Source organism: Electrona antarctica (genome assembly GCF_951216825.1).
Source record: "Electrona antarctica genome assembly, chromosome: 14".
Taxonomy (NCBI): domain Eukaryota; kingdom Metazoa; phylum Chordata; class Actinopteri; order Myctophiformes; family Myctophidae; genus Electrona; species Electrona antarctica.
Window position 1 is genome coordinate 46,762,932 of NC_136795.1, and position 137,346 is coordinate 46,900,277.

The 137,346-nt window shown below is 45.5% G+C and overlaps 4 protein-coding genes across 4 annotated transcripts in view; all 4 read right to left on the minus strand.

Moving 5' to 3' along the window:
- Nucleotides 1–3,064, minus strand: part of LOC306936081 (kinetochore protein Nuf2-A-like) — a 19,994-nt gene extending 16,930 nt beyond the window's left edge. The window contains exons 1-3 of the mRNA XM_079519516.1: nt 2,831–3,064; nt 1,535–1,609; nt 348–430 (exon numbers count right to left, since the gene is read on the minus strand). Of these exons, the coding sequence (XP_079375642.1) occupies nt 348–430; nt 1,535–1,609; nt 2,831–2,962 (290 nt within the window). The 5' untranslated portion in view covers nt 2,963–3,064. The remainder of the gene's footprint in view (nt 1–347; nt 431–1,534; nt 1,610–2,830) is intronic.
- A 1,776-nt stretch (nt 3,065–4,840) lies between these two features.
- LOC306936085 (aquaporin-8-like) lies at nt 4,841–14,018 on the minus strand (the record flags this gene model as incomplete). Its single annotated transcript, XM_079519521.1, has 5 exons — nt 4,841–4,966; nt 5,289–5,423; nt 8,057–8,271; nt 9,674–9,800; nt 13,768–14,018. The coding sequence occupies 5 exons, from the start codon at nt 14,016–14,018 to the stop codon at nt 4,921–4,923; spliced, it is 774 nt and encodes a 257-aa protein (XP_079375647.1). The 3' UTR covers nt 4,841–4,920.
- Nucleotides 14,019–25,716: 11,698 nt separating this feature from the next.
- On the minus strand, nt 25,717–77,357 carry LOC306937256 (uncharacterized protein; the record flags this gene model as incomplete). Its single annotated transcript, XM_079520923.1, has 5 exons — nt 25,717–28,928; nt 35,304–35,780; nt 36,723–36,844; nt 43,307–43,366; nt 77,326–77,357. The coding sequence occupies 5 exons, from the start codon at nt 77,355–77,357 to the stop codon at nt 28,765–28,767; spliced, it is 855 nt and encodes a 284-aa protein (XP_079377049.1). The 3' UTR covers nt 25,717–28,764.
- Nucleotides 77,358–77,945: 588 nt separating this feature from the next.
- LOC306937257 (uncharacterized protein) lies at nt 77,946–93,836 on the minus strand (the record flags this gene model as incomplete). The annotated part of the gene is made up of 5 exons (XM_079520924.1): nt 77,946–81,793; nt 88,577–89,053; nt 89,946–90,067; nt 93,254–93,559; nt 93,757–93,836. The coding sequence occupies 5 exons, from the start codon at nt 93,834–93,836 to the stop codon at nt 81,630–81,632; spliced, it is 1,149 nt and encodes a 382-aa protein (XP_079377050.1). The 3' UTR covers nt 77,946–81,629.
- Between the last annotated feature and the right edge of the window lie 43,510 nt (nt 93,837–137,346).

The window sequence follows — 137,346 nt, forward strand, 5'->3', positions numbered from 1 at the left end:
CACCCCCTGGACATGACGCTAGTATGTCGCAGGGACTTACCCCCAATCCAACCCTTGATGCTGAGTGTCAAGCAGGGAGGCACTGGGTCCCATTTTTAGAGTCTTTGGTATGACCCGGCCGGGGATTGAACCCCAACCTCCCAGTCTCAGGGCGGACACTCTAACCACAAGGCCACTGAGCTGGTGAGTCAGCTAGGTTGGGAGGTAACAGGGGGTGCATGGCAAAAAAGGTTTGGGAACTGCTGCCCTAGGGAACTGAATTGCAGTCTTTTTGAGATGTGTTGGTGTTACACCTTTACAAGATTTCTTGGTTAGGAATTTATTCACAGATTGGACATTTTTCTCACATGCGATGGTACAGCCTCAGGATAGCAGTCGCCGCCTCATGAAACGCCGGAATTTCGATGTCTTCTGTGAGATTGATCGGGATCTTTTGAAAAAATAAAATCACAATCGAAAGTATGACATTTTGTAACGCACAGCCCCAGAAAGCAAGCACACACAGCCCCAGAAAGCACACACACACAGCCCCAGAAAGCACACACACACACACAGCCCCAGAAAGCACACACAAACACACACACAGCCCCAGAAAACACACACCGCCCCAGAAAACACACACACAGCCCCAGAAAACACACACACAGCCACACAGCCACACACACTTTTCGGGCAAGTGGGCGTGACCGTCGGGCATGTAGATCATGGCCTGTGCCTCCGAGTAGGTCACAGGCAGCTATTACATAACATAAGCGGAATATTATTTTAGATAACCGCAATTATTTTTTGGATAATGTTGAAACAACAATTTCAAACATTTACCAGATCTGGAGAACACAATCTTTCATACCATTTAAGTGGTATAAAAGTCAATCAGATCTATAGTATAATATCGTTTTGCATCTTTGTGACAGACAGGCCTAAACTCCCCCCCCCCCCCCCCCCCCCCACACACGGGAACAGTTTTGACCTGGGTTTTGAGAGAATAATAATTTTGGAAATATTAAAATTTTCCCCTTAGGGCGTACGCACAAGATCGTTATTGGCCGATCGAGAGAAAAACAATCGCGATCAGTCCCAAAAAAACCTGAATCGGAACACCTCTACTGGTGGTAGGCCTAATACACTGACACCACGGCGCGTAAACAGCGCCTCAAACTGTGACTCCGCCCACCACTGGGGGAAGTTGTGATTTGCGCTCGTTCACTGCAATGCAATTTGCGGCATTTTAAAAACAATATTGAGCAGAGTAGCGATTATCAAACGTATTTGCAATGCCATACGTTGAAAGATCTGTTGCCCGACAAGGCACGCTACCTCCGCAAGTTAGATAGCATCGGCATAGATGTTTGTCCGTATGTGATTAAGGATTGGACCAAGTTGCATTGGCAGCCATAGAAAATTCTTACCCCAGGCTAAAACCGGATGTGACGTTTTTGGGCGTTCCTGTCTAGCGTGGTGTCAGTGTATAATAATCCCAATAAAAAAAATGAAATAAAATCCCAATAAAAAAAATGAAATAAAGAACACTTACCATGTGGAGACACTCTGGATTGATGCGGAACACATGCTGCAAAGTCCTCATGTACAACATCTGCACCGTCTCTGGCTGGAAGGGAAAATTAAAAAGTCTGAGAATGACTGCCGCGTGATTATGAATCCCACCAACGTTCTAGGGTAGACCCGCCTCACCATGTGTCCGATTGGCTCCCGGGAAGGCATCGTTTTACTGAGGTTAGGCCGTTCGGGTTAGGTTTAGGGGGGGGTGCATACTTAGTTTAGACTAGTCATTGGTTAGACATGGGTTAAGGTTAGGTTTAGGTGTGCTGCCCCGTGGGAGGTTAGGTTTAGGGTGAGAGTTTGAGATAGGTTGTAGTTGTAGGACTAATGACTGGTCGCAAAAACGAGAACTGTCAATCACAACGACTACTGGCCAATCACAGCAGGGCTTTCCTAGAACTGCGGTGGGATAAATAGTAACGCATGACTGCCATATTAATTGGAACAGAGCCTAAATTAACATCGTTGGCAACACCTGGGAATGAAGTATGTTATTAGGACAATTTTCTTGGCAGCATCTGTAGTATCTGATCAAATCTACAGGCTTACATTGAGCTTGTGGATCTGCCATTTTCACAGTTATAATCTGTCGAACAGAATTGAACATAACTGAATGCCCCAACTTCTACATTCCAAGTACCAGTGTGGGGTTCAGTTAACAGTTGAATTGACAGGTCAATAATACAAAATCTGCCAAGAGGATAAAACCAGAAAAAGCAGGGGGTGACATGGGCTCTGGAGTCTGAACTGTGACAGTGCACGTTTTACATTTACTGAACACAGAACATTTTCTTAAAAGCATTCTGGCCTGAGCATATATATATTTTGCTTGGATGTCACTGTGATCCCCGTCTGCGATCCTCTGAGAGGATATGTCCAAGATATTTTAATTCCCTAGACTGCCACTCTAGATGTGTCTCTAGGCTAGACTGGGAAAGTGGATTTAATTGTGTCCTCTCTAGATCTGATTATGATGAACGTGGGGTCATGGGTCCCTGGGGGAGTTCCAGGGGGTACCCAGCTAAATGAAAGTTAGGAACCAAATGGACCCTTATATGGTCTGTAACTCTGAGAGTGTAGGCCTACACTCAGCGTTACATTAAAAGATAAAAATGGGTTGAGAATCACTGCTAGAGCCATGAAACTCTTCTATTATGGGGGTCCCTGGCATATCTATTCAAATAGGTGGTCCGCGGGGGCTAATGAGTATCATTTTGGGGTTCCTTGACATGAACAAGTTTGGGAACCAGTGGTTTAAATAAAACCCCACCTTCACTGCGGGATGCAGGTCGCTCTTGGAGAAGTGTTTCCCTTCTTGTTCCAGGAGAACCTCCGTGCGGAAAAAGTGCGCCAGCTGCTCGGTCTTGTAGGTGGGGAAGGTCAACTGCTCGGCGGCGGCCATGCTTCAATAGTTGACTTGTTTGTTTGAAGAGAAAGCAACTAAAAGGACAGCCAAAACAAACCGTGTGGTCCAGCTAAACGGAGGAGAGCGAAAGCAAACAAATGTGGCGCTGTCACTTTTATACTCTTCCTGGTGAGAATTCCGAGCATCTGATTGGTGCGTTCGTTCATTCCACTGCATGTTGCCAGGTTAGAAATAAGCAACCAGAGCCATGTAAGCAACGAGGTCTATGGGTACTTTATTATTAATTACGCATACATTTATTGGCTATTTGGGAAAATAGCCAATCTACAAAGCTCACATTAACGTGTCGCATCGCAATGACTCATATTTTCAGATGGGGGTCGGTGGACAAATCCATATTAATTATTTTGGGGGTTCCCAGCGGTCCTTAATTTACATGAAAATGTTTGAGAACCACTGGTTTTAAACAAATAAACAACATTACACAACCAACTACACTAGAAACAAAGCTAAAAAATAAATAAACAGCAACCCAGCAATATTTACAGCAACGTCAAACAAAACAAAACAATAAAAGCCTAAAGTAGCTTATAATAAGTGGACATGGCAACACTGATTTATTTCTTTAGACCACCAATGAGCTACCAGCTCTGGTGATTTGGTGCCACCGTGTGGTGGTGGTTGGTAATATACCCTTTCTTTCCTTGCTGCCTGAGTCGGTTTCAACTTCTTTCTGCTGCCTATTTTTATTTGATTTGTTTATAACGATACAAAGATAAGATGACAAACAAAATAAGACATAAATATACATATGGCTACAACCAGAGCCTGGGGAGACAATATGGATCTGTTGGAACATGCCACATTTAAATACATTTTAGATAAGTCTTTTCTTTTCTGGACCTCATGCCATAGGCCTACACACACATGAGTCATAATGACACAGCACTCCACTTTTCTAACTAATTACGGGCTAGAGCCCCATCATGGAAAGGCAAGAGAGAGAGCGTAGAGTTAAACGCGGATAAAACTCCAGACCAGTGTCTTTTGATGAGTTTATTCATTAAAAAATACAAACATTAAAAAAACAAACACACAGATAGGCCTACTAGCTACTACTACGAGGGGCATCTGGGTTGACTTGAGTCAAGACGCACACATACTGTATGAATTTGAATTCAATGTCCAGAGCAAGTTGTGTCTCTTATTCATGTCAATCCATGTATTAACCACAAGCTGTTTCCTTCCACAAAGATAAGAAAAACTCACTCGATATAAAATAACTTTTGAACGCCAACAGCAACACAAGGCATGACATTATAGCACCATAGAAGACATAATAAGATTCTTAATGTACTGTAACATATTATATTAAATTATGTTATTGTATGTTATGCACTCGTGATTCTATTACATTATGAGCTTTATTATTATTATTATTAAGATCTTTTTTTCTTTTATGTCTTTATTGATAGGAGGACAGTGGACTGACAGGAAAGGGGGAGAGAGAGAGATGGGGAGTGACGTGCAGCAAAGGTCGTCGGGATCGGGGTCCGAACCCGCGGCACGCTGCCAGGATATGGCATTGCAGCCTAGGGTGCCCGGACCTCCACGCCGGCAGGCCCAGGCCAGCTTTTATCACGTTTAAGTTGTTCAATTATGAACCGTTATTACATTCATGAACCATTACTACAGCATATGCTTTACATACCACAGCATATCACCAAAACGTAACATGACAATGGACAATGTGATTACCAAAAGCCACAAATGGGGGGGGGGGGGGGGGGGGAGGAGGATCTCACTGTTTATCGTGTTAAAAAAAACAAATATTTTCTTATATAATACAAATACAGAAGAATATATATATATATATATATATATATATAAAACATGCAACAGAACAACATAAACGGTTATATCTTTTTAGTAGAAAGCGTACATTTTGATACAGTATAAGTCAATCTTCACATCTCTCTCATGTTGACATGGTTTCATGGTTTGAAGATGAGTCTGGTCTCTCTGTCTCCAAGGAGAAGTCTAGGAGAAGAGACACATAAGAACATTCATTGATATGAATTTATTATGCATCTGTAATTCAGTGGTGATGGAACCGATCCAGGTTCCATATCCTGGGTCACATACCCAAGACTGAACAATGGGACCCAATGCCTTCCTGCTTGACACTCAGCAATCAGCTGTCTACTCTAGTAGACCCTCTGTAACACTGGCTCTCAACCTGTTTACACCAAGTACCACCTCAGAAAACATTTGTGTGTGTGTGTGTGTGTGTGTGTGTGTGTGTGTGTGTGCGTGCGTGCGTGCGTGCGTGCGTGCGTGCGTGTGTGCGTGTTGCACCTACCGGACCAGTCCAGCCGCCAGCAGGCCTCCTCCGATGGGCCCCACCCAGTACACCCAGTGGTAGGTCCAGTAGTTTGACACCAGCGCCGGACCGAAGGCTCTGGCCGGGTTCAGACACGTCCCAGAGATGTCCCCGCTGTGGGAACAGAACACGACAACAGCTGCACTGTTCATTTTGAAACTTATGGATAGGGGGAAGGAGGAGAGACCCGCACACCGCCACTTGCTGGTTCAAGAACTTTATTTTAAAGAGTAATTTGGCTATGACTCTTTAAAATAAAGTTCTTGAACCAGCAAGTGGCGGTGTGCGGGTCTCTCCTCCTTCCTCATAACGTTTGCTGTACTGCCAGGACCTATACGCACCTGCTATAAGATTGAACCGGGTGTGCGGAAGTCATCCCTTGAAACTTATGGATACAATTCCAGTTAGTTTTATAATGCTATTTTGGTCACCTACTTTTTGTTTGAGTCCAGTTTTAGACAGTTGACTTTAAGCGACTGTCGCAAATGCCCGATTCAGCTGCAAGCCAAAAACAGCCGTTCTACAAGCTCACAGCGCGTCACTGCTTGTAGATCGGCTATTATCTTCTTCACTAGTTGCTCCCTAACATTTTTGTCTAGTTTGTATAGAGGGTATGCGTGTGACATCATTGTACCTGGAATTTATGCGGGAACGCCCACTTAGTGGCAAAAAAAACACTTTCTGGCCTTGACAGCCCATTCATCCAAACAGAAAAGTCCTGTCTGATTGTATTAAACAATGTTAAACTCACCAACATTGCAGCTGTACGAAAAGCTTGAATTATCCTCTTTCTATCTGCAAAGTTTTTGTTTCATAGAAAACCACCATAGAAACGTTATGAGCTACTTTCTGTCAAGAAAATAAGAAATGCCCTGCATTTGATTATTGTTCTAAGTGTCAGAGTTTGGAAGTGCTTGTTTTCAATAACACAACATTTTGCAGCCTCCTGCATTGTGTGACATTTAGAAACAGGTGGTACGCAGGACGGTTGAGTGATTTCCAACGAGCGCTTCCAAACTCCAACACTCCATGCTGCTCAATGTTTTGCCACTCAGTCTAGATGAGGGGGGGCGTGTCCTAGATGAGGGGGGCGTGTCCTGATGGGAAAATCATGCATGTGCATACTCTCTATAGACACAATTGACATTATTTAGTCAATAATGTTAGTCATCGTAGCGTAGTTATTATTTCGTTTTATGAATGCAAAGTAAATGTAGGCCTATACATCACAATTGTACTAGGCCTACTACTATAGCAAATTACTCAGTTACTGTACACTATAGTGGTGTTTACATGTGATAAGCTCTCTATAGTTGTGGGGGAAAGGTGCATAGAATAATGTCAATGAGAAATTCCCAAACGAGGCCATGCAGCCAGCCAGGGCACCACCATAATTACTAAGATACTTAAATCTTATCACACGTTGCCATCTTATCTTCATGGTCTGGACTAGTCGTTTGTAACTCCAGCAAACATGACATGATCCTACACCGTGAGATACAGATCTATGATTTCCAAACGCGATGTTTGAGATCAGGCATATGAATGATAAAATATAATTATAAATACATGTCTTTCTCACAGAGCAACAGCGATAAGACATTCAATATTATCTCGTCGTCTTAAAGTATAGAGGGAAGAAAACATATTTGGAATAGCGGAGATAACAATTGTTTGTAATGGTAACACATTACGTTTCTGATAAACACCACAAAAATTGATCAATGAAGTCCTCATTTCCGCTAAAATTCCATAATTTTGTTTGCTTTTTTGTTTGTTATTTATTGCAAAATTGCATAATGTATAAGTCATTATGAGGCTTGGAGCCATGTTATTTTGTTCACAACTAATACGTTAACTAATATTATTTTCCCCAATGTCTGTCTCTTCCTGGTATTTAAACAGAGCAAAGTGTTTCAGTTTTTTTTGCAAGTTGAAGCCGCGCGCGAGTGTCTAACCATTTCCATCCACCAGCTGTTTAACCCATGCGGGCGGGAACACCTTTTGGTGTTTTAAGCATTATGTTATGCTTTAGCTATTGAACAATAGCAGATCTACAAGCTCATAGCGTGCCACCGAGTGGCGCGCTACAAGCTTGTAGGTCTGCTATTTTTGAAAAAATCGTGAAAATGGGGCGCAAATCTTTCAATATATATTCTTTCAGAGTGAATGTTTTTAACTCTAATCTTTGCTTCATGGGGTGTCCCTGGACATACAACACATTTTCAGATGGGGGTTGGCAGCCAATTACATATAACTTTGGGGGTCCTTGACATGAAATATTGAGCACCACTGATATAAAAACATAGGTATTTCAGAAAACTGCCAGGATTTAGAAGACTTTTTTTTTTCTTTTTTTTTTACGTCAGGCCAAAATGGGTTAAAGACCAGGAAGAGAGAAGCCTGGACTAGGCGTTTTCCTGGCGCCTCTTGATGCCGCATATATATATGTCTGAATGTACGCTATCTGCCACTTATATACATCCCCTGTGGCACACGCGTCATGCGATGCTCAGCCAATCACAGCGCAGAATGGCACACCTTCCAGCCAATCACAGCGGCCAATCACAGCGCAGAATGGCACACCTTCCAGCCAATCACAGCGGCCAATCACAGCGCCAAATTTCGGTGTCATGCATGGGCATTTCTCGGCACCGCCAAAATGCACCACGGAATGCGCACATTCCATCCTCAAATTTTGGAGGACATTTACTGAAATGATTATTATTAGTAAAAAGGTTGTTCACCCTGCCAGGACGTTGATGATGACGGTGCAGCCCACCAGAAAGGGCACCAGGGGGCTCCTGGTCTTGGGGTTCAGGGCCCCCAGCAGCACCACCATGGTGATCAGACAGGTCATGAACACCTCCCCGAAGAGAGCGCCACCTAGCTGGCTCTCAGACTGCAGCAGGTCAAAGGATGCCCCCCGGGCCTTGGCGTAGTTCTCCCGGCTGGTCATCGCCTGCGTGCGGGACGGAGGACAAAGGTCAAAAGGTCAAAACATACAGTCCAATCGTCACAGCAACCGCTGGTTTATAACGGGGGGGTAAAGTGATATCTTCCATTTTGACCTGAGGACGATTCTACAAAATGTCTTCGAAATCCTGACGGTTTTCTGAAAAACCCATGTTTCTATGTCAGTGGTTCTCAAACATATTCATGTAAGGACCCCCAAAAATATATGTAATTGGCCGCCGACCCCCATCTGAAAATATGTTGTTCCAGTGACCCCCCCAGAAGCAAAGATTTGAGTTAAAAACGTTCACTTTGAAATAATATATATTCAAAGATTTGCGCCACATTTTCACGATTTTTCAAAAATAGCAGACCTAGTGCCGCGCTATGACGTAGATCTGCTATTTTTCAATGGCTAAAGTATAACAATGCTTAAAACACCAAAAGGGGACACCGCCAAAAATGGGTTAAGTGGTAAATGGTTCATATATAATATAGGGCTTTTATCCAAAGAAATATACATGTACATTGTGCATTACATTCACCCACACACACATTCATACAGCTTTACATAGATTGGGCATTAGATTCACCCATTCACTTCACAGTTCACACACACATTCACACACCGATGACGGAGGAAACCATCCAAGGCACCAAGCTGCACATCGGGAGCAGTAGGGGTACAGAGTCTTACTCAAGGACACTTCAACACTAATTCTGGGGGAGCCCACAGGGATCAAACTGGGAACCTTGCAGCTCATTTAGACAAAGGAAAGACCAGGAAAGCATGTGGTTAACCACTTTAACCATTATTTTATACTTTGGCTATTCAAAATTAGCAGATATACAAGCTCATGGTGTGGCACAAATCTTGTAGATCTAGTTTTGAAAAATCATGCAAATGTGTGCAAATCTTTGAATATATATAGTTAATTTAAAGCAAACATTTTTAACTCAAATATTTCCTTCTGGTGTCTCCTGGGTATAGTATACCCAGGGCCCACATATTTTGAAATGTGGGCCCGCGGCCAAATACATATAATTGTGGGTCCTTGACATAAAAAAGTTTGAGCATCATTGATGTAGATTTTTCGGTTGTTTGTTTTTTTACTATTGGAATTCAGAGGACATTTTGTAGAATCGCCCTTTAACTTTAATTTAGCTCGAGTATTTTTTCAAAATAGGCCATTTTGGTCCACTGCTGCTGTAAGAGTCTATTTGGCCCCATTTCTAACTCTCACATTTAGGTTTAAGTACTGAATTTACAGAAATCCCTCTGGAGATGAGATCACATCACTAGTGGGTTGGTTAAAAAAAACAAAGCCAGATATATATTACCACAACACTTTAGATTTGAGATTGAGAAACCTTTTGATAAGTAACTTATAATAGAGAGATGGTCTCACCTTCGACATAGCTGCTCCAATCACCCCTCCCCCCAGCTGACAGGCCAGATACGGGACCACCAGGTACAACTCCATGCCCCCGCACAGGTAGATGGCCAGGGTGAAGGGGGGGTTGAAATGGGAGCCGCTGCATTTGGGGGGGGGGGGGGGAGTTCAAGGGTTAAGCGTTTTATGGACTGTTGTTTTTACACACATGCACTGCTATCAGCCAGCAGTGTGACTTCAATGGGAGCAATCAGTTCAGGATTAGTTCAGGCTTGTTGCTCATCATCATCCTCCTCCTTAACAACTGCGTTTAACCTGGGAAATTAGTTAATATAGCAAAGATAATAATAAATAATTCACTTTAACCCCCATATATACATCAACTATTTGAAAATAGCCTGCTAGGCCCTGGACGGTTAGCTTAACCGTCTGGGCACCTGAGCCGCCAAGCCAGCCGGACGGCGTGCTGTGGGTTCGCCTCCCGAGCATGACGGCCTTTGCTGCGTGTCACTCCCCATCTCTCTCTCTCCCCCTTTCCTGGCTGTCTACTGTTCCCTATCAATAATAGGCATAAAAAGCCCTACTAATATTAAAAAAAAAAAAAAAAAAAACTTTTATTTAAAAACACTAAAATCTTGAGCAATTGTGAAAACGTTTATTGAGTAGGCCTACTATAGATGAATAACAGTTTTAAGTCCACACTAATTATTAGAGATGTCTCAATACTGTATCGGTGTCGGAAAAGTATATCGGGTCATTATCGGTATCGGTGAATATGCCAGTCTAACCACCGATCCGATACAGGGGTAAAGGGGTTGACACTGTGGCAGGTAAATAAAATGTTGGGGCATCATGTGGAGTTTGCTTTCGAGTTGCCCAAACTGCAAGAGCAGATTTGAATGAGGAGTCTGCTATAAACACAACACAAGATATATAGCTATAAACACTATTCCCGGTCGGTGGACTTCAAAATAATTATTATAAATTATATATTTTTTTTAATGTTTTTTTTTGTGGCTTTCGCCTATATTTTATATTTTATATGGAGGGACAGACAGTAGGCTGACAGGAAATGGGGAGAGAGATGGGGGGGAAGACATGCAGTGAGGGCCGTCGGGATCGGGAGTCGAGCCTGCGGCACACTGCCAGACTGGATTACCAGCCAAGGTGCCTGGACCGCTGAGCCACGGGCCCAGGCCTCTTTTTGTATTATTATAGATATTATTATCTGGTATCGGTATCGGCTAACACAGAAATTGTGGTATCGGGATCGGATCGGAAACAAGAAAAGTGTATGGGGACATCCCTACTAATTATCCATAATGTATAAATGATGGATAAGGGGTCAGGACAAACAGGCCTTTTTGTGGAGGCGTCAGAATACAATTTGGACTTACTGTTATTCGTCTATATAGTACTCAAAATGTTAATTTGGGGGACCTTGAGTCTGAGGAAGGTGAAACGCCTGAAACGTCATAGCTACAGTTGGGTGCCACAGATATTGTCCCTTATCATTTGACCCATTTAGGCCTGACCTCAAAATTTTAAAAAATCCTTCTAAATCCTCCAGTTTTCTGAAATAAATATTTTCACGATTTTTCAAAAATAGCTAAATTATAACAATGTTTAAACAATATCGATGGCCTCCAACTGTAGCAGCAGTAGCATTAGGGAGGCATACTATGGTCCGACGGATGTGCAATAAACCAAAAGGGATTTCGCCACTGGAGCCCACAGTGTGCAAGCGTTCCTTTTTTTTTTTTTTACAATTTGGGGGTCCTTGAGTTGACATGGAACAGTCGGACATTCACAGGTATTAAAAACTACTAACTAGAGGGCAGGCTTTATAAGAAAACATTCTTTCACAATGTGAAATATGTTGTGACGAGATGCACAGTAGCATGAGAAATGATCAAATGTCAGAAGGCTGAGAATGTTTTTTTCTGTGTGTGTGTGTTTTTTTTTTTACGATGTCTTCCCTCATTACCTTATCTATACCATCAACATTTTAACTATCCATGTATGTCAGACTGCCTTGCAAGGAAGGTTTATGTGTGGACCACATTTCGCACGGAAAAGGCAATTCAAAGTGCTTTACATAAGACGTAAAAAGACATAGTAGTAATGTACAGTTTAGGCATTTAGCAGACGCTCTTAACCCATTTTGGGCGGGAACCCTTGCTTTAGCTATTGGAAAAAAGCAGATCTACAAGCTCATAGCGCGCCACCGAGTGGCATAGAAACATAGCTTTTTCAGAAAACTGTCAGGATGTAGAAGACATTTTTAGAATCTGATCTCAGGTCAAAATGGGCTAATCCAGCGCGGTTTACAGTAAGCAAGGTAAACACATAGCCTACATAAATACAGTGTAGTGCCTCAGTAAACAAGGACCAGGTAAACCAAGAAGATAGCATAAAAACTGAACAATATTATTTCATATCAACAAAATAATAATCTGTACATTGAAGCTACAGAAATTATAGGATGCCAGGTAAACACATTAACCTATAGCATCTCACACACAAAGGCAATTCAAATTTAAATCAAAGAAACATTTCTGTTTCAATGCGTTGATGTATTTAACCACTTAAACCATATACTTAATATGACCAGGTCCACTCGTATTTCGCTGTACACCAAATCCCAATAGCTGACACAAGCTCAAATGCATCGCAACGTCACACATCGTTGAGCTTGTAGATCTGCTATTTTCACCACCCACCCACAATCAATAAATGACTCTACAGCAAGGCTCAAATGAATGAATTGCTCAATGCTCAGTTCAACTTCCTCTCACTTTGCATACATTCATAAAGGGAACGCAACAAGAAGAAGAAAGGAGAGTTTAGCACTGAGGCCGATTCTAAAGAAATGTCTTCTTTCCTAAACGTTTTCTGAGTCAGTGGTGCTCAGCCTTTTTCATGTCAAGGACCCCCGGAATTATCTGTATTTGTCCGCGGACCCCCATCTGAAAATATGTTGTTCCAGGGACGCCCCGGAAGTAAAAAAAATAGTTAAAAACGTTCGCTCTGAAAGAATTTATATTCAAAAATGTGCGCCACATTTTTCACGATTCATCAAAAATAGCAGATCTACAAGCTCTGAGCTTGTGAATGTCCGACTGTACATTACTACTATGTCTTTTTACGTCTTATGTAAAGCACTTTGAATTGCCTTTTCCGTGCAAAATGTGGTCCACACATAAACCTTCCTTGCAGGCAGTGTGACGTACATGGATAGTTAAAATGTTGATGGTATAGATAAGGTAATGAGGGAAGACATCGTAAAAATTTAAAATAAAACACCGAAAAAAGCATTCTCAGCTTTCTGACATTTGATCCTTTCTCATGCTACTGTGCATCTCGTCACAACATATTTCACATTGTGAGAGAATGTTTTCTTATAAAGCCTGCCCTCTAGTTAGTAGTTTTTAACACCAGTGAATGTCCGACTGTTCCATGTCAACTCAAGGACCCCCAAATTGTAAAAAAAAAAAAAAAAAAGGAACGCTTGCACACTGTGGGCTCCAGTGGCGAAATCCCTTTTGGTTTATTGCACATCCGTCGGACCATAGTATGCCTCCCTAATGCTACTGCTGCTAGCTATGATGTTTCAGGCGTTTCACCTTCCTCAGACTCAAGGTCCCCCAAATTAACATTTTGAGTACTATATAGACGAATAACAGTAAGTCCAAATTGTATTCTGACGCCTCCACAAAAAGGCCTAGTTGTCCTTTTGGTGTTTTAAACATTATGTTATAATTTAGCTATTGAAAAACAGCAGATCTACAAGCTCATAGCGTGCCACCGAGTGGCGCGCTATGAACTTGTAGGTCTGCTATTTTAGAAAAATCGTGAAAATGTGCCTCAAATCTTTGAATATATATTCTTTTAGAGTTTCAGTTTTTAACTCAAATCTTTGCTTCTCGAGGGTCCCTGGCTGGAACAACATATTTTCAGATGGGGGTCGGCGGCATATTACATATAATTTTTGGGGTCCTTGACATGAAATATTGAGAACCACTGATATAGAAACATCTGTTTTTCAGGAAAAAAATATTTTTTTTTAAAATTTCGACGTCAGGCCTAAATGGCTTTAATTCCCTCACCTGATCTCCGCCATGCAGGCCACCAGGACGGCCACCGCCAGGCCGTGCACCAGCGCCGGCTGCAGCCGGCCGGTCGTCGACGCGTCGTTCTCGATGACCGACACGCAGCCGACGAACACGAAGAACGTGGTGCCCACCAGCTCCGCCAGGCACGGCTGGAACACGCGCTCAAACCTGTTGGGAGGAGGAGGCCGGGGCGGAGGAGACGACGGCGACGACGACGACATCATCCCCCTGGACTCCTCCATCATGTCCGCCATCTCCATCTTCTGGTGGTCGTCCATTTGTTATTCTGTTGGGTTTAGACTAGAGAGTAGAGAGAGGTGGTTGTATTCTGTTGTTTAGAGAGAGAGAGAGAGAGAGAGAGAGAGAGAGAGAGAGAGAGAGGTGTCTGGTTGTTGTTGTTGGAGCTGTGAGGATGGAACTCTTAGTGATCCTGTACTGAGATGTCGCGTCCAAATATCTGCACGCTCGTGCCGACACAGGCTTGAACTTTGGTATCTTTGACGGGAGGAGGCAGGCGTTAGGAAATGTTGCATCCAATGACTGACCTGCTGCGAAATGAACCTTCTAGCCTCTCTCTCTCTCTCTCTCTCTCTTATTAATCTAAGATAGTTTGACCATCATCACATGGAAATCTGGTAAATGAACATATTCTGCTGACAGGTTGAGATAAAACAGGGGGGGGGGGAAATCTGCTAGCTTGTCGTTGGCACTAAATGAAACTTAATCATTTACTTAGAAGTTTAGATAACCGTTATTGAAAAAGAAGGCACTTTTCCACGACAAGGTTTTTTTTTTATCAGTGCAAGGGTCTCGTAATAAAACTAAATGCATGGCAGGCAGTTGTTTACTAAATGTTTTTTTGGGGGAAATGGGTCAAACTAAACTATACTGTAGGTCTAAATAAGCACATTATTAAGTATTTTAAGACAACACATCTTGTTTCCAGAGCCTGGCATATAGAAGGCAATCTCCTTGTTTCAAGGTTATTTACAGAGGAAACCTCTGTGTAACATCTTGAAAACAGAAGTACATCTTTTGTAATGTAGTCACTATGTTGTTGCCAGAGAACATATAGTCTGAGCTATGCCCATTTTGTTTTACGTTATCATATCATATCATAGCATTACTTACACACACAGTTTTGTTTATTGAATTTTATAATTTCCTATGTATAACGGTATTAAATCTTTAGGTTACTTACAACGGATACAATGTCAAGGCCAGTCTGCAGACTCTGCACCAATGATTCACAATACTTAGTTGCAACAACTTGCATCAACTTGCAGCAACATTATGCCCAAAGTCTGCAACAGTGCAGTCCAGAAAGCTGCAAGTTCTTGCAACCGTGTGGACCTGACCTCAACATCTTCACCATGTGAAATGTATAGAAGACATGTTGCCACTGCCAGTAGTTGCAAATTTTTTGAGGAGATATGTGTGTGGGTGGCTGGCTGGCTGGGTGTGTCTGAGCACGAAAACAGCATGGTTGTTTTTCACCACCTGTGCGCAACCTAACACACACACACACACACACATATTAACTGTATGGTGATTCCGGGTGTGCCAGTACAGCAGTGACAGTACAGTACAGTAGAGGGTACAGTAGAGGGACCCCCACACGGTAACTCTGTCATTTCTCAACCCTTTTCGGACGTGGGGGCGGCTCGCCGGAATCGGGCCGGCACCCTGGGTGCGTTCCTGTGGGTCAGTACAGTACAGTACAGTACAGTACAGTACAGTACAGTACAGTACAGTACAGTACAGTACAGTACAGTACAGTACAGTACAGTACAGTACAGTACAGTACAGCAGTGTTTCCCAACCTTTTTTGTCCCAGGGCACACTTTTCATAGCCTAAAAATCTCGGGGCACACCTAGATATACGGGGGTGTGCATGTGTGTGTGTGTGTGACTGTGTATATATATATATATATATATATATATATATATATATATATATATACTGTACTGTACAGTGGCCCCACCCCCACACGGAGTTGCACCACTCACTTCACACGGGTGTGATTTTTTAGCATCGCTGCAGTGCTATCACATATTTTCTAGTACTAGGAGACCTTCCCAAAAATCACCCAGATGGTACTATAGCCTACACCAGGAGTGGGCAACTTTGACGATGGAGAGGGCCACTATATTTCCACACTCACTCCCTAGGGCCATACATTACTGTCGTAGCAAAAATAGCCGATCTACAAGCTCCGACGCGTTTTGAGCTTATAGATATAGATATATAGATATATAGATCGGCTATATTTGAGCTTGTAGATCGGCTATATTCAAATTGAAATCTTGAATATTTGTTTTGCTATTTTTGAATTGGAATATGTAATGTATAATGTATGAATTGGAATATGTAATGCCTTTAATTATACTTGTGTTGAGCAATGAGCTACTAATTTAGACTGAAGTAATTAAAGCGGGTCATGTTTGCATGTTGTAACAGCTGAAACCAATATTATATCAGTATTCTGACATTCACCTGAGGGCCACATTAAGTGAAGGTGGGGGCCACATGTGGCCACATGCGGGCCGCCAGTTGCCCACCACTGCCCTACACTATCACATATTTTCTAGTACTGGGGGGTGTATACCTTCCCAAAAATCCCCCAGATGGTACAGATGGCCAACATTTCTTATTTCTTATATGCAAAGTGACAAAGTCTGCATGCTTTTTGTAGTAAAGAAAACAACTAGACTGCATTGAATTCCATGACACAGCTATAAATCTGTTACCTATGCAGTTGCAATCATTTGCTGATTTTGATTACACATTAAACAAAGAGTTATTAGCTGGAGATTCATTAAACCATGTTTTCGTAGACATAGAGTTATCTTGAACCGTCAAACAAACGTGTCCTCAATTAACTCCAAGTTTCTGCTAATATACAGAAAACATGGCAGTTCTTAATAGAGAGTATGCGCATGCTTAAAGTGAATGGCACATCGAGTGGCAAATCGAGTGGCAAAGCAACAGGCAAAGTGAGTTTAACATTGTTTAACGTTGTTTAATGCAATCAGATAAGACTTTTCTGTGTGGATGTATGGGCTGTCAAGGCCAGAAAGTAGTAGTTTGCCACTCAGTAGGCGTTCCTGCATAACTTCCTGGTTTGATGATGATGTCACACGCATACCCTCTATTGCCATTCAGTTTACACAGTAACGATCCTGACAATCTGAGATAATATAGATCAGGGATTCTCAAACTTTTTCCATGTCAACGACACCCACATTAATGTACAGTGTGAAAATGTTTTGAGCCAGGGACCCCTATTCATGAGTCGTGTTGTTAAAATGTTTTTTTTCAAGATTTGTTTGAAAATATCTACAAGCTCATGTCACATTGTGACATACGCCATTTTCAAATAGCTGATAGTATATACAGGGTTAAAGTAGTTAACCCATTTAGGCCTAAAATCAGATTTTTTTTTTTTTTTTAATCCTTTATTTACCCAGGGTAGTAGCTGAGCACAAGTGCTCATTTTCAGCAACGCCCTGCTATGTTTCTATGTCAGTCGTTCTTCGATTTTTCAAAAATAGCAGACCTACAAGCTCATAGCGCGCCACCGAGTGGCGCGCTATGAGCTTGTAGATCTGCTATTTTTCAATAGCTAAAGCATAACATAATGCTAACACCAAAAGGGGTTCCTGCCCAAAATGGGTTAAAGTGATTTGATGCTATATTTGCCCCTCCTGCAGCTTTGAGGGTCTGTGTAAGACGACAGTGTGTAAACACAAACATTGAAGACAAAAGTGAGGACGCAAATTGTGATTGGCCAGAATGAGATGATGTATGATGACGTATGATGATAAGAGCGCCCCTCACTTCACAATCGTGTGATTGTTTTTGTAATTCTACTGGGGACCCCCTCAAGGGCCCCTGGAGCCCCCTCAAGGGCCCCTGGAGCTCCCTCAAGGGCCCCTGGAGCTCCCTCAGGGGTCCCTGGAGCCAAGGGCCCCTGGAGCCCCCTCAAGGGCCCCTGGAGCTCCCTCAGGGGTCCCTGGAGCCAAGGGCCCCTGGAGCCCCCTCAAGGGCCCCTGGAGCTCCCTCAGGGGCCCCTGGAGCCAAGGGCCCCTGGAGCCCCCTCAAGGGCCCCTGGAGCCCCGAGCCCCCTCAAGGGCCCCTGGAGCCCCCTCCCTCAAGGGCCCCTGGGGCCCCCTCCCTCAAGGGCCCCCTCAAGGGCCCCTGGGGATGCTCAGACCTCACATTGAGAACCACTGCTTTAGGAAACAGAAAACGCATCCAGGCGAGTGACCAATGTTCTACAATCAGGAGAGAGAGACAACTGGGTCCTGTGTTTGGGAAGCAGTGGACTATAGTAGGCCTACATGTACGATCATCTATCTGTGAGTGTGCGGAGATGGAACATGTATGGTCCAGCTGTGTGTGTAGAAAATGATCTGTGTGTGGAGATGGAGCAGAAACATACTTTGACTCATACAGTTATATGGTACAGAAGGTTGTTGACCTCATGTGTGTGACACCATTTTATCTTTACGAGGTCTTAAAGAAGCGTGCCTGAAATGACGTCCTGACTGCGCACACAGGGTCCACTCTGAACCCCTGACCTCATCATGTCTTCATCTATTGGTGGAAACTATAGGGATGTCCCGATACACTTTTTTCATTTCCGATCCAATCCCGATACCACAATGTCTGTGTTATCGACGTGGCAACTTGCACACTGGGTGGTGTCTCTCTTGGCTCCAGTTCGGTAGAGACAGCGCCCCTCCATCACGGTCTAAGGGGAGGATTTCAGTGTAATATGTACAGATTTTGGGGGTTTTCTAGGGGTGTTATGTACGCTGTACAGAATTGCCAATCCGTGCCACGTGACCGTGTTTGGGTGAGAAATGGCAGAGTTGTCTCGCTCCTGTGATGCACCGGACCTGCCTGCTAACTGATTGGTCGACACTCAGTGGCGCCTGAGCCATTGAGCAACCGGAGCAGCTGCTCCAGCAGATTAAAATGAACTGGCGCATTGCGCCCCCACTAATATCCCCCCCCCCCCCCCCCCGGCCGCCGCCGCCGACAGTTTGCCCACCTGTGTGAATCACTTACTTTGTGCTTGCTGCTAGTTTTCAGAAGAATTAATCCAAGGTTTGTCATATTATGTTTTAAAGTAGGCATACATTTTAGCTGGTCAGTCAGTGTGTGCAGACTCAGAGAGAGAAGCAGCACTGCTCTGCTGATTAAATTGATATGAGATATGTCATATGCACATCTGACTGGCAAGATAATTAGTTATTTGGCAACACCTGTGTGAAATACCAGAATAAGCTTTTTTTTTTTGGTGGCCATCTACAGGCCGGCCATGTGTACTACAGCTGGAAGTTTGTTCCACAGCTGTGGAATTGAGATCCTTTTTTTTTAACTCATATAATCTGCTATGATTTCTTAAATTATTATTCATGACATGAATGTGCAGTAGCCTACCAAAAAAAAAAGGAAATTTAAAAAAATATATAATGTCACGTTATTATTTATATAAATAAAAAGTGGACTGGTTGGAGGATAAAATAAATAGTATTCTTAAACTACATTTGTGTGACTTTTTTGGTTTTTTTTTTTTTATCATCGTCTCCCTGGAAATAAAAACGTCTGGGTTTCCGAGGCTACTGCTCTGCTGCTGACGCTATTTCCGGTTACCTTTACGCACGGGGCGCACGGATTTGAATTTCTCCGGTCAGCCTGAATGTGTGTGTTGTTGTTGTCAACATTGCTCAGAAGAGAATGAGTGATTTATTTGGTGGGTCCAAGCCCAAATCAAGTCTAGTTCATGAACCCTTCATGAGCACCAGCAGCAGTGTTCAGCAGGGGACGAGTGCTAACGTTGAGTCCGTTGTCGTCGTCGGAGGAGGACAATAATAAAAACAACAACAGCAGCAGCAGCAGCACCAGCAGCAGTGTCCAGGCCACTGTACCTGCAGCCGTGAGCCAGGCGACTACCGTTATTACCCTCACGTAGCCTACATAATGACATTCTGGACACGTAACTCACGTTGGATATACAGTAAATGCCATGATGAGGGAATTAACCACCCCGGAGCGCAAGAGCACATTTGGGGTTTAAGGTATAAAGCATTTACAACTTAACTATATTATTTCTCTAATAGTCACTATTGCAGTGAGAAATAATATAGTATTTACTAATTACTATGGCCGCCGTGCCAACTGAACTGCTGAATGCTGCTGCAATTTAATGTTAGATATTAGATTCTGACGGGGAGGGATCTATGATGAATGATGACGATACAACACCGGGGTCGCCGAGCCCAGCTGCGCTGTCAGCTCGTCTGTTGTATAATAGGGCTATAATTTATATGTTTTGTTTTGATATCGGCGCCTTGCCAATGTCATGTGTAGCCTAAATAGGCCTATGCCTTTTTATGATGCATTTTGTCAGTTTGTTCATATAACTTGCGTGTGGAGAGGGAAAGTAAAAGCCACTTTTCCGTGTGAAAATGCGCGAACACGCGCACGAGGCACATGCACGCGCATGAGTCCAAATCTGTGCTCCCCCACCTGGAAACAAAGTTAGGCGCCCCTGTCGACACTATATATATTTATAATAATACAAAAAGAACAAAGATCTTATTTTGAAGTCCACCGACCGGGAATAGTGTTCTAATACTTCTAATGGCATCAAATCAACATTTTAAATGTTTTTTATGCACATGCATTCCATATAGGGCTAGACCACACATGGACAAATGACAGCATATTTTTTTTCTTAAAATAAATAAAATATTGAAGGTGTTTTAAACAAAAACATTTTCTATAGAGGGCAACTATTACATATGAAGGCACATTTGGCTTATTAGCCAGGGATCCTTTTAACAATAACAACAGGGTTGACCATGTACGCCTACTGCTCGTCAAAGACAGGGTCCATAACTCCATATCTTCTGACATTTAGGGTCAGATCATAGACAATACAAGCTAATGCTGACCAACAGGGCAAGAACAAAGGTGAATTCTGACTTCATACTTAGACAGCCATGTCTGACAATAAACCCAGAGCCATGTTGTTACACCTCTGACCTGCAGAGTGTGCTGTTGAACAACAAACAGAGGCATCGCCTCTTCCTCTAAGAAAAAGCCTGTCAAATATAGGCCCTCATTTATCAACCGTGCGTACGCCAAAATATGGGTGTACGCCGAAATTACCGCAATTTTCGGCATTTACGATTTGCGCCAACGTTTGTTTTTGATCTTGAGCCAAGACAAAAACCACGTCTGGTCGGGAGCTGTCGTACGCTTTGTCCTCACCTGTTTTTCTGTCGTAGAACAGCGGAGCAGCATTGTTTGACCAGCTGAGAGGCTGTCACAGGCATCGAAACATATGTATTCACTCCTAAAATGTTTATATAAAACTATGTATAGTATATGGGCTAAATGTAAAAAAGAAAAAAAAAGTAAAGGAGTAAAAGGAATACATCAACGATGTGTCTTTGTGTCATATGAAATTAGTAGGAGATTTCCAACTTTACAAGCAAGCAATTAAAATTGCAAGTTAGATGCGTAAGCCATTTAAACAGTGTTTTGCATGATGAGCGCATACATGCGAGGATTTGGGCTGTCTGTGCTGAAATATTTCCATGGAGAGTATAGTGCAGCGCTGAAGCTGCGGAGAGTCCCAACTTGGGTAGCCTACTGTAGCCGAATCTACAGCAGGCCGATGTCTTTCTGGAGTTACAGTATGTGCAATCTCCTCCTCGTTTAATAAACCCGACGCGTCGCTCGAATGCCAAATGTGCCGTGCCAGCGCAAGTGGGAACGCATCGGAGATAGTATAGCCTAAGCCAGCCTGCAGCCCACCACACCAACACCACTGTCCAGTGCCACATGAGGCTATACGGTTTTGGCTGCAATATTCATATAATTGACAGTTGACAGCGAGGCAATTTAAATAGACTGTCGGACGTGCATGGTCAATTGGTCACGGTGTCACGGACGGACCACAGTGATAGAGAGAGACAGACAGGACAGGAGATGCACCTTGCAAAACAGCAGCGCGTGCGCGCCTATTTGTTATATAATTCATGGTTCACAGGTTCAGGTTTTCGTTCACTAATATATCTTGTTGTATATTAAATGAATAAAGACTTTAATAATTTAATATACAACTAACAACACAGTGATAGTTGCTTGCAAATTGCGATATGTGCGTGCGTGCGTGCGTGCGGGGGGTGAGGCGTGCAGCAAGGGAAGCGAAGCGAGAGGAGAAACAGACAGGGTAGTCCTACAGCTTTATTTAATTCATGCAGGTTTATTTATTTAAGATACAACAAGTTGCGTGTGCGTGCGTGCGTCTGTGTGTGTGTGTGTGTGTGTGTGTGTGTGTGTATGGGAGGGGGCAGCAGAAACTTTTTTTCCCCTGTAACCATGGTTTCCAGGTCGTATTGCAGTTGTTCATGTCGCAAAACCGAGGGCGCGGCTAGATTTTATAGGGCGTGCCAGATTGATTTCAGCCGTCACATTTATCACTGCTAGGAATGAAATTAGGAAGGAACAGCTGTCTACGATCACTTTGTAAATGCCGACCCGACGTGGGTGTACTACGAATCCTACACTCGAATTTGGGGCAGAATTTGCACTCGATTGATAAATGAGGGCCATAAAGTCTAGTGCATGGCAGAGGCAGAGTTTACAACTATCTGTGACCAAAGATGACGGCTTCCTTTCTCGACTTTCAGGAGGTGTAGTTCCAGACTCTATATAGCATTCAGGAGGAGTAGTTCCAGACTCTATATAACATTCAGGAGTAGTTCCAGACTCTATATAACATTCAGGAGGAGTAGTTCCAGACTCTATATAACATTCAGGAGGTGTAGTTCCAGACTCTATATAACATTCAGGAGGTGTAGTTCCAGACTCTATATAACATTCAGGAGGTGTAGTTCCAGACTCTATATAACATTCAGGAGGTGTAGTTCCAGACTCTATATAACATTCAGGAGGTGTAGTTCCAGACTCTATATAACATTCAGGAGGTGTAGTTCCAGACTCTATATAACATTCAGGAGTAGTTCCAGACTCTATATAACATTCAGGAGGAGTAGTTCCAGACTCTATATAACATTCAGGAGGTGTAGTTCCAGACTCTATATAACATTCAGGAGGAGTAGTTCCAGACTCTATATAACATTCAGGAGGTGTAGTTCCAGACTCTATATAACATTCAGGAGGAGTAGTTCCAGACTCTATATAACATTCAGGTGTAGTTCCAGACTCTATATAACATTCAGGAGGTGTAGTTCCAGACTCTATATAACATTCAGGAGTAGTTCCAGACTCTATATAACATTCAGGAGTAGTAGTTCCAGACTCTATATAACATTCAGGAGTAGTAGTTCCAGACTCTATATAACATTCAGGAGTAGTTCCAGACTCTATATAACATTCAGGAGGAGTAGTTCCATACTCTATATAACATTCAGGAGGTGTAGTTCCAGACTCTATATAACATTCAGGAGGAGTAGTTCCAGACTCTATATAACATTCAGGAGGTGTAGTTCCAGACTCTATATAACATTCAGGAGGTGTAGTTCCAGACTCTATATAACATTCAGGAGGTGTAGTTCCAGACTCTATATAACATTCAGGAGGAGTAGTTCCAGACTCTATATAGCATTCAGGAGTAGTTCCAGACTCTATATAACATTCAGGAGGTGTAGTTCCATACTCTATATAACATTCAGGAGGTGTAGTTCCAGACTCTATATAACATTCAGGAGGTGTAGTTCCAGACTCTATATAACATTCAGGAGGTGTAGTTCCAGACTCTATATAACATTCAGGAGGAGTAGTTCCAGACTCTATATAGCATTCAGGAGTAGTTCCAGACTCTATATAACATTCAGGAGGTGTAGTTCCAGACTCTATATAACATTCAGGAGGAGTAGTTCCAGACTCTATATAACATTCAGGAGGTGTAGTTCCAGACTCTATATAACATTCAGGAGGTGTAGTTCCAGACTCTATATAACATTCAGGAGGTGTGGTTCCAGACTCTATATAACATTCAGGAGGTGTAGTTCCAGACTCTATATAACATTCAGGAGGTGTAGTTCCAGACTCTATATAACATTCAGGAGGTGTAGTTCCAGACTCTATATAACATTCAGGAGGAGTAGTTCCAGACTCTATATAGCATTCAGGAGTAGTTCCAGACTCTATATAACATTCAGGAGGTGTAGTTCCAGACTCTATATAACATTCAGGAGGTGTAGTTCCAGACTCTATATAACATTCAGGAGGTGTAGTTCCAGACTCTATATAACATTCAGGAGGTGTAGTTCCAGACTCTATATAACATTCAGGAGGAGTAGTTCCAGACTCTATATAACATTCAGGAGGTGTAGTTCCAGACTCTATATAACATTCAGGAGGAGTAGTTCCAGACTCTATATAACATTCAGGAGATGTAGTTCCAGACTCTATATAACATTCAGGTGTAGTTCCAGACTCTATATAGCATTCAGGAGTAGTTCCAGACTCTATATAACATTCAGGAGGTGTAGTTCTAGACTCTATATAACATTCAGGAGGAGTAGTTCCAGACTCTATATAACATTCAGGAGATGTAGTTCCAGACTCTATATAACATTCAGGAGGTGTAGTTCCAGACTCTATAAAACATTCAGGAGGTGTAGTTCCAGACTCTATATAACATTCAGGAGGTGTAGTTCCAGACTCTATATAACATTCAGGAGGTGTAGTTCCAGACTCTATATAACATTCAGGAGGAGTAGTTCCAGACTCTATATAACATTCAGGAGGTGTAGTTCCAGACTCTATATAACATTCAGGAGGAGTAGTTCCAGACTCTATATAACATTCAGGAGATGTAGTTCCAGACTCTATATAACATTCAGGTGTAGTTCCAGACTCTATATAGCATTCAGGAGGAGTAGTTCCAGACTCTAGCATCCAGATATATTGTGAAATAGTTGTGTGGCTATGCGAGACGGTCGTCGACCCAAAAATGGGTCCCGACCAATGTGGTTTGGGACGCAAGTGAGCTGAAAGTATACCTGCTGGCTAGATGGATGTTTAGGGGCGGCGGTGGCTCAGGGGTAGAGTGGCTGGATCGCAACCGCAAGGCTGCCAGTTCGAACCCGGGCTCCCCCAGAGTTGGTGTCGAAGTGTCCTTGAGCAAGACACTGAACCCCTAATTGCTCCTGATGTGCTGGTTGGTGCCTTGCATGGCTTCTGCCGCCATCGGTGTATGAATGTGTGTGTGAATGGGTGAATGTAATGCACAATCTATGTAAAGCACCTTGGATAAAGGCGCTATATAAATGCACCATTTACCATTTACCATGTGCAACATGTAGCTTCGGCAGTGACGGCACGGCTATGACGATGAACCACCCATCCATCTTCAACCGATTATCAGGAGTCGGGTCGCGAGGGAAACAGCTCCAGAAGAGAGCTAACTTCATCCTGGGGGATCCCGAGGCGTTCCAAGGCCAGTTTGGAAATATCATCCTCCCATCTGATCCTTGGTCTGCCCCGGGGGTCTCCTTTCAGTGGGACATGCACCGAGGACCTCCCTAGGGAGACGCTCGGGAGACATCCTTAAACCCATTTTGACCTGAGATCAGATTCTAAAAATGTCTTCTACATCCTGACAGTTTTCTGAAAAAGCTATGTTTCTATGTCAGTCGTTCTTCGATTTTTCAAAAATAGCAGACCTACAAGCTCGTAGCGCGCCACTCGGTGGCGCGCTATGAGCTTGTAGATCTGCTATTTTTCAATAGCTAAATCATAACATAATGCTAACACCAAAAGGGGTTCCCGCCCAAAATGAGCTAGGGAGACGCTCGGGAGGCATGCTTACTAGATGCCCGAACCACCATGAATGTGAACAAAGGCCACAAAGTCACCGACATAATAAAACATCACCTTCAATAAACAAGTTATAATAATTTCTGTTTAATTATAATCAAGAAACAATAATACCCAGCAAAAAACCAAACCCACGTTCTTATCATAATTACGAGCAAAACAAGGTACGAATGTGATCATAGAGTCTCTGTCCTCGGAGAGGTCTGAACTGGGTCTGTGCCCGTCAATCAAAGTGATAAGTAAAGATTGTCATCTGCTGAACGAAAACAATAATAAAACATGTTAGAATCGAGCCTGAGCATGAGCCGTCTGCAAAAAAGCACTGTATTACATTATTATTTTTGTCTTCCATCACAAAATGATTTGTTTAAAAACAAAACAAAATAAATCCCTTCTGTTAAACACACCTTAAGGGCCCGGGGTTATTTCATCCATTAATAAAATGTGCCCAGCGTTTATAGCGCCCCCCGGAGCACTTTTACCGACGGACCGGATGTTGTCCCGGATGTGGCTGTAGCAGCTAAGTGTAGCCAAAACACTCTCGATGCGACCGACAACAACGGGAGGCAAGATTAAATCTAACGTGGTTAGCGACTGGACAGCGTCTAACAGATAATCTTTAGACGGGATGATTTAGATCGCAAGTTTTAAGATTTTCGTTGTCGTCGGCTAAACAGGGGGGGAACATTTTCGATGACGTCTCACGGTTGCGCAACATCGAGGATTGCGCAACAAGCGCTCCTATAGGCTGTGGAGCGATGCGACCGGTTTTGATATCATTAATCTCCGCCTTGTTAATCAATCTCCGTCAGGGGCATCAGACCGTACTAAGTACCCGGACGGAGATCTCCGCCCCGGGCCCTTAACCCATTTAGGCCCGACGTCGAAATTTAAAAAATGTAAATCATGACAGTTTTCTGAAAAAACCTGTGTTTCCATGTCAGTGGTGCTCAACCTTTTTCCTGTATTTGGCCGCCGACCCCTATCTGAAAATATGTTGTTCCAGGGACTCCCCCAGAAGCAAAGATTTGAGTTAAAAACGTTCGCTCTGAAAGAATATATATTCAAAGATTTGTGCCACATTTTCAAGATTTTTCAAAAATAGCAGACCTACAAGCTCGTAGCGCGCCACTCTGTGGCACGCTACGTAGATCTTCTATTTTTCAATAGCTAAATTATAACATAATGCTTAAAACACCAAAAGGGGTTCCCGCCCAGAATGTGTTAAGGTGTAAATAGCGGCCGTTTCTCTCAGCACCAGAGCGATTATTAGTCGACAAATCACGTTGATTGTAATAATGAATTAAATGCAGGTAAAAAAAATGAGTGGTGTAAGGTATTATATAGCCTGATCAGCTGTGGTCTGACGTAATGAAATCACACCCGTGTGAACTGAGTGACCATAGCAACCATGCTAATTTTTTTGGTACGAACAAACACGTGGACACGTAAACTAACAAAGCCAGTTGTTGGAGTGGTTTACACTCACAATTCCTGATACATGTTCCGTCATATGATGATGTCATGTGATGATGTCAAATGATGATGTCACGCACACCAAAAACAGCCGATCTACAAGCTCACAACGAGGTGCGGATGTGACGCTATGTGAGCTTGTCGATCGGCTATTTTCGGCACGCGCCATAACGCTACGGTATAAATGGGGCTTAACAGTGTGACGCGAGGTAAGGCTTGTTGAAAGAACACATCGCATCATGCGCTGGGAGTGTGTCTAGAAGGAACTTTAGTCAAAGTAATGCATTTTGTTGTATTGCACCCATTGCCAAAATATTTGGTCATTACAGTAACTCAGCTCATGGCTGAACTCGTTTCAATTTAACTCGTTTTTTTTCTTCTTTGGTCCTTTTGATCATAATAGATATACACAATGAGTATAAAGATCAGCATTATTATAGCAATTATAAAAAAAAAAGCACTTCTTGGGGCTGAGCGACGACACATAATTAAGGCCATGTTAAAAAAACGGACTAAACGTTCGGATCAAAGATAAATACAGCAGCGAAGTACATCACACGACGTAAAATCGCGACTTGGTTTACGCGGTCTAAAAAGTGGTGGTCGACCGCAGAAAAGCGTTTGATCTGTTTAATTCCCGTCATGCATTTCTATGGTGAATAATAATTGGAGGATATAGCGCTGCTTTTCCCCAGTGCCGACTTTTGCCAAGCATCATCATCGTCGTGTTCCAGGGCTCTCGATGTCCGGCGTTATTTTTTTTTGTTATTTCTTTTGGCAGAGCACCCTATAATAGGGAGCTTCAAGCTGAAAATAGTTTCGGAGAGAATCGAGGCGCCGCTCGTCATTTTTTGGTTTGACCCCTCCTAGCCGTTTGGTGAAAAACCCGGTCATTTCTTAAAAGACTCCGACTTGGAAATCGATACCACGGCCATGAGAAGAAGTTCCGTGTTTACCGTAATGTCAGCTATACGCCGTTTGTGCTAATAGTAAATGCAAATGACAGCATCGTTCCAGCAACGGTTCATATGGTTTTAACGCTGCGGGCGTCAATAAACAACTCGCTGTGCTCTTAGTATAAGAAGCGCTCTGGAGATAACCAAAAGCACAAAAATAATAAAACACGGACAGAAAAGGAAGGCATGGGGTCCAAGTCCCGCTCATGTCGAGGCCTCAGCCACAGTGTTAGGAGAACAAACAGGACCAGGTGGAGTGTTCCAGGTGGACCAGGACCAGGACCAGGTGGACCAGGACCAGGTGGAGTGTTCCATGAGTCTCTTTGGGAATCCAGCTTGATATTCTTTGGAGTTTTTTTGAACATTAACCCATTTTTGACCTGCGACCAGATTCAAAAAAATGTCTTCTACATCCTGACAGTTTTCTGAAAAAGCTACGTTTCTATGTCAGTGGTTCTTCGATTTTTCAAAAAAAATAGCAGACCTACAAGCTCGTAGCGCGCCACTCGGTGGCGCGCTATGAGCTTGTAGATCTGCTATTTTTCAATAGCTAAAGCATAGCATAATGCTAACATCAAAAGGGGTTCCCGCCCAAAAATGGGTTAAACGAAGTTGTGCCGTGGACCACGTGAATAAGAGGGGGGGGGGGGGGGGGGGGAACAGTTATTGGGTTGGATGTGATGACCATCACAGCACAGTGTTCTCCGATTGGATCTCTGCCTCCTCCGTGGGTGGGTTTGGGGAGGAGTCGGGGGCGGGCTCATGACCAGCAGAGCTCTCCCCCTGTTGGTCCACGGCAATCACAGGTACGAAGGCTCGTCCAATCCCCTTCGTGAAGAACAGCCCTCCGTCTGTAAAAAAAAAAGGCCAATCGGAGAGAGAGAGAGAGAGAGAGAGAGAGGTCAACGGCGCAATCGGCGTCCTCAACACGCCACCAGAAAGACGAACCGGGCCAAAACACAAACACCACCACAGACTCTTTGGTTTTGCTTTTCCGCAACGTTTCCTGCCCAATTTTGTGGTTGTCAATTGAGCGTCGCAGTCCCGCCCCCTACCATGGCCCAGGAAATTAATCCCAATGCATTTTCCTCATAGACATTTCAAAAAGTAGTTATTTAAAGACGGTTACGCCGCGGACAAAGCCAAATCGAGTCGTGACAACTCATGACAACACAAACAATATTTTGGACCAAACAAATAATTACAAAGAAGACAAAAAGTGTTGTAACCTGCCGTTTTTTTCTTCTTTCTAATTATTTGTTCGGCCCAAAAGATTGTGTTTGTTGTCATGATTTGTCACGACTCGAGTTGGCTTTGTCCGCGGCGTAAACGTCTTTAAATAAATACTTGTCTATGAGGAAAATGAACGGAGAATCATTTCCTGGGCCCTGGTAGGGGGCGGGACTGCGCCGCTCTATTGGCCCTCATGTGTACTGCAGTCCCTTGTCATGATGTAACTCATTAATACCTCCAGTCAGTCCTTTGATTAGAAACTTACATTCCAAAATATTCTCCTCATAAAACAATGAAAATGATTTTACTTTTGTTTGCATTTGCTTATGGAATATCAACTTCTAATCAGTCCACCAACTGTTGCCGGCAAATATTTGAAGTTACATAATGGCAAGCCCAAACATCGACCATATAGTAGTCCTTTCGATTTAACCCATTTTGGGCGGGAACCCCTTTTGGTGTTAGCATTATGTTATAATTTAGCTATTGAAAAATAGCAGATCTACAAGCTCATAGCACGCCATCGAGTGGCGCGCTATGAGCTTGTAGGTCTGCTATTTTTTTGAAAAATCGGGATGTAGAAGACATTTTTAGAATCTGATCTCAGGCCAAAATGGGTTAAGGAACACACACACACACACACACACACACACACACACACACACACACACACACACACACACACACACACACACACACACACACACACACACACACACACACACACACACACACACACACACACACACACACACACACACACACACACACACACACACACACACACACACACACACACACACACACACACACACACACACACACACACACACACACACACACGTCTTCTCACTGTGTGTAAGACACTAAGGATTGCTTCCAAGTTCCTATACATGTCGTAGGTCATTGAATTTACAGTGTCACAATGAACAACACATTTGGATTCTAATTCAGATATGTTGGTTCAATAATAACACACGCATACAATTTGTATAGCGATGTTCTAAGTGCGCAAAGTTGCTTTCTGTGTTAAGAGCGTAATCCTTGGTGCCACAACTCATCGCTTTTTCTAGATGTACCCCCACGCCAGGAGCACTAGAACATGTGCACTGCAGCGTCCAGTTGGAGATGTAATGTCTGTTAGTTAGTTGGGTTAGGCAAGTTAGTAAAGCAAAAAAAGGCAGGCGTTACCGTTAACAGCCAAAAGCCAGCCCAGACCTCAGCAACCACATGCATGTCAGCAGGCCTGTCACAGTTATTACACAGGGGTTGAATTGTTGATGAATTTAATGCATAGGGCCACAAGGGAAACAAGTCCCCAAGACTTTTTTGTGCTATCCTTTTAGCCTAAATGTTCGGGAAAAGAAAAGAAAAAAAAATCGATCCATGGCCTGGTGGCAATTGTTTGAGCTAATTGCACTTATTTTGCACATGTCGTTGCTCGTGATCGTTTAACCATTTTCATTTTGGTGTCACTATTTTGGGCCTTTAGGGTAAAAGTAAAAAATTTAGAAGCATAAATAGCAGTTCTACAAGCTCACGGAGCATCGCATCATGATTTCTTTTAATATTTCTGTTATTTGTCAAACATAAATGTAATTTTCATTCACAAATATTGGTAGGACAATACATGGCCTGCGTAGGTTTTACGATAACGACAGCCATACATGTTAGCAACTGCTGGGAGAGCAAGAAGGATTAGTGGGTTTACTAATGCAATATACTACAGTACCGTACATAGAGTACAGTATTGGTATATTGTACATGGATGGACATACAGCAACACATAACAGCATGCCGCATTCTCTTCTGTTATTTGTCTTTCATCCTCCATGATCCCGTGCACACACACACACACGCGCACGCACACGCACACACACCCTCCCTCTGTCAGGTGGAAACCATATCTCCTAAAACTGTTACTTCCCAGGATTCAAATTCAAAAGTCGACCAAATCGACAAGCTGGAACTGAGCTTGTGGATCTGCTACTTTTGATGCTTTTGTGCAGCGTTGTTTTTGGCAGCAAATTTCTATTTTAGTTTTAGTCGTAGTCTCTTGAATGGCTTTCATTTAGTTTGAGTCACATTTTAGTCACCCGGAATGTTTTAGCGTTAGTCTAGTTTTAGTCGACTAAATATCATAAGATTTTAGTCAACTAAATCTACAGGTGATTTAAGGTGGCCTTGCACTAGCCGGTAATCGGGCATTTTTGACGCTCGGGGGGTGCCCGACCGCTCAAAGCGCGATCGGGATCGGCCCGATCAACATCAAGAATGTTTGATATTTGCTCTGCCCCGCTCCGATTATCCTGTAGTGTGTGGTGCTATCAGAAAATCGGCTAGTGTAAGGCCACCTTTAGTCGACAAAAATGTGTTTTGTTGGGCCTTGATGCCGTCGTAATGGCTGATTTTATACTTGCTGATTTTATACTTGCTGAAAATAGCCGATCTACAAGCAATGACTTATCCTGGATCTCTTGTCCACTAGTCCCTTCCCAACAATTTAGTCTAGTTTTTATTTGTCGACAAAATCGACAGTATATTTAGTCATAGTTTTAGTCATCGTAGCTTAGTTTTCCTTTAGTTTCCATTTAGTTTTCGCCAGTGAAAAAAGGTAGTCGACGAACATTCTCCGTCTCAGTTTTAGTCGACGAAAACAACACTGCTTTTGTGTGATGCTGCTGTAGTATGATCAAGGAGGGCGTTGGTTAATTCACGGGGGGAAACAAGCAAAAGTTAAAGGAGCATTCAGTGATTTGGGTGATTTGGAAAACCACCCAGTCCGCCCGGTAACAAAATGTGCACATGCACGCTCTACAGTGGGGGGAAGTGCAACAGGCCAACAGCATGTGCACCCCAGTCGATCATGATTGGAGGAAGGCCCCTCTCATCCTGATTGGATGAAGGCTTTGCCACCCGCCACCAAAACTGAAACTAGGGTTTTTTGACCCCAGGGGCTCACTGGGGACAGGGAGGAACTCCTTATATGGTCAGCACACTCTATAGTAGGGAGGATTATCCAGAAAAAAAGAAAAAATAAGTGATATTTGAATGAAGTAAAATCACTGAATCCTCCTTTAACATATAAGGAGATAAGAGGTTTCCGCTCGACAGCAAAGACACACACAGACTGCTGCACGACGACAACAACAACAACAACAAGACATGCAGGCCAATCGGAGGTGTTTAAACGCGTTCAGCCAACCAACCAGGGTCCTCTTACCATCACCTGCCTTTCAAAAGCTCATCTTAAAGGCAGGCCCGAGCAGCTCACACATCTGCAACGTTTACAGAATGTTCCCATCATGCATTGCTTTCAGAACAACACCACACAATTTACAGTTGGAGGCCATCGATATTGTCCTTTTCTTTTTGCTGAGGTTTGCGTGATCTGCGCAAAAGGACAGTTAACCCATTTTGGGCGGGAACCCCTTTTGGTGTTTTAAACATTATGTTATAATTTAGCTATTGAAAAATAGCAGATCTACAAGCTCATAGCGCGCCACCGAGTGGCGCGCTACGAGCTTGTAGGTCTGCTATTTTTGAAAAATCGTGAAAATATTTATTTCAGAAAACTGGAGGATTTAGAAGGATTTTTTTAAATGTTGAGGTCAGGCCTAAATGGGTCAAATGATAAGGGACAATATCGGTGGCACCCAACTGTACATTCAAGGGCAAGCTGGACGGGAGGCGGTGAAACCCACGAACAGCCAAGAATTACTCACGAACGATGAGGTGAAATCACATGATACCGGATGCTCACGGTATCATTCAACAGGCAGTGCTTTCAGTCGTTACGCAGTTCAGACTAACAACGTTAAGCAGAAGTTAGTGACCATTAATATTATTATTATTATTAGGGGACTGCAGGCTCACGCCCATGGCTTATCCACCGTAGTCTGAAGACTAGATGTTTCAGACTGCACCTCACCCTCCTAGCACTCACCTCTTCAGACTCACCCCCCCTAGCACTCAGCTCTTCACACTCACCCCTTAGCACTCAGCTCTTCAGACTCACCCCTAGAACCCACCCCCTAGCACTCACCTCTTCAGACTCACCCCTTAGCACTCAGCTCTTCAGACTCACCCCCTAGCACTCACCCCCTAGCATTCACCTCTTCAGACTCACCCCCTAGCATTCACCTCTTCAGACTCACCCCCTAGCACTCACCTCTTCACACTCACCCCCTAGCACTCACCTCTTCACACTCACCCCCTAGCATTCACCTCTTCAGACTCACCCCTTAGCACTCAGCTCTTCAGACTCACCCCCTAGCACTCACCCCCTAGCATTCACCTCTTCAAACTCACCCCCTAGCATTCACCTCTTCAGACTCACCCCCTAGCATTCACATCTTCAGACTCACCCCCTAGCATTCACCTCTTCAGACTCACCCCCTAGCACTCACCTCTTCACACTCACCCCCTAGCACTCACCTCTTCACACTCACCCCCTTGCACTCACCTCTTCAGACTCACCCCCTAGCATTCACCTCTTCAGACTCACCCCCTAGCATTCACCTCTTCAGACTCACCCCCTAGCACTCACCCCCTAGCACTCACCTCTTCACACTCACCCCCTAGCACTCACCTCTTCAGACTCACCCCCTAGCACTCACCCCTTCACACTAAGTGTCTCTGGATACACAGTGTGTGTCTGCTAAAAGCCTAAACTGCACCAGTTGTAATTCTAATGGTCTTGTAGAATATTTCCACTCCATCTGGATGTGATGAACGAACGTTCCATTCATTGTGACTGTACAAACGCTCCAGCGTACGTTGTGACCACAACGGAAAGAAGCTCTCCAGCTGGTTATCCTTTTTGACAGATTATGTACAAAAAACATGTTCATTTCTGTCAGTAAAAACGTCAATCGACCAAAGAGTTGGGCCAAAGACGAGTTTCCTCAAGGAATTTTTTTATTTTTATGCACACACACAGTCATACGTCGGCACGCATGCAATGCACATAAACACACACACACGTTCACTAGGGCTGTCAGGTAGGTGTCAGATTGTAAAGATAAATTAGTAGTAGGTGTGGCTCACTGGCTGCTACTTAAGCAATAAGCCACGAGAGGTCTCAGGTTATCGGGTATTTTCCAATGGCTGGGAGGTGTAGGCAGACCCGACGCGCCTTTTTTTTTTACGTCGAAAAAAAAAATCGCTCTGAAAAAATATATATTCAAAGATTTGTGCCGCATTTTTACGATTTTTCAAAAATAGCAGACCTACAAGCTCGTAGCGCACGCCACTCGGTGGTGCGCTATGAGCTTGTAGATCTGCTATTTTTCAACAGCTAAAGCATAACATAATGCTTAAAACACCCGCCCAAAATGGGTTAATTCAACCATTCAAACACAGAGAATTAGCGCAAGTGAACTCCACGGGGCACCGGTTTATGCTTTTGTCTAAATCTCATGGCCGCAACGGTACTGATGTATAATATACTGTACTGCATTATATGTGCATGATGTCTATGCAAAATAGAGCAGTAGTAATAACAGGCCTATTTTCAAGACCAAAAAAGTCTAACGTACATGTAATTTCTGAGCTCATTTTGACAGCACTGACAATGTACACTAACACAATTCCGTTTGAAGACTCAATCCTGGACTCTGAGAGTGTAACAAATGTACGTTTTGTACACAGTTTCTGGGGAAAAAACAGTACGTACCCCCCAAAAAAAGCCTTTGGTGGTACGTACTGTACCGCCCGCTTCCACTTCTAGAGAGCGGATCTCGGGCCGCTCACGCTCTCCTTTAGCGCTCCACTTCCGGCCGCACGTGTCTCTGTTCACATTCCTAACATTCCTAAACTCTACACGCTGTAACAGGATCTGCTGACAGATTCTGCTGCGGAGCTCTGAATCTGTGCCGATGAGAGAACGGATAAACGGATAAACAAAACGGATAAACCGACACCGAGGATTCATTTCACCGAGAACTCGACACGAGAGGATAAAAAACCTCTCGACGTCACGTCGCCGTTACCTGTTATGATCTTGGAGGCGGAGCCCAGGAAACCGCCGTCGTCGTCGTCGTCATTGGCCGGCGGTGGCTGAGGGGGCGGCGGCATGTTGGGCCGGGGGCGGGGCTTGGGGGCGGGCCTAGCGGGGCGGGGCAGCGAGCCGGTGGGGTAAGGGCTCTGCGACCCGCCGGTGGGGTAAGGGTTCTGCGGGAGGAGAAGGGGCGCGTCGTGATGATGCTGCGGAGGAGGGGGCGTGCCCGGAGGGGTGGGGCTCGGGGTGCTGCGCGGAGACGACTCAGGCTCGCCGCCCTGGTGGTGGTGGTGGGCTGGAGGCGGGGGCTGCGGGGGCGGGTGGAACGGGGCGTGGCTCGGACTGTCTTTGCCGGCGTGGTGGCGCCGAGGCGCGGCGGCGGGGTGGGGCGAGCCCGTCGGGGTCTGCTGCTGGTTGTTGCTGAAAGGACTGGCCAGTTTGGGAGGAGCCGGGGCCTGTTTCTTAGTGCCTGGAGAGAGAGAGAGGAGAGAGAGGAGAGGAACCGTCGAATTATATTCAAAGCTATTTATCCCATTCAGGCCTGACCTCAAAATTTTAAAAAAAAATCTTCTAAATCCTCCAGTTTTCTGAAATAAATATTTTCACGATTTTTCAAAAATAGCAGACCTACAAGCTCGTAGCGCGCCACTCGGTGGCGCGCTACGAGCTTGTAGATCTGCTATTTTTCAATAGCTAAATTATAACATAATAATGTTTAAAACACCAAAAGGGGTTCCCGCCCAAAATGGGAAATATTAGCAAGAAAACCCGGGCTGGAAAAATTGTATATGTGTGTGTAGAACGATTGTAACAGCGATACGATACGTATCACGATACATGGTTGACGATACGATACATGGACGATATTGGTTCATTATGGCGATACGATCCGTTACGATTCAAGGATTTGAAATCGATAGTAGCTATTTAAAATACATTGACATTATTTTAAACGAAGTGATTAAACCCCTTTTTATTTTTTCTTCACAAAATTGCTAAATACCACACACAAAAGTATAATAGTATTGATACAATCGATTATTTGCATAGAAAAACGATTCGATACCGATTATTTGTATTGCAAAACGATTCGATACATAGTCAATGTTGCCGTTTTCATTTCAATATACTTTGATTATTGAAATTAAAATCGATTTTTTTATGCAGTTACTACATCGTTACACCCCTAATATATATATATATATATATATATATATATATATATATGGTAATGACATATTTCAAAGTATCAATTTCTAATCAATGGAGCAATTACATCATGGAAAGGTAACTACACAACCCAAACCTCTACCAAACGTATCCTGGCCCTAATTTCCATGACGTTGAAGTTCAGCCATGGACTCCTCCGATCGTCGATATAAAGATCAGAGGGAACCCCTCACTCACTCACCTCTGCGCATCAGGTGTGGACTGGGCCCCCGGGAGCCCCCCTGAGAGTGGGGGGTCCCCGCTGTCAGGTAGACCGACCCGTTCCTCTGGGGAGGGGGGGTGGAGGTGAGCTCACGGGCCGGGCTGCGGAAAAACACACACAAGGTCAAGATTATAACGGTGCGGGGCGAGAGGTACAGTGAACTATACTAAATAGTGGTTCTCAACCTGTGGTACCAGGGGCCCCACTGGTGGACGGCGAGGGTATTGCAAGTGGGCCTCCCAAATAGTTGCCAGAAGACAAAGATTTGAATTAATCCATTCTGGGCGGGAACCCTGTTTGGTGTTTTAAGCATTATGTTATACTTTAGCTATTGACAAATAGCAGATCTACAAGCTCATAGCGCGGCACTCTGCTATTTTTGAAAAATCGAGAAAATGTGGCGCAAATCTTATATATTCTGTCACAGCAAACGTTTTTAACTCAAAGCTTTGCTTCGGGGGGGGGGGGGGGGGGGGGGGGGGGGGGTCGGCGGGCATATTACATAAAATTGTTGGGGTCCTTGACATGAAATATTGAGCACCACTGATATAGAAACATAGGAATTTCAGAAAACTATCAGGATTTAGAAGACATTTGTTAAATTTCGAGGTCAGGCCTAAATGGGTTAAAAAGTGATACTGATAAATGCAAACTATGTTAGTTCCATTGATCCAAGGAGGAACACCATCTATCGGACTGATTATTAGCTCTGAAAATTGCATGCGGCCCACCCATCTGACCTGTTAAGTGGCGTGATGGGTGGGTGGGCCCACCCATCTGACCTGTTAACCCACCCATCTGACCTGTTAAGTGGTGTGATGGGTGGGCCCGGCCACAAAGGCTTCCACGAAGTGGGCCCTGATCCAGAACAGGTTGAGACTCCACTGAACTAACCGATTCAATCAATTACGAAAGAATAATCAATTTGGAACATTTTCAAATATTCCCCAAAAATAAAAATATTCTATACAATCTGACAACACACAATTTTCTCTTTTTTTAATTGTTTTTATTCAACTTATAAAATATGGCTTAAGTAGTTGATTAAAAAGTCTATATAGAATTTGTCACGCAGATTTGTTGATTGAAGATTTAATCAAATTAAAGGACCACTTCACCACTTTTCAACATCTCTTCATATAATTGGTCCTCACTAATGTTCATGATAAAACACCACAATTTTTTCCTACTCAGTCTGTGTCTCATAGGAGGGCTTTGGGCAGTTCGGACACCCGTCCACCAGTGACACCAGTGACACCACAATTTTTTCCTGTGTCTCATAGGAAGGCTGTGGGCAGTTCAGAAACCCGTCCACCAGTGACATCATCATTAGGCAACAAGATTTGTTTTAAAATATATTTAGATTTTTATTATCGTGAGAACGATGGCTTCAACTTTTGCATTGCAACTTTTCAGGAAAAGAAAGCCTGCCGTTTCTATTAGCTTGGATTCACCATCGATGATGTCACTGGTGGACGGGTTTCTGAACTGCCCACAGCCTTCCTATGAGACACAGGAAAAAATGGTGGTATTTTATCATGAACATTAGTTAGGACCAATTATAGGAAGAGAAGTTGAAAAGTGGTGAAGTGGTCCTTTAAACAAAACAGCAAAAAGTGCTACTCAATTACTTGCCTATTCAAAAAAAGAACAATCAAATAATACAATAGAATCAATAGTTGCAATATAATAATAATCCAATTAGCAGTCAATGTGTCAGGGCAGACACAGCGAGGGAGGACTCATGTTCACCTGTTCAGGCAGGCATATGGCTGACCTCTGCTGCAGGCTGAACCTTAGTTATTTATTATAACCTTAGTTTTGCTTTTAAATATGTTTGTATAAACTGTTTTAACCTGTTGTACGGCGACCTTGAGTGCCCTGAAAGGCGCCTTATAAATAAAATGTATTATTATTATTATGCAGAACATCCAACTCTTCATGGCGTTTCATGGAGCACCGCTTATTTATCCCATTTAGGCCCGACGTCAAAAAAAAAAAAAAAAACGTTCGCTCTGAAAGAATATATATTCAAAGATTTGTGGCGCATTTTTACGATTAAAAAAAAATAGCAGATCTACAAGCTCGTAGCGCGCCAGCTTGTAGATCTGCTATTTTTCAATAGCTAAAGTATAACATAATGCTAAGTTAAAACACCAAAAGGGGTTCCCGTACTGAATGGGTTAAATTAAATTAAGAGATCTATGATGCAATGATCCATTCACTGCTGTAGTGTTTTATTGCTGTATATTATTCTTTGTTTTCTTTCTTTCTTTGGTCGAATTGGCCATTAAATAATAATAAGTATCATATGTGAAGACGCAAATTGGCTGGAATGTGATCATGAATGACGGTATGACGACAAGAGCGGCCCTCACTTCACACGGGTGTGATTTTTTGTCTAAATGTATGCATTCTGTTACAATCAGTAACTGTTCGAACCCGGATCCCTTTACGATACACGCGCGACCAAAATGTACTCTGCTGAGCCAATACAGAAAGCCTGTTTGGGGGTAGAGGATATTGCATTTTGAGTAAGTAAGTAAGTAGCCTTGCCGAGCCATGAGGCCCATAGGGGCAGGAACCTATCTCCCGTTTCTGTAGCGTGAGGCAGCTTGATGTACAAGTACACCCCCTGGACATGACGCTAGTATGTCGCAGTTTTTTTGCATTTTGAGTAGGGGTGTCAGTTACAGGAGTTTTCACTACATGATGTTTGTGATATGAAATGTAAGCTCACCCTAATCACAGTAAACATCTTCAGTCATTTTCAAGTTACTGTAGTCACTTCAAGACTGGAGTAGATTGTGATGAAATCCTATGTATTGAATCAAGAATCAATCAATCGTTTTTGGATTGAGAATCGAGTTGAATCGAATCGTGACCCCAAGAATCGGAATCAAATCGAATCGTGGGACACCCAAAGATTCACAGCCCTAATTTTGTAGCCTGGCTAATAAGCCAGACCGAATCAGCCATTGGCAAAAAAATATGCCTGCCGGCGGATTACGGTCTGGAGAGGCTCAATTGTACGCCCATTTCCTACACCAGAGAACTGGTGTGGCCAATCGGGACACGGTATGCAATATGGGCGGGCTTTGGTACATTGACGTTCAATGCTTGAGACCTTTGACTGACAGCAGCTCTGACCAATTGCGTCAAAGAGAAAATGTTTGAACCCGCCCCCCCGGGAAACAAGATCCATACACAGCATCTCCAGACTCAAATACCACACGACAGTGTGATTTGAGTCTGGCTTATTAGCCAGGCTACTAATTTTGAGCTTCACGCAACACCACTTGTAAAGCAGTATTGGTCCAGTACTGTACCCGACCGCACAGGACATACTGTAAGTCTCTGCCGGGTGGAAACCTGCATACTGTATGTGCAAAAACTGTTAGTGTTAGTTATAGTGCATACATTGGTATTTGGAACTAACCTGACTCCGCCAGATGGGGCAGCAGAGAGTACACTGGGTTCCCCCCTCCTGGCGGGATCAAGGAAGCACTGTGTATGGCGCGATTCATACTCCTATTTTAAAGCCGAATAAAAGTCGGTTCGGCGCTGTAGAGCCTACAATGTGACGTCATTTGAGGTTCGGGGGGGGGGGCGGGTACCGTCCTAAAGTCGGCTCTTCGGTGCTACTGAAAATTTCTGACGAGCCGAAATCATTTCGGCACTACAGCGCCGAAACAGTGGTAAAATAGGAGTATGAATCGGCCCTATGCCTTGATCCCGCCTCTAGCTGCCGCTGATTGGCCAGGCCGTTTTGTGGCCGGGCATCAAGTCTGCCTGAGTGTTCCCATATGGGAGCAGGGGGAACCCAGTGTACTCTCTGCTGCCCCATCTGGCGGAGTCAGGTTAATTTGGGACAGCCCTCTACATCAAACACAGTGATCGATCCCGTCATCCCAATAACACTAGTAAGAGGTAGGGCATTCACTTCTAGTCATTTTTACTAGTTGACTAGCTTGTTGACTAGTTGTTTAACTACATATTATGTTTTTGTTTTTTTTTGGAAATAAATATTTGTACATTTAAAAACGGTGTATATTGGTGACTATAACTATAATCTACCTGATCTTGAGGCCTACAAAATCGGGGAAAAAAACACTTTTTTTCTTATAAACTAGTCAACTAGTACCAACAAGGTCGACTAGTGGATTTACTAGTCGACTAGTGGATTTACTAGTCGACTAGTGGATTTACTAGTCGACTAGTTGCTTAATGCCCTACTAAGAGGTTCAAAATGGTTTCCCTTTAACTGAAATGCATGGAAGAGATTAGTGAACATGCACTGTTCAGGTTCATCGCCAACCATTCATTGGGATAAAACGACATTAGCTTATGATCATCGTTAACCAAGGATAACAGTGTACAGTGGTTCTCGACCAGTTGGTTGTGGCTGCCACCCCACCAGTATCTTCCACTTCCGCCGTGAGTGAGGAGAATAGTAATAATAAGGCACAAATACCTGCGGCAGTTTCTTGCAATATTCACGTTCCCGTTGTCAAATTGATCAGCCCCTATGCGCTCTTCTATGCACAGAAGAGATGTGTATTCTATTTTCATCTCAGATGTAGTACCTATATTAACCCATTTTGGGTGGGAACCACTTTTGGTGTTTTAAAGCATTATGTTATAATTTAGCCATTGAAAAATAGCAGATCTACAAGCTCATAGCGCGCCACCGAGTGGCGCGCTATGAACTTGTAGGTCTGCTATTTTTTTTTTAAATCGTGAAAATATTTATTTCAGAAAACTGGAGGATTTAGAAGATTTTCTTTTTAATTTTGAGGTCGGGCCTGAATGGGTTAAAGCCACAACTGTCAGGACCTGGACCAATTTGAGACGTCTCTATTGGGGCCAAATCAAGTCAAACCAGTGGCGTGCACAGATAGACACTAGGGGGTGCTAGAGCACCCCCTGCCCTTTTGGCAATGTGCCCTTTCGAAAAAAGAAAAAAAAACCCTTTTATTTATTTTTTTAAATGTTGTACAGTTACACTGTACAGTATGTGGACCATGGTAACATTGATCAATTCTTGATAAAAAGCTTCTAATATATTATTTAGGCCCCACAATCTATAAATCTCACACTATTAAGGCAACCGGCCGGTTCCACGCGCTGCACAAAGTGCCCTTTTTTCCACTTGAGCACCTGCCCTTCTAAATGTATGTGCACGCCACTGTGTCAAACCGTCCGAGACTAGTCAGATCTGGCCCAGAATATCACCCGATTTCAATGTACATAAATTCTGCCCACTAAGACAGACGTCCCTGGATGAATCAGAGAGAGTCCGATATTGGCCAGATCAACTTAAGTCATATCATAACTAGTTAGATCTAGCCCAGAATAAGCTATATTATTTAAACTGCTGAAGACGGCTGTGATCTGGCCTAGTCCTGAACGTCACCGGAGTCACCGGAGGACGTCATCATAACGTAATTTGGCTTGCTGGGTAAATATAGTTTGGTTTCTGCTAATTAATTTAGCCTATGATTTAGTGTGTATGTTATGAAGGGGGGTTGCAAGACTTGGTCAAGTCCATTTTTGGGGGGGGTCGCACGCCACCCAAAAGGTTGAGAACCACTGACGGCTGTAGTGTAAAACAGAACATAAAATACCGAACACACACACACACCCTGTCGGTCGTCACTGTCGGGCAGAAATCTCATATCTCCACATTTCAACTTTTTTATGTTTTATTTTTCTCCCTGTAAATTAATGTCCTATGAAATAGCCGATCTACAAGCTCACAACACACCGTGATGTGACACGTGGCGGCATTGTAGATCTGCTATTTTCTTTTGACGTTGTAAAACAAATAATAAATTAAGTGAAATTGTGTTATTGAACTAATGAAACCAATGAAACCTAAAAGGTTCTATGGAATGATATGAAAATGCAATCGCGATAATCAAAGTATGGTTAAAACTCTTTAAATGGCACTTTTGTTTGCTAGCGTATCAAGTGCGCTATGGAGGGTTTTAAGTGGTACCAGATATGCATTTAGACTAGATGCTATGGAGGGTTTTAAGTGGTACCAGATATGCATTTAGACTAGATGCTATGGAGGGTTTTAAGTGGTACCAGATATGCATTTAGACTAGATGCTATGGAGGGTTTTAAGTGGTACCAGATATGCATTTAGACTAGATGCTATGGAGGTTTTTAAGTGGTACCAGATATGCATTTTGGCGAATGTGAACTGATCAAACTGTAGGACAATGTCACGATAAATGAAAAATCTCCGCAATGCGATTATTGCGTTTTTCACGCTAACAGTACGTCAGTGGCGTGCACAGACATTTAGAGGGGCAGGTGCTCAAGTTAAAAAAGGGCACCTTGTGCAGCGCGTGGAACCGGCCGGTTGCCTTAATTTATTTTGGGCGGGAACCCCTTTTGGTGTTAGCATTATGTTATGCTTTAGCTATTGAAAAATAGCAGATCTACAAGCTCATAGCGCGCCACCGAGTGGCGCGCTATGAGCTGGTGGCTGGTGGTGGAGCGGGGCGGGCAGGCTGAGGCTGAGGCGCGGGGTTTGGCGGGGGGACAGGTACCTGTCTTTACGGGGGGTGGTGGGGTGAGCGTCCCCAAAGCTGTCCTGGCTGCCGGGCCGTCTGCGCTCCAGGCCAGGGGCGGGGGGGCGAACGTTTTTAACTCAAATATTTGCTTCTGGGGGGGAGGGTCCCTGGAACAACATATTTTCAGATTGGGGTCCGTGGCCAAATACATATAATTCTGGGGGTCCTTGATGAAAATGTTTGAGAACGACTGAAATAGAAACATGGGGTTTTTCAGAAAACCTTCAGGTTTTAGAAGGCATTTGTAGAATCGTCCTCGGGTCTAAATAATATAATAATGAATTTATAATGAATTGCATTTTTATAGCGCTTTTCCAAGTGCTCAAAGCGCTTTACAATGGTTCATTCATTCATACATTGGGAGGTGAAGCGGCGAACAGTCGACGCCAGCGTCCCCACTTCCCACATTCACACACAGCTTGTAGATCTGCTACTTAAAACCTTTGCTTCTGTAGAACGCCACAACGGTAAGGCCTTCCGGTCTGATTATCGGATATGTTATAGAGCTCCCAGAGACGCACGCGTGGAACTGTAGTACGTCCTCGGGCGACCTTTCTAGTCGACATGGTGCGCGCGAACGTTCCACTACACCGAGTGGCGCGCTACGAGCTTGTAGATCTGCTATTTAAAACCTTTGCTTCTGTAGAACGCCACAACGGTAAGGCCTTCCGGTCTGATTATCGGATATGTTATAGAGCTCCCAGAGACGCACGCGTGGAACTGTAGTACGTCCTCGGGCGACCTTTCTAGTCGACATGGCGCGCACGAACGTTCCACTACACCGAGTGGCGCGCTACGAGCTTGTAGATCTGCTATTTAAAACCTTTGCTTCTGTAGAACGCCACAACGGTAAGGCCTTCCGGTCTGATTATCGGATATGTTATAGAGCTCCCAGAGACGCACGCGTGGAACTGTAGTACGTCCTCGGGCGACCTTTCTAGTCGACATGGTGCGCGCGAACGTTCCACTACACCGAGTGGCGCGCTACGAGCTTGTAGATCTGCTATTTAAAACCTTTGCTTCTGTAGAACGCCACAACGGTAAGGCCTTCCGGTCTGATTATCGGATATGTTATAGAGCTCCCAGAGACGCACGCGTGGAACTGTAGTACGTCCTCGGGCGACCTTTCTAGTCGACATGGCGCGCGCGAACGTTCCACTACACCGAGTGGCGCGCTACGAGCTTGTAGATCTGCTATTTAAAACCTTTGCTTTTGTAGAACGCCACAGCGGTAAGGCCTTCCGGTCTGATTATCGGATATGTTATAGAGCTCCCAGAGACGCACGCGTGGAACTGTAGTACGTCCTCGGGCGACCTTTCTAGTCGACATGGCGCGCGCGAACGTTCCACTACACCGAGTGGCGCGCTACGAGCTTGTAGGTCTGCTATTTAAAACCTTTGCTTCTGTAGAACGCCACAACGGTAAGGCCTTCCGGTCTGATTTTCATATGTTATAGAGCCCAGCAACACCGGCCGACACCTCCAAGGCTTCCTGGGTGATGGCGAGGAGGAGGGCTGCCACGTCACCTCACCTCACAGTCCAACTGTCTGTATGTACGCCTCTGCTGTGCCTGAGGGAGGCACGCGCGCGCACACACACACACGCACGCGCACACACTCACCTGCCCAGGCCATTGATGCCAGACGACCCTCGGGCCAGGCACTGCAGCCTCAGCCTCTCCACGGGATCTGAACTCACACACAGACGTCTCTTGGCACGACACGAAACACACACACGTAGGATGTAGGTCTTCTCACAACATTGACGACACAGGTCGGTTCTTTATAAACGGGCATTTATTGGGCATTCTTCTCATCCCTCTGCTGTTCCATGCCGTGAGAACTATGTTCACACAAAATAATAAACACATAAACAATCAACAAATTACGTCGCAATACATAATATTGATCAAACAAAGAAATACAAAACATGTAGATTTGCGCGATGCGCAGGTGAACGTGTCCGTCAAAACACCACAATACAACACAACAAAGATAACTCTCAAATAATAATACCTCGTTGGCCGCTTGTTGTGTAAAGAGGTTCTTGATGCTTCTTGAGTTTCATACAGTCCTTTGAATGTCCTTTTGACCGTGTTTAATAACTTTAAACAGTTCAAACACACTACTCTGCTGCGAGTGTGCTTCCTTGTGCAGACCAGAGTCTGAATGAGTGAGAGAAATGTTTGTACCACCTGTGTGCAATGCCAGGCAATCATGCATCAATCAGTCAATCAATCATGGTCCAGTGTTGCTACTGACAGACAGGGAACTTGGTTCTGCCTCAGAAAGTTATCATCACATCATGTTTACATTTTTAACCTCATATGAAATCAATTATGAACCACATATTTATTATTGTATCATGACATTATTATGAATTATGCATTATGAACTTATGACCATGAATTGTTGTATTTTAGCTATTTTAGTCTTTTTAAAGTAAGCATTTTAATAGCAGCACTTACATAGGAAGTCAGAGAAACGAATCAAAGAAAAGACCGTTATCTGCCAGTGGAATTCAGAACAGCGCCACAGCCCATCCACATGTATGTGGCAGCGGTGGCCGAACGGATAGCGGCGCGGTCTAGATACCGGAAGGTTCCCAGTTCGAATCAGCCGTCCGACACGTTAAAATTACCACCGCTGAAATGCCCTTGAACAAGGCATCAACCACTACGATGAAATGTGTTCTATCCTGGCTGGAAACAAGTTCTTGAGCTTAGCCCAGATACCCTGGGTAAATATAGATTTCATTTCATTTCATTTCATGAAGCCATATGCCTCTCCCCTCCTCTCCTCTCCTCTCTTTTTGAATGAACAGACAAAACACAAAACACAACATGTTCATTAATGTTATTCTTCACAAACTAGACATTTTATTCATATTTAGAAAATGCAGAATTCAATGGCGTCGGTCTGGGCTCTCCACGCCGTTTGCAAAGGTCAATGGTCAGCAAAAAGACTGCCTCCTCTCTCCCCTCTCTCCACAGAAGTGAAAACAGACAAAACACACCTTTAAAATATGTTCCCTAACCCTATTCTTCGCAAACGAGACATTTTATTCATATTTAGAGCGTCCCAAATTCAATGGGGCCGGTCTCGACTTTCCAGGACGTTTGCAAAGGTCAATGGTCAGCAAAAAGACTGCAACGGTGACCCTTTGGGCCAAATTCTTAAAAAAACGGGGTGATATATATTTTTAAAAATATGTAAGAACCTCCAATATCCATATTCAGGACATGTCGAATCCAATGGAACCGGTCTCGAATTTCCACGACGTTTGCAAAGGTCAAAGGTCAGCCGAAAGACTGCCACGGTGACCTTTGGGCCAAATGCCTTAACAAATAAGTGATAGATATTTTTTTAAATATGTAACACCCCCGAATATCCATATTCAGGCCATGGCGAATAAAATGGCGTTGGTCTCGATTTTGTGGGACTCTTACAAGCGTCCGATAAAGGGAACTACACTGCAATGCTAGGCCTCGGGTCAGATTTGAGGTTCCCGAGGTCGCAGAAAAAAAACTCAGACCATCACGAAGATCGGCTCGTCGCCGCGATCGCAGAGGTGTTCGGCCCATCCCGAACAGACTTACGATCGTCGTCGTAGGCGCGCGTGAACGTCAAACTTTGCTTCACTGGAACGTCACGACGGTGAGGCCTTCCGGGATGATTTTCGGATATGTTATAGAGCTCCCGGAGACGCACGCATGGATCTATAGAACGTCCTCGGGCGACCTTTCTAAGAGGCACGGTCTCGTTTCACTTTTTCAGCCAGGACGCTGTTAGAGTCTATGGGTCTATGACGTGTCTGCATGCACAGAGCCAAAGTGAAGGACGTTTTGTACGACTGTCGGAGGCGTACGTCCGAGACACCTAACCGTTCGTCTCGGCTGGCTCTCCGACATATCCGAACGTCGGACCGTGATGTTTTATCGTTGGCGCGTTGTCGCGCGTCAAAGTCGGCAATTTGTAGGCGTTCGTTCAAGGCTACCGCCGCGGCCGTATGTCCGTTTGGCCCGAAACCTATACGGCTGCGATCGGGGCCGCGACCCGGCCGCGGTGATGGTCTCGGATTTGTTCTGCGACTTTCGCGTCAAAGTCGCAAATTTCGAGGCTTTCGTGCAGGGCTACTGTCACGACCGTATGTCCGTTTGGCCGAAACCCTATACGGCTGCGATCGGGGCCGCGACTCGGTTGCGGTAATGGTCTCGGATTTGTTCTGTCGAATTTCGCGACTTTTCTCGCTAACTTACTTTGTGGGAGCAGTTTATGCTAATGAAGGGCGTGGTTCCGGCTACTTTGTGGGTGTGGTATATGCAAATTAGTGGGTGTCGCTTATGTAAATTAGTGGGTGTCACCCCGCCTACTTTGTGGAAGTGGTTTATGCAAATGAAGGGGCGTGGCATGCAAATGAAGGTGCGTGGTATGCAAATGAAGGGCATGTTTCGGCTACTTTGTGGGATTTGCTTATGCAAATTAAGGTGCGTGGTATGCAAATGAAGGGGAGTGGTATGCAAATGAAGGGCATGTTTCGGCTACTTTGCGGGATTGGTTTATGCAAATTAAGGGGCGTGACATGCAAATGAAGGGGATTGGTTTATGCAAATGAAGAAACGTGGCATGCAAATGAAGGTGCGTGGTATGCAAATGAAGGGGAGTGGTATGCAAATGAAGGGCATGTTTCTGCTACTTTGCGGGATTGGTTTATGCAAATGAAGGGGCGTGGCATGCAAATGAAGGGGAGTGGTATGCAAATGAGGTGCGTGGTATGCAAATGAAGGGGCGTGGCATGCAAATGAAGGGGATTGGTTTATGCAAATTAAGGGGCGTGGCATGCAAATGAAGGTGCGTGGTATGCAAATGAAGGGGAGTGGTATGCAAATGAAGGGGAGTGGTATGCAAATGAAGGGCATGTTTCCGCTACTTTGCGGGATTGGTTTATGCAAATGAAGGGGGCGTGGCATGCAAATGAAGGGGAGTGGATTGCAAATGGGGTGCGTGGTATGCAAATGAAGGGGCGTGGCATGCAAATGAAGGGGATTGGTTTATGCAAATGAAGGGGCGTGGCATGCAAATGAAGGTGCGTGGTATGCAAATGAAGGGGCCACTCCCCTTCATTTGCATACCACGCACATGAAGGGCATGTTTCGGCTACTTTGTGGGATTGGTTTATGCAAATGAAGGGGCGTGGCATGCAAATGAGGGGGAGTGGTATGCAAATTAAGGTGCGTGGTATGCAAATGAAGGGGAGTGGTATGCAAATGAAGGGCATGTTTCGGCTACTTTGCGGGATTGGTTTATGCAAATTAAGGGGCGTGACATGCAAATGAAGGGGATTGGTTTATGCAAATGAAGGGACGTGGCATGCAAATGAAGGTGCGTGGTATGCAAATGAAGGGGAGTGGTATGCAAATGAAGGGCATGTTTCTGCTACTTTGCGGGATTGGTTTATGCAAATGAAGGGGCGTGGCATGAAAATGAAGGGGAGTGGTATGCAAATGAGGTGCGTGGTATGCAAATGAAGGGGCGTGGCATGCAAATGAAGGGGATTGGTTTATGCAAATTAAGGGGCGTGGCATGCAAATGAAGGTGCGTGGTATGCAAATGAAGGGGAGTGGTATGCAAATGAAGGGGAGTGGTATGCAAATGAAGGGCATGTTTCCGCTACTTTGCGGGATTGGTTTATGCAAATGAAGGGGGCGTGGCATGCAAATGAAGGGGAGTGGATTGCAAATGGGGTGCGTGGTATGCAAATGAAGGGGCGTGGCATGCAAATGAAGGGGATTGGTTTATGCAAATGAAGGGGCGTGGCATGCAAATGAAGGTGCGTGGTATGCAAATGAAGGGGCCACTCCCCTTCATTTGCATACCACGCACATGAAGGGCATGTTTCGGCTACTTTGTGGGATTGGTTTATGCAAATGAAGGGGCGTGGCATGCAAATGAGGGGGAGTGGTATGCAAATTAAGGTGCGTGGTATGCAAATGAAGGGGAGTGGTATGCAAATGAAGGGCATGTTTCGGCTACTTTGCGGGATTGGTTTATGCAAATGAAGGGGCGTGACATGCAAATGAAGGGGATTGGTTTATGCAAATGAAGGGACGTGGCATGCAAATGAAGGTGCGTGGTATGCAAATGAAGGGGAGTGGTATGCAAATGAAGGGGAGTGGTATGCAAATGAAGGGCATGTTTCCGACTTTGCGGGATTAGTTTATGCAAATAAAGGGGCGTGGCATGCAAATTAAGGGGAGTGGTATGCAAATGAGGTGCGTGGTATGCAAATGAAGGGGCGTGGCATGCAAATGAAGAGGATTGGTTTATGCAAATGAAGGGGAGTGGTATGCAAATGAAGGGGAGTGGTATGCAAATGAAGGGCATGTTTCGGCTACTTTGCGGGATTGGTTTATGCAAATGAAGGGGCGTGACATGCAAATGAAGGGGATTGGTTTATGCAAATGAAGGGACGTGGCATGCAAATGAAGGTGCGTGGTATGCAAATGAAGGGGAGTGGTATGCAAATGAAGGGGAGTGGTATGCAAATGAAGGGCATGTTTCCGCTACTTTGCGGGATTGGTTTATGCAAATGAAGGGGCGTGGCATGCAAATTAAGGGGAGTGGTATGCAAATGAGGTGCGTGGTATGCAAATGAAGGGGCGTGGCATGCAAATGAAGGGGATTGGTTTATGCAAATGAAGGGGCGTGGCATGCAAATGAAGGGGAGTGGTATGCAAATGAAGGGGAGTGGTATGCAAATGAAGGGCATGTTTCCGCTACTTTGCGGGATAGGTTTATGCAAATGAAGGGGGCGTGGCATGCAAATGAAGGGGAGTGGTATGCAAATGGGGTGCGTGGTATGCAAATGAAGGGGCGTGGCATGCAAATGAAGGGGATTGGTTTATGCAAATGAAGGGGCGTGGCATGCAAATGAAGGTGCGTGGTATGCAAATGAAGGGGCCACTCCCCTTCATTTGCATACCACGCACATGAAGGGCATGTTTCGGCTACTTTGTGGGATTGGTTTATGCAAATGAAGGGGCGTGGCATGCAAATGAGGGGGAGTGGTATGCAAATTAAGGTGCGTGGTATGCAAATGAAGGGCATGTTTCCGCTACTTTGCGGGATTGGTTTATGCAAATGAAGGGGCGTGGCATGCAAATTAAGGGGAGTGGTATGCAAATGAGGTGCGTGGTATGCAAATGAAGGGACGTGGCATGCAAATGAAGGTGCGTGGTATGCAAATGAAGGGGAGTGGTATGCAAATGAAGGGGAGTGGTATGCAAATGAAGGGCATGTTTCCGCTACTTTGCGGGATTGGTTTATGCAAATGAAGGGGCGTGGCATGCAAATGAAGGGGAGTGGTATGCAAATGAAGGGGAGTGGTATGCAAATGAAGGGGCGTGGCATGCAAATGAAGGGGATTGGTTTATGCAAATGAAGGGGCGTGGCATGCAAATGAATGGGAGTGGTATGCAAATGAAGGTGCGTGGTATGCAAATGAAGGGGAGTGGTATGCAAATGAAGGGGCATGGTTCCAGCTACTTTGTGGGAGTGGTTTATGCAAATGAAGGGGCGTGACATGCAAATGAAGGGGATTGGTTTATGCAAATGAAGGGACGTGGCATGCAAATGAAGGTGCGTGGTATGCAAATGAAGGGGAGTGGTATGCAAATGAAGGGCATGTTTCCGCTACTTTGCGGGATTGGTTTATGCAAATGAAGGGGCGTGGCATGCAAATTAAGGGGAGTGGTATGCAAATGAGGTGCGTGGTATGCAAATGAAGGGGCGTGGCATGCAAATGAAGGGGATTGGTTTATGCAAATGAAGGGGCGTGGCATGCAAATGAAGGTGCGTGGTATGCAAATGAAGGGGAGTGGTATGCAAATGAAGGGCATGTTTCGGCTACTTTGTGGGATTGGTTTATGCAAATGAAGGGGCGTGGCATGCAAATTAAGGGGAGTGGTATGCAAATGAAGGTGCGTGGTATGCAAATGAAGGGGAGTGGTATGCAAATGAAGGGCGTGGCATAAAAATGAAGGGGAGTGGTATGCAAATGAGGTGCGTGGTATGCAAATGAAGGGGCGTGGCATGCAAATGAAGGGGATTGGTTTATGCAAATGAAGGGGCGTGGCATGCAAATGAAGGTGCGTGGTATGCAAATGAAGGGGAGTGGTATGCAAATGAAGGGCATGTTTCGGCTACTTTGTGGGATTGGTTTATGCAAATGAAGGGGCGTGGCATGCAAATTAAGGGGAGTGGTATGCAAATGAAGGTGCGTGGTATGCAAATGAAGGGGAGTGGTATGCAAATGAAGGGGCATGGTTCCAGCTACTTTGTGGGATTGGTTTATGCAAATGAAGGGGCGTGGCATGCAAATTAAGGGGAGTGGTATGCAAATGAGGTGCGTGGTGTGCAAATGAAGGGGCGTGGTATGCAAATGAAGGGGAGTGGTATGTACGTCGTCGTGTAGGGAACATGTACGTCGTCGTGTAGGGAACATGTACGTCGTCGTGTAGGGAACATGCACGTCATCGTGGCGGGAACATGCGCGTCGTCGTAAATTGAACATGTACGCCATCATGTAGGGAACATGTACGTCATCGTGACGTGGACATGTACGTCATCGTGAAGGGGACATGCACGTCATCGTGGAGGGAACATGTACGTCATCGTGAAGGAAGCATGTACGTCATCGTGTAGGGAACATGTACGTCATCGTGGAGGAAACATGTACGTCATCGTGGAGGGAACATGCACGTCATCGTGGAGGGAACATGTACGTCATCGTGGAGGAAACATGTACATCATCGTGGAGGGAACATGCACGTCATCGTGGAGGAAACATGTACGTCATCGTGGAGGGAACATGTACGCCATCGTGGAGGGAACATGCACGTCATCGTGGAGGGAACATGCACGTCATCGTGGAGGAAACATGTGCGTCATCGTGGAGGGAGCATGTACGTCATTGTGGAGGAACCATGTACGTCATTGTGGAGGGAACATGCACGTCATCGTGGAGGGAGCATGTACGTCATCGTGGAGGGGACATGCACGTCATCGTGGAGGGAACATGCACGTCATCGTGGAGGAAACATGTACGTCATCGTGGAGGGAGCATGTACGTCACCGTGGAGGGAGCATGTACGTCATCGTGGAGGGAACATGCACGTCATCGTGGAGGGAACATGTACGTCATCGTGAAGGGAGCATGTACGTCATCGTGTAGGGAACATGCACGTCATCGTGGAGGGAGCATGTACGTCATCGTGGAGGGAACATGCACATCATCGTGGAGGGAACATGCACGTCATCGTGGAGGGAACATGTACGTCATCGTGAAGGGAACATGCACGTCTTCGTGAAGGGGACATGCACGTCATCGTGGAGGGAACATGTACGTCATCGTGGAGGGAACATGTACGTCATCATGTATGGAACATGTACGTCATCGTGAAGGGGACATGTACGTCATCGTGGAGGGAACATGTACGTCATCGTGTAGGGAGCATGTACGTCATCGTGTAGGGAGCATGTACGTCATCGTGTAGGGAACATGCACGTCATCGTGGAGGGAACATGCACGTCATCGTGGAGGAAACATGTACGTCATCGTGGAGGAAACATGTACGTCATCGTGGAGGGCACATGTGCGTCATCGTGGAGGAAACATGTACGTCATCGTGAATGGAACATGTACATCATCATGTAGGGAACATGTACGTCATCGTGACGGGAACATGTACGTCATCGTGAAGGGGACATGTACGTTATCGTGAAGGGGACATGTACGCCATCGTGGCGGGAACATGTACGTCATCGTGGAGGGAACATGTACGTCGTCATGGCGGAAACATGTACGTCATCGTGGAGGGAACATGTACGTCATCGTGGAGGGAACATATACGTCATCGTGGAGGGAACATGTACGTCATCATGGAGGGAACATGCACGTCATCGTGGAGGGAACATGCACGTCGTCGTAGATGGAACATTTACGTCATCATGTAGGGAACATGTACGTCATCGTGACGGGAACATGTATGTCATCGTGGAGGGGACATGTACGTCATCGTGGAGGAAACATGTACGTCATCGTGGAGGGAACATGCACGTCGTCGTGAAGGGAACATGCACGTCATCGTGGAGGGAACATGTACGTCATCATGTATGAAACATGTACGTCATCGTGAAGGGGACATGTACGTCATCGTGGAGGGACCATGTACGTCATCGTGTGGGGAGCATGTGCGTCATCGTGTAGGGAGCATGTACGTCATCGTGTAGGGAACATGCACGTCATCGTGGAGGGAACATGCACGTCATCGTGGAGGAAACATGTACGTCATCGTGGAGGGAGCATGTACGTCATCGTGGAGGAAACATGTACGTCATCGTGGAGGGCACATGCGCGTCATCGTGGAGGAAACATGTACGTCATCGTGAATGGAACATGTACATCATCATGTAGGGAACATGTACGTCATCGTGACGGGAACATGTACGTCATCGTGAAGGGGACATGTACGTTATCGTGAAGGGGACATGTACGCCATCGTGACGGGAACATGTACGTCATCGTGGAGGGAACATGTACGTCGTCATGGCGGAAACATGTACGTCATCGTGGAGGGAACATGTACGTCATCGTGGAGGGAACATATACGTCATCGTGGAGGGAACATGTACGTCATCATGGAGGGAACATGCACGTCATCGTGGAGGGAACATGCACGTCGTCGTAGATGGAACATTTACGTCATCATGTAGGGAACATGTACGTCATCGTGACGGGAACATGTATGTCATCGTGGAGGGGACATGTACGTCATCGTGGAGGAAACATGTACGTCATCGTGGAGGGAACATGCACGTCGTCGTGAAGGGAACATGCACGTCATCGTGGAGGGAACATGTACGTCATCGTGGAGGGAACATGTACGTCATCATGTATGAAACATGTACGTCATCGTGAAGGGGACATGTACGTCATCGTGGAGGGACCATGTACGTCATCGTGTAGGGAGCATGTGCGTCATCGTGCAGGGAGCATGTACGTCATCGTGTAGGGAACATGCACGTCATCGTGGAGGGAACATGTACGTCATCGTGAAGGAGACATGTACGTCATCGTGGAGGGAGCATGTACGTCATCGTGGATGAACATGTACGTCATCGTGGAGGGCACATGTGCGTCATCGTGGAGGAAACATGTACGTCATCGTGAATGGAACATGTACATCATCATGTAGGGCACATGTACGTCATCGTTACGGGAACATGTACGTCATCGTGAAGGGGACATGTACGTTATCGTGAAGGGGACATGTACGTCATCGTGTAGGGAACATGCACGTCATCGTGGAGGGAACATGCACGTCATCGTGGAGGAAACATGTACGTTATCGTGGAGGGAGCATGTACGTCATCGTGGAGGAAACATGTACGTCATCGTGGAGGGCACATGTGCGTCATCGTGGAGGAAACATGTACGTCATCGTGAATGGAACATGTACATCATCATGTAGGGAACATGTACGTCATCGTGACGGGAACATGTACGTCATCGTGAAGGGGACATGTACGTTATCGTGAAGGGGACATGTACGCCATCGTGGCGGGAACATGTACGTCATCGTGGAGGGAACATGTACGTCGTCATGGCGGAAACATGTACGTCATCGTGGAGGGAACATGTACGTCATCGTGGAGGGAACATATACGTCATCGTGGCGGGAACATGTACGTCATCATGGAGGGAACATGCACGTCATCGTGGAGGGAACATGCACGTCGTCGTAGATGGAACATTTACGTCATCATGTAGGGAACATGTACGTCATCGTGACGGGAACATGTATGTCATCGTGGAGGGGACATGTACGTCATCGTGGAGGAAACATGTACGTCATCGTGGAGGGAACATGCACGTCGTCGTGAAGGGAACATGCACGTCATCGTGGAGGGAACATGTACGTCATCGTGGAGGGAACATGTACGTCATCATGTATGAAACATGTACGTCATCGTGAAGGGGACATGTACGTCATCGTGTAGGGAGCATGTACGTCATCGTGTAGGGAACATGCACGTCGTCGTGGAGGGAACATGTACGTCATCGTGAAGGAAACATGTACGTCATCGTGGAGGGAGCATGTACGTCATCGTGGAGGAACATGTACGTCATCGTGGAGGGAGCATGTACGTCATCGTGGAGGAACATGTACGTCATCGTGGAGGGCACATGTGCGTCATCGTGGAGGAAACATGTACGTCATCGTGAATGGAACATGTACATCATCATGTAGGGAACATGTACGTCATCGTTACGGGAACATGTACGTCATCGTGAAGGGGACATGTACGTTATCGTGAAGGGGACATGTACGTCATCGTGTAGGGAACATGCACGTCATCGTGGAGGGAACATGCACGTCATCGTGGAGGAAACATGTACGTTATCGTGGAGGGAGCATGTACGTCATCGTGGAGGAAACATGTACGTCATCGTGGAGGGCACATGTGCGTCATCGTGGAGGAAACATGTACGTCATCGTGAATGGAACATGTACATCATCATGTAGGGAACATGTACGTCATCGTGACGGGAACATGTACGTCATCATGAAGGGGACATGTACGTTATCGTGAAGGGGACATGTACGCCATCGTGGCGGGAACATGTACGTCATCGTGGAGGGAACATGTACGTCATCGTGGAGGGAACATGTACGTCATCATGGAGGGAACATGCACGTCATCGTGGAGGGAACATGCACGTCGTCGTAGATGGACCATGTACGTCGCCGCGAATGTAACATGTACGTCATCATGTGGGGGACATGTACGTCGTCGTGCAGGGGACATGTACGTTAACGTGAAGGGGACATGTACGTCATCGTGGAGGGGACATGTACGTCATCGTGGAGGGAACATGCACGTCATCGTGGAGGGAACATGCACGTCGTCGTAGATGGAACATTTACGCCATCATGTAGGGAACATGTACGTCATCGTGACGGGAACATGTATGTCATCGTGAAGGGGACATGTACGTCATCGTGAAGGGGACATGTACGCCATCGTGGCGGGAACATGTACGTCATCGTGGAGGGACCATGTACGTCGCCGCGAATGTAACATGTACGTCATCATGTGGGGGACATGTACGTCGTCGTGCAGGGGACATGTACGTTAACGTGAAGGGGACATGTGCGTCATCGTGAAGGGGACATGTACGTCATCGTGAAGGGGACATGTACGTCATCGTGAAGGGGACATGTGCGTCATCGTGAAGGGGACATGTACGCCATCGTGGAGGGAACATGTACGTCATTGTGGAGGGGACATGTACGTCATCGTGTAGGGAACATGTACGTCATCGTGGAGGGAACATGTACGCCGTCATGGCGGAAACATGTACGTCATCGTGGAGGGAACATGTACGTCATCGTGGAGGGAACATGTACGTCATCATGGAGGGAACATGCACGTCATCGTGGAGGGAACATGCACGTCGTCGTAGATGGACCATGTACGTCGCCGCGAATGTAACATGTACGTCATCGTGTGGGGGACATGTACGTCGTCGTGCAGGGGACATGTACGTTAACGTGAAGGGGACATGTACGTCATCGTGGAGGGAACATGTACGTCATCGTGGAGGGAACATGCACGTCATCGTGGAGGGAACATGCACGTCGTCGTAGATGGAACATTTACGCCATCATGTAGGGAACATGTACGTCATCGTGACGGGAACATGTATGTCATCGTGAAGGGGACATGTACGTCATCGTGAAGGGGACATGTACGCCATCGTGGCGGGAACATGTACGTCATCGTGGAGGGACCATGTACGTCGCCGTGAATGTAACATGTACGTCATCATGTGGGGGACATGTACGTCGTCGTGCAGGGGACATGTACGTTAACGTGAAGGGGACATGTGCGTCATCGTGAAGGGGACATGTACGTCATCGTGAAGGGGACATGTACGTCATCGTGGAGGGGACATGTGCGTCATCGTGAAGGGGACATGTACGCCATCGTGGAGGGAACATGTACGTCATTGTGGAGGGGACATGTACGTCATCGTGTAGGGAACATGTACGTCATTGTGGAGGGAACATGTACGTCATCGTGAAGGGGACATGTACGTCATCGTGGAGGGAACATGTACGTCATCGTGTAGGGAGCATGTACGTCATCGTGTAGGGAGCATGTACGTCATCGTGTAGGGAACATGCACGTCATCGTGGAGGGAACATGCACGTCATCGTGGAGGAAACATGTACGTCATCGTGGAGGAAACATGTACGTCATCGTGGAGGGCACATGTGCGTCATCGTGGAGGAAACATGTACGTCATCGTGAATGGAACATGTACATCATCATGTAGGGAACATGTACGTCATCGTGACGGGAACATGTACGTCATCGTGAAGGGGACATGTACGTTATCGTGAAGGGGACATGTACGCCATCGTGGCGGGAACATGTACGTCATCGTGGAGGGAACATGTACGTCGTCATGGCGGAAACATGTACGTCATCGTGGAGGGAACATGTACGTCATCGTGGAGGGAACATATACGTCATCGTGGAGGGAACATGTACGTCATCATGGAGGGAACATGCACGTCATCGTGGAGGGAACATGCACGTCGTCGTAGATGGAACATTTACGTCATCATGTAGGGAACATGTACGTCATCGTGACGGGAACATGTATGTCATCGTGGAGGGGACATGTACGTCATCGTGGAGGAAACATGTACGTCATCGTGGAGGGAACATGCACGTCGTCGTGAAGGGAACATGCACGTCATCGTGGAGGGAACATGTACGTCATCATGTATGAAACATGTACGTCATCGTGAAGGGGACATGTACGTCATCGTGGAGGGACCATGTACGTCATCGTGTGGGGAGCATGTGCGTCATCGTGTAGGGAGCATGTACGTCATCGTGTAGGGAACATGCACGTCATCGTGGAGGGAACATGCACGTCATCGTGGAGGAAACATGTACGTCATCGTGGAGGGAGCATGTACGTCATCGTGGAGGAAACATGTACGTCATCGTGGAGGGCACATGCGCGTCATCGTGGAGGAAACATGTACGTCATCGTGAATGGAACATGTACATCATCATGTAGGGAACATGTACGTCATCGTGACGGGAACATGTACGTCATCGTGGAGGGACCATGTACGTCGCCGCGAATGTAACATGTACGTCATCATGTGGGGGACATGTACGTCGTCGTGCAGGGGACATGTACGTTAACGTGAAGGGGACATGTGCGTCATCGTGAAGGGGACATGTACGTCATCGTGAAGGGGACATGTACGTCATCGTGAAGGGGACATGTGCGTCATCGTGGAGGGACCATGTACGTCATCGTGTGGGGAGCATGTGCGTCATCGTGTAGGGAGCATGTACGTCATCGTGTAGGGAACATGCACGTCATCGTGGAGGGAACATGCACGTCATCGTGGAGGAAACATGTACGTCATCGTGGAGGGAGCATGTACGTCATCGTGGAGGAAACATGTACGTCATCGTGGAGGGCACATGCGCGTCATCGTGGAGGAAACATGTACGTCATCGTGAATGGAACATGTACATCATCATGTAGGGAACATGTACGTCATCGTGACGGGAACATGTACGTCATCGTGGAGGGACCATGTACGTCGCCGCGAATGTAACATGTACGTCATCATGTGGGGGACATGTACGTCGTCGTGCAGGGGACATGTACGTTAACGTGAAGGGGACATGTGCGTCATCGTGAAGGGGACATGTACGTCATCGTGAAGGGGACATGTACGTCATCGTGAAGGGGACATGTGCGTCATCGTGAAGGGGACATGTACGCCATCGTGAAGGGGACATGTACGCCATCGTGGCGGGAACATGTACGTCATCGTGGAGGGACCATGTACGTCGCCGCGAATGTAACATGTACGTCATCATGTGGGGGACATGTACGTCGTCGTGCAGGGGACATGTACGTTAACGTGAAGGGGACATGTGCGTCATCGTGAAGGGGACATGTACGTCATCGTGAAGGGGACATGTACGTCATCGTGAAGGGGACATGTGCGTCATCGTGAAGGGGACATGTACGCCATCGTGGAGGGAACATGTACGTCATTGTGGAGGGGACATGTACGTCATCGTGTAGGGAACATGTACGTCATCGTGGAGGGAACATGTACGTCGTCATGGCGGAAACATGTACGTCATCGTGGAGGGAACATGTACGTCATCGTGGAGGGAACATGTACGTCATCATGGAGGGAACATGCACGTCATCGTGGAGGGAACATGCACGTCGTCGTAGATGGACCATGTACGTCGCCGCGAATGTAACATGTACGTCATCGTGTGGGGGACATGTACGTCGTCGTGCAGGGGACATGTACGTTAACGTGAAGGGGACATGTACGTCATCGTGGAGGGAACATGTACGTCATCGTGGAGGGAACATGCACGTCATCGTGGAGGGAACATGCACGTCGTCGTAGATGGAACATTTACGCCATCATGTAGGGAACATGTACGTCATCGTGACGGGAACATGTATGTCATCGTGAAGGGGACATGTACGTCATCGTGAAGGGGACATGTACGCCATCGTGGCGGGAACATGTACGTCATCGTGGAGGGACCATGTACGTCGCCGTGAATGTAACATGTACGTCATCATGTGGGGGACATGTACGTCGTCGTGCAGGGGACATGTACGTTAACGTGAAGGGGACATGTGCGTCATCGTGAAGGGGACATGTACGTCATCGTGAAGGGGACATGTACGTCATCGTGGAGGGGACATGTGCGTCATCGTGAAGGGGACATGTACGCCATCGTGGAGGGAACATGTACGTCATTGTGGAGGGGACATGTACGTCATCGTGTAGGGAACATGTACGTCATTGTGGAGGGAACATGTACGTCATCGTGAAGGGGACATGTACGTCATCGTGGAGGGAACATGTACGTCATCGTGTAGGGAGCATGTACGTCATCGTGTAGGGAGCATGTACGTCATCGTGTAGGGAACATGCACGTCATCGTGGAGGGAACATGCACGTCATCGTGGAGGAAACATGTACGTCATCGTGGAGGAAACATGTACGTCATCGTGGAGGGCACATGTGCGTCATCGTGGAGGAAACATGTACGTCATCGTGAATGGAACATGTACATCATCATGTAGGGAACATGTACGTCATCGTGACGGGAACATGTACGTCATCGTGAAGGGGACATGTACGTTATCGTGAAGGGGACATGTACGCCATCGTGGCGGGAACATGTACGTCATCGTGGAGGGAACATGTACGTCGTCATGGCGGAAACATGTACGTCATCGTGGAGGGAACATGTACGTCATCGTGGAGGGAACATATACGTCATCGTGGAGGGAACATGTACGTCATCATGGAGGGAACATGCACGTCATCGTGGAGGGAACATGCACGTCGTCGTAGATGGAACATTTACGTCATCATGTAGGGAACATGTACGTCATCGTGACGGGAACATGTATGTCATCGTGGAGGGGACATGTACGTCATCGTGGAGGAAACATGTACGTCATCGTGGAGGGAACATGCACGTCGTCGTGAAGGGAACATGCACGTCATCGTGGAGGGAACATGTACGTCATCATGTATGAAACATGTACGTCATCGTGAAGGGGACATGTACGTCATCGTGGAGGGACCATGTACGTCATCGTGTGGGGAGCATGTGCGTCATCGTGTAGGGAGCATGTACGTCATCGTGTAGGGAACATGCACGTCATCGTGGAGGGAACATGCACGTCATCGTGGAGGAAACATGTACGTCATCGTGGAGGGAGCATGTACGTCATCGTGGAGGAAACATGTACGTCATCGTGGAGGGCACATGCGCGTCATCGTGGAGGAAACATGTACGTCATCGTGAATGGAACATGTACATCATCATGTAGGGAACATGTACGTCATCGTGACGGGAACATGTACGTCATCGTGAAGGGGACATGTACGTTATCGTGAAGGGGACATGTACGCCATCGTGGCGGGAACATGTACGTCATCGTGGAGGGAACATGTACGTCGTCATGGCGGAAACATGTACGTCATCGTGGAGGGAACATGTACGTCATCGTGGAGGGAACATATACGTCATCGTGGAGGGAACATGTACGTCATCATGGAGGGAACATGCACGTCATCGTGGAGGGAACATGCACGTCGTCGTAGATGGAACATTTACGTCATCATGTAGGGAACATGTACGTCATCGTGACGGGAACATGTATGTCATCGTGGAGGGGACATGTACGTCATCGTGGAGGAAACATGTACGTCATCGTGGAGGGAACATGCACGTCGTCGTGAAGGGAACATGCACGTCATCGTGGAGGGAACATGTACGTCATCGTGGAGGGAACATGTACGTCATCATGTATGAAACATGTACGTCATCGTGAAGGGGACATGTACGTCATCGTGGAGGGACCATGTACGTCATCGTGTAGGGAGCATGTGCGTCATCGTGCAGGGAGCATGTACGTCATCGTGTAGGGAACATGCACGTCATCGTGGAGGGAACATGTACGTCATCGTGAAGGAGACATGTACGTCATCGTGGAGGGAGCATGTACGTCATCGTGGATGAACATGTACGTCATCGTGGAGGGCACATGTGCGTCATCGTGGAGGAAACATGTACGTCATCGTGAATGGAACATGTACATCATCATGTAGGGCACATGTACGTCATCGTTACGGGAACATGTACGTCATCGTGAAGGGGACATGTACGTTATCGTGAAGGGGACATGTACGTCATCGTGTAGGGAACATGCACGTCATCGTGGAGGGAACATGCACGTCATCGTGGAGGAAACATGTACGTTATCGTGGAGGGAGCATGTACGTCATCGTGGAGGAAACATGTACGTCATCGTGGAGGGCACATGTGCGTCATCGTGGAGGAAACATGTACGTCATCGTGAATGGAACATGTACATCATCATGTAGGGAACATGTACGTCATCGTGACGGGAACATGTACGTCATCGTGAAGGGGACATGTACGTTATCGTGAAGGGGACATGTACGCCATCGTGGCGGGAACATGTACGTCATCGTGGAGGGAACATGTACGTCGTCATGGCGGAAACATGTACGTCATCGTGGAGGGAACATGTACGTCATCGTGGAGGGAACATATACGTCATCGTGGAGGGAACATGTACGTCATCATGGAGGGAACATGCACGTCATCGTGGAGGGAACATGCACGTCGTCGTAGATGGAACATTTACGTCATCATGTAGGGAACATGTACGTCATCGTGACGGGAACATGTATGTCATCGTGGAGGGGACATGTACGTCATCGTGGAGGAAACATGTACGTCATCGTGGAGGGAACATGCACGTCGTCGTGAAGGGAACATGCACGTCATCGTGGAGGGAACATGTACGTCATCGTGGAGGGAACATGTACGTCATCATGTATGAAACATGTACGTCATCGTGAAGGGGACATGTACGTCATCGTGTAGGGAGCATGTACGTCATCGTGTAGGGAACATGCACGTCGTCGTGGAGGGAACATGTACGTCATCGTGAAGGAAACATGTACGTCATCGTGGAGGGAGCATGTACGTCATCGTGGAGGAACATGTACGTCATCGTGGAGGGAGCATGTACGTCATCGTGGAGGAACATGTACGTCATCGTGGAGGGCACATGTGCGTCATCGTGGAGGAAACATGTACGTCATCGTGAATGGAACATGTACATCATCATGTAGGGAACATGTACGTCATCGTTACGGGAACATGTACGTCATCGTGAAGGGGACATGTACGTTATCGTGAAGGGGACATGTACGTCATCGTGTAGGGAACATGCACGTCATCGTGGAGGGAACATGCACGTCATCGTGGAGGAAACATGTACGTTATCGTGGAGGGAGCATGTACGTCATCGTGGAGGAAACATGTACGTCATCGTGGAGGGCACATGTGCGTCATCGTGGAGGAAACATGTACGTCATCGTGAATGGAACATGTACATCATCATGTAGGGAACATGTACGTCATCGTGACGGGAACATGTACGTCATCATGAAGGGGACATGTACGTTATCGTGAAGGGGACATGTACGCCATCGTGGAGGGAACATGTACGTCATCGTGGAGGGAACATGTACGTCATCGTGGAGGGAACATGTACGTCATCATGGAGGGAACATGCACGTCATCGTGGAGGGAACATGCACGTCGTCGTAGATGGAACATTTACGCCATCATGTAGGGAACATGTACGTCATCGTGACGGGAACATGTATGTCATCGTGAAGGGGACATGTACGTCATCGTGAAGGGGACATGTACGCCATCGTGGCGGGAACATGTACGTCATCGTGGAGGGACCATGTACGTCGCCGCGAATGTAACATGTACGTCATCATGTGGGGGACATGTACGTCGTCGTGCAGGGGACATGTACGTTAACGTGAAGGGGACATGTGCGTCATCGTGAAGGGGACATGTACGTCATCGTGAAGGGGACATGTACGTCATCGTGAAGGGGACATGTGCGTCATCGTGAAGGGGACATGTACGCCATCGTGGAGGGAACATGTACGTCATTGTGGAGGGGACATGTACGTCATCGTGTAGGGAACATGTACGTCATCGTGGAGGGAACATGTACGTCGTCATGGCGGAAACATGTACGTCATCGTGGAGGGAACATGTACGTCATCGTGGAGGGAACATGTACGTCATCATGGAGGGAACATGCACGTCATCGTGGAGGGAACATGCACGTCGTCGTAGATGGACCATGTACGTCGCCGCGAATGTAACATGTACGTCATCGTGTGGGGGACATGTACGTCGTCGTGCAGGGGACATGTACGTTAACGTGAAGGGGACATGTACGTCATCGTGGAGGGAACATGTACGTCATCGTGGAGGGAACATGCACGTCATCGTGGAGGGAACATGCACGTCGTCGTAGATGGAACATTTACGCCATCATGTAGGGAACATGTACGTCATCGTGACGGGAACATGTATGTCATCGTGAAGGGGACATGTACGTCATCGTGAAGGGGACATGTACGCCATCGTGGCGGGAACATGTACGTCATCGTGGAGGGACCATGTACGTCGCCGTGAATGTAACATGTACGTCATCATGTGGGGGACATGTACGTCGTCGTGCAGGGGACATGTACGTTAACGTGAAGGGGACATGTGCGTCATCGTGAAGGGGACATGTACGTCATCGTGAAGGGGACATGTACGTCATCGTGGAGGGGACATGTGCGTCATCGTGAAGGGGACATGTACGCCATCGTGGAGGGAACATGTACGTCATTGTGGAGGGGACATGTACGTCATCGTGTAGGGAACATGTACGTCATTGTGGAGGGAACATGTACGTCATCGTGGAGGAAACATGTACGTCATCGTGGAGGAAACATGTACGCCATCATGTAGGGAACATGTACGTCATCATGTAGGGAACATGCACGTCATCATGACGGGGACATGTGCGTCATCGTGAAGGGGCCATGTACGTTATCGTGAAGGGGACATGTACGCCATCGTGGCGGGAACATGTACGTCATCGTGGAGGGAACATGTACGTCATCGTGGAGGGAACATGCACGTCGTCGTAGATGGAACATGTACGCCATCGTGGCGGGAACATGTACGTCATCGTGGAGGGAACATGTACGTCACCGTGGAGGAAACATGTACGTCATCGTGGAGGGAACATGTACGTCATCGTGGAGGAAGCATGTACGCCATCGTGGCGGGAACATGTACGTCATCGTGGAGGAAACATGTACGTCATCGTGGAGGGAACATGTACGTCATCGTGGAGGGAACATGCACGTCGTCGTTGATGGAACATGTACGCCATCGTGGCGGGAACATGTACGTCATCGTGGAGGGAACCATTTGCCCCTTCATGTGCATACCACTCCCCTTCATTTGCATACCACTCCCCTTCATTTGCATACCACGCCCCTTCATTTGCATATTATGCCCCTTCATTTGCATACCACTCCCTTTCATTTGCATACCACGCACCTTCATTTGCATATTATGCCCCTTCATTTGCATATCACGCACCTTCATTTGCATACCACGTACCTTCATTTGCATGCCACGCACCTTCATTTGCATAAGCCAATCCCACAAAGTAGCAGAAACATGCCCTTCATTTGCATACCACTCCCCTTCATTTGCATACCACTCCCCTTCATTTGCATACCACTCCCCTTCATTTGCATACCATGCTCCTTCATTTGCATACCACGCCCCTTAATTTGCATATTATGCCCCTTCATTTGCATACCACTCCCCTTCATTTGCATACCACGCCCCTTAATTTGCATAAACTAATCCCACAAAGTAGCCGGAACCAGGCCCCTTCATTTGCATACCACGCACCTTCATTTGCATACCACGCCCCTTCATTTGCATACCACGCACCTTCATTTGCATACCACTCCCCTTCATTTGCATACCATGCTCCTTCATTTGCATACCATGCCCCTTCATTTGCATACCACTCCCCTTCATTTGCATACCACGCACCTTCATTTGCATACCACGTACCTTCATTTGCATACCACGCCCCTTAATTTGCATATTATGCCCCTTCATTTGCATACCACTCCCCTTCATTTGCATACCACGCCCCTTAATTTGCATAAACTAATCCCACAAAGTAGCCGGAACCATGCCCCTTCATTTGCATACCACTCCCCTTCATTTGCATACCACGCCCCTTCATTTGCATACCACGCACCTTCATTTGCATACCACTCCCCTTCATTTGCATACCACGCACCTTCATTTGCAAACCACGCACCTTCATTTGCATACCACGCCCCTTAATTTGAATATTATGCCCCTTCATTTGCATACCACTCCCCTTCATTTGCATACCACGCCCCTTAATTTGCACAAACTAATCCCACAAAGTAGCCGGAACCATGCCCCTTCATTTGCATACCACTCCCCTTCATTTGCATACCATGCCCCTTCATTTGCATACCACGCACCTTCATTTGCATACCATGCCCCTTCATTTGCATACCACGCACCTTCATTTGCATACCATGCCCCTTCATTTGCATATCACGCACCTTCATTTGCATAAACTAATCCCACAAAGTAGCCGGAACCATGCCCCTTCATTTGCATACCACTCCCCTTCATTTGCATACCATGCCCCTTCATTTGCATACCACGCACCTTCATTTGCATACCATGCCCCTTCATTTGCATACCACGCACCTTCATTTGCATACCACGCACCTTCATTTGCATAAATTAATTCCACAAAGTAGCCGGAACCATGCCCCTTCATTTGCATACCATGCTCCTTCATTTGCATACCATGCCCCTTCATTTGCATACCACTCCCCTTCATTTGCATACCACGCACCTTCATTTGCATACCACTCCCCTTCATTTGCATACCACGCCCCTTAATTTGCATATTATGCCCCTTCATTTGCATACCACTCCCCTTCATTTGCATACCACGCCCCTTAATTTGCATAAACTAATCCCACAAAGTAGCCGGAACCATGCCCCTTCATTTGCATACCACTCCCCTTCATTTGCATACCACGCCCCTTCATTTGCATACCACGCACCTTCATTTGCATACCACTCCCCTTCATTTGCACACCATGCTCCTTCATTTGCATACCACGCCCCTTAATTTGAATATTATGCCCCTTCATTTGCATACCACTCCCCTTCATTTGCATACCACGCCCCTTAATTTGCACAAACTAATCCCACAAAGTAGCCGGAACCATGCCCCTTCATTTGCATACCACTCCCCTTCATTTGCATACCATGCCCCTTCATTTGCATACCACGCACCTTCATTTGCATACCATGCCCCTTCATTTGCATACCACGCACCTTCATTTGCATACCATGCCCCTTCATTTGCATATCACGCACCTTCATTTGCATAAACTAATCCCACAAAGTAGCCGGAACCATGCCCCTTCATTTGCATACCACTCCCCTTCATTTGCATACCATGCCCCTTCATTTGCATACCACGCACCTTCATTTGCATACCATGCCCCTTCATTTGCATACCACGCACCTTCATTTGCATACCACGCACCTTCATTTGCATAAATTAATTCCACAAAGTAGCCGGAACCATGCCCCTTCATTTGCATACCATGCTCCTTCATTTGCATACCACGCCCCTTAATTTGAATATTATGCCCCTTCATTTGCATACCACTCCCCTTCATTTGCATACCACGCCCCTTAATTTGCACAAACTAATCCCACAAAGTAGCCGGAACCATGCCCCTTCATTTGCATACCACTCCCCTTCATTTGCATACCATGCCCCTTCATTTGCATACCACGCACCTTCATTTGCATACCATGCCCCTTCATTTGCATACCATGCCCCTTCATTTGCATACCACGCACCTTCATTTGCATACCATGCCCCTTCATTTGCATACCACGCACCTTCATTTGCATACCACGCACCTTCATTTGCATAAATTAATTCCACAAAGTAGCCGGAACCATGCCCCTTCATTTGCATACCATGCTCCTTCATTTGCATACCATGCCCCTTCATTTGCATACCACTCCCCTTCATTTGCATACCACGCACCTTCATTTGCATACCACTCCCCTTCATTTGCATACCACGCCCCTTAATTTGCATATTATGCCCCTTCATTTGCATACCACTCCCCTTCATTTGCATACCACACCCCTTAATTTGCATAAACTAATCCCACAAAGTAGCCGGAACCATGCCCCTTCATTTGCATACCACTCCCCTTCATTTGCATACCACGCCCCTTCATTTGCATACCACGCACCTTCATTTGCATACCACTCCCCTTCATTTGCACACCATGCTCCTTCATTTGCATACCACGCCCCTTAATTTGAATATTATGCCCCTTCATTTGCATACCACTCCCCTTCATTTGCATACCACGCCCCTTAATTTGCACAAACTAATCCCACAAAGTAGCCGGAACCATGCCCCTTCATTTGCATACCACTCCCCTTCATTTGCATACCATGCCCCTTCATTTGCATACCACGCACCTTCATTTGCATACCATGCCCCTTCATTTGCATACCACGCACCTTCATTTGCATACCATGCCCCTTCATTTGCATATCACGCACCTTCATTTGCATAAACTAATCCCACAAAGTAGCCGGAACCATGCCCCTTCATTTGCATACCACTCCCCTTCATTTGCATACCATGCCCCTTCATTTGCATACCACGCACCTTCATTTGCATACCATGCCCCTTCATTTGCATACCACGCACCTTCATTTGCATACCACGCACCTTCATTTGCATAAATTAATTCCACAAAGTAGCCGGAACCATGCCCCTTCATTTGCATACCATGCTCCTTCATTTGCATACCATGCCCCTTCATTTGCATACCACTCCCCTTCATTTGCATACCACGCACCTTCATTTGCATACCACTCCCCTTCATTTGCATACCACGCCCCTTAATTTGCATATTATGCCCCTTCATTTGCATACCACTCCCCTTCATTTGCATACCACGCCCCTTAATTTGCATAAACTAATCCCACAAAGTAGCCGGAACCATGCCCCTTCATTTGCATACCACTCCCCTTCATTTGCATACCACGCCCCTTCATTTGCATACCACGCACCTTCATTTGCATACCACTCCCCTTCATTTGCACACCATGCTCCTTCATTTGCATACCACGCCCCTTAATTTGAATATTATGCCCCTTCATTTGCATACCACTCCCCTTCATTTGCATACCACGCCCCTTAATTTGCACAAACTAATCCCACAAAGTAGCCGGAACCATGCCCCTTCATTTGCATACCACTCCCCTTCATTTGCATACCATGCCCCTTCATTTGCATACCACGCACCTTCATTTGCATACCATGCCCCTTCATTTGCATACCACGCACCTTCATTTGCATACCATGCCCCTTCATTTGCATATCACGCACCTTCATTTGCATAAACTAATCCCACAAAGTAGCCGGAACCATGCCCCTTCATTTGCATACCACTCCCCTTCATTTGCATACCATGCCCCTTCATTTGCATACCACGCACCTTCATTTGCATACCATGCCCCTTCATTTGCATACCATGCTCCTTCATTTGCATACCACGCCCCTTAATTTGAATATTATGCCCCTTCATTTGCATACCACTCCCCTTCATTTGCATACCACGCCCCTTAATTTGCACAAACTAATCCCACAAAGTAGCCGGAACCATGCCCCTTCATTTGCATACCACTCCCCTTCATTTGCATACCATGCCCCTTCATTTGCATACCACGCACCTTCATTTGCATACCATGCCCCTTCATTTGCATACCACGCACCTTCATTTGCATACCATGCCCCTTCATTTGCATATCACGCACCTTCATTTGCATAAACTAATCCCACAAAGTAGCCGGAACCATGCCCCTTCATTTGCATACCACTCCCCTTCATTTGCATACCACGCCCCTTCATTTGCATACCACACCCCTTCATTTGCATAAGCCACTCCCACAAAGTAGTTGAAACCACGCCCACAAAGTAGGCTGGACACCGCCCACTAATTTTCATAAACCATGCCCACAAAGCAGGTGTGACGACGCCCACTAATTTGCATAAACCACGCCCACATAGTAGTTGAAACTACGCCCATCAAATTTGCATAAACCACTCCCACAAAGTAGCCGGAACCGCCCACAAAGCCGGCGGGACACCGCCCACTCATTTGCATAAACGACGCCCATGAAATTTGCATATGGTTACATAACGAGTAGGCGTGGCCTAATATAATGAGAGGTGTGGCCTAACATTACGAGAGGCGGAGTCAATAACGAGAGGGTGTGTGTGTGTGTGTGTGTGTGTGTGTGTGTGTGTCGTAGTAGTAGAAGTAATACATACGAGATGATGCCTGATCTTCTGCCATCCATATTTGGTTGACTGGGTGGCGTTGTCCTCACCTGGAGAGAAATGCCCCCGGAAATATGATCCATCCATCCATCCATCCATTTATTTATTCATTTATTCATTTATTCATTCATTCATTCATTCATTCATTTATTTATTCATTTATTTATTCATTCATTCATTCATTCATTCCCCCCGGAAATAAATAAATAAACAAGGATAATCATCCACACATCATCACATCATCATCATGTCATGTCATAGACTGATTCAGTATTGACCATATTAAGCCAGGTATCACGGCAGACAGCACTAATATAATAAACAAACGTGAACGGAGCACTGCTGCAACATAGTACACGCATATAGTGGCCATACTGGCATACTCACCATAGCCTGGTCAAGGTTTCCCCCTGGTGGACGTGTCATTTCCAACTATTGCCACCGCGAGAGCCCCGGGAGCGCGTCTGGGACGGCGGCCCGGTTCGAACGAGATTCCCCCCGTCCGAAACGGACAAGGGACGGCCGAGATAGGGCCGGGGACCCCCGCGGACCCCCTCCGCGGACCCCCGGCGGACCCCCTCCGTGGACCCCCGGCGGACCCCCTCCGTGGACCCCCGGCAGACCCCCGGCCCTATGGAGGGGCCGGGATTGATCTATCCTTAGTCCTTAGTCCTTGTCTTGACTTTTGACTTGTTGACTAAAAGGTAGAGTGATTTATTTTGATTTATTTATACTGGATCCTTAGTCCTTGGTCCTTGGTCCGAGGTCACGAATCTTGACTTGTCTCGAACCAGCATCCTCTCACACCATCAGCAACTGCCAGAACCACTGAGCCATCATGGAATACTCTTAAACATGGATTTTGGGTAATTTTATCTTTTAGTTTTTTTGGAAGGAAGGGAAGGAAAAAATAAAAAAGTCTATTTTACCAATGCAAAGGGTGAAATATTGTCATAATGTACGTTGTGTTTGTTTTGGAAAGGAAAAACTGTTTTAATGTACTTTTTAGTGACGTTAGGGTAGATTTTGTTTAACAGTACTTGTGAGGACTCTCTCTCTCACACACACACACCAGAGACTGGCAGCTGATTGGCTCATTCAGGGTTGCCAGGTTGGTGGCTGTCAGGTTGTCCAATGCCTGCTGCATTGTGTGCAGCTACAACCAGCTACACTGGCATTTAAACACATTCATATTGTAACTGTTGCCACTATAGGTGATATAGTTTGCTTTATTCCTAAAAGCTCCAAGTTCATAATGAAGAAGTTCATAGTTAAGTCACATTTACGTTTAAAACATTCTTTCATGTATTTGTGTCAAGTTGTTGTATGCTTTTATTTTGAAGAGTCAAAGTCATGTTCCGTGTCTCGTTTGGTCTGCTCATGTAAATTGGGTACACAGGTTTTTTGTGTAAGCAATCAAGCCACAAGCAGCAGCAGGGTGCAGCAGCTCCATTTGCACTGGTCACACAAAGAGACTAAGTTACAAGAGACTGTCATAAGAAAGGTTATAAGGACCTAAGACTGAAGAGATTCCCTTCTTTGTTATTTGCACGCAGCCAACGAGGTATTTGTTTTACTTTATTTTACTTTGGTAAAATGTTTGCATCTACATGCTGTGCATGTCATGTCGTATTTATGTTAATTGTAACGTGCTTGTTTTATTGTATTGTTTATAGTTTTCACGGTGAATTTGGAGGATCCACAAGTCTTCAAATAAATCACTTTCAAGGAAACCACTTGTGTCTGTCTGTGCTCAGAGGGAGTTACACATATAATATGACAGCACCACACACACACACACAGAGGCATTGCCTAAAACACTCAAACATTCCAGGTGACTAAAATGTGACTACATTAAAACTATTCAAGGGACTGAAATGAGTTTGCTGCCAAAAACACAACACTGTATGATGTCACCTCCGCCGCACGTATGTGTGTCAAGACATTTTATTAGCAACTACACACACCTGTTGCAAGGTCCCCTTTTGGTGTTTTAAACGTTTACTGGGGACCCCCTGGAAATCCCACAAGGGCCCCTGGTGGTCCACGGACCCTGAATTGAGAAGCACTGGCATACATTCTAAGCATTTATGCTCAGTTAGCTTTTATAAATGTCATTTTAAACGTGAAAACAGACTGCGCTGCTGTCTAGTCGTGTTCAAACCATTGTGATGTTGCATTGCCTACGTTTACTGGGGACCCCCTGGACAACCCCCAAGGGCCCCTGGGGGGTCACCGGACCCCGAATTGAGAAGCACTCCAATGACTGACCTGCTGCGAAATGAACCTTCTAGCCTCTCTCTCTCTCTTATTAATCTAAGATAGTTTGACCATCATCACATGGAAATCTGGTAAATGAACATATTCTGCTGACAGGTTGAGATAAAACAGGGGGGGGGGGGGGGGATCTGCTAGCTTGTCGTTGGCACTAAATGAAACTTAATCATTTACTTAGAAGTTTAGATAACCGTTAGGCCTATTGAAAAAGAAGGCACTTTTCCACGACAAGGGTTTTTTTTTTATCAGTGCAAGGGTCTCGTAATAAAACGAAATGCATGGCAGGCAGTTGTTTACTAAATGTTTTTTTTGGGGGGAAATGGGTCAAACTAAACTATACTGTAGGTCTAAATAATAAGCACATTATTAAGTATTTTAAGACAACACATCTTGTTTCCAGAGCCTGGCATATAGAAGGCAATCTCCTTGTTTCAAGGTTATTTACAGAGGAAACCTCTGTGTAACATCTTGAAAACAGAAGTACATCTTTTGTAATGTAGTCACTATGTTGTTGCCAGAGAACATATAGTCTGAGCTATGCCCATTTTTTTTACGTTATCATATCATAGCATTACTTACACACACAGTTTTGTTTATTGAATTTTATAATTTCCTATGTATAACGGTATTAAATCTTTAGGTTACTTGTCAAGGCCAGTCTGCAGACTCTGCACCAATGATTCGCAATACTTAGTTGCAACAACTTGCATCTACTTGCAGCAACATTATGCCCAAAGTCTGCAACAGTGCGGTCCAGAAAGCTGCAAGTTCTTCCAACCGTGTGGACCTGACCTCAACATCTTCACCATGTGAAATGTATAGAAGACATGTTGCCACTGCCTTTTTTGAGGAGATATGTGTGTGGGTGGGTGGGTGGGTGGCTGGCTGGTTGGCTGGGTGCGTCTGAGCACGAAAACAACAACACACACACACACACACATATTAACTGTATGGTGATTTTGGGTGTGCCAGTACAGCAGTGACAGTACAGTACAGTAGAGGGTACAGTAGAGGGACCCCCACACGGTAACTCTGTCATTTCTCAACCCTTTTCGGACGTGGGGGCGGCTCGCCGGAATAGGGCCGGCACCCTGGGTGCGTTCCTGTGGGACAGTACAGTACAGTACAGTACAGCTCAAAACGCGTCGCGCTGCGACGCATTTTGAGCTTGTAGATCGGCTATTTTTGCTATATTCAAATTGAAATCTTGAATATTTATTTTGCTATTTTTGAATTGGAATATGTAATGTATAATGTATGAATTGGAATATGTAATGCCTTTAATTATACTTGTGTTGAGCAATGAGCTACTAATTTAGACTGAAGTAATTAAAGCGGGTCATGTTTGCATGTTGTAACAGCTGAAACCAATATTATATCAGTATTCTGACATTCACCTGAGGGCCACATTAAGTGAAGGTGGGGGCCGCATGTGGCCCCCGGGCCGCCAGTTGCCCACCCCTGCCCTACACTATCACATATTTTCTAGTACTGGGGGGTGTATACCTTCCCAAAAATCCCCCAGATGGTACAGATGGCCAACATTTCTTATTTCTTTTATGCAAAGTGACAAAGTCTGCATGCTTTTTGTAGTAAAGAAAACAACTAGACTGCATTGAATTCCATGACACAGCTATAAATCTGTTACCTATGCAGTTGCAATCATTTGCTGATTTTGATTACACATTAAACAAAGAGTTATTAGCTGGAGATTCATTAAACCATGTTTTCGTAGACATAGAGTTATCTTGAACCGTCAAACAAACGTGTCCTCAATTAACTCCAAGTTTCTGCTAATATACAGAAAACATGGCAGTTCTTAATAGAGAGTATGCGCATGCTTAAAGTGAATGGCACATCGAGTGGCAAAGCAACAGGCAAAGTGAGTTTAACATTGTTTAACGTTGTTTAATGCAATCAGATAAGACTTTTCTGTGTGGATGTATGGGCTGTCAAGGCCAGAAAGTAGTTTTTTGCCACTCAGTAGGCGTTCCTGCATAACTTCCTGGTTTGATGATGATGTCACACGCATACCCTCTATTGCCATTCAGTTTACACAGTAACGATCCTGACAATCTGAGATAATATATATCAGGGATTCTCAAACTTTTTCCATGTCAACGACACCCACATTAATGTACAGTGTGAAAATGTTTTGAGCCACAGGGACCCCTATTCATGAGTCGTGTTGTTAAAATGTTTTTTTTCAAGATTTGTTTGAAAATATCTACAAGCTCATGTCACATTACATACGCTATTTTCAAATAGTTGATAGTATATATAGGGTTAAAGTAGTTAACCCATTTTTTTTTAATCCTTTATTTACCCAGGGTAGTAGCTGAGCACAAGTGCTCATTTTCAGCAACGCCCTGCTATGTTTCTATGTCAGTCGTTCTTCGATTTTTCAAAAATAGCAGACCTACAAGCTCATAGCGCGCCACTCGGTGGCGCGCTATGAGCTTGTAGATCTGCTATTTTTCAATAGCTAAAGCATAACATAATGCTAACACCAAAAGGGGTTCCTGCCCAAAATGGGTTAAAGTGATTTGATGCTATATTTGCCCCTCCTGCAGCTTTGAGGGTCTGTGTAAGACGACAGTGCATGTGTAAACACAAACATTGAAGACAAAAGTGAAGACGCAAATTGTGATTGGCCAGAATGAGATGATGTATGATGACGTATGATGATAAGAGCGCCCCTCACTTCACAATCGTGTGATTTTTTTTGTGTAATTCTACTGGGGACCCCCTCAAGGGCCCCTGGAGCCCCCTCAAGGGCCCCTGGAGCCCCCTCAAGGGCCCCTGGGGATGCTCAGATCATGTACGATCATGTACGATCATTGATCTATCTGTGAGTGTGTGGAGATGGAACATGCTTAATATAAGTCGCTCTGGATTAAGAGCGTCTGCTAAATGCCTAAATTGTAAATTGTAAAATTGAACATGTATGGTCTAGTTGTGTGTGTAGAAAATGATCTGTGTGTGGAGATGGAGCAGAAACATACTTTGACTCATACAGTTATATGGTACAGTAGGTTGTTGACCTCATGTACATGTGTGACACCATTTTATCTTTACGAGGTCTTAAAGAAGCGTGCCTGAAATGACGTCCTGCCTGCGCACACAGGGTCCACTCTGAACCCCTGACCTCATCATGTCTTCATCTATTGGTGGAAACTAACTAGGGATGTCCCGATACACTTTTTTCGTTTCCGATCCAATCCCGATACCACCATTTCTGTGTTAGCCGATATCGATACTGAATACCGATACCAGAGAATAATATTTATAATAATACAAAAATAACAAATATCTTATTTTGAAGTCCACCGACCGGGAATAGTGTTCTAATACTTCTAATGGCATCAAATCAACATTTTAAATGTGTTTTATGCACATGCATTCCATATAGGGCTAGACCACACATGGACAAATGACACCATCATTTTTCTTAAAATAAATAAAATATTTAAGGTTTTTTAAACAAAAACATTTTCTATAGAGAGCAACTATTACATATGAAGGCACATTTGGCTTATTAGCCAGGGATCCTTTTAACAATAACAACAGGGTTGACCATGTACGCCTACTGCTCGTCAAAGACAGGGTCCATAACTCCATATCTTCTGACATTTAGGGGTCAGATCATAGACAATACTAAGCTAATGCTGACCAACATTTAATTTCACTCGGGACTCGAGGGGTCCCTGGACCCCGCTTTGAGAACCCCCTGTCACCCTGTGGTAAATGCACAAGGATGGAGGGAGAGCACCGCAGCTACAGAATCAAGATTAATCTCCATTTTATAATGGACGTACTTCACGGCAAAATAGCTGATCGAATGACGGACAGATGACGGCTTCCTATCTCGACTTTCAGGAGGAGATGTTCCAGACTCTATATAACATTCAGGAGCCAGGAGTAGTTCCAGACTCTATATAACATTCAGGAGGAGGAGGAGTTCCTGACTATATATAACATTCAGGAGGTGTAGTTCCAGACTCTATATAACATTCAGGAGGAGTAGTTCCAGACTCTATATAACATTCAGGAGGAGTAGTTCCAGACTCTATATAACATTCAGGAGGTGTAGTTCCAGACTCTATATAACATTCAGGAGATGTAGTTCCAGACTCTATATAACATTCAGGAGATGTAGTTCCAGACTCTATATAACATTCAGGAGGAGTAGTTCCAGACTCTATATAACATTCAGGAGATGTAGTTCCAGACTCTATATAACATTCAGGTGTAGTTCCAGACTCTATATAGCATTCAGGAGGAGTAGTTCCAGACTCTAGCATCCAGATATATTGTGAAATAGTTGTGTGGCTATGAGAGACTGTCGTCGACCCAAAAATGGGTCCCGACCAATATGGTTTGGGACACAAATGGTAAATGGTGCATTTATATAGCGCCTTTATCCAAGGCGCTTTACATAGATTGTGCATTACATTCACCCATTCACAGTTTTCACACACACACATTCATACACCGATTGCGGCGGAAGCCATGCAAGGCACCAACCAGCACATCAGGAGCAATTTGGGGTTCAGTGTCTTGCCCAAGGACACTTCGACATGTAGACAGGAGGAGCCGGGATTCGAACCGCCAACCCATGGATCATTGGACGACCTGCTCTACCTCTTGAGCCACAGTCGCTGAGCTGAAAGTATACCTGCTGGCATTGGCTAGATGGATGTGCAACATGTAGCTTCGGCAGTGACGGCACGGCTATGACGATGAACCACCCATCCATCTTCAACCGATTATAAGGAGTCGGGTCGCGAGGGAAACAGCTCCAGAAGAGAGCTAACTTCATCCTGGGGGATCCCGAGGCGTTCCAAGGCCAGTTTGGAAATATCATCCTCCCATCTGATCCTTGGTCTGCCCCGGGGGTCTCCTTTCAGTGGGACATGCAACGAGGACCTCCCTAGGGAGACGCTCGGGAGACATCCTTAAACCCATTTTGACCTGAGATCAGATTCTAAAAATGTCTTCTACATCCTGACAGTTTTCTGAAAAAGCTATGTTTCTATGTCAGTCGTTCTTCGATTTTTCAAAAATAGCAGACCTACAAGCTCGTAGCGCGCCACTCGGTGGCGCGCTATGAGCTTGTAGATCTGCTATTTTTCAATAGCTAAAGCATAACATAATGCTAACACCAAAAGGGGTTCCCGCCCCAAAATGAGCTAGGGAGACGCTCGGGAGGCATGCTTACTATAGATGCCCGAACCACCATGAATGTGAACAAAGGCCACAAAGATACCGACATAATAAAACATCACCTTCAATAAACAAGTTATAATAATTTCTGTTTAATTATAATCAAGAAACAATAATACCCAGCAAAAACCAAACCCACGTTCTTATCTTTATAATTATGAGCAAACAAGGTACGAATGTGATCATAGAGAGTCTCTGTCCTCGGAGAGGTTTGAACTGGGTCTGTGCCCGTCAATCAAAGTGATAAGTAAAGATTGTCATCTGCTGAACGAAAACAATAATAAAACATGTTAGAATCGAGCCTGAGCATGAGCCGTCTGCAAAAAAGCACTGTATTACATTATTATTTTTGTCTTCCATCACAAAATGATTTGTTTAAAAACAAAACAAAATAAATCCCTTCTGTTAAACACACCTTAAGGGCCCGGGGTTATTTCATCCATTAATAAAATGTGCCCAGCGTTTATAGCGCCCCCCGGAGCACTTTTACCGACGGACCGGATGTTGTCCCGGATGTGGCTGTAGCAGCTAAGTGTAGCCAAAACACTCTCGATGCGATCGACAACAACGGGAGGCGAGATTAAATCTAACGTGGCTAGCGACTGGACAGCGTCTAACACATAATCTTTAGACGGGATGATTTAGATCGCAAGTTTTAAGATTTCCGTTGTCGTCGGCTAAACAGGGGGGGAACATTTCCGATGACGTCTCACTGTTGCGCAACATCGAGGATTGCGCAACAAGCGCTCCTATAGGCTGTGGAGCGATGCGACCGGTTTTGATATCATTAATCTCCGCCTTGTTAATCAATCTCCGTCAGGGGCATCAGACCGTACTAAGTACCCGGACGGAGATCTCCGCCCCGGGCCCTTAACCCATTTAGGCCCGACGTCGACATTTAAAAAATGTAAATCATGACAGTTTTCTGAAAAAACCTGTGTTTCCATGTCAGTGGTGCTCAACCTTTTTCCTGTATTTGGCCGCCGACCCCTATCTGAAAATATGTTGTTCCAGGGACTCCCCCAGAAGCAAAGATTTGAGTTAAAAACGTTCGCTCTGAAAGAATATATATTCAAATTTGTGCCACATTTTCAAGATTTTTCAAAAATAGCAGACCTACAAGCTCGTAGCGCGCCACTCGGTGGCGCGCTATGAGCTTGTAGATCTTCTATTTTTCAATAGCTAAATTATAACATAATGCTTAAAACACCAAAAGGGGTTCCCGCCCAGAATGGGTTAAGGTGTAAATAGAGGCCGTTTCTCTCAGCACCAGAGCGATTATTAGTCGATAAATCACGTCGATTGCAATAATGAATTAAATGCAGGTAAAAAAAAACACAATTCCTGATACATGTTCCGTCATATGACGATGTCATGTGATGATGTCAAATGATGATGTCACGCACACCAAAAAACAGCCGATCTACAAGCTCACGACGAGGTGCGGATGTGATGCTATGTGAGCTTGTCGATCGGCTATTTTCGGCAAGCGCCATAACTCTAAGGTATAAATGGGGCGCGAGGTAAGGCTTGTTGAAAGAACACATCGCATCATGCGCTGGGAGTGTGTAGAAGGAACTTTAGTACAAATTAATGCATTTTGTTGTATTGCACCTGTTGCCAAAATATTTGGTCATTACAGTAACTCAGCTCATGGCTGAACTCGTTTCAATTTAACTCGTTTTTTTTTTCTTCTTTGGTCCTTTTGATCATAACAGAGATACACAATGAGTATAAAGATCAGCATTATTATAGCAATTATAAAAAAAAAGCACTTCTTGGGGCTGAGCGACGACACATAATTAAGGCCACGTTAAAAAAACGGACTAAGCGTTCGGATCAAAGATAAATACAGACAAGACAAGTTCCAGAGCACGTGCACGATGAATTCTGCTACGATATCCCGATTCCCACGAAGCGTTCATATAGCGTATAGGCTATATTCGAGCGAGACGGAAACGAACCGGAGATCATGACAGCATCTTGGGGAGTTTCACCGGTGCTCCCTCTCTTTCTCTCTCTCTCTTGAGTGAAGTAGTGTAGCGAACATGATTAATTTTGATACTGTACGATGTAGTTTAATTCGCTGTGTGTGTGTGTGTGTGTGTGCGTGTGTGTGTGTGTGTTTCAGAGAGAGAGAGAGAGAGAGAGAGGGACAGAGAGAGAGAGGGACAGAGAGAGAGAGAGAGAGAGAGAGAGAGGGACAGAGAGAGAGAGGGACAGAGAGAGCGAGAGAGAGAGAGAGAGAGAGAGAGAGGGGGACAGAGAGAGAGAGGGACAGAGAGAGAGAGAGAGAGGGACAGACAGATAGAGAGAGAGAGAGAGAGAGAGAGGGACAGAGAGAGAGAGGGACAGAGAGAGAGAGAGAGAGAGAGAGAGAGAGAGAGAGGGACAGAGAGAGAGAGGGACAGAGAGAGCGAGAGAGAGAGAGAGAGAGAGAGGGACAGAGAGAGAGAGGGACAGAGAGAGAGAGGGACAGAGAGAGAGAGAGAGAGAGAGAGAGAGAGAGAGGGACAGAGAGAGAGAGGGACAGAGAGAGCGAGAGAGAGAGAGAGAGAGAGAGGGACAGACAGATAGAGAGAGAGAGAGAGAGAGAGAGAGAGAGAGCTGGTAAACCACTGCAAAAACGTGTAACTTGAGTTATATTTCTGTGTTCCCGTCTGACGTTGTCCAGGTATAGCGTGTGAAGTACATCACACAACGTAAAAGCGCGACTTGGTTTACGCGGTCTAAAAAGTGGTGGTCGACCGCAGAAAAGCGTTTGATCTGTTTAATTCCCGTCATGCATTTCTATGGTGAATAATAATTGGAGGATATAGCGCTGCTTTTCCCCAGTGCCGACTTTTGCCAAGCATCATCGTCGTCGTGTTCCAGGGCTCTCGATGTCCGGCGTTATTTTTTTTTGTTATTTCTTTTGGCAGAGCACCCTATAATAGGGAGCTTCAAGCTGAAAATAGTTTCGGAGAGAATCGAGGCGCCGCTCGTCATTTTTTGGTTTGACCCCTCCTAGCCGTTTGGTGAAAAACCCGGTCATTTCTTAAAAGACTCCGACTTGGAAATCGATACCACGGCCATGAGAAGAAGTTCCGTGTTTACCGTAATGTCAGCTATACGCCGTTTGTGCTAATAGTAAATGCAAATGACAGCATCGTTCCAGCAACGGTTCATATGGTTTTAACGCTGCGGGCGTCAATAAACAACTCGCTGTGCTCTTAGTATAAGAAGCGCTCTGGAGATAACCGAAAGCACAAAAATAATAAAACACGGACAGAAAAGGAAGGCATGGGGTCCAAGTCCCGCTCATGTCGAGGCCTCGGCCACAGTGTTGGGAGAGCAAACAGGACCAGGTGGAGTGTTCCAGGTGGACCAGGACCAGGACCAGGTGGACCAGGACCAGGTGGAGTGTTCCATGAGTCTCTTTGGGAATCCAGCTTGATATTCTTTGGAGTTTTTTTGAACATTAACCCATTTTTGACCTGCGACCAGATTCTAAAAAATGTCTTCTACATCCTGACAGTTTTCTGAAAAAGCTACGTTTCTATGTCAGTGGTTCTTCGATTTTTCAAAAAAAATAGCAGACCTACAAGCTCGTAGCGTGCCACGAGCTTGTAGATCTGCTATTTTTCAATAGCTAAAGCATAGCATAATGCTAACACCAAAAGGGGTTCCCGCCCAAAATGGGTTAATCGAAGTTGTGCCGTGGACCACGTGAATAAGAGGGGGTTATTGGGTTGGATGTGATGACAGTCTATAGCATCACAGCACAGTGTTCTCCGATTGGATCTCTGCCTCCTCCGCGGGTGGGTTTGGGGAGGAGTCGGGGGCGGGCTCATGACCAGCAGAGCTCTCCCCCTGTTGGTCCACGGCAATCACAGGTACGAAGGCTCGTCCAATCCCCTTCGTGAAGAACAGCCCTCCGTCTGTAAAAAAAAAAAGGCCAATCGGAGAGAGAGAGAGAGAGAGAGAGAGAGAGGTCAACGGCGCAATCGGCGTCCTCAACACGCCACCAGAAAGACGAACCGGGCCAAAACACAAACACCACCACAGACTCTTTGGTTTTGCTTTTCCGAACCGTTTTCTGCCCAATTTTGTGGTTGTCAATAGAGCGTCGCAGTCCCGCCCCCTACCGTGGCCCAGGAAATGAATCCCAATGTATTTTTCCTCATAGACATAGACAAAAATAGTTATTTAAAGACGGTTACGCCGCGGACAAAGCCAAATCGAGTCGTGACAACTCATGACAACACAAACAATATTTTGGACCAAACAAATAATTACAAAGAAGACAAAAAGTGTTGTAACCTGCCGTTTTTTTTCTTCTTTCTAATTATTTGTTCGGCCCAAAAGATTGTGTTTGTTGTCATGATTTGTCACGACTCGAGTTGGCTTTGTCCGCGGCGTAAACGTCTTTAAATAAATACTTGTCTATGAGGAAAATGAACGGAGAATCATTTCCTGGGCCCTGGTAGGGGGCGGGACTGCGACGCTCTATTGGCCCTCATGTGTACTGCGGTCCCTTGTCATGATGTAACTCATTAATACCTCCAGTCAGTCCTTTGATTAGAAACTTACATTCCAAAATATTCTCCTCATAAAACAATGAAAATGATTTTACTTTTGTTTGCATTTGCTTATGGAATATCAACTTCTAATCAGTCCACCAACTGTTGACGGCAAATATTTGAAGTTACATAATGGCAGGGCCAAACATCGACCATACAGTAGTCCTTTCGATTTAACCCATTTTGGGCGGGAACCCCTTTTGGTGTTAGCATTATGTTATGCTTTAGCTATTGAAAAATAGCAGATCTACAAGCTCATAGCGCGCCACCGAGTGGCGCGCTATGAGCTTGTAGGTCTGCTATTTTTTGAAAAATCGGGATGTAGAAGACATTTTTAGAATCTGATCTCAGGCCAAAATGGGTTAAGGAACACACACACACACACACACACACACACACACACACACACACACACACACACACACACACACACACACACACACACACACACACACACACACACACACACACACACACACACACACACACACACACACACACACACACACACACACACACACACACACACACACACACACACACACACACACACACACACACACACACACACACACACACACACACACACACACACACACACACACACACGTCTTCTCACTGTGTGTAAGACACTAAGGATTGCTTCCAAGTTCCTATACATGTCGTAGGTCATTGAATTTAGAGTGTCACAATGAACAACACATTTGGATTCTAATTCAGATATGTTGGTTCAATAATAATAACACACGCATACAATTTGTATAGCGATGTTCTAAGTGCGCAAAGTTGCTTTCTGTGTTAAGAGCGTAATCCTTGGTGCCACAACTCATCGCTTTTTCTAGATGTACCCCCACGCCGGGAGCACTAGAACATGTGCACTGCAGCGTCCAGTTGGAGATGTAATGTCTGTTAGTTAGTTGGGTTAGGCAAGTTAGTAAAGCAAAAAAAGGCAGGCGTTAACTGTTAACAGCCAAAAGCCATGCCCAGACCTCAGCAACCACATGCATGTCAGCAGGCCTGTCACAGTTATTACACAGGGGTTGAATTGTTGATGAATTTAATGCATAGGACCACAAGGGAAACAAGTCCTCAGGACTTTTTTGTGCTATCCTTTTAGCCTAAGGGCTCCATTTTCGTCACCGCTAAACCCCTTATCCCTAAACTTCTTTGTATTTTATTTTGCAAAACATTTTTGAATAGTTAAAATGGCCAGTCTACAAGCTCACGATGTGTCAATGTAGATTGGCTAGTTGAACTATTCATAAATGTTTTTCAAAATGGTAAAAAAGGCAAAGAAGTTTAGGGATAAGGGGTTTAGCGGTGACGAAAATGGAGCCCTAAATGTTTGAGAAAAAATAAATCGATCAATGGCCTGATGGCAATTGCACTTATTTTGCACAATCAGAATCATAAAAAAACAGCTGGATGACGTCTACAGATTACATTTATCATTATTCTCATGTCGTTGCTCGTGATCCTTTAACCATTTTCATCTTGGTGTCCCTATTTTGGGCATTTCGGGTAAATACAAAATCGGACAATTTAGAAGCACAAATAGCAGTTCTACAAGCTCACGGAGCATCGCATCATGATTTCTTTGAACATTTCTGTTTTTTGTCAAACATAAATGTAATTTTCATTCACACTAATTTTTCTTTTTTTTAATTATCATTAACCACAAATATTGGTAGGACAATACATGGCCTGCGTAGGTTTTACGATAACGACAGCCATACATGTTAGCAACTGCTGGGAGAGCAAGAAGGATTAGTGGGTTTACTAATGCAATATACTGCAGTACCGTACATAGAGTACAGTATTGGTATATTGTACATGGATGGACATACAGCAACACATAACAGCATGCCGCATTCTCTTCTGTTATTTGTCTTTCATCCTCCATGATCCCGTGCACACACACACACACACACACACACACACACACACACACACACACACACACACACACACACACACACACACACACACACACACACACACACACACACACACACACACACACACACACACACACACACACGCACACGCACACGCACGCGTGCGCGCACACACACACACACACACACACACACACACACACACTCTCCCTCTGTCAGGTGGAAACCATATCTCCTAAAACTGTTACTTCCCAGGATTCAAATTCAAAAGTCGACCAAATCGACAAGCTGGAACTGAGCTTGTGGAGCTGCTACTTTGGATGCTTTTGTGCAGCGTTGTTTTTGGCAGCAAATTTCTATTTTAGTTTTAGTCGTAGTCTCTTGAATGGCTTTCATTTAGTTTGAGTCACATTTTAGTCACCCGGAATGTTTTAGCGTTAGTCTAGTTTTAGTCGACTAAATATCATAAGATTTTAGTCAACTAAATCTACAGGTGATTTAAGGTGGCCTTGCACTAGCCGGTAATCGGGCATTTTTGACGCTCGGGGGGTGCCCGACCGCTCAAAGCGCGATCGGGATCGGCCCGATCAACATCAAGAATGTTTGATATTTGCTCTGCCCCGCTCCGATTATCCTGTAGTGTGTGGTGCTATCAGAAAATCGGCTAGTGTAAGGCCACCTTTAGTCGACAAAAATGTGTTTTGTTGGGCCTTGATGCCGTCGTAATGGCTGATTTTATACTTGCTGATTTTATACTTGCTGAAAATAGCCGATCTACAAGCAATGACTTATCCTGGATCTCTTGTCCACTAGTCCCTTCCCAACAATTTAGTCTAGTTTTTATTTGTCGACAAAATCGACAGTATATTTAGTCATAGTTTTAGTCATCGTAGCTTAGTTTTCCTTTAGTTTCCATTTAGTTTTCGCCAGTGAAAAAAGGTAGTCGACGAACATTCTCCGTCTCAGTTTTAGTCGACGAAAACAACACTGCTTTTGTGTGATGCTGCTGTAGTATGATCAAGGAGGGCGTTGGTTAATTCACGGGGGGAAACAAGCAAAAGTTAAAGGAGCATTCAGTGATTTGGGTGATTTGGAAAACCACCCAGTCCGCCCGGTAACAAAATGTGCACATGCACGCTCTACAGTGGGGGGAAGTGCAACAGGCCAACAGCATGTGCACCCCAGTCGATCATGATTGGAGGAAGGCCCCTCTCATCCTGATTGGATGAAGGCTTTGCCACCCGCCACCAAAACTGAAACTAGGGTTTTTTGACCCCAGGGGCTCACTGGGGACAGGGAGGAACTCCTTATATGGTCAGCACACTCTATAGTAGGGAGGATTATCCAGAAAAAAAGAAAAAATAAGTGATATTTGAATGAAGTAAAATCACTGAATCCTCCTTTAACATATAAGGAGATAAGAGGTTTCCGCTCGACAGCAAAGACACACACAGACTGCTGCACGACGACAACAACAACAACAACAAGACATGCAGGCCAATCGGAGGTGTTTAAACGCGTTCAGCCAACCAACCAGGGTCCTCTTACCATCACCTGCCTTTCAAAAGCTCATCTTAAAGGCAGGCCCGAGCAGCTCACACATCTGCAACGTTTACAGAATGTTCCCATCATGCATTGCTTTCAGAACAACACCACACAATTTACAGTTGGAGGCCATCGATATTGTCCTTTTCTTTTTGCTGAGGTTTGCGTGATCTGCGCAAAAGGAGAGTTAACCCATTTTGGGCGGGAACCCCTTTTGGTGTTTTAAACATTATGTTATAATTTAGCTATTGAAAAATAGCAGATCTACAAGCTCATAGCGCGCCACCGAGTGGCGCGCTACGAGCTTGTAGGTCTGCTATTTTTGAAAAATCGTGAAAATATTTATTTCAGAAAACTGGAGGATTTAGAAGGATTTTTTTAAATGTTGAGGTCAGGCCTAAATGGGTCAAATGATAAGGGACAATATCGGTGGCACCCAACTGTACATTCAAGGGCAAGCTGGACGGGAGGCGGTGAAACCCACAAACAGCCAAGAATTACTCACGAACGATGAGGTGAAATCACATGATACCGGATGCTCACGGTATCATTCAACAGGCAGTGCTTTCAGTCGTTACGCAGTTCAGACTAACAACGTTAAGCAGAAGTTAGTGACCATTAATATTATTATTATTATTATTATTATTAGGGGACTGCAGGCTCACGCCCATGGCTTATCCACCGTAGTCTGAAGACTACATGTTTCAGACTGCACCTCACCCTCCTAGCACTCACCTCTTCAGACTCACCCCCTAGCACTCAGCTCTTCACACTCACCCCTTAGCACTCAGCTCTTCAGACTCACCCCTAGAACCCACCCCCTAGCACTCACCTCTTCAGACTCACCCCTTAGCACTCAGCTCTTCAGACTCACCCCCTAGCACTCACCCCCTAGCATTCACCTCTTCAGACTCACCCCCTAGCATTCACCTCTTCAGACTCACCCCCTAGCACTCACCTCTTCACACTCACCCCCTAGCACTCACCTCTTCACACTCACCCCCTAGCATTCACCTCTTCAGACTCACCCCTTAGCACTCAGCTCTTCAGACTCACCCCCTAGCACTCACCCCTAGCATTCACCTCTTCAAACTCACCCCCTAGCATTCACCTCTTCAGACTCACCCCCTAGCATTCACCTCTTCAGACTCACCCCCTAGCATTCACCTCTTCAGACTCACCCCCTAGCACTCACCTCTTCACACTCACCCCCTAGCACTCACCTCTTCACACTCACCCCCTTGCACTCACCTCTTCAGACTCACCCCCTAGCACTCACCTCTTCAGACTCACCCCCTAGCATTCACCTCTTCAGACTCACCCCCTAGCATTCACCTCTTCAGACTCACCCCCTAGCACTCACCTCTTCACACTCACCCCCTAGCACTCACCTCTTCACACTCACCCCCTAGCACTCACCTCTTCAGACTCACCCCCTAGCACTCACCCCTTCACACTCACCCTCTAGCACTCACCTCTTCACACTCACCCCCTAGCACTACCTCACCCTGTGACTGTTTGACCTTGTTCTCCGAACAGAGCTCATGCCCACTCTGAGCTCACATGTGTTAAGTGTCTCTGGATACACAGTGTGTGTCTGCTAAAAGCCTAAACTGCACCAGTTGTAATTCTAATGGTCTTCTTGTAGAATATTTCCACTCCATCTGGATGTGATGAACGAACGTTCCATTCATTGTGACTGTACAAACGCTCCAGCGTACGTTGTGACCACAACGGAAAGAAGCTCTCCAGCTGGTTATCCTTTTTGACAGATTATGTACAAAAAACATGTTCATTTCTGTCAGTAAAAACGTCAATCGACCAAAGAGTTGGGCCAAAGACGAGTTTCCTCAAGGAAAAAAAACAATTTTATGCACACACGGTCATACGTCGGCACACATGCATGCACATAAACACACACACGTTCACTAGGGCTGTCAGGTAATTGATTGTAAAGACATAAATTAGTAGTAGGTGTGGCTCACTGGCTGCTACTCTGTGTTTTCTAATCATAGGCCTGACGTCGAAATAAAAAAAAAGTTCACTCTGAAAGAATATATATTCAAAGATTTGTGCCGCATTTTTACGATTTTTCAAAAATAGCAGATCTACAAGCTCGTAGCGCGCCACTCGGTGGCGCGCTATGAGCTTGTAGATCTGCTATTTTTCAACAGCTAAAGCATAACATAATGCTTAAAACACCAACAGGGGTTCCCGCCCAAAATGGGTTTTTATTCAACCATTCAAACACCGAGAATTAGCGCGAGTGAATGTCATTTCTGAGCTCATTTTGACAGCACTAACAATGTACACCAACACAATTCCGTTTGAAAACTCAATCCTGAACTCTGAGAGTGTAACAAACGTACGTTTTGTACACAGTTTATGGGGGAAAAAACAGTACGTACCCCCCAAAAAAAGCCTTTGGTGGTACGTACTGTACCGCCCGCTTCCACTTCTAGAGAGCGGATCTCGGGCCGCTCACGCTCTCCTTTAGCGCTCCACTTCCGGCCGCACGCGTCTCTGTTCACATTCCTAACATTCCTAAACTCTACACGTTGTAACAGGATCCGCTGACAGATTCTGCTGCGGAGCTCTGAATCTGTGCCGATGAGACAAACCGACACCGAGGATTCATTTCACCGAGAACTCGACACGAGAGGATAAAAAAAACCTATCGACGTTACGTCGCCGTTACCTGTTATGATCTTGGAGGCGGAGCCCAGGAAACCGCCGTCGTCGTCGTCGTCATTGGCCGGCGGTGGCTGAGGGGGCGGCGGCATGTTGGGCCGGGGGCGGGGCTTGGGGGCGGGCCTAGCGGGGCGGGGCAGCGAGCCGGTGGGGTAAGGGCTCTGCGACCCGCCGGTGGGGTAAGGGTTCTGCGGGAGGAGAAGGGGCGCGTCGTGATGATGCTGCGGAGGAGGGGGCGTGCCCGGAGGGGTGGGGCTCGGGGTGCTGCGCGGAGACGACTCAGGCTCGCCGCCCTGGTGGTGGTGGTGGGCTGGAGGCGGGGGCTGCGGGGGCGGGTGGAACGGGGCGTGGCTCGGACTGTCTTTGCCGGCGTGGTGGCGCCGAGGCGCGGCGGCGGGGTGGGGCGAGCTCGTCGGGGTCTGCTGCTGGTTGTTGCTGAAAGGACTGGCCAGTTTGGGAGGAGCCGGGGCCTGTTTCTTAGTGCCTGGAGAGAGAGAGAGGAGAGGAACCGTCAAATTATATTCAAAGCTATTTATCCCATTCAGGCCTGACCTCAAAATTTTAAAAAAAAATCTTCTAAATCCTCCAGTTTTCTGAAATAAATATTTTCACGATTTTTCAAAAATAGCAGACCTACAAGCTCGTAGCGCGCCACTCGGTGGCGCGCTACGAGCTTGTAGATCTGCTATTTTTCAATAGCTACATTATAACATAATAATGTTTAAAACACCAAAAGGGGTTCCCGCCCAAAATGGGAAATAAACCCGGGCTGGAAAAATTGTATATGTGTGTGTAGAACGATTTTAACAGCGATACGATACGTATCACGATACATGGTTGACGATACGATACATGGACGATATTGGTTCATTATGGCGATACGATCCGTTACGATTCAAGGATTTGAAATCGATAGTAGCTATTTAAAATACATTGACATTATTTTAAACTAAGTGATTAAACCCCTTTTTATTTTTTCTTCACAAAATTGCTAAATACCACGCACAAAAGTATAATAGTATTGATACAATCGATTATTTGCATAGAAAAACGATTCGATACATAGTCAATGTTGCCGTTTTCATTTCAATATACTTCGATTCTTGAAATTAAAATCGATTTTTTGATTCAGTTACTATATCGTTACACCCCTAATATATATATATATATATATATATATATATATATATATGGTAATGACATATTTCAAAGTATCAATTTCTAATCAATGGAGCAATTACATCATGGAAAGGTAACTACACAACCCAAACCTCTACCAAACGTATCCTGGCCCTAATTTCCATGACGTTGAAGTTCAGCCATGGACTCCTCCGATCGTCGATATAAAGATCAGAGGGAACCCCTCACTCACTCACCTCTGCGCATCAGGTGTGGACTGGGCCCCCGGGAGCCCCCCTGAGAGTGGGGGGTCCCCGCTGTCAGGTAGACCGACCCGTTCCTCTGGGGAGGTGGGGTGGAGGTGAGCTCACGGGCCGGGCTGCGGAAAAACACACACAAGGTCAAGATTATAACGGTGCGGGGCGAGAGGTACAGTGAACTATACTACATAGTGGTTCTCAACCTGTGGTACCAGGGGCCCCACTGGTGGACGGCGAGGGTATTGCAAGTGGGCCTCCCAAATAGTTGCCAGAAGACAAAGATTTGAATTAATCCATTCTGGGCGGGAACCCTGTTTGGTGTTTTAAGCATTATGTTATACTTTAGCTATTGACAAATAGCAGATCTACAAGCTCATAGCGCGGCACTCTGCTATTTTTGAAAAATCGAGAAAATGTGGCGCAAATCTTATATATTCTGTCACAGCAAACGTTTTTAACTCAAAGCTTTGCTTCGGGGGGGGGGGGGGGGGGGGGGGGGGGGTCGGCGGGCATATTACATAAAATTGTTGGGGTCCTTGACATGAAATATTGAGCACCACTGATATAGAAACATAGGAATTTCAGAAAACTATCAGGATTTAGAAGACATTTGTTAAATTTCGAGGTCAGGCCTAAATGGGTTAAAAAGTGATACTGATAAATGCAAACTATGTTAGTTCCATTGATCCAAGGAGGAACACCATCTATCGGACTGATTATTAGCTCTGAAAATTGCATGCGGCCCACCCATCTGACCTGTTAAGTGGCGTGATGGGTGGGTGGGCCTGGGTGGGCCCACCCATCTGACCTGTTAACCCACCCATCTGACCTGTTAAGTGGTGTGATGGGTGGGCCCGGCCACAAAGGCTTCCACGAAGTGGGCCCTGATCCAGAACAGGTTGAGACTCCACTGAACTAACCGATTCAATCAATTACGAAAGAATAATCAATTTGGAACATTTTCAAATATTCCCCAAAAATTAAAATATTCTATACAATCTGACAACACACAATTTTCTCTTTTTTTAATTGTTTTTATTCAACTTATAAAATATGGCTTAAGTAGTTGATTAAAAAGTCTATATAGAATTTGTCACGCAGATTTGTTGATTGAAGATTTAATCAAATTAAAGGACCACTTCACCACTTTTCAACATCTCTTCATATAATTGGTCCTCACTAATGTTCATGATAAAACACCACCATTTTTTCCTACTCAGTCTGTGTCTCATAGGAGGGCTTTGGGCAGTTCGGACACCCGTCCACCAGTGACACCAGTGACACCACAATTTTTTCCTGTGTCTCATAGGAAGGCTGTGGGCAGTTCAGAAACCCGTCCACCAGTGACATCATCATTAGGCAACAAGATTTGTTTTAAAATATATTTAGATTTTTATTATCGTGAGAACGATGGCTTCAACTTTTGCATTGCAACTTTTCAGGAAAAGAAAGCCTGCCGTTTCTATTAGCTTGGATTCACCATCGATGATGTCACTGGTGGACGGGTTTCTGAACTGCCCACAGCCTTCCTATGAGACACAGGAAAAAATGGTGGTATTTTATCATGAACATTAGTTAGGACCAATTATAGGAAGAGAAGTTGAAAAGTGGTGAAGTGGTCCTTTAAACAAAACAGCAAAAAGTGCTACTCAATTACTTGCCTATTCAAAAAAAGAACAATCAAATAATACAATAGAATCAATAGTTGCAATATAATAATAATCCAATTAGCAGTCAATGTGTCAGGGCAGACACAGCGAGGGAGGACTCATGTTCACATGTTCAGGCAGGCATATGGCTGACCTCTGCTGCAGGCTGAACCGTAGTTATGTTTTGCTTTTAAATATGTTTGTATAAACTGTTTTAACCTGTTGTACGGCGACCTTGAGTGCCCTGAAAGGCGCCTTATAAATAAAATGTATTATTATTATTATGCAGAACATCCAACTCTTCATGGCGTTTCATGGAGCACCGCTTATTTATCCCATTTAGGCCCGACGTCAAAAAAAAAAAAAAAACGTTCGCTCTGAAAGAATATATATTCAAAGATTTGTGCCGCATTTTTACGATAAAAAAAAAATAGCAGACCTACAAGCTCGTAGCGCGCCACTCGGTGGCGCGCTATGAGCTTGTAGATCTGCTATTTTTCAATAGCTAAAGTATAACATAATGCTTAGTTAAAACACCAAAAGGGGTTCCCGTCCAGAATGGGTTATGATGATGACGTTGCACACAATGCTCATCACAAACACATAAACACATTGTTACGTTTTTGATTTGATATGATTCAGACGTGAACGAGAGGCTGCAGAAATTGAGGAGTCTCTTTCAGGAGGTTGATAATAAAAAAACGGTTCGCCGATGCGTGCCGCGTGCGAGGTGAGACGCATGCGGCCGCAACGGGAAAGGCTTCCAGACCACATGACAGACAGACAGACAGACAGACAGACAGACAGACAGACAGACAGACAGACAGACAGGCCTACATGATGGAGGGCGAGGATAAGAAGCTTCCAGTAAATCAGTGGTTCTCTTAACATTTTCATCCAAACCAAAATGTATTTATTAGGCTTTGAGAGAATTTTGTGCCCAGGGATAAGGACAAGAATTGTGTTGTACATTTTTTGTTGGGGACCCCCTGGAACCCACCTCAAGGTCCCCTGGGGGTCCCCATGGAACCCACCTCAAGGTCCCCTGGGGGTCCCCCTGGAACCCACCTCAAGGTCCCCTGGGGGTCCCCATGGAACCCACCTCAAGGTCCCCTGGGGGTCCCCATGGAACCCACCTCAAGGTCCCCTGGGGGTCCCCCTGGAACCCACCTCAAGGTCCCCTGGGGGTCCCCATGGAACCCACCTCAAGGTCCCCTGGGGGTCCCCATGGAACCCATCTCAAGGTCCCCTGGGGGTCCCCGGACGGAAGTAGAACTCTGAGAACCACTGCTCTAAAACAATCAACTCCCTCCGGAAGCAATTTTAGAGATGAATTTAGCATTTTGCATGAAGCTGAACCAAGCAAATTACAAGATTTAAGATTGAATTCTTCTTTCATCATTTCAATAGCTGTCGGGGAAAACAGAAAACGTCAACGTTTGCCTGCGCAGCAGACACACAGCAAAACAACCAAGACAAATAAATCAAAGTTAAATCAAGTTAAATCAAAATGAACACTGCGCAAAGGGTTTGTCTGCGGGTGAGCTGCGGCCGGCGGGCGGGCGGATGGTTGGACGGACGGACGGACGGACGGGCGGGCAGGAGGGAGATAGGGTGTCACACCAACACCCACACCACCTCCACTTCCTGTCTTACCTGGCCTCGTCTGAGATGAGATGGTTTAGAGGCTGAGGAAGCGGCACTGTTGCTACTTGGACCGCACCATCACCACCACCACCACCCTGCCCACCACCTCCACCTCCACCACCACCACCCAGGCCAGGCTGCTCAACCTCCCTGGCCTGCAGGGACAGAGGCTCATGGGGCTGAGGAGGCTGAGGGTCAACCGGGGGGGCGGCTTCCACAGACTGGAAGGTGGGCGAGTGAAGCTGCTGAGGCTGCTTTCTAATAACAGTGCCGCCGGTTCTACGCGGGGCGGGATCTGGAGGTTTGTTAACGATGCTGGGGAGGGGAGGGGAGGGGAGGGGAGGTGGAGGTGGAAGAGAGTTAAGAGACACACACCAAGAGAGAGAGTGAGAGGGGGGGGGGGGGGGGGAGAGGGGAGGGAACGATGTGTGAGGTCAACTTTATGCTTTGAGCGAACGACGCGTCACAGCGACAATAGTGCCGTCAAAGTGACAAAAGTGTGTTCGCGTTACCTCTGGAAAATATTTATGGTCGCAGGCCCGGTGTCTTCTTCGTAACGTGTAGCGTACCCTGATACTTCCATAAGCTCCATTACCACGATGTACAAGACTACATTTAGCGTACTTCTTTGTTTACATAATCAATCAAATCGAACGATTGAGGCATTTAGTAGACGCTCTATATCCAGAGCAACGTAAACAAGGTAAATACGTATATCTAATGCAGAGAGATGGTGTAGTGCCTCTAGGATCCAGTGGTGGAAAAAGTACTCAATTGTTTTACTTAAAGGGATAGTTCAGATTTTTTTTAACTTAAGTTGTATGAAATATTTGCCATTAATATAGTGGTTGCAACTGTATTCATTGATTGCCCGAGTCCCATGGTGGGAGTTCTGCTCTGGTTTTGGTCAATATTAAGTAGTTCCGGTCATTTTGTGGGGGACACTGGGGGCCACGCAGTAAAAGTAAATGAATCCACAAAACTAACGTAATTTGTATTGTTGACCTATTTCTAAAATATTAGCGCGACTTTCGTTCAACTTTGACCCCTCTATCACATGGAACTATTTTTTGGGCGTAGTGATATGGACATAAAAAACATAGTTCCATGTGATAGAGGGGTAAAAAAAGAACGGAAGTTGCACTAATATTTTAGAAATAGGTCAACAATACAAATTACGTTAGTTTTGTGGATTAATTTACTTTTACTGCGTGGCCCCCAGTGCCCCCCACAAAATGACCGGAACTACTTGATATTTCACCAAAACCAGAGCAGAACTCCCACCACAGGACTCGGGCAATCAATTAATACAGTTGCAACCACTATATTAATGGCAAGTATTTCATACAACTTAAGTTCAAAAGATCTGAACTATCCCTTTAAGTAAAAGTACCAATACTGCAATTTAGAACTACTTCGTTGTGACCCATTGTGAGCTTGTAGATCGGCTATTTTCAAATGGCCGAAATGTATAGGGTTGAAGAGTACGTTTTCTAATCAAACTTAAAATCACCAAAGTAACTAGTAACTAAAGTTTTCAAATAATTGTAGTGAAGTAAAAGTACAAGTTTTGGCTCTGATATGTAGTGGAGTAGAAGTACAAGTACTGGAAATTGGAAATACTCAAGTAAAGTACAAATACCTCAAAATTGTACTTAAGTACAGTACTTAAGTAAAAGTACTTTCCACCACTGCTAGGATCATAGGTAAACCAAGAACCTATAGCATCAGTCTAAACAACACAATATAAAGAATAAAATAAAATTGTACATTTGAGACGCCGTCGGCGAGTGGCAGACACTATGAGGGCTCAAAACTGCAGAGAAACGGGTATAGTGTGACGTCGCTCGACACTTGACGCTCAAAGCATAAATACTTAGACCTTAAGGTCCGATTCATACGTAGTCGCTCGTGTGACACGATGCACAACTCCGTATAAAGCAAGTGCGAGACGGACAGACACACACTGACAGACTGGACATCTTCCCAAGAGCATGATGAAACCCCAGGCTGATTCTGTAGCGTGTTACACAGGGTGAAAGTAGGCAAAAACGGGCATTAATGCTGATTACAGGCTGGTAAACAACCGTAATCACCCGTAAATTTACTGGATTTACATGGCCTCTACATGTAGTATATCTGCCCGTAATCCTTGTTTTTTGCGCAGTGTTAAAAACTACAACTGATTAAAAACATGGCAGACTAGTACAAGCAACACAGCTGCACCAAACAATTTAATAATTGGTGCGTTAGATTGTCATAATGTCCAGAGCCAAGGGCATGCATGATCAGTGGCGTGCACAGACATTTAGAGGGGCAGGTGCTCAAGTTAAAAAAGGGCACCTTGTGCAGCGCGTGGAACCGGCCGGTTGCCTTAATCTATTTTGGGCGGGAACCCCTTTTGGTGTTAGCATTATGTTATGCTTTAGCTATTGAAAAATAGCAGATCTACAAGCTCATAGCGCGCCACCGAGTGGCGCGCTATGAACTTGTAGGTCTGCTATTTTTGAAAAATCTAAAAAAGAAAAGAAAAAAAGTTTCTTTTTTTTTTCTTTTTTTCAAAAGGGCACATTGCCAAAAGGGCAGGGGGTGCTCTAGCACCCCCTAGTGTCTATCTGTGCACGCCACTGTGCATGATAGACATTATAGAGCAGTGGTTCTCAAAGTGGGGTCCGGGGACCCCCAGGGGTCCTTGAGGGAGTTCATGGGGGTCCCCAGCTAAATAATAGCTAGGACTCAAATGACCCATACGGGTCCATACCTCAGAGAGTATATGAGTTGAATTGACATTGAATTGACAATATAAATTGGGGTCACAGAGATATAAATGCCATTACATGGGGGTCGACTGGTATTGACACACCTAAAATCGAACACACCCATTATCAATTTGTTTGCTTACATCACTGTGTTCTAATATGGTCAGTGTGATGCGGCCTGTCGTGTTTTTACCCCGTTTTTAACCTGAGGTGGAAAAAAAAAAGTGCAAAATCATGCACCTTATTTTACATCAAACTCTGGAGATGAGTGCACAAAAGCAGGAAGTAAATCCATGACTGGGAAGCCCTATACTTTATGCTCTGTCGCACGGAAGTGTCGCGTGCCAAACATATCAGACCTAGACGCTCACAAAAAGTCTAGGTCTGATAGTCGTGAGCTTGTAAGGTCGGCTTATTTTCGACGTGAGACCCCGTCGTGCGACGAAGTCTGAATTGGGGCTTCACAGTCATCGTGTTGAGACTCTACGTCGTTTTGAAGAGCACGACACAGACGCACGCCACCACGACACCAACTAAAAGTGAAACGGAGGAAAACCCACAGAAACCATACAGGAAGCAGCCTACAGACACAAACCTATGCTTTAATGGAACACATCAGTGAGGAAAAAGGCCATCATTGTTACACAGAAGGTACAAGTCATCCACAGTCAGAAACATCAGCCGAGACATTGCTGTGCACATTGGTTTTCTAGGATGTTCCAAAAGTTGCCCCAAAACAACGGTCAATTGTTTAAAACTGCGCTGTCCTCTCAACCTTGATGTTTTCCCAAAGTTATTAAATTAAATTAAGAGATCTATGATGCAATGATCCATTCACTGCTGTAGTGTTTTATTGCTGTATATTATTCTTTGTTTTCTTTCTTTCTTTGGTCGAATTGGCCACTAAATAATAATAAGTATCATAATGTGAAGACGCAAATTGGCTGGAATGTGATCATGAATGACGGTATGACGACAAGAGCGGCCCTCACTTCACACGGGTGTGATTTTTTGTCTAAATGTATGCATTCTGTTACAATCCGTAACTGTTATGTCAACACGGCATTCGAACCCGGATCCCTTTACGATACACGCGCGACCGAAATGTACTCTGCTGAGCCAATACAGAAAGCCTGTTTGGGGGCAGAGGATATTGCATTTTGAGTAAGTAAGTAGCCTTGCCGAGCCATGAGGCCCATAGGGGCAGGAACCTATCTCCTGTTTCTGTAGCGTGAGGCAGCTTGATGTACAAGTACACCCCCTGGACATGACGCTAGTATGTCGCAGTTTTTTTGCATTTTGAGTAGGGGTGAATTAGAATCGCGATTCCGTTATGAACGATTCAAAATCGATTAATAATTTCCTTTCCTTTCCTTTTTTTTTTTTCTTTTTCTTTTTCTGGTTACTGTAGTCACTTCAAGACTGGAGTAGATTGTGATGAAATCCTATGCATTGAATCAAGAATCATTTTGAATAGAAAATCGTTTTGAATCTGGATTGAGAATCGAGTTGAATCGAATCGTGACCCCAAGAATCGGAATCGAATCGAATCGTGGGACACCCAAAGATTCACAGCCCTAATTTTGTAGCCTGGCTAATAAGCCAGACCGAATCAGCCATTGGATTACGGTCTGGAGAGGCTCAATTGTACTCCCATTTCCTACACCAGAGAACTGGTGTGGCCAATCGGGACACGGTATGCAATATGGGCGGGCTTGGTACAGTGACGTTCAATGCTTGAGACCTTTGACTGACAGCAGCTCTGACCAATTGCGTCAATTGCGAAAATGTTTGAACCCGCCCCCCAGGAAACAAGATCCATACACAGCATCTCCAGACTCAAATACCACATGACAGTGTGATTTGAGTCTGGCTTTTTAGCCAGGCTACCTGTACTGTACACGACCGCACAGGACATGAGTCTCTGCCGGGTGGAAACCTGCATACTGTATGTGCAAAAACGGTTAGTGTTAGTGAATACATTTGTATTTGGGACAGCCCTCTACATCAAACACAGTGATCGATCCCATCATCCCAATAACACTACTAAGAGGTAGGGCATTCACTTCTAGTCCTTTTTACTAGTTGACTAGCTTGTCGACTAGTTGTTTAACTACATATTATGGTTTTTTTGGGAAATAAATATTTGTACATTTAAAAACGGTGTATATTGGTGACTATAACTATAATCTTGAGGCCTACAAAATCGGGGAAAAAAACTAGTCGTCAATTAGTGGATTTACTAGTCGACTAGTTGCTTAATGCCCTACTAAGAGGTTCAAAATGGTTTCCCTTTAACTGAAATGCATGGAAGAGATTAGTGAACATGCACTGTTCAGGTTCATCGCCAACCATTCATTGGGATAAAACGACATTAGCTTATGATCATCGTTAACCAAGGATAACAGTGTACAGTGGTTCTCGACCAGTTGGTTGCGGCTGCCACCCCACCAGTATCTTCCACCTCCACCGTGAGTGAGGAGAATAATAATAATAAGGCACAAATACCTGCGGCAGTTTCTTGCAATATTCACATTCCCGTTGTCAAATTGATCAGCCCCTCTGCGCTCTTCTATGCACAGAAGAGATGTGTTTTCTATTTTCATCTCAGATGTAGTACCTATATTAAAGCCACAACTGTACCCAGCAAGCACGGTCAGGTCCTGGACCAATTTGAGACGTCTCTATTGGGGCCAAATCAAGTCAAACCAGTGGCGTGCACAGATAGACACTAGGGGGTGCTAGAGCACCCCCTGCCCTTTTGGCAATGTGCCCTTTCGAAAAAAACACACTGTACAGTATGTGGACCATGGTAACATTGATCAATTCTTGATAAAAAGCTTCTAATATATTATTTAGGCCCCACAATCTATAAATCTCACACTATTAAGGCAACCGGCCGGTTCCACGCGCTGCACAAAGTGCCATTTTTTTCCACTTGAGCACCTGCCCCTCTAAATGTCTGTGCACGCCACTGTGTCAAACCGTCCGAGACTAGTCAGATCTGGCCCAGAATATCACCCGATTTCAATGTACATAAATTCTGCCCACTAAGACAGACGTCCCTGGATGAATCAGAGAGAGTCCGATATTGGCCAGATCAACTTAAGTCATATCATAACTAGTTAGATCTAGCCCAGAATAAGCTATATTATTTAAACTGCTGAAGACGGCTGTGATCTGGCCTAGTCCTGAACGTCACCAGAGGACGTCATCATAACGTAATTTGGCTTGCTGGGTAAATATAGTTTGGTTTCTGCTAATTAATTTAGCCTATGATTTAGTGTGTATGTTATGAAGGGGGGTTGCAAGACTTGGTCAAGTCCATTTTTGGGGGGGTCGCACGCCACCCAAAAGGTTGAGAACCACTGACGGCTGTAGTGTAAAACAGAACATAAAATACCGAACACACACACACACCCTGTCGGTCGTCACTGTCGGGCAGAAACCTCATATCTCCACATTTCAACTTTTTTATGTTTTATTTTTCTCCCAGTAAATTAATGTCCTATGAAATAGCCGATCTACAAGCTCACAACACACCGTGATGCGACACGTGGCGGCATTGTAGATCTGCTATTTTCTTTTGATGTTTAAAAAAATAATAATAAATGAAGTGAAATTGTGTTATTGAACCAATGAAACCGATGAAACCTAAAGGTTCTATGGAATGATATGAAAATGTAATCGCGATAATCAAAGTATGGTTAAAACTCTTTAAATGGCACTTTTGTTTGCTAGCGTATCAAGTGCGCTATGGAGGGTTTTAAGTGGTACCAGATATGCATTTAGACTAGATGCTATGGAGGGTTTTAAGTGGTACCAGATATGCATTTAGACTAGATGCTATGGAGGGTTTTAAGTGGTACCAGATATGCATTTAGACTAGATGCTATGGAGGGTTTTAAGTGGTACCAGATATGCATTTAGACTAGATGCTATGGAGGTTTTTAAGTGGTACCAGATATGCATTTTGGCGAATGTGAACTGATCAAACTGTAGGACAATGTCACGATAAATGAAAAATCTCCGCAATGCGATTATTGCGTTTTTCACGCTAACAGTACGTCAGTGGCGTGCACAGACATTTAGAGGGGCAGGTGCTCAAGTTAAAAAAGGGCACCTTGTGCAGCGCGTGGAACCGGCCGGTTGCCTTAATTTATTTTGGGCGGGAACCCCTTTTGGTGTTAGCATTATGTTATGCTTTAGCTATTGAAAAATAGCAGATCTACAAGCTCATAGCGCGCCACCGAGTGGCGCGCTATGAGCTGGTGGCTGGTGGTGGAGCGGGGCGGGCAGGCTGAGGCTGAGGCGCGGGGTTTGGCGGGGGGACAGGTACCTGTCTTTACGGGGGGTGGTGGGGTGAGCGTCCCCAAAGCTGTCCTGGCTGCCGGGCCGTCTGCGCTCCAGGCCAGGGGCGGGGGGCGAACGTTTTTAACTCAAATATTTGCTTCTGGGGGGGAGGGTCCCTGGAACAACATATTTTCAGATTGGGGTCCGTGGCCAAATACATATAATTCTGGGGGTCCTTGATGAAAATGTTTGAGAACGACTGAAATAGAAACATGGGGTTTTTCAGAAAACCTTCAGGTTTTAGAAGGCATTTGTAGAATCGTCCTCGGGTCTAAATAATATAATAATGAATTTATAATGAATTGCATTTTTATAGCGCTTTTCCAAGTGCTCAAAGCGCTTTACAATGGTTCATTCATTCATACATTGGGAGGTGAAGCGGCGAACAGTCGACGCCAGCGTCCCCACTTCCCACATTCACACACAGCTTGTAGATCTGCTACTTAAAACCTTTGCTTCTGTAGAACGCCACAACGGTAAGGCCTTCCGGTCTGATTATCGGATATGTTATAGAGCTCGCAGAGACGCACGCGTGGAACTGTAGTACGTCCTCGGGCGACCTTTCTAGTCGACATGGTGCGCGCGAACGTTCCACTACACCGAGTGGCGCGCTACGAGCTTGTAGATCTGCTATTTAAAACCTTTGCTTCTGTAGAACGCCACAACGGTAAGGCCTTCCGGTCTGATTATCGGATATGTTATAGAGCTCCCAGAGACGCACGCGTGGAACTGTAGTACGTCCTCGGGCGACCTTTCTAGTCGACATGGCGCGCACGAACGTTCCACTACACCGAGTGGCGCGCTACGAGCTTGTAGATCTGCTATTTAAAACCTTTGCTTCTGTAGAACGCCACAACGGTAAGGCCTTCCGGTCTGATTATCGGATATGTTATAGAGCTCCCAGAGACGCACGCGTGGAACTGTAGTACGTCCTCGGGCGACCTTTCTAGTCGACATGGTGCGCGCGAACGTTCCACTACACCGAGTGGCGCGCTACGAGCTTGTAGATCTGCTATTTAAAACCTTTGCTTCTGTAGAACGCCACAACGGTAAGGCCTTCCGGTCTGATTATCGGATATGTTTAGAGCTCCCAGAGACGCACGCGTGGAACTGTAGTACGTCCTCGGGCGACCTTTCTAGTCGACATGGCGCGCGCGAACGTTCCACTACACCGAGTGGCGCGCTACGAGCTTGTAGATCTGCTATTTAAAACCTTTGCTTCTGTAGAACGCCACAGCGGTAAGGCCTTCCGGTCTGATTATCGGATATGTTATAGAGCTCCCAGAGACGCACGCGTGGAACTGTAGTACGTCCTCGGGCGACCTTTCTAGTCGACATGGCGCGCGCGAACGTTCCACTACACAGAGTGGCGCGCTACGAGCTTGTAGGTCTGCTATTTAAAACCTTTGCTTCTGTAGAACGCCACAACGGTAAGGCCTTCCGGTCTGATTTTCATATGTTATAGAGCCCAGCAACACCGGCCGACACCTCCAAGGCTTCCTGGGTGATGGCGAGGAGGAGGGCTGCCACGTCACCTCACCTCACAGTCCAACTGTCTGTATGTACGCCTCTGCTGTGCCTGAGGGAGGCACGCGCGCGCACACACACACGCACGCGCACACACTCACCTGCCCAGGCCATTGATGCCAGACGACCCTCGGGCCAGGCACTGCAGCCTCAGCCTCTCCACGGGATCTGAACTCACACACAGACGTCTCTTGGCACGACACGAAACACACACACGTAGGATGTAGCTCTTCTCACAACATTGACGACACAGGTCGGTTCTTTATAAACGGGCATTTATTGGGCATTCTTCTCATCCCTCTGCTGTTCCATGCCGTGAGAACTATGGTCACACAAAATAATAAACACATAAACAATCAACAAATTACGTCGCAATACATAATATTGATCAAACAAAGAAATACAAAACATGTAGAAATGCGCGATGCGCAGGTGAACGTGTCCGTCAAAACACCACAATACAACACAACAAAGATAACTCTCAAATAATAATACCTCGTTGGCCGCTTGTTGTGTAAAGAGGTTCTTGATGCTTCTTGAGTTTCATACAGTCCTTTGAATGTCCTTTTGACCGTGTTTAATAACTTTAAACAGTTCAAACACACTACTCTGCTGCGAGTGTGCTTCCTTGTGCAGACCAGAGTCTGAATGAGTGAGAGAAATGTTTGTACCACCTGTGTGCAATGCCAGGCAATCATGCATCAATCAGTCAATCAATCATGGTCCAGTGTTGCTACTGACAGACAGGGAACTTGGTTCTGCCTCAGAAAGTTATCATCACATCATGTTTACATTTTTAACCTCATATGAAATCAATTATGAACCACATATTTATTATTGTATCATGACATTATTATGAATTATGCTTTATGAACTTATGACCATGAATTGTTGTATTTTAGCTATTTTAGTCTTTTTAAAGTAAGCATTTTAATAGCAGCACTTACATAGGAAGTCAGAGAAACGAATCAAAGAAAAGACCGTTATCTGCCAGTGGAATTCAGAACAGCGCCACAGCCCATCCACATGTATGTGGCAGCGGTGGCCGAACGGATAGCGGCGCGGTCTAGATACCGGAAGGTTCCCAGTTCGAATCAGCCGTCCGACACGTTAAAATTACCACCGCTGAAATGCCCTTGAACAAGGCATCAACCACTACGATGAAATGTGTTCTATCCTGGCTGGAAACAAGTTCTTGAGCTTAGCCCAGATACCCTGGGTAAATATAGATTTCATTTCATTTCATTTCATGAAGCCATATGCCTCTCCCCTCCTCTCCTCTCCTCTCTTTTTGAATGAACAGACAAAACACAAAACACAACATGTTCATTAATGTTATTCTTCACAAACTAGACATTTTATTCATATTTAGAAAATGCAGAATCCAATGGCGTCGGTCTGGGCTCTCCACGCCGTTTGCAAAGGTCAATGGTCAGCAAAAAGACTGCCTCCTCTCTCCCCTCTCTCCACAGAAGTGAAAACAGACAAAACACACCTTTAAAATATGTTCCCTAACCCTATTCTTCGCAAACGAGACATTTTATTCATATTTAGAGCGTCCCAAATTCAATGGGGCCGGTCTCGACTTTCCAGGACGTTTGCAAAGGTCAATGGTCAGCAAAAAGACTGCAACGGTGACCCTTTGGGCCAAATTCTTAAAAAAACGGGGTGATATATATTTTTAAAAATATGTAAGAACCTCCAATATCCATATTCAGGACATGTCGAATCCAATGGAACCGGTCTCGAATTTCCACGACGTTTGCAAAGGTCAAAGGTCAGCCGAAAGACTGCCACGGTGACCTTTGGGCCAAATGCCTTAACAAATAAGTGATAGATATTTTTTTAAATATGTAACACCCCCGAATATCCATATTCAGGCCATGGCGAATAAAATGGCGTTGGTCTCGATTTTGTGGGACTCTTACAAGCGTCCGATAAAGGGAACTACACTGCAATGCTAGGCCTCGGGTCAGATTTGAAGTTCCCGAGGTTGCAGAAAAAAAACTCAGACCATCACGAAGATCGGCTCGTCGCCGCGATCGCAGAGGTGTTCGGCCCATCCCGAACAGACTTACGATCGTCGTCGTAGGCGCGCGTGAACGTCAAACTTTGCTTCACTGGAACGTCACGACGGTGAGGCCTTCCGGGATGATTTTCGGATATGTTATAGAGCTCCCGGAGACGCACGCATGGATCTATAGAACGTCCTCGGGCGACCTTTCTAAGAGGCACGGTCTCGTTTCACTTTTTCAGCCAGGACGCTGTTAGAGTCTATGGGTCTATGACGTGTCTGCATGCACAGAGCCAAAGTGAAGGACGTTTTGTACGACTGTCGGAGGCGTACGTCCGAGACACCTAACCGTTCGTCTCGGCTGGCTCTCCGACATATCCGAACGTCGGACCGTGATGTTTTATCGTTGGCGCGTTGTCGCGCGTCAAAGTCGGCAATTTGTAGGCGTTCGTTCAAGGCTACCGCCGCGGCCGTATGTCCGTTTGGCCCGAAACCTATACGGCTGCGATCGGGGCCGCGACCCGGCCGCGGTGATGGTCTCGGATTTGTTCTGCGACTTTCGCGTCAAAGTCGCAAATTTCGAGGCTTTCGTGCAGGGCTACTGTCACGACCGTATGTCCGTTTGGCCCAAACCCTATACGGCTGCGATCGGGGCCGCGACCCGGTTGCGGTAATGGTCTCGGATTTGTTCTGTCGAATTTCGCGACTTTTCTCGCTAACTTACTTTGTGGGAGCAGTTTATGCTAATGAAGGGCGTGGTTCCGGCTACTTTGTGGGTGTGGTATATGCAAATTAGTGGGTGTCGCTTATGTAAATTAGTGGGTGTCACCCCGCCTACTTTGTGGGAGTGGTTTATGCAAATGAAGGAGCGTGGCATGCAAATGAAGGTGCGTGGTATGCAAATGAAGGGCATGTTTCGGCTACTTTGTGGGATTTGCTTATGCAAATTAAGGTGCGTGGTATGCAAATGAAGGGGAGTGGTATGCAAATGAAGGGCATGTTTCGGCTACTTTGCGGGATTGGTTTATGCAAATTAAGGGGCGTGACATGCAAATGAAGGGGATTGGTTTATGCAAATGAAGGGACGTGGCATGCAAATGAAGGTGCGTGGTATGCAAATGAAGGGGAGTGGTATGCAAATGAAGGGCATGTTTCTGCTACTTTGCGGGATTGGTTTATGCAAATGAAGGGGCGTGGCATGCAAATGAAGGGGAGTGGTATGCAAATGAGGTGTGTGGTATGCAAATTAAGGGGCGTGGCATGCAAATGAAGGGGATTGGTTTATGCAAATGAAGGGGCGTGGCATGCAAATGAAGGTGCGTGGTATGCAAATGAAGGGGAGTGGTATGCAAATGAAGGGGCGTGGCATGCAAATGAAGGGGCGTGGCATGCAAATGAAGGGGATTGGTTTATGCAAATGAAGGGGCGTGGCATGCAAATGAAGGTGCGTGGTATGCAAATGAAGGGGCCACTCCCCTTCATTTGCATACCACGCACATGAAGGGCATGTTTCGGCTACTTTGTGGGATTGGTTTATGCAAATGAAGGGGCGTGGCATGCAAATGAGGGGGAGTGGTATGCAAATTAAGGTGCGTGGTATGCAAATGAAGGGGAGTGGTATGCAAATGAAGGGCATGTTTCGGCTACTTTGCGGGATTGGTTTATGCAAATGAAGGGGCGTGACATGCAAATGAAGGTGCGTGGTATGCAAATGAAGGGGCCACTCCCCTTCATTTGCATACCACGCACATGAAGGGCATGTTTCGGCTACTTTGTGGGATTGGTTTATGCAAATGAAGGGGCGTGGCATGCAAATGAGGGGGAGTGGTATGCAAATTAAGGTGCGTGGTATGCAAATGAAGGGGAGTGGTATGCAAATGAAGGGCATGTTTCGGCTACTTTGCGGGATTGGTTTATGCAAATGAAGGGGCGTGACATGCAAATGAAGGGGATTGGTTTATGCAAATGAAGGGACGTGGCATGCAAATGAAGGTGCGTGGTATGCAAATGAAGGGGAGTGGTATGCAAATGAAGGGGAGTGGTATGCAAATGAAGGGCATGTTTCCGCTACTTTGCGGGATTAGTTTATGCAAATGAAGGGGCGTGGCATGCAAATGAAGGGGAGTGGTATGCAAATGAGGTGTGTGGTATGCAAATGAAGGGGCGTGGCATGCAAATGAAGGGGATTGGTTTATGCAAATGAAGGGACGTGGCATGCAAATGAAGGTGCGTGGTATGCAAATGAAGGGGAGTGGTATGCAAATGAAGGGGAGTGGTATGCAAATGAAGGGCATGTTTCGGCTACTTTGCGGGATTGGTTTATGCAAATGAAGGGGCGTGACATGCAAATGAAGGGGATTGGTTTATGCAAATGAAGGGACGTGGCATGCAAATGAAGGTGCGTGGTATGCAAATGAAGGGGAGTGGTATGCAAATGAAGGGGAGTGGTATGCAAATGAAGGGCATGTTTCCGCTACTTTGCGGGATTGGTTTATGCAAATGAAGGGGCGTGGCATGCAAATTAAGGGGAGTGGTATGCAAATGAGGTGCGTGGTATGCAAATGAAGGGGCGTGGCATGCAAATGAAGGGGATTGGTTTATGCAAATGAAGGGGCGTGGCATGCAAATTAAGGTGCGTGGTATGCAAATGAAGGGGAGTGGTATGCAAATGAAGGGGAGTGGTATGCAAATGAAGGGCATGTTTCCGCTACTTTGCGGGATTGGTTTATGCAAATGAAGGGGGCGTGGCATGCAAATGAAGGGGAGTGGTATGCAAATGGGGTGCGTGGTATGCAAATGAAGGGGCGTGGCATGCAAATGAAGGGGATTGGTTTATGCAAATGAAGGGGCGTGGCATGCAAATGAAGGTGCGTGGTATGCAAATGAAGGGGCCACTCCCCTTCATTTGCATACCACGCACATGAAGGGCATGTTTCGGATACTTTGTGGGATTGGTTTATGCAAATGAAGGGGCGTGGCATGCAAATGAGGGGGAGTGGTATGCAAATTAAGGTGCGTGGTATGCAAATGAAGGGGAGTGGTATGCAAATGAAGGGCATGTTTCCTTTACTTTGCGGGATTGGTTTATGCAAATGAAGGGGCGTGGCATGCAAATTAAGGGGAGTGGTATGCAAATGAGGTGCGTGGTATGCAAATGAAGGGACGTGGCATGCAAATGAAGGTGCGTGGTATGCAAATGAAGGGGAGTGGTATGCAAATGAAGGGGAGTGGTATGCAAATGAAGGGCATGTTTCGGCTACTTTGCGGGATTGGTTTATGCAAATGAAGGGGCGTGACATGTAAATGAAGGGGATTGGTTTATGCAAATGAAGGGACGTGGCATGCAAATGAAGGTGCGTGGTATGCAAATGAAGGGGAGTGGTATGTAAATGAAGGGGAGTGGTATGCAAATGAAGGGCATGTTTCCGCTACTTTGCGGGATTGGTTTATGCAAATGAAGGGGGCGTGGCATGCAAATGAAGGGGAGTGGTATGCAAACGGGGTGCGTGGTGTGCAAATGAAGGGGCGTGGCATGCAAATGAAGGGGATTGGTTTATGCAAATGAAGGGGCGTGGCATGCAAATTAATGGGAGTGGTATGCAAATGAAGGTGCGTGGTATGCAAATGAAGGGGAGTGGTATGCAAATGAAGGGGCATGGTTCCAGCTACTTTGTGGGAGTGGTTTATGCAAATGAAGGGGCGTGGCATGCAAATGAAGGTGCGTGGTATGCAAATGAAGGGCATGTTTCGGCTACTTTGTGGGATTGGTTTATGCAAATGAAGGGGCGTGGCATGCAAATGAGGGGGAGTGGTATGCAAATTAAGGTGCGTGGTATGCAAATGAAGGGCATGTTTCGGCTACTTTGCGGGATTGGTTTATGCAAATGAAGGGGCGTGACATGCAAATGAAGGGGATTGGTTTATGCAAATGAAGGGACGTGGCATGCAAATGAAGGTGCGTGGTATGCAAATGAAGGGGAGTGGTATGCAAATGAAGGGGAGTGGTATGCAAATGAAGGGCATGTTTCCGCTACTTTGCGGGATTGGTTTATGCAAATTAAGGGGCGTGGCATGCAAATTAAGGGGAGTGGCATGCAAATTAAGGGGAGTGGTATGCAAATGAGGTGCGTGGTATGCAAATGAAGGGGCGTGGCATGCAAATGAAGGGGATTGGTTTATGCAAATGAAGGGACGTGGCATGCAAATGAAGGTGCGTGGTATGCAAATGAAGGGGAGTGGTATGCAAATGAAGGGGAGTGGTATGCAAATGAAGGGCATGTTTCCGCTACTTTGCGGGATTGGTTTATGCAAATGAAGGGGCGTGGCATGCAAATGAAGGGGAGTGGTATGCAAATGAAGGGGAGTGGTATGCACATGAAGGGGCGTGGCATGCAAATGAAGGGGAGTGGTATGCAAATGAGGTGCGTGGTATGCAAATGAAGGGGCGTGGCATGCAAATGAAGGGGATTGGTTTATGCAAATGAAGGGGCGTGGCATGCAAATGAATGGGAGTGGTATGCAAATGAAGGTGCGTGGTATGCAAATGAAGGGGAGTGGTATGCAAATGAAGGGGCATGGTTCCAGCTACTTTGTGGGATTGGTTTATGCAAATGAAGGGGCGTGGCATGCAAATTAAGGGGAGTGGTATGCAAATGAGGTGCGTGGTATGCAAATGAAGGGCGTGGTATGCAAATGAAGGGGAGTGGTATGTACGTCGTCGTGTAGGGAACATGTACGTCGTCGTGTAGGGAACATGTACGTCGTCGTGTAGGGAACATGTACGTCGTCGTGGAGGGAACATGTACGTCGCCGTGTAGGGAACATGCACGTCATCGTGGAGGGAACATGCGCGTCGTCGTAAATTGAACATGTACGCCATCATGTAGGGAACATGTACGTCATCGTGACGTGGACATGTACGTCATCGTGAAGGGGACATGCACGTCATCGTGGAGGGAACATGTACGTCATCGTGGAGGAAACATGTACGTCATCGTGGAGGGAACATGTACGCCATCGTGGAGGAAACATGTACGTCATCGTGGAGGGAACATGTACGCCATCGTGTAGGGAACATGTACGTCATTGTGGAGGGAACATGTATGTCATCGTGGAGGGAACATGTACGTCATCGTGTAGGGAACATGTACGCCATCGTGTAGGGAACATGTACGTCGTCGTGAAGGGAACATGCACGTCATCGTGGAGGGGACATGTACGTCATCGTGGAGGGAACATGTACGTTATCGTGGAGGAAACATGTACGTCATCGTGGAGGGAACATGCGCGTCGTCGTGAATTGAACATGTACGCCATCGTGTAGGGAACATGTACGTCATCGTGGAGGAAACATGTACGTCATCGTGGAGGGAACATGTACGTCATCGTGGAGGGAGCATGTACGTCATCGTGGAGGAAACATGTACGTCATCGTGAATGGAACATGTACATCATCATGTAGGGAACATGTACGTCATCGTGAAGGGGACATGTACGTTATCGTGAAGGGGACATGTACGCCATCGTGGCGGGAACATGTACGTCATCGTGGAGGGAACATGTACGTCATCGTGGCGGAAACATGTACGTCATCGTGGAGGAAACATGAACGTCATCGTGTAGGGAACATGCACGTCGTCGTAGATGGAGCATTTACGTCATCATGTAGGGAACATGTACGTCGTCGTGAAGGGAACATGCAAGTCATCGTGGAGGGGACATGTACGTCATCGTGGAGGGAACATGTACGTCATCGTGGAGGACACATGTACGTCATCGTGGAGGAAACATGTACGTCATCGTGGAGGGAACATGCGCGTCGTCGTGAATTGAACATGTACGCCATCGTGTAGGGAACATGTACGTCATCGTGGAGGAAACATGTACGTCATCGTGGAGGAAACATGTACGTCATCGTGGAGGAAACATGTACGCCATCGTGGATGGAGCATGTACGTCATCGCGGAGGGAACATGTACGTCATTGTGGAGGAAACATGTACGTCATCGTGGAGGAAACATGTACGTCATCGTGGAGGGAGCATGTACGTCATCGTGACGGGAACATGTACGTCATCGTGGAGGAAACATGTACGCCATCGTGGATGGAGCATGTACGTCATCGCGGAGGGAACATGTACGTCATTGTGGAGGGAACATGTACGTCATCGTGTAGGGAACATGTACGTCATCGTGCCGTGGACATGTACGTCATCGTGAAGGGGACATGCACGTCATCGTGGAGGGAACATGTACGTCATCGTGGAGGAAACATGTACGTCATCGTGGAGGGAACATGTACGCCATCGTGGAGGAAACATGTACGTCATCGTGGAGGGAACATGTACGCCATCGTGTAGGGAACATGTACGTCATTGTGGAGGGAACATGTATGTCATCGTGGAGGGAACATGTACGTCATCGTGTAGGGAACATGTACGCCATCGTGTAGGGAACATGTACGTCGTCGTGAAGGGAACATGCACGTCATCGTGGAGGGGACATGTACGTCATCGTGGAGGGAACATGTACGTCATCGTGGAGGAAACATGTACATCATCATGTAGGGAACATGTACGTCATCGTGAAGGGGACATGTACGTTATCGTGAAGGGGACATGTACGCCATCGTGGCGGGAACATGTACGTTATCGTGGAGGGAACATGTACGTCATCGTGGCGGAAACATGTACGTCATCGTGGAGGAAACATGAACGTCATCGTGTAGGGAACATGCACGTCGTCGTAGATGGAGCATTTACGTCATCATGTAGGGAACATGTACGTCGTCGTGAAGGGAACATGCAAGTCATCGTGGAGGGGACATGTACGTCATCGTGGAGGGAACATGTACGTCATCGTGGAGGAAACATGTACGTCATCGTGGAGGAAACATGTACGTCATCGTGGAGGGAACATGTACGTCATCGTGGAGGAAACATGTACGTCATTGTGGAGGGAACATGTACGTCATCGTGTAGGGAACATGTACGCCATCGTGTAGGGAACATGTACGTCATTGTGGAGGGAACATGTATGTCATCGTGGAGGAAACATGTACGTCATTGTGGAGGGAACATGTACGTCATCGTGTAGGGAACATGTACGCCATCGTGTAGGGAACATGTACGTCGTCGTGAAGGGGACATGTACGTCATCGTGAAGGGAACATGTACATCATCGTGAAGGGGACATGTACGTCATCGTGGAGGGAACATGTACGTCATCGTGGAGGGAACATGTACGTCATCGTGGATGGAACATGTACGTCATCGTGGAGGGAACATGCGCGTCGTCGTAAATTGAACATGTACGCCATCATGTAGGGAACATGTACGTCATCGTGAAGTGGACATGTACGTCATCGTGAAGGGGACATGTACGTCATCGTGGAGGGGAAATGTACGTCATCATGGAGGGAACATGTACACCATCGTGGAGGAAACATGTACGCCATCGTGAAGGGAACATGTGCGCATCGTGGAGGGAACATGTACGTCATCGTGAAGGGAACATGTACGTCATCGTGGAAGGAACATGCGCGTCGTCGTAGATGGAACATTTACGTCATCATGTAGGGAACATGTACGTCATCGTGAAGGGGACATGTACGTTATCGTGAAGGGAACATGCACGTCACCGTGGAGGGAACATGTACGTCATCGTGGAGGGAACATGTACGCCATCATGTATGGAACATGTACGTCATCGTGAAGGGGACATGTACGTCATCGTGGAGGGAACATGCACGTCATCGTGGAGGGAACATGTACGTCATCGTGTAGGGAACATGCACGTCATCGTGGGGGGAACATGTACGTCATCGTGAAGGGGACATGTACGTCATCGTGAAGGGGACATGTACGTCATCGTGAAGGGGACATGTACGTCATCGTGGGGGAAACATGTACGTCATCGTGGAGGGAACATGCGCGTCATCGTGAATGGGACATGTACGTCACCGTGGAGGGAACATGCACGTCATCGTGGAGGGACCATGTACGTCATCGTGTAGGGAACATGCACGTCATCGTGGGGGGAACATGTACGCCATCGTGAAGGGGACATGTACGTCATCGTGAAGGGGACATGTACGTCATCGTGGAGGGAACATGCGCGTCGTCGTGAATTGAACATGTACGCCATCGTGTAGGGAACATGCACGTCATCGTGGAGGGAACATGTACGTCATCGTGAAGGGGACATGTACGTCATCGTGAAGGGGACATGTACATCATCGTGAAGGGGACATGTACGTCATCGTGGAGGAAACATGTACGTCATCGTGGAGGGAACATGTACGTCATCGTGGAGGAAACATGTACGTCATCGTGGAGGGAACATGCGCGGCGTCGTGAATTAAACATGTACGCCATAGTGTAGGGGACATGTACGTCATCGTGGAGGAAACATGTACGTCATCGTGGAGGGAACATGTACGTCATCGTGGAGGAAACATGTACGTCATCGTGGAGGGAACATGCGCGTCGTCGTGAATTGAACATGTACGCCATCGTGTAGGGAACATGCACGTCATCGTGGAGGGAACATGTACGTCATCGTGAAGGGGACATGTACGTCATCGTGAAGGGGACATGTACATCATCGTGAAGGGGACATGTACGTCATCGTGGAGGAAACATGTACGTCATCGTGGAGGGAACATGTACGTCATCGTGGAGGAAACATGTACGTCATCGTGGAGGGACCATGCACGTCGTCGTGAATTGAACATGTACGCCATCGTGTAGGGAACATGTACGTCATCGTGGAGGAAACATGTACGTCATCGTGAAGGGAACATGCACGTCATCGTGGAGGAAACATGTACGTCATCATGTATGGAACATGTACGTCATCGTGAAGGGGACATGTACGTCATCGTGTAGGGAACATGTACGTCATCGTGTAGGGAACATGTACGTCATCGTGGAGGGAACATGTACGTCATCGTGAAGGGGACATGTACGTCATCGTGGAGGGAACATGCACGTCATCGTGGAGGGAACATGTACGTCATCGTGTAGGGAACATGCACGTCATCGTGGGGGGGACATGTACGTCATCGTGAAGGGAACGTGTACGTCATCGTGAAGGGGACATGTACGTCATCGTGGGGGGAACATGTACGTCATCGTGAAGGGAACGTGTACGTCATCGTGAAGGGGACATGTACGTCATCGTGAAGGGGACATGTACGTCATCGTGAAGGGGACATGTACATCATCGTGAAGGGGACATGTACGTCATCGTGGAGGAAACATGTACGTCATCGTGGAGGGAACATGTACGTCATCGTGGAGGGAACATGTACGTCATCGTGGAGGGAACATGCGCGGCGTCGTGAATTGAACATGTACGCCATAGTGTAGGGAACATGTACGTCATCGTGGAGGAAACATGTACGTCATCGTGGAGGGAACATGTACGTCATCGTGGAGGAAACATGTACGTCATCGTGGAGGGAACATGCGCGTCGTCGTGAATTGAACATGTACGCCATCGTGTAGGGAACATGCACGTCATCGTGGAGGGAACATGTACGTCATCGTGAAGGGGACATGTACGTCATCGTGAAGGGGACATGTACATCATCGTGAAGGGGACATGTACGTCATCGTGGAGGAAACATGTACGTCATCGTGGAGGGAACATGTACGTCATCGTGGAGGAAACATGTACGTCATCGTGGAGGGACCATGCACGTCGTCGTGAATTGAACATGTACGCCATCGTGTAGGGAACATGTACGTCATCGTGGAGGAAACATGTACGTCATCGTGAAGGGAACATGCACGTCATCGTGGAGGAAACATGTACGTCATCATGTATGGAACATGTACGTCATCGTGAAGGGGACATGTACGTCATCGTGTAGGGAACATGTACGTCATCGTGTAGGGAACATGTGCGTCATCGTGGAGGGAACATGTACGTCATCGTGAAGGGGACATGTACGTCATCGTGGAGGGAACATGCACGTCATCGTGGAGGGAACATGTACGTCATCGTGTAGGGAACATGCACGTCATCGTGGGGGGAACATGTACGTCATCGTGAAGGGAACGTGTACGTCATCGTGAAGGGGACATGTACGTCATCGTGAAGGGGACATGTACGTCATCGTGGAGGAAACATGTACGTCATCGTGGAGGGAACATGTACGTCATCGTGGAGGAAACATGTACGTCATCGTGGAGGGAACATGCGCGTCGTCGTGAATTGAACATGTACGCCATCGTGTAGGGAACATGCACGTCATCGTGGAGGGAACATGTACGTCATCGTGAAGGGGACATGTACGTCATCGTGAAGGGGACATGTACATCATCGTGAAGGGGACATGTACGTCATCGTGGAGGAAACATGTACGTCATCGTGGAGGGAACATGTACGTCATCGTGGAGGAAACATGTACGTCATCGTGGAGGGAACATGCGCGGCGTCGTGAATTGAACATGTACGCCATAGTGTAGGGAACATGTACGTCATCGTGGAGGAAACATGTACGTCATCGTGGAGGGAACATGTACGTCATCGTGGAGGAAACATGTACGTCATCGTGGAGGGAACATGCGCGTCGTCGTGAATTGAACATGTACGCCATCGTGTAGGGAACATGCACGTCATCGTGGAGGGAACATGTACGTCATCGTGAAGGGGACATGTACGTCATCGTGAAGGGGACATGTACATCATCGTGAAGGGGACATGTACGTCATCGTGGAGGAAACATGTACGTCATCGTGGAGGGAACATGTACGTCATCGTGGAGGAAACATGTACGTCATCGTGGAGGGAACATGCGCGGCGTCGTGAATTGAACATGTACGCCATAGTGTAGGGAACATGTACGTCATCGTGGAGGAAACATGTACGTCATCGTGAAGGGAACATGTACGTCATCGTGGAGGGAACATGTACGTCATCGTGAAGGGAACATGTACGTCATCGTGGAGGGAACATGCGCGTCGTCGTGAATTGAACATGTACGCCATCGTGTAGGGAACATGTACGTCATCGTGGAGGAAACATGTACGCCATCGTGAAGGGAACATGTACGTCATCGTGGAGGAAACATGTACGTCATCGTGGAGGGAACATGCGCGTCGTCGTGAATTGAACATGTACGCCATCGTGTAGGGAACATGTACGTCATCGTAGAGGAAACATGTACGTCATCGTGTAGGGAACATGTACGTCATCGTGGAGGAAACATGTACGTCATCGTGAAGGGAACATGTACGTCATCGTGGAGGGAACATGTATGTCATCGTGGAGGGAACATGTACGTCATCGTGAAGGGAACATGTACGTCATCGTGGAGGGACCATGTACGTCATCGTGTAGGGAACATGTACGTCATCGTGGAGGGAACATGTACGTCATCGTGAAGGGAACATGTACGTCATCGTGGAGGGAACATGTATGTCACCGTGGAGGGAACATGTACGTCATCGTGAAGGGAACATGTACGTCATCGTGGAGGGAACATGTACGTCATCGTGGAGGGAACATGTACGTCATCGTGGAGGGAACATGTACGTCATCGTGTAGGGAACATGTACGCCATCGTGTAGGGAACATGTACGTCATTGTGGAGGGAACATGTATGTCATCGTGGAGGGAACATGTACGTCATCGTGGAGGGAACATGCACGTCATCGTGGATGGAACATGTACGCCATCGTGGCGGGAACATTTACGTCATCGTGGAGGGAACATGTACGTCATCGTGGAGGGAACATGTACGTCATCGTGAAGGGAACATGCACGTCATCGTGGAGGGAACATGTACGTCATCGTGTAGGGAACATGTGCGTCATCGTGGAGGGAACATGTACGTCATCGTGGATGAAACATGTACGTCACCGTGGAGGGAGCATGTACGTCATCATGACGGGAACATGTACGTCATCGTGAATGGAACATGTACATCATCATGTAGGGAACATGTACGTCATCGTGACGGGAACATGTACGTCATCGTGAAGGGGGCATGTACGTTATCGTGAAGGGGACATGTACGCCATCGTGGCAGGAACATGTACGTCATCGCGGAGGGAACATGTACGTCATCGTGGAGGAAACATGTACGTCATCGTGGAGGAAACATGTACGTCATCGTTGAGGAAACATGTACGTCATCGTGGAGGGAACATGCACGTCGTCGTAGATGGAACATTTACGTCATCATGTAGGGAACATGTACGTCATCGTGATGGGAACATGTATGTCATCGTGGAGGGGACATGTACGTCATCGTGGCAGAAACATGTACGTCATCGTGGAGGGAACATGCACGTCGTCGTGAAGGGAACATGCACGTCATCGTGGAGGGAACATGTACGTCATCGTGGAGGAAACATGTACGCCATCGTGAAGGGAACATGTACGTCATCGTGGAGGGAACATGTACGTCATCGTGGAGGAAACATGTACGTCATCGTGGAGGGAGCATGTACGTCATCATGACGGGGACATGTACGACATCGTGAATGGAACATGTACATCATCATGTAGGGAACATGTACGTCATCATGACGGGAACATGTACGTCATCGTGAAGGGGACATGTACGCTATCGTGAAGGGGACATGTACGCCATCGTGGCGGGAACATGTACGTCATCGTGGAGGGAACATGTACGTCATCGTGGAGGGAACATGTACGTCATCGTGGAGGAAACATGTACGTCATCGTGGAGGAAACATGTACGTCATCGTGGAGGGAGCATGTACGTCATCATGACGGGAACATGTACGTCATCGTGAATGGAACATGTACATCATCATGTAGGGAACATGTACGTCATCGTGACGGGAACATGTACGTCATCGTGAAGGGGACATGTGCGTATGTTCCCGCTACTTTGTGGGAGTGGGTTATGAAAATGTGAAGGGCGTTGTTTCGGCTACTTTGTGGGTGAGGGCTATGCAAATTAGTGGGTGTCGCTTATGCAAATTAGTGGGTGTCGCCACGCCCTTCGTTTGCATACCACTCCCCTTCATTTGCATACCACGCACCTTCATTTGCATACCATGCCCCTTCATGTGCATACCACTCCCCTTCATTTGCATACCACTCCCCTTCATTTGCATACCACGCACCTTCATTTGCATAAACTAATCCCACAAAGTAGCCGGAACCATGCCCCTTCATTTGCATACCACTCCCCTTCATTTGCATACCACTCCCCTTCATTTGCATACCATGCCCCTTCATTTGCATACCACGCACCTTCATTTGCATACCACTCCCCTTCATTTGCATACTACGCCCCTTCATTTGCATAAGCCGATCCCACAAAGTAGCCGAAACACGCCCTTCATTTGCATACCACTCCCCTTCATTTGCATACCACGCACCTTCATTTGCATACCACACACCTTCATTTGCATAAACTAATCCCACAAAGTAGCCGGAACCATGCCCCTTAATTTGCATACCACTCCCCTTCATTTGCATACCACGCACCTTCATTTGCATACCACGCACCTTCATTTGCATACCACGCACCTTCATTTGCATACCACTCCCCTTCATTTGCATACCACGCCCCTTCATTTGCATAAACTAATCCCACAAAGTAGCCGAAACATGCCCTTCATTTGCATACCACTCCCCTTAATTTGCATACCATGCCCCTTCATTTGCATACCATGCCCCTTCATTTGCATACCACTCCCCTTCATTTGCATACCACTCCCCTTCATTTGCATACCACGCACCTTCATTTGCATACCACTCCCCTTCATTTGCACACCACGCACCTTCATTTGCATAAACTAATCCCACAAAGTAGCCGGAACCATGCCCCTTCATTTGCATACCACTCCCCTTCATTTGCATACCACGCACCTTCATTTGCATACCACGCACCTTCATTTGCACACCACGCACCTTCATTTGCATACCACTCCCCTTCATTTGCATACCATGCCCCTTCATTTGCATACCATGCCCCTTCATTTGCATAAACTAATCCCACAAAGTAGCCGAAACATGCCCTTAATTTGCATACCACTCCCCTTAATTTGCATACCATGCCCCTTCATTTGCATACCACGCACCTTCATTTGCATACCACTCCCCTTCATTTGCATACCACGCACCTTCATTTGCATACCACGCCCCTTCATTTGCATAAACTAATCCCACAAAGTAGCCGAAACATGCCCTTCATTTGCATACCACTCCCCTTAATTTGCATACCATGCCCCTTCATTTGCATACCACTCCCCTTAATTTGCATACCATGCCCCTTCATTTGCATACCACGCCCCTTCATTTGCATACCATGCCCCTTCATTTGCATACCACGCACCTTAATTTGCATACCACTCCCCTTAATTTTCATGCCACGCCCCTTTATTTGCATAAAGCAATCCCACAAAGTAGCCGGAACCACTCCCCTTCATTTGCATACCATGCCCCTTAATTTGCATACCATGCCCCTTCATTTGCATACCATGCCCCTTCATTTGCATACCACGCACCTTAATTTGCATACCACTCCCCTTAATTTTCATGCCACGCCCCTTTATTTGCATAAAGCAATCCCACAAAGTAGCCGGAACCACTCCCCTTCATTTGCATACCATGCCCCTTCATTTGCATAAACTAATCCCACAAAGTAGCCGAAACATGCCCTTCATTTGCATACCACTCCCCTTAATTTGCATACCATGCCCCTTCATTTGCATACCACGCACCTTCATTTGCATACCACTCCCCTTCATTTGCATACCACGCACCTTCATTTGCATACCACGCCCCTTCATTTGCATAAACTAATCCCACAAAGTAGCCGAAACATGCCCTTCATTTGCATACCACTCCCCTTAATTTGCATACCATGCCCCTTCATTTGCATACCACTCCCCTTAATTTGCATACCCTGCCCCTTAATTTGCATACCATGCCCCTTCATTTGCATACCACGCACCTTAATTTGCATACCACTCCCCTTAATTTTCATGCCACGCCCCTTTATTTGCATAAAGCAATCCCACAAAGTAGCCGGAACCACTCCCCTTCATTTGCATACCATGCCCCTTAATTTGCATACCATGCCCCTTCATTTGCATACCACGCACCTTCATTTGCATACCACTCCCCTTAATTTGAATGCCACGCCCCTTCATTTGCATAAAAATAATCCCACAAAGTAGCCGAAACATGCCCTTCATTTGCATACCATGCCCCTTCATTTGCATACCATGCCCCTTCATTTGCATACCACGCACCTTCATTTGCATACCACTCCCCTTAATTTGCATGCCACGCCCCTTCATTTGCATAAAATAATCCCACAAAGTAGCCGAAACATGCCCTTCATTTGCATACCACTCCCCTTAATTTGCATACCATGCCCCTTCATTTGCATACCATGCCCCTTCATTTGCATACCACTCCCCTTCATTTGCATACCACTCCCCTTCATTTGCATACCACGCACCTTCATTTGCATACCACTCCCCTTCATTTGCACACCACGCACCTTCATTTGCATAAACTAATCCCACAAAGTAGCCGGAACCATGCCCCTTCATTTGCATACCACTCCCCTTCATTTGCATACCACGCACCTTCATTTGCATACCACGCACCTTCATTTGCACACCACGCACCTTCATTTGCATACCACTCCCCTTCATTTGCATACCATGCCCCTTCATTTGCATACCATGCCCCTTCATTTGCATAAACTAATCCCACAAAGTAGCCGAAACATGCCCTTAATTTGCATACCACTCCCCTTAATTTGCATACCATGCCCCTTCATTTGCATACCACGCACCTTCATTTGCATACCACTCCCCTTCATTTGCATACCACGCACCTTCATTTGCATACCACGCCCCTTCATTTGCATAAACTAATCCCACAAAGTAGCCGAAACATGCCCTTCATTTGCATACCACTCCCCTTAATTTGCATACCATGCCCCTTCATTTGCATACCACTCCCCTTAATTTGCATACCATGCCCCTTCATTTGCATACCACGCCCCTTCATTTGCATACCATGCCCCTTCATTTGCATACCACGCACCTTAATTTGCATACCACTCCCCTTAATTTTCATGCCACGCCCCTTTATTTGCATAAAGCAATCCCACAAAGTAGCCGGAACCACTCCCCTTCATTTGCATACCATGCCCCTTAATTTGCATACCATGCCCCTTCATTTGCATACCATGCCCCTTCATTTGCATACCACGCACCTTAATTTGCATACCACTCCCCTTAATTTTCATGCCACGCCCCTTTATTTGCATAAAGCAATCCCACAAAGTAGCCGGAACCACTCCCCTTCATTTGCATACCATGCCCCTTCATTTGCATAAACTAATCCCACAAAGTAGCCGAAACATGCCCTTCATTTGCATACCACTCCCCTTAATTTGCATACCATGCCCCTTCATTTGCATACCACGCACCTTCATTTGCATACCACTCCCCTTCATTTGCATACCACGCACCTTCATTTGCATACCACGCCCCTTCATTTGCATAAACTAATCCCACAAAGTAGCCGAAACATGCCCTTCATTTGCATACCACTCCCCTTAATTTGCATACCATGCCCCTTCATTTGCATACCACTCCCCTTAATTTGCATACCCTGCCCCTTAATTTGCATACCATGCCCCTTCATTTGCATACCACGCACCTTAATTTGCATACCACTCCCCTTAATTTTCATGCCACGCCCCTTTATTTGCATAAAGCAATCCCACAAAGTAGCCGGAACCACTCCCCTTCATTTGCATACCATGCCCCTTAATTTGCATACCATGCCCCTTCATTTGCATACCACGCACCTTCATTTGCATACCACTCCCCTTAATTTGAATGCCACGCCCCTTCATTTGCATAAAAATAATCCCACAAAGTAGCCGAAACATGCCCTTCATTTGCATACCATGCCCCTTCATTTGCATACCATGCCCCTTCATTTGCATACCACGCACCTTCATTTGCATACCACTCCCCTTAATTTGCATGCCACGCCCCTTCATTTGCATAAAATAATCCCACAAAGTAGCCGAAACATGCCCTTCATTTGCATACCACTCCCCTTAATTTGCATACCATGCCCCTTCATTTGCATACCATGCCCCTTCATTTGCATACCACTCCCCTTCATTTGCATACCACTCCCCTTCATTTGCATACCACGCACCTTCATTTGCATACCACTCCCCTTCATTTGCACACCACGCACCTTCATTTGCATAAACTAATCCCACAAAGTAGCCGGAACCATGCCCCTTCATTTGCATACCACTCCCCTTCATTTGCATACCACGCACCTTCATTTGCATACCACGCACCTTCATTTGCACACCACGCACCTTCATTTGCATACCACTCCCCTTCATTTGCATACCATGCCCCTTCATTTGCATACCACTCCCCTTAATTTGCATACCATGCCCCTTCATTTGCATACCACGCCCCTTCATTTGCATACCATGCCCCTTCATTTGCATACCACGCACCTTAATTTGCATACCACTCCCCTTAATTTTCATGCCACGCCCCTTTATTTGCATAAAGCAATCCCACAAAGTAGCCGGAACCACTCCCCTTCATTTGCATACCATGCCCCTTAATTTGCATACCATGCCCCTTCATTTGCATACCACGCACCTTCATTTGCATACCACTCCCCTTAATTTGCATGCCACGCCCCTTCATTTGCATAAAAATAATCCCACAAAGTAGCCGAAACATGCCCTTCATTTGCATACCACTCCCCTTAATTTGCATACCATGCCCCTTCATTTGCATACCACTCCCCTTAATTTGCATACCATGCCCCTTCATTTGCATACCACGCCCCTTCATTTGCATACCATGCCCCTTCATTTGCATACCATGCCCCTTCATTTGCATAAAAATAATCCCACAAAGTAGCCGAAACATGCCCTTAATTTGCATACCATGCCCCTTCATTTGCATACCACGCACCTTCATTTGCATACCACTCCCCTTAATTTGCATGCCACGCCCCTTCATTTGCATAAAAATAATCCCACAAAGTAGCCGAAACATGCCCTTCATTTGCATACCATGCCCCTTCATTTGCATACCATGCCCCTTCATTTGCATACCACGCACCTTCATTTGCATACCACTCCCCTTAATTTGCATGCCACGCCCCTTCATTTGCATAAAATAATCCCACAAAGTAGCCGAAACATGCCCTTCATTTGCATACCACTCCCCTTAATTTGCATACCATGCCCCTTCATTTGCATACCATGCCCCTTCATTTGCATACCACTCCCCTTCATTTGCATACCACTCCCCTTCATTTGCATACCACGCACCTTCATTTGCATACCACTCCCCTTCATTTGCACACCACGCACCTTCATTTGCATAAACTAATCCCACAAAGTAGCCGGAACCATGCCCCTTCATTTGCATACCACTCCCCTTCATTTGCATACCACGCACCTTCATTTGCATACCACGCACCTTCATTTGCATACCACGCACCTTCATTTGCATACCACTCCCCTTCATTTGCATACCATGCCCCTTCATTTGCATACCATGCCCCTTCATTTGCATAAACTAATCCCACAAAGTAGCCGAAACATGCCCTTAATTTGCATACCACTCCCCTTAATTTGCATACCATGCCCCTTCATTTGCATACCACGCACCTTCATTTGCATACCACTCCCCTTCATTTGCATACCACGCACCTTCATTTGCATACCACGCCCCTTCATTTGCATAAACTAATCCCACAAAGTAGCCGAAACATGCCCTTCATTTGCATACCACTCCCCTTAATTTGCATACCATGCCCCTTCATTTGCATACCACGCACCTTCATTTGCATACCACTCCCCTTCATTTGCATACCACGCCCCTTCATTTGCATACCACTCCCCTTAATTTTCATGCCACGCCCCTTTATTTGCATAAAGCAATCCCACAAAGTAGCCGGAACCACTCCCCTTCATTTGCATACCATGCCCCTTAATTTGCATACCATGCCCCTTCATTTGCATACCACGCACCTTCATTTGCATACCACTCCCCTTAATTTGCATGCCACGCCCCTTCATTTGCATAAAAATAATCCCACAAAGTAGCCGAAACATGCCCTTCATTTGCATACCACTCCCCTTAATTTGCATACCACGCACCTTCATTTGCATACCACGCACCTTCATTTGCATACCACGCACCTTCATTTGCATACCACTCCCCTTCATTTGCATACCATGCCCCTTCATTTGCATACCATGCCCCTTCATTTGCATAAACTAATCCCACAAAGTAGCCGAAACATGCCCTTAATTTGCATACCACTCCCCTTAATTTGCATACCATGCCCCTTCATTTGCATACCACGCACCTTCATTTGCATACCACTCCCCTTCATTTGCATACCACGCACCTTCATTTGCATACCACGCCCCTTCATTTGCATAAACTAATCCCACAAAGTAGCCGAAACATGCCCTTCATTTGCATACCACTCCCCTTAATTTGCATACCATGCCCCTTCATTTGCATACCACGCACCTTCATTTGCATACCACTCCCCTTCATTTGCATACCACGCCCCTTCATTTGCATAAACTAATCCCACAAAGTAGCCGAAACATGCCCTTCATTTGCATACCACTCCCCTTCATTTGCATACCCTGCCCCTTAATTTGCATACCATGCCCCTTCATTTGCATACCACACACCTTCATTTGCATACCACTCCCCTTCATTTGCATGCCACGCCCCTTCATTTGCATAAAGCAATCCCACAAAGTAGCCGGAACCATGCCCCTTCATTTGCGTGTTTGGGTGTGTGTGTGTAGTAGTAGTAGAAGTAATACATACGAGATGATGCCTGATCGTCTGACATCCATATTTGGTTGACTGGATGGCATTGTCCTCACCTGGAGAGAAATGCCCCCGGGAATATATGATTCATCCATCCATCCATCCATTTATTTATTTATTTATTTATTTATTCATTCATTCATTCATTCATTCATTCCCCCCGGAAATAAATAAATAAACAAGGCTAATCATCCATCCATGTGTGACAATTGTTTGACACACATCATGTCATGTCAAGTCATGTCTGTCTATAGCAAGAGGTGGGGGGGGTCCGCCAAAGCATATTTTAGACTGATTCAGTATTGACCATATTAAGCCAGGTATCACGGCAGACAGCACTAATATAATAAACAAACGTGAACGGAGCACTGCTGCCAACATAGTACACGCATATAGTGGCCATACTGGCATACTCACCATAGCCTGGTCAAGGTTTCCCCTTGGTGGACGTGTCATTTCCAACTATTGCCACCGCGAGAGCCCCGGGAGCGCGCCCGGGACGGCGGCCCGGTTCGAACGAGATTCCCCCCGTCCGAAACGGACAAGGGACGGCCGAGATAGGGCCGGGGACCCCCGCGGACCCCCTCCGCGGACCCCCGGCGGACCCCCGGCCCTATGGAGGGGCCGGGATTGATTTATCCTTAGTCCTTAGTCCTTGTCTTGACTTGTTGACTAAAAGGTGTGATTTATTTGGATTTATCCTTATTTTTGTGAAAGATGTCCCCCAAATGTAAATTATTAATTTATTATTATTATTTTAATAATTATTATAAATGTGCCAAAAATATATATATAATTTATTTTACATGATTTCCTCTGATAAGTCCTAGTAGTAAAAAGTAGTAGTAAGGTTGAAATCGTTTTTTTGCAAGTAGAAATGAATCCGGGTTTTACAGGGTTAGTCATTCATTCATTCATTCCCCCCGGAAATAAATAAATAAACACGGCTAATCATCCATCCATGTGTGACAATTGTTTGACACACATCATGTCATGTCATGTCTATCTATAGCAAGAGGTGGAATTGACGTCAGATCTTCTACACAAAGCAAAACAAAAGGGAGCAGTGCACCACCCTGTGGCAACAACTGGCACTGCTGACTGTTACAAATTGACAGTGGATTATCTTGGATTATGTCCGCCAAAATACATTCCAATAGTACATTTACTTGACCAAAAGGTAAAGAGTGATTTATTTTGATTTATTCATTCTGGATCCTTAGTCCTTGGTCCGAGGTCACGAATCTTGACTCGAACCAGCGTCCTCTGGCAGGCACCATAGGAAGCTGTCCAAACCACTGAGCCATCGTGGAATACTCTTAACCATGGATTTTGGGTCATTTTATCTTTTTGTTTTTTTGGAAGGGAAGACAAAAAAAAAGAAAGTCTATTTTACCAATGCAAAGGGTGAAATATTGTCATAATGTACGTTGTGTTTGTTTTGGAAAGGAAAAAGGGTTTTAATGTACTTTTTAGTGACGTTAGGGTAGAGTTTGTTCTTTTCTCCTGCTCCTCGTCCGAGACGACACACACACATCAAAGGGATTTGATACCACACAGTACTTGTGACACTCTCTCTCACACACACACACACACACACACACACACACACATACTGGTTTTTGTGGTTTGTGGGGACCAACATTTTTTTCATCCCTCGTGGGGACCACCCTTTCTAAAGGTTATACAGCTATGAAAAAAATCAGGTATAACAACTATGGCTTTGTAAGCTTATACACGACTTTAAATATCAGAATTGATGAAGTAATTGCTGGACCATGCCATATGGGGACTTGTGAAAAATCTGGTTAACATGGTTGATGGGGACCTCATTTGAATATCATTTAAATAATTCACACAAGGTCCGCTCTAATGTGATTAATGGGGACCTTGCAACAAGTGTAATTACTAACTAGTAAAACGCCCTTAATGACTTAATACTAGTATTAAAATGTTATTGCCTTCTTTCATGTCCAATGAATTTGTAATTAAGTTATTAAGGTAACATACCATATGAATCCATTTGGGAAAATAATAATAATAATAATAATAATAATAATTCAAAACCATAACCAATTCAAAAATAGCTAAAACATAATTCAGTTTTCCAATTAAAAAATAGCCAATCTACAAGCTCAAAACGGATCAAAGCACAACACATTTTGAGCTTGTAGACTGCTATTTTTGCTATTTTTGACAGTATATGCATTGTGACCCCCTGGAGTGACTGAAAATATAGTGGCCCTCTCCATCATCAAAGTTGCCCAACCCTGACATAGATAATGCACAATGTTGACATAAATAAATGACACATAAATAGTAGAACAACAATTTTAATTGTACAAGCGAACAAATTGGTACTAATATCCTGACTACGCCACCTCCCGCTTGTTGAGGGGGCAGGAGGAACCCCTAGAGTGTAAACTTTGACCAACTTCCCCTTTAACAGGAACAATGTACGAGAGGCATTTGTGGAAAATGTAACAACTTTATTTATATATAACTACACAGTATATATTAAAAGGTTAGGGCAATACATCAGTGAGGCAGATAAGATAATAAAGTGAAAAGTATATAATTAGCTCAAATACATTTGGGGAAAGAAAGGGGACAGGCCTAGCACGAAAAAAAACTTGTGCAATACAACAATAAAATCAATACAAAACATGCAGTGCAGGGGGTTAACAAATACACACCAATAAAACCCAAACCAATAAAAGACAGTCATACTAAATAGTAGATAGATAGTAGGTATTTAGAACACACTTTCAGTTCTGTGATATATGGGGACATTTAACACACTTTAAGCTAATGTGCATCACGGGGCCATATAAAAACACACACACAAACAAACAAACACACATCTTAAAACATGCATCTTGGGGACTCCGTGCTAAATGTGCATCATGGGGACGTCTTCTGATGTTTCAATTATTCTGCCTATTATGTGATCTACAATATTTAGACTTTTAATGCCCTTTACATTAGGCTAATGTGCGTCACGGGGACATACATGCTGTTAGAGTTCTCAACGGGCCTGACAATAAAGCCTGGACCCGAACTGGTCCAACCCAAGGCTTGGCCCGGCCCGAAACATTACCATAATTGGCATAATGTTAAGTCTGATAAGCCCCAGTAAAGGAAAAAACACCACCAGTTGGCTGCGGCTATGTTGTTAAATTTACATCATTATACCGAGTGAGTGTGTGAGAGAACGGACAGTCATACTAGACATTAGGACATTACACAACATCCTTGTAAGGTGTGCTCTCCCCATTTACCTTTTCAATGGAAGTGGATGTCTTGGCAACTGCTGGAGCCATGTGTGTCTGTGGGGGAGTCTCCACCCCCTGTTGCAGGCATGCCATTCAACATCTGTTTAGAATAAGATTCATTGAATATTTAAAAGAGTTAGGCATGTGAAAGTAGTGCACTTGACTATCAATGTTGAATGCACTTATTGGAAGTTGCTTTGGATAAAAGCGAGTTAGAAATAACTCATGTAAGATAATGTTACTAGTATTACAACATCCTGATGTAGTCCAATATACAATTTTGTTACATAGTAGGTATTTAGAACACACTTTCAGTTCTGTGATATATGGGGACATTTAACACACTTTAAGCTAATGTGCATCATGGGGACATAAAAATACACACACACAAACAAAAACACACATATCTTAAAACATGCATCTTGGGGACTCCGTGCTAAATGTGCATCATGGGGACGTCTTCTGAAGTTTCAATTATTTTGCCTTCAAGCTTGCATAAATACACACACACATCTTAAAACATGCATATTGGGGACCCCGTGCTAATGTGCATCATGGGGTCGTCTTCTGATGTTTCAATTATTCTGCCTATTATGTGATCTACAATATTTAGACTTTTAATGCCCTTTACATTAGGCTAATGTGCGTCACAGGGACATACATGCTGTTAGAGTTCTCAACGGGCCTGACAATAAAGCCTGGACCCGAACTGGTCCAACCCAAGGCTTGGCCCGGCCCGAAACATTACCATAATGTTAAGTCTGATAAGCCCCAGTAAAGGAAAAAACACCACCAGTTGGCTGCGGCTATGTTGTTAAATTTACATCATTATACCGAGTGAGTGTGTGAGAGAACGGACAGTCATACCAGACATTAGGACATTACACAACATCCTTGTAAGGTGTGCTCTCCCCATTTACCTTTTCAATGGAAGTCGATGTCTTGGCAACTGCTGGAGCCATGTGTGTCTGTGGGGGAGTCTCCACCCCCTGTTGCAGGCATGCCATTCAACATCTGTTTAGAATAAGATTCATTGAATATTTAAAAGAGTTAGGCATGTGAAAGTAGTGCACTTGACTATCAATGTTGAATGCACTTATTGGAAGTTGCTTTGGATAAAAGCGAGTTCGAAATAACTCATGTAAGATAATGTTACTAGTATTACAACATCCTGATGTAGTCCAATATACCATTTTGTTACATAGTAGGTATTTAGAACACACTTTCAGTTCTGTGATATATGGGGACATTTAACACACTTTAAGCTAATGTGCATCACGGGGACATATAAATACACACACACAAACAAACACACACATATCTTAAAACATGCATCTTGGGGACTCCGTGCTAAATGTGCATCATGGGGACGTCTTCTGAAGTTTCAATTATTTTGCCTTCAAGCTTGCATAAATACACACACACATCTTAAAACATGCATATTGGGTACCCCGTGCTAATGTGCATCATGGGGTCGTCTTCTGATGTTTCAATTATTCTGCCTATTATGTGATCTACAATATTTAGACTTTTAATGCCCTTTACATTAGGCTAATGTGCGTCACAGGGACATACATGCTGTTAGAGTTCTCAACGGGCCTGACAATAAAGCCTGGACCCGAACTGGTCCAACCCAAGGCTTGGCCCGGCCCGAAACATTACCATAATGTTAAGTCTGATAAGCCCCAGTAAAGGAAAAAACACCACCAGTTGGCTGCGGCTATGTTCATGTTGTTAAATTTACATCATTATACCGAGTGAGTGTGTGAGAGAACGGACAGTCATACCAGACATTAGGACATTACACAACATCCTTGTAAGGTGTGCTCTCCCCATTTACCTTTTCAATGGAAGTGGATGTCTTGGCAACTGCTGGAGCCATGTGTGTCTGTGGGGGAGTCTCCACCCCCTGTTGCAGGCATGCCATTCAACATCTGTTTAGAATAAGATTCATTGAATATTTAAAAGAGTTAGGCATGTGAAAGTAGTGCACTTGACTATCAATGTTGAATGCACTTATTGGAAGTTGCTTTGGATAAAAGCGAGTTCGAAATAACTCATGTAAGATAATGTTACTAGTATTACAACATCCTGATGTAGTCCAATATACCATTTTGTTACATAGTAGGTATTTAGAACACACTTTCAGTTCTGTGATATATGGGGACATTTAACACACTTTAAGCTAATGTGCATCACGGGGACATATAAATACACACACACAAACAAACACACACATATCTTAAAACATGCATCTTGGGGACTCCGTGCTAAATGTGCATCATGGGGACGTCTTCTGAAGTTTCAATTATTTTGCCTTCAAGCTTGCATAAATACACACACACATCTTAAAACATGCATATTGGGTACCCCGTGCTAATGTGCATCATGGGGTCGTCTTCTGATGTTTCAATTATTCTGCCTATTATGTGATCTACAATATTTAGACTTTTAATGCCCTTTACATTAGGCTAACGTGCGTCATGGGGACATACATGCTGTTAGAGTTCTCAACGGGCCTGACAATAAAGCCTGGACCCGAACTGGTCCAACCCAAGGCTTGGCCCGGCCCGAAACATTACCATAATGTTAAGTCTGATAAGCCCCAGTAAAGAAAAAAACACCACCAGTTGGCTGCGGCTATGTTGTTAAATTCACATCATTATACCGAGTGAGTGTGTGAGAGAACGAACAGTCATACTAGACATTAGGACATTACACAACATCTTTGTAAGGTGTGCTCTCCCCATTTACCTTTTCAATGGAAGTGGATGTCTTGGCAACTGCTGGAGCCATGTGTGTCTGTGGGGGAGTCTCCACCCCCTGTTGCAGGCATGTCATTCAACATCTGTTTAGAATAAGATTCATTGAATATTTAAAAGAGTTAGGCATGTGAAAGTAGTGCACTTGACTATCAATGTTGAATGCACTTATTGGAAGTTGCTTTGGATAAAAGCGAGTTCGAAATAACTCATGTAAGATAATGTTACTAGTATTACAACATCCTGATGTAGTCCAATATACCATTTTGTTACATAGTAGGTATTTAGAACACACTTTCAGTTCTGTGATATATAGGGACATTTAACACACTTTAAGCTAATGTGCATCACGGGGACATATAAATACACACACACAAACAAACACACACACACATCTTAAAACATGCATCTTGGGGACTCCGTGCTAAATGTGCATCATGGGGACGTCTTCTGAAGTTTCAATATTTTGCCTTCAAGCTTGCATAAATACACACACACACACATCTTAAAACATGCATATTGGGGACCCCGTGCTAATGTGCATCATGGGGTCGTCTTCTGATGTTTCAATTATTCTGCCTATTATGTGATCTACAATATTTAGACTTTTAATGCCCTTTACTTTAGGCTAATGTGCGTCACGGGGACATACATGCTGTTAGAGTTCTCAACGGGCCTGACAATTAAAGCCTGGACCCGAACTGGTCAAACCCAAGGCTTAGCCCGGCCCGAAACATTACTATAATGTTAAGTCTGATAAGCCCCAGTAAAGGAAAAAACACCACCAGTTGGCTGCAGCTATGTTGTTAAATTGAAATAATTATACCGAGTGAGTGTGTGAGAGAACGGACAGTCATACTAAATAGTAGATAGATTGTAGGTATTTAGAACACACTTTCAGTTTTGTGATATATGGGGACATTTAACACACTTTAAGCTAATGTGCATCACGGGGACATATAAATACACACACAAACCAACACACACACACACATCTTAAAACATGCATCTTGGGGACTCCGTGCTAAATGTGCATCACGGGGACGTCTTCTGAAGTTTCAATTATTTTGCCTTCAAGCTTGCATAAATACACACACACACACATCTTAAAACATGCATATTGGGGACCCCGTGCTAATGTGCATCATGGGGTCGTCTTCTGATGTTTCAATTATTCTGCCTATTATGGGATCTACAATATTTAGACTTTTAATGCCCTTTACTTTAGGCTAATGTGCGTCACGGGGACATACATGCTGTTAGAGTTCTCAACGGGCCTGACAATAAAGCCTGGACCCGAACTGGTCCAACCCAAGACTTGGCCCGGCCCGAAACATTACCATAATGTTAAGTCTGATAAGCCCCAGTAAAGGAAAAAACACCACCAGTTGGCTGCGGCTATGTTGTTAAATTTACATCATTATACCGAGTGAGTGTGTGAGAGAACGGACAGTCATACTAGACATTAGGACATTACACAACATCCTTGTAAGGTGTGCTCTCCCCATTTACCTTTTCAATGGAAGTGGATGTCTTGGCAACTGCTGGAGCCATGTGTGTCTGTGGGGGAGTCTCCACCCCCTGTTGCAGGCATGTCATTCAACATCTGTTTAGAATAAGATTAATTGAATATTTAAAAGAGTTAGGCATGTGAAAGTAGTGCACTTGACTATCAATGTTGAATGCACTTATTGGAAGTTGCTTTGGATAAAAGCGAGTTCGAAATAACTCATGTAAGATAATGTTACTAGTATTACAACATCCTGATGTAGTCCAATATACCATTTTGTTACATAGTAGGTATTTAGAACACACTTTCAGTTCTGTGATATATGGGGACCTTTAACACACTTTAAGCTAATGTGCATCACGGGGACATATAAATACATACACACAAACAAACACACACACACATCTTAAAACATGCATCTTGGGGACTCCGTGCTAAATGTGTATCATGGGGACATCTTCTGAAGTTTCAATATTTTGCCTTCAAGCTTGCATAAATACACACACACACACACACACATCTTAAAACATGCATATTGGGGACCCCGTGCTAATGTGCATCATGGGGTCGTCTTCTGATGTTTCAATTATTCTGCCTATTATGTGATCTACAATATTTAGACTTTTAATGCCCTTTACTTTAGGCTAATGTGCGTCACGGGGACATACATGCTGTTAGAGTTCTCAACGGGCCTGACAATTAAAGCCTGGACCCGAACTGGTCAAACCCAAGGCTTAGCCCGGCCCGAAACATTACCATAATGTTAAGTCTGATAAGCCCCAGTAAAGGAAAAAACACCACCAGTTGGCTGCGGCTATGTTGTTAAATTGACATAATTATACAGAGTGAGTGTGTGAGAGAACGGACAGTCATACTAAATAGTAGATAGATAGTAGGTATTTAGAACACACTTTCAGTTTTGTGATATATGGGGACATTTAACACACTTTAAGCTAATGTGCATCACGGGGACATATAAATACACACACAAACAAACACACACACACATCTTAAAACATGCATCTTGGGGACTCCGTGCTAAATGTGCATCACGGGGACGTCTTCTGAAGTTTCAATTATTTTGCCTTCAAGCTTGCATAAATACACACACACACACATCTTAAAACATGCATATTGGGGACCCCGTGCTAATGTGCATCATGGGGACGTCTTCTGATGTTTCAATTATTCTGCCTATTATTACCATTTTCTTTAATATCACATCATTGCAGAGTCACTGGCTGCACTGCTACAGTGCTACACAGAAAGACAGCAGCTAAAGGAAGCTAATGCTACAACACTACAAACTGGACCAAACTCAACATATATACTTTATACAGTAGAAAGTCCTAACACAAAAACGAAATTGTATACCCATTCTGACTATTTTCACAGAAAATAATAGCAAAAAAAACGTTTCAGCAGCCCACATTGGATTACATTACATGAAATTACCACCAAACAACATCATCCTTATATCTGAAGCTAAACTGAAGCTAAGTATCTTAACTTCATCACAAAATTATTTGTGTTACAAAACAGTAGTTTTAAGGTCATTACTAACCTGAAAGTACAGGAAAAGCAATCCCTCTAACTGATCTAAACTGTCTTCAGCCCATGTGAGCCATTTGAGCTAACTTAGCTAACTGAGCTAGCTTAATAATCAGAGCTAATTCACAAAATGTTATGAGATAACTTAGCTAACTGAGCTATCTTAATAATCAGAGCTAATTCACAAAATGTTATGGTCAAATACTGGTTATAGTGATCTTTCAAATATCTGTGGTTGAGCACTGTTTTTATTAATTGTTCATTCAGAAAAAAATAGCTTACCTTGTGTTTTGCTTTTGCTTCCATCTTCACTGCCTTGTTCTGGAATCTCCTGTTCTGTTACACCTGTTAACACTCAATTTGATGGTATAATCCCTCCTTGTGGGGAACAGGGTGGGTGGGGCCACATAATGATGTGGGTGCGGCCACAAAAGTGTGTGTGAGAATGTAATGAGTGCAATAGCAGCTAAAACCCTTAGGGGGAGATACTGAGCACCACTTACACACACACGATGATCAAAAAACGTCCCTTATGGGCCAAGGCTAAAAACCTCACAGGCACATATAAAGCATCTCCTGGGTTGGTTTTTTAACGGTTTCCCTCATGGGGACTAGGTTTTTTGTCCCCATACCGTAACTGGTCCCCATGACGTGACTGTGTAAACAGATTTGTGTCCCCACAAAGATATAAAAACCAGAGCACACACACACACACACACACACACACACACACACACACACACACACACACACACACACACACACACACACCAGAGACTGGCAGCTGATTGGCTCATTCAGGGTTGCCAGGTTGGTGGCTGTCAGGTTGTCTAATGCCTGCTGCATTGTGTGCAGCTACAACCAGCTACACTGGCATTTAAACACATTCATATTGTAACTGTTGCCACTATAGGTGATATAGTTTGCTTTATTCCTAAAAGCTCCAAGTTCATAATGAAGAAGTTCATAGTTAAGTCACATTTACGTTTAAAACATTCTTTCATGTATTTGTGTCAAGTTGTTGTATGCTTTTATTTTGAAGAGTCAAAGTCATGTTCCGTGTCTCGTTTGGTCTGCTCATGTAAATTGGGTACACAGGTTTTTTGTGTAAGCAATCAAGCCACAAGCAGCAGCAGGGTGCAGCAGCTCCATTTGCACTGGTCACACAAAGAGACTAAGTTACAAGAGACTGTCATAAGAAAGGTTATAAGGACCTAAGACTGAAGAGATTCCCTTCTTTGTTATTTGCACGCAGCCAACGAGGTATTTGTTTTACTTTATTTTACTTTGGTAAAATGTTTGCATCTACATGCTGTGCATGTCATGTCGTATTTATGTTAATTGTAACGTGCTTGTTTTATTGTATTGTTTATAGTTTTCACGGTGAATTTGGAGGATCCACAAGTCTTCAAATAAATCAGTTTCAAGGAAACCACTTGTGTCTGTCTGTGCTCAGAGGGAGTTACACATATAATATGACAGCACCACACACACACACACACACACAGAGGCATTGCCTAAAACACTCAAACATTCCAGGTGACTAAAATGTGACTACATTAAAACTATTCAAGGGACTGAAATGAGTTTGCTGCCAAAAACACAACACTGTATGATGTCACCTCCGCCGCACGTATGTGTGTCAAGACATTTTATTAGCAACTACACACACCTGTTGCAAGGTCCCCTTTTGGTGTTTTAAACGTTTACTGGGGACCCCCTGGAAATCCCACAAGGGCCCCTGGTGGTCCACGGACCCTGAATTGAGAAGCACTGGCATACATTCTAAGCATTTATGCTCAGTTAGCTTTTATAAATGTCATTTTAAACGTGAAAACAGACTGCGCTGCTGTCTAGTCGTGTTCAAACCATTGTGATGTTGCATTGCCTACGTTTACTGGGGACCCCCTGGACAACCCCCAAGGGCCCCTGGGGGGTCACCGGACCCCGAATTGAGAAGCACTCCAATGACTGACCTGCTGCGAAATGAACCTTCTAGCCTCTCTCTCTCTCTTATTAATCTAAGATAGTTTGACCATCATCACATGGAAATCTGGTAAATGAACATATTCTGCTGACAGGTTGAGATAAAACAGGGGGGGGGGGGGGATCTGCTAGCTTGTCGTTGGCACTAAATGAAACTTAATCATTTACTTAGAAGTTTAGATAACCGTTAGGCCTATTGAAAAAGAAGGCACTTTTCCACGACAAGGGTTTTTTTTTTATCAGTGCAAGGGTCTCGTAATAAAACTAAATGCATGGCAGGCAGTTGTTTACTAAATGTTTTTTTTTGGGGAAATGGGTCAAACTAAACTATACTGTAGGTCTAAATAATAAGCACATTAAGTATTTTAAGACAACACATCTTGTTTCCAGAGCCTGGCATATAGAAGGCAATCTCCTTGTTTCAAGGTTATTTACAGAGGAAACCTCTGTGTAACATCTTGAAAACAGAAGTACATCTTTTGTAATGTAGTCACTATGTTGTTGCCAGAGAACATATAGTCTGAGCTATGCCCATTTTTTTTACGTTATCATATCATAGCATTACTTACACACACAGTTTTGTTTATTGAATTTTATAATTTCCTATGTATAACGGTATTAAATCTTTAGGTTACTTACAATGTCAAGGCCAGTCTGCAGACTCTGCACCAATGATTCACAATACTTAGTTGCAACAACTTGCATCTACTTGCAGCAACATTATGCCCAAAGTCTGCAACAGTGCGGTCCAAAAAGCTGCAAGTTCTTCCAACCGTGTGGACCTGACCTCAACATCTTCACCATGTGAAATGTATAGAAGACATGTTGCCACTGCCAGTAGTTGCTAATTTTTTGAGGAGATATGTGTGTGGGTGGCTGGCTGGCTGGGTGTGTCTGAGCACGAAAACAGCATGGTTGTTTTTCACCACCTGTGCGCAACCTAACACACACACACACACACACACATATTAACTGTATGGTGATTTTGGGTGTGCCAGTACAGCAGTGACAGTACAGTACAGTAGAGGGTACAGTAGAGGGACCCCCACACGGTAACTCTGTCATTTCTCAACCCTTTTCGGACGTGGGGGCGGCTCGCCGGAATCGGGCCGGCACCCTGGGTGCGTTCCTGTGGGTCAGTGCAGTACAGTACAGTACAGTACAGTACAGTACAGACCCCCACACGGTAACTCTGTCATTTCTCAACCGTTTCTGATGCGGGGCAGCTCGCCGGAATCGGGCCGGCACCCTGGGTGCCCACACGGAGTTGCACCACTCACTTCACACGGGCGTGATTTTTTTACAACTTTTCCGAAAAACATAATTTTCTCTGAGTTATGCCCACCATTTTCCAACGAGAGAGGAGCAATAATTGGCACGGGGTTCTGAATGGAGTGATTAACACACAGAAAGCTGGGATAATAAAAATATGTTTTTGCATCGTGACGACGATGCAAAACCGCTGCACAGAAAGCTAGCACCGCTGCAGTGCTATCACATATTTTCTAGTACTAGGAGACCTTCCCCAAAATCACCCAGATGGTACTATAGCCCAGGGGTTCTCAACCCGTGGGTCGCGACCCCTCGGGGGGTCCCCAAATTATTTTCAAAAAAAAAAGTTTCTTTTTCTTTTTTTTTGCAACTGAATGGCTGGAAAATGGAAATGAAGAGTTTACATAGTACACATAGTACATGCATACACCTTCCATAATGATTATATCTGGTTTCAGTATTTATTTATGGTGTATTGTCTCTATTATTAAGGTTATTGTAGCAGTCCATTTATATTGGGGGTCGGGCGCTGCGGGGGTCCCGAGACATTGCCAAAGCATTTCCGGGGGTCCCCGGCCAAAAACGTTGAGAACCCCTGCTATAGCCTACACCAGGGGTGGGCAACTTTGACGACGGAGAGGGCCACTATATTTCCACAAAAACTATATTTAGCAAAAATAGCCGATCTACAAGCGTTTTGAGCTTGTAGATCGGCTATTTTTGCTATATTCAAATTGAAATCTTGAATATTTCTTTTGCTATTTTTGAATTGGAATATGTAATGTATAATGTATGAATTGGAATATGTAATGCCTTTAATTATACTTGTGTTGAGCAATGAGCTACTAATTTAGACTGAAGTAATTAAAGCAGGTCATGTTTGCATGTTGTAACAGCTGAAACCAATATTATATCAGTATTCTGACATTCACCTGAGGGCCACATTAAGTGAAGGTGGGGGCCACATGTGGCCCCCGGGCCGCCAGTTGCCCACCCCTGCCCTACACTATCACATATTTTCTAGTACTGGGGGGTGTATACCTTCCCAAAAATCACCCAGATGGTACAGATGGCCAACATTTCTTATTTCTTATATGCAAAGTGACAAAGTCTGCATGCTTTTTGTAGTAAAGAAAACAACTAGACTGCATTGAATTCCATGACACAGCTATAAATCTGTTACCTATGCAGTTGCAATCATTTGCTGATTTTGATTACAC